Source organism: Battus philenor, unplaced genomic scaffold, assembly GCF_028537555.1.
Source record: "Battus philenor isolate CCGP_79_NKW_IND1 unplaced genomic scaffold, ilBatPhil1.0.hap1 SCAF_20, whole genome shotgun sequence".
Classification (NCBI taxonomy): Eukaryota; Metazoa; Arthropoda; class Insecta; order Lepidoptera; family Papilionidae; genus Battus; species Battus philenor.
Window position 1 is genome coordinate 6,868,989 of NW_027181683.1, and position 144,179 is coordinate 7,013,167.

Genomic DNA, 144,179 nt, shown 5'->3' on the forward strand with positions numbered 1-144,179 from the left:
AAGGCCCCAGCTACCAACCATTCAGCGCGCTATATGGCCTCATCAGTGACACACTAAAGTTGGAGTCACTTGCCATTTCGCTGGGCTATGTCAGTTACTTTCGTCCAACACATGGTATATGAATAGGAACACTAGGAAAAGTATGTGATACTTAGACTACATATCAAGAATATCTCGGTGGTTTTTTCAACAATTTATGAAGAAAACTTAAAATCACAAATTTTGCGGCTACCAGTTAATGGGGTCATACAGATAGAGCTATATAACAACTGCCATAACTTGATGTCTGACGAAAATAAGTGCTATTTGAATTAACAAAATTAAATTTATCTTAATTTTGAAAATCAAACGGCGAAACAGATTTTTACAATAAATTGCCAATTTAATATATGAATGTCATTCCCACACGAGAGAAAGTATTTAAATAACAAAAACAAGCGTTTACTATTGAAAACACAAACAGAAAAGTTCTCTTAGAAAGTCTCCCAGTTATTTTTCCATTTGTCACATCGACGCTGTTGTTAATGAAGCTCTAAACGATATAAGGTATTGTCACTTAAATTGGTAATAGCAGTAGCGCGTTTGACAATAAAAATTTCTAATTGTGAGATCTTTGTCAATTATTCTGGTATATTTTATAATGTATCACAAACACAATTATATTGAACTTCGATTAAAAACGTAGGTTCAAATTTACTTTTAAAAATGTTAAGTGAAATCGAAATTCTGTAACCACCTTGCTTTCGAATTAATTATAAGAAGGTTATATTATATAAATTAGCTGCCAGGGCCCACTTCGTACTGTTCAAAGTTATTCGCCGGTCTTCTCGGCTCAGCCGATGGATGCCCACTGCAATGACTGATCCTCCCCCAAAGATTGCAGCAACTTCTTGCCACCTTAACTATGTCGTCAGTCCTCCTGATGCGGGACCTACTCACATCGTGTCTACTGGTTCGTGGTTGCCATTCGGGAATCTAATATCCGCCCCAAGGGCTAGCGGTTGCATGAGCGATGTGCCCCACCCGCTGCCATTTCAGACGCGCGATTCTTCGTGCTACATCGGTAACCGTGGTTGTTTTTCGGATCTCTATATTTCCGATTCCATCACGCATCGAAACTCCGAGTAATCAATTCATCATATTTTACGAAAATTTTTACAGATTTACAAATAATTCCAGACAGGTGATACTACGTAATCTATACAGAATGGTTTGTTCTAGGCTTAAAATAAGTTTTCAGGTGTACTTTCAAACATCCTGTATATCATAGTACAACAGATCCATCATATCTTACAAGCGTATTTCGTGTGAATAGATAGAATTAATTATTTAATAGTCACTAATATTTATACCAATTGCGGTCACGTTATGGGATGACCAATGATCAAATCGCCCACGCAACTTTCACACACGCCCGTCTCAGCCGGCCACCGAACTGAATTGTTAACGGTTCGCGCGACTGACATACATTGATACAGGCTGCGCGAGCACAACTAAACGAACATTTAATGAAGATTATACGTCTTTTCATTATATATGTGTAAGAACCTTAAATTTCGTTAAATTTTTCATAACCAGTTACAAAATATTCAGTACAAGTTGAACATGTCTTGTTGAAGTTGTCAGTTTTATTAAGTTACCCAACAAAAACAAAATTTTGCGCCAATAGGTACAAGAAGAAACAAATGTATTGCCAATTAAAAATTAGGCTAAAAAAGACAAAATCATAATTCGATATGAAAAAAAAATAAAAATAAAAAGTTAAAGGGAAAAAATAACGCTAATGCTAATGGTTATTTATTTATAAGAAATGCAACGTATATTAGTAATATTATTAACGGTAAAAAATTTTTCATGGGTTAACCTCAAAATTTCATGCTACGGGCAGTCGCACGGCTTGCAAGATTCTAACTTTTAGAAAAGCTTTTGAAAATATCATAATGTTGGTCAAAAGACAAAATGTAAATATTTCGTTTTATGAAAGCCGTTGTGTTGTAACTTCGTTTGTTTGGAAAAAACCAAGCTCAATTGCAATGTTTAAAACTTTATTGCTTTTCAAACATAATAATGCTTAGATACAACTAGTTGACAGCAGAAATAGATCACCTGTGTGTAAGAATGACGTAAATGCGTTTAAGCATAGGTAACAAGTCCCAGTGAATTTTAATTATATATATTTTTCACATATTATATTTCTTTTACGTAAAAGATTACTACAACTCAAAGAGATGTAATGACGCATCCGGAAATTACTTCGGTATTTTTTTGAGGATATTTAATGTTATGTTTTCGATGCTTACAGATGTATATGCATATTAAAAAAAATTAAAACAATACTTTTTTTCTGATACAAACTACATAGCTGAATTGTCCCAAAACTACTCTTCTTAGATCTCAAACATTTCATGTGCGCAAGCAAACAAGACATCCTTAAATATAAATTTATATATATAAGTATTCAAATGCTCTTCTTATTGCGACGTCTACAGTGATGATGTGACAATGTGGGACACCTGCTTAATTTTTACTTCTTTGATGTGTCAGTTAAGTCTTCACGTTCTTTGGACAAATAACGCCGAATGGGGAATAACGAACAGGCGACCTACGAACACTTGTCACAGAGTTAAGATACTATGCTTCATTTGTTATAGGCATCTTGTGTGTGCACCGAAAATCTTGTTGAATTAAATCGGATGATGTTGGGCACGATGAGTCTTTCTAATATTTATAGCTTCGCTGATCTAATGGATCCGGAATCTTGTTATAAAAGGCAAAGTGGATTGCGGTTTTTTTGGCTTTTACAGTAAATATTTTTTCTTGCGTTTTAGACAGGAAGGCTTAAAAAGTTCAGTTTATATATACCATTTAAAATATTTAAAAAAGGAATTTTTTTACATTCGTATCATATATTGAAGCTTTTTGAAGTTTAAAGTTTTTTTTATTATAGAGAATCCTCAGATAGCATAAATGCATACTAACGCATAAAATAACAGTTTAGAAAGTATGAAACATCATCTAGTCCCGATTATTATCCGTTGGATTATGATTTATAACCCGTTTTACAGAGTAAGTATTGCTCTCTATGCTATAATAATTTGGAGTTCCTAAAACAATCCATATGATTGGTAGTGAAGAATTTTACCCTCGAAAGTGTAAGTGTTGCTTATGATAATTGGCCTCAAAGTTTAAAGGACTGTATGGCACCAATGGAGACCACTTAACCAAATAAGCTTTATGATTTTGTGATGGTTTTATATTACTATATTAAATTTTTACTTTGGAATAGTAATAAATGTTACGTATAATTTAAATGATTAGTGATCTTAAAGACAACTCATAATTGGCTCAACTCATGGTTGACAACTCATGTAAATAATTATTGAAACATTTAGTTCAGTGAGATTTATATAAATAGATAAAGTAATAATTTGTAGTGATAACGTACTTAGCGGAATTTTGGCACACTTTATGGCATCATTATTATTAATATACTGTACGTCTTACACATTGTATTTTTTATTTAATAATTATATAAATATGTACATAAAAGGACGGTGAAACATGGTTTAATGTGACTATTTCATTCATGTAGTTTTATAACAATGTACATATTTATCGATTTTGTGTTTATTAAAAAATTATTAAGGTACAATATATATTGATATCATAAACCAAACAACAACAATAAAAGAGGAGAATTTGAAAAAAATACAATATATGAAACTCGTATTCAAAATTTTAAATGTTGTACCAACTACAAAGAAACAGAATAGATCTATTATTTATGTGGTAAATTTCACACTAATTTTAATTTCATATGTATTACTCCTTAAAATAAAGTCTGAACTAAAAATTTAACTGCAGAAACATACAACATATTTTATAGTCCTACACCACCTCAGCAAAATTTTTGAAAAAATTCTGGTGCAGGTTCAGTGCGCATTCCAATACGCATCTCTTAAATTATTAAGGAATTAAACAAAGATTGTCTACGTTTAAAAAAATGAACCTACACATTATGTAAATAAGAATGAACAGTTATATTAAAATGTCAAATATTCGCAGGCTTTGGAAAAATATTAATGGTAACAGGTATAATATATCAGACGAGTCGCGATATTCGGCTGTTCTTATTGTGTGTAAATTAGTCAACGTTTTGGAGCATAGAACAGTTATATGCTAGCTGAGAATATTTTGAATCGACTCGCAGATTGATATATAATTTATATTTTTGTAATAAAAATTAAAGTATTTTTAAATTATAATGAAATTGACAATAATGGTATTTATATAGAAGGCAGGTAATATAGAGTTGTTGATATTACTAATTTGGTTAAGCAATATATATTGCGTTTTCACAATCAAAGAAAATCATATAGTTTTAAATCTTATATAAATACAAAATATTCAAATTACGTGAAACCAGATCCGATTTAATGTTTCATGTTTTTTTAAGAATGGAAGCAACTACTCATACCTAAAACGAAACACAGTTTAAAATTGTATTATCGCAATAACAAAATGTTACAGTTAAATATATCTACGACGAACGTAACACATATTTTCATTCGTCTTCATATGCACAGCTTTACAACATGCTTCTTTGATTAGCAAAATTCCAGGAACCCCGGCCCGGGCTTTTTCCTTAAACAGCTTTGATAGAACAAGTCTACATTTCTGAAGGTATAATAAAAAGCAAACAGTAACCAATTAATGATAGCATGACCGGAATTTATTAGTACGCTGCGCGTCTTTGTCCATATCATTCCATAAAAAAGACATCAACGCTTCATTAAAAAGATAAGAGATTTTTATCCAGTTGTTCGTTACAAAAAGTTAATAGTAAGTTATATATTATATATTGTTAATAAGGATGATAATAATGGCAATAACTAAACTCAAATTATTTTTTATTTATTTATATAATTAACTTTAAATTGCAATTTGTTCGAAAAGAACAGGATTCTCTCTCTGAATATAAAAATATAATTTGCTTCAATATATCAACTTAGTTGCCAGAACGATATTTACTTTATTACGAACTTAGATAGTTTATTAAAATAAAATTTTAAGGTTAATTTAATTTTGTCAACGAATTTAATAATAAAAAATTCTTTACATTACAAGCCTACTGGTGTAAAAGATTTTAATATTTTAATATATTTTCTTGTCATCATCAATCACTTCTAGCAATAGGCTTTAAAACATTTGCAACTATTTTCACTCACTTTAAATTGGTCACACTGTCACACATATATTACGTTAATATGTATTTTCTACTAGAATTCGTCAGGCCGACTCGCCGACTCGACTTCTGATAGTATAATATCTACAGGGACTGTAAACATTGATTAATATACAAAATAATCTGAATTATGAAAAAGCTTTATACCCATTACGTTATTTTATTTTCTGAAACTATTGATTTTTCGATAGGTTTTTACACTTATATATGTGTAAGCAAACACCTATATAAAAGTTTAGACAACGTAAGACAGTCAATGTCCAGTCCTTTTTCCATGTTTTGTTTCTTAAATCATTTTAAATATGAAATGTATAGAAATATTCGATTTTATTAATACTTCTTTTGTTATAAGGATATTGTATGTGCTTTATGTTTTGTTTACTTTTAACTTAAATAAAGAAGAGAAAGGAGTATTTGGTACTTACTCAACCTGTTGATTTGTTTGACTAAGTTTTAACACGACAAAATAAAAAAACAGTTAAGTAAATTTATAATTTGTTATCATTTACTTATTTTTATTGATCGTAAACTTTCATGGCTTTTTAATGCGATGAAGTTGGATATTATACATTGCGAACTTATGTGTAACTTACAATGTATATCTTTCAGTCATTGGTCATTCTCTTACATTTGTTTTACGAATTTTATATTTATATATATACTTTTAGTTTTACAATTTTTATTTAAACAAATCATATTATCAAATTGTTAAAGTATATCATATTGTAAAACGTCAGCTTCGTCTGAATTGACCCCAAATGGCAGGTTTTATTAGTAAAATCATATTTATGCCTAGCACTGTACATAATTATTTTTTTTATTTGATTATGTCATTCTCTTCAACTGATGGACGTCTATTGATAGACACCAACCTCTCCCATAGATTTCTAATAGGAACAGTAGAAAGCTTTCTGCATCCAGCATATTTTTTGTAGATATTATTTTAAGTATCGTATTGTATTCTACGTAATCTGTTTTTTTTTAATTCTTTAAGAACTCATATGAAGAAAACAAGTATTAATGAAATGAAACTAATTTATCTCCTCCATTATTCAATAAATTTTAAAGACTTGAATTAAAAAAAATACATAACAGTTATTATAACCGGAATGTTAAAAGTTTGTAGAAATGTAATCAAATAAAAATGTACCAAATTTTATACGAAATGTGGGACAACATAAATTACATCGCTTTCGCCAATTCACGAGAGGCTATCGCAGAAACGGCATCCAGTTTTCATTTTCGATCGTAAAATCCCGCTTAAAAGCTGTAATGGAATCTCGTAAATTAATAAATTATTTTAGTAGTAATTAATTTAGCTGTTATATTAAATTTAATAATTTCTTTGGATTGATAATGTTAGATTTCTCTGTATGTATTTATTTGCAATGTATGTCTGTCTTTGCCATAAAGAGTGCGTAGTTCAACAGACTGCAAATGTTTCTTGTTCAATTAAAATATATGTCCATTAATGTATATGCATATCAAATTAAAGTAAGAATATATTTCCACTTAAAATTTTATTATAACTTCGATTTGTCACTGAAGCTTTGCGCTCTCGTGTGTGCTTTTTATATAATAAACTTGAAGAATGATTTAGAACTCTGGACACTTTTGCACGTTTCGCGCATACATATTATTAATTTGGTAGTCGATTCTGAATGAGTTCAATAACACTTTGGGAATCTCTGATTCTCAAGGAAAATATTATGCGACGTATACATAATAACTTAATATAACATTTTACTAATTTATTATAGTATTTGTGTGAATAAACTTAAATACAGATATTATATTAGCTGCAGTTAAATTTGAAGTCATTCAGCTATACGCATATGTTTCCCATAACAATTTTTTTTACTATTTTCACAATGTTCAAGTTCTTATGAAAAATAACATTTTTTCTTTAATGCACGTAAAATCAAAAACTTTAAAGCTAAAAGCTGTCACTAATATAAAAACGTTATTAAATATACGACCGCTTCTATCGCTATATATGATTAATGCATTTAATACTTTATATCTAGGTGTTTTAAATAATATTTCTTGTATATTGTAAATAGTACGGTGCCCCGTCGAGAATAAATTATGTACTATTTAGGTAATTATAAAATTCTAGTTTCCTATAAGAGGGTGTCTTGTCTAGCTCCTTCCCTGCCTTGTAAACAGAGTCCTTTGTTTATCAACTTCATTATAATGAAGATAAAAATTCCTTCGTCGTCAACGGGACGCAGGCAGTACGATGTTAATGACCTCGCCTCGGAACCTGCTTATCTGGGCTTATCTCAAAAGTAAGTCAATTGAAATATAAATATTCTTAGATACCCTATGGTGATACCTTTAATATATCATACGATAAATACGTGTTTTAATATTTCGTCTCCTGGATAAATTTTTTAATAAAATGTTATTAATTTTTTTAATATGTTTAAGCTTACGTCAAAAATTGAATCATAAATATTTTTAAAGTTCACAGGCTTTTTGCAAGGTGTCACTAAAACTAAAAGTAATAATAATTAAGAAAGTGCCGACCGTCGCTTTGACACCGAAATCGGTTTGTCGCGGCTCGGGTCGGATTCCATACGGGACCGTGTTTCGATCATTTCACTGACCTACATTCACTCACAACATAGCAGGCCGCGCGGAAAACGTGAGCCTAACGCAACTCTTCGCACAAAAATTTTTGTATAAAACTTTTTTACCTACCAACCATATTACCAATAATAATTTACATTTATAAACAAATTCAACGATAATAAGGATTATTCATAAATAAATCTTGTTTTGTTGCCTTGCTCATCTTTAAAACAAGGATGGAAGTTGAACTTAATAACTGGATGGTTTCCTTTATACATACAACTTGGTTTTATTTGTTGGGTGAGGGCGCAGTAGGAAGAGCAACAACCTATGATTGCAGGGCCGTTATTCTCGATCGTCTCGACTGAACACTGATAAGTAAAAAAACTGCGATTCTTTCAAACATTCTGTTAACTATTTATAAGGAAAAACATTAATTTTTTTTCATCATAATGAAAATTAAGTACCGAATTTAAGTAGTAAAATAATTATAAAGAAGTTAAATTAAGGTAATAAAGACTAAGAAATAATATATTTGAGTATCAGAATAAGTTATTTCAAATTGCAGTAAATTCCCTAAATAATTAATTACCTGTTTTAATAGACTCCAAGGCGAATACTCGCACAATCACAGCGAACTCATTATCCACCGGCACAGGGGTTTAACAGTTAGTTGTACTAAAAAGTGACAATTAGCGGCAGTTTTGATAAAAATAAAAAATAAAAAAACAATAACTCAGAAATTATCCGTTGGAGTCGGATCTATGTCTTCGTCAGGCGCGCGCGCTTTTTCTGAGTGATATTTCTTATTTTTTTTTAAATGAGCACGGGCGTATGCCGCGGAGCCTTGACCGCTACGAGACTGCGGCCACACTGAACGAACTATCGTTGCAAGGCAAGCCAAGTCCTCTTGGCACTTCATGTAAATTACTTTCCAACAGTTACTTTTCGCTTCGCTGCACTCATTCCGGTCATCTTTTGTGCTTTTTTGAAGCGAAGCTTTTGCTTGCAGCGCACGAGCTTTCCGATACGTTATCTTAACGCGAAAATCGTTTTAACAAGTTTAACTCGAGTAAAAAATGCCGAAGTACTTACTACTTTAGATAAGGCGTAGATAAAATTTATGAGCTACTAAAAATATATTTTTATTATAATTTTTATAGCGAGCTTTCGAGCTTAACAACATTCATATAATTTTTTTATAATACAAGCGATGTCGTATAGAATTAAGTGATATAAAATTTAGTTACATACTATGTTTATTATAACTCTTAAGTAACATCAAATAGTGGGAACGTACAAACATCAAATCATAAATATAATAATATCACTCTCACAAAAAGAAAATTTTGAATTGCTTTAAAGTACGAAGCCGTAAAGCTAGAAAATTAGTGCTTTTCTAGTAAAAATTCTGATAAATTATTTGTTTTAAGCACGTCAGAAAGTTCTTAACCTTTTGAGAGTGTTTTAATTATTAATTACGTTATATGTTCTACTAATATGTGTATTAATAAATTAAATTTCAGTGAAAATTAGTTCATTAATGCGGATTATTTATCTCTTATTGAGGACTCCTACTTCAAGTTTCTTTGTTTAATTAAATTTCTGCAAATTTTAATATTTATTGCTTACAATAAATTTTATATTTTATACAATAGTAATATGCTTGCTTCTATTATATATAAGAAAACAATTCTTTGAATGGTGCGTTGAAGAAGTACAAGCTCAAACAAAACTTTTGTTCAATAAACTTTGGTCTCAATTATCGAACTCGTTTTCGTTATCGTGGTCGGTGACTAGAAGAATTAACCACTGGCTAGCGTCCGTATAAAATATAACTTAATTTAACCTTTATATTACCTTTTTTTATACGGCGTACATCTATAGAAAACCTTATTACAGCCATCAAATATTTTTACCGTAATTAGTTTTACCCATAAGGAAGGCATGTTTCGCCTCGTAAAAATTAATACACGGCGTAAGTTACCACGCTGTGTATTAATTTTAGACAAAACTTCTCAATAAACAGAAAACAAAGTTTGCGACCTGCGCTACCCGGCAGCCTTTTTTGTCTTAAGTAGTGTTGACCACATCATCAATTAACTATTGTCAATTTTAACTTCTTGATGCTGAGGCAAGTTAAGAGATGGCTGAAAGTATAAATGGTCTTTAATATTGCTTTTAAGAGAATACTACATTAGAAAACGGAAAACAGAGATAGTATGTATAGTAGATTCTAGCCACTACTTCAGTTTCTATTTCTGAGACTGGCTCTGTCACAGAGGTATCATGGTCTTTATTCACAAAGTTCACATCGGAAATATTGTGGAGATCTCCAGCGTTTTAGAACGCTTTCTTGTGAGGCTGCGAACAAATAAGACAAGACCAAAAATCGATTGACACAACCTAGATCTACTTTACGTTTGGTGAAGACTTCTATACCAAAGTTGGAAGCTGTCAGTAGTATATGAAGGAGAGGAACCGATGAATGAATCATTTTGTTTCAGTTAGTTTTTTAATATTGTTTCGTCAAAAAACTCACGGAGAATCATTCATCACTCTGAAAATAATTCATTTTCAAAAAGAAATCAGACGAGATAAACCTATGAAACTTCTAATAAGTTCCCAGGGGAGCTCTAAATTACTTCAGTCTTAAAAATTATTTCAGAGGTCGGTGAAAAAGAGATAGATATAGAGAGTAAATAATAAGAAAAGATAAGAATTCGAAGTGTTGAAAGCTTTAACGAGTCTTAACAAAGAGCTCTGGCAAGTATTAAGCTGTGAATGCTATATTGAATTAGATATTAGCTATTAAACGGAAGGCATCCCGGTCTTTAGGCTTGGTGAGATCAAGGTAAATTTGTGAAAACGAGATTACTACGGAAATTTTATAAGCTGTTATGACTACAGTTTTGAAGTAGCTACAGCATTGAACAGTCAATTCTGTTATTTACAGGTTGACGGTGCCATTACTATCATCAAGAAGAGGACAAACTCTTTGTAAAAACATAGACTAGGCTTTCGTGGTAACGCTGCAGAAATAAATCGAACTTTGCTGGACATACTCGTATATTTATGAATCCAGATGTGTAACGAAAAGACTTGACGGAAAATTAAAGCTGTTGACATAGCTCTTACAATTTTCAAGCCGGTGTCTAAGTGGATACACCACATCTATTATACCGACGATAGAGTAGACGGACGCATATCCCGCAGTCAATAAATTTTGAACTTTTTGGCATATAGATAACAATGTATTTGGTATTAATTATGGTCTATATTATATATTACTAGCTTGGATACTCCAGGTGACAAATTTTAGTTTTCATGTGGCTACTTAATCTCATTTTCAGTAATTTACTTAGTTTTATCACATATTTTGGTACAAAAAAATAACTTTCTTTGATTGTAGGCAATATTTATTACTATTATATATATTATACTGATATAAAACTATTAAAATATATGAGGCTTATTCAAAGTGGTCTCGATTGGTTGCAATACAGTCCTTTAAACGTCGAGGCCAGTTATCGATAGCAGACCAGACTCTTTCTATGGGAAAATTCTCCACTGCCAATCGTAAAGATTGTTTTAGGAACTCCAAATTTCATAACGTTTAGAGCAACCCTTACTCTCTAAAACTGACCATAAATTATAATCCAGTGGATTAAGATCAGAGCTAGAGAATGGCCAGGCTTCAGCTCTGATAAAGTCCGAAGCGTCCGTTTCTAACCAAGATTGAGTAGATCGAGCTTTATGACACGGCGCCGAGTCTTGTTAAAAAAACTATTCTTGGTAATTGAATATAATGTTGTTTAGAGGCTAATTACCTTCTCAAGAATGGTATCTAGATACACTTGTACTCAGGTTTTGTTACCTTTACAAAATATGGCTCAGTTACTCCTTCATAGCAAACACCTCACCAAACCATAACTGAAGTCGGATAATGCCCACGTTGTAATCTGTCGATTCTTCAGAGCTTTCAGTATAAATACAGTCATATTATTTGTTAAAATATTGTACAATTACAAAAGTTTTCTATGATCTACATACATAACACGCCACTTAAATAGCTGTTTTGATTTTACCACTATTCTTTTTAAAATTATCATCTTATACATTGCAAGTTCTAAGTCATCTTTTAAAATACGAGACATGGTTTTAGGTGCTTTCTATATCACCCGAGATAAAAACTATTGCTGCGTACAGGATTTCTCCGATTCTGTCCCTACTGCTATGATCGCCTTCTTCGTACGAACAGTACGTGGATGGCCACGCCTTTTTTTGTCGAAAACAGAAGAGGCTTCATTGTACCTATCAACAGCTCGGTACACAAACATTTTCTTATACCAAGCGTATAAAGGATTTAAAAAATTCTTTTTGGCACCATACCTAGTTTAAGTGATTTAATCACAGTGATTCGGGTATTTTTATCACCCCACTGCGCTTTATTATTACAAAATATTTACAATCTATTGCCGCGAAAATAAGAAAACACAATGAACAATCATACATAAATGACATTCAAAATTCAAAAGTAATTTTTGGTTTGTTTTTAATAATAGTGTTAATGGCCTGATTAAGTTCATAATTTTTATTTTGAATTATAATCGTTTAAAAAATATATATTCAATATACACCAGGAACAACTATGTAAAGTTACTAGTTTTTCAAGGAAAAATCATAAACGAAAAATTAAAAAAATATTGCACTTATGTTTTTCCTTTTACAAACTAATTACCGATAGGGCTTACAATACCGGGATTCCGGGATCCCGAATACCGGAATCCCGGACGATTTTTGTCCGGCAATAAAAACCGGTATTCATGTAAAAACACCGGTATTTCGGTATTACGTTAGTTGATGAACATTGAATTTATGTACAACATAGATCTAATTTAAAATAATATTCATTAATTAAAAAAAATCAGATATACAAACAATTTCATTGTATTAAAATCTATATCAGGCACATTTATTACACTAACGGAGCCGAGTATGGCACCATCTAGAAGCAGCGGTGTCGGCAATATAAAGCGATTGTTTATTTTTTACGTCTACTGCCCAATGAAAAGGTCTCGTTTTTACAAATATAAAAATATGTAACACAAAAATTATTAAATAGTTTATATTAGATTGTTTCATTTTGCAAATCAGTAGTAGTGTTTACAAGTAAAAATTGAATGATTGTTTATATTTTTTAAGAGCATACTTTAATAACAAAACGCTTATTAATATTATTTCATAAATATTCTCAATTTTATTATATTTTTTGCTTCTTTAATTATTTAATACTATACGAGCCTATTATATGTAAAATGTAACATAGAATTCAATATTGGATTTATATATTATTTGTTAACAACTCAATTGAACAACTAAGGTAAGTAATAATATCTAGTATTTTTTTATTAATAATACCGGTTTTAATGCCAGTATCCCGGTATTTCAAATTTCAAATATCAAATAACGGTATTAAGATTTTAATTCGGTATTGTAAGCCCTAATTACCGATGAAAAAACGTACTCTATCGTGAAATAGACTTAAAACAAATATAACGCAGTGTGAAGATGAACAGAGTGACCTCTGGGAATAAAAAGGAAAATTTGAAGAAATGTAATACTATAATATAAATGAAAATTCGAGACTTATTTTCTAACTTTATTTACATTTAACTATACTTTATAGGTGCAATTTTGTTTGATAACTCATTATCATTTTGTAGATAGAGATAACAATATCATTACTGTAGAAATTGTTTGATGAAAAATACATTACATGTAGATTTGGCGGTCCTCTTTTTATATTTCATTTAAAGAAAGAATTACGAATGAGTATAGACTTCATTGGGATTCTTTCTGTAAGCTCGTGTGGAATCCAATAATCGAGATTTTTTGGACACTAATTTTTTTTTAATTGTTCAAACTGTTATGTCGTCAATTTTCAATTTACAATACATCATATTTAATGATATACCGATCGTGATTCACTTCTTTAAAAATGACGTCCTCTTTATCCGTAATTGGGCGATCTGAGCGGAGATAAATATGTATTTTTGACATAATAATTCCCAGATTGATAACGCTTTAATCAACTTTGTTCTACTCTAACTGACACTGCCTTGGGTTTATAAATGTCACATTTTTTTGGTGTCATGCATTTTTTTCCCTTGAGATTCCTTAATTAACACTGAAATTAAAATAAATTAATAATAGTTAGAAATAAAATTTGATTAACTTTTTTTTTCGTTTAAGCGAAAATGCAAAGTATCTTAGCATGTTCTTGAAGCCGACTTACGTTGAAAAGACACTTACAAGACAAAAAAAATTAGATGAACCTGAGTTACATAAGCCTATATTGGGTGTTGAGCAGAACAGGCTCTTGATTTACATGACGGTGATAAAACCGATATGGGCTTTTAGAGTTGCGCCGGCTGCCGATAAAGCAAATTTTAGGCATTGGAAGCACCAATTAAATTAAAACATATTCCCAATGGGGATTCTTCTCTTTTCGTTCATTACATGCTTATAGTCTCTCGACTGATTGCATGAGACATAGGAAAAAAACTTATTTTTTTTTTATAAATATAGCTTTTTAACGTTATCAGTGCTAGCCGAATACAAATAGTACAGCTAAACAGGTTTTATTACAAGCTTACACAAGCTTTTTAAGAAAAAAAAATATTTTCTCCGCCCTAATAGTAGTGATTTTTGAAAAAAACTTTTTTGTGAATGTACCGGCTGAATTTATTTCTTTTTCTTTGTTAAAAAAGTATGTTATTCAATTTGCTAATACGGAACGTACTTATAACCTTTTTATCTTCAACATGTTGACTATATGCCAAATGTCAAAGTTACGTCAAAAAATCTTTCAATAAATTTAGTAAAATGAAATAAAAGACCATTATTTTTGTTCAGGAGTTACTAAATTGGAAGTTCGATATAAACTACATAAATTTGCATTCAAACGTCAAGACAATTTTCAACGAAGTTTTCAGTCTTTATGTACAGCGACTTCATGTCGCACGTGTGAAAGTTTATTCAAACTCAAAGTAATAAAACTAGTAATATTAACAATTTTCACACCATGGTTGTGAATGAAAGGTAAATAAAAATTACATTAGTATTTGGATTTTTTATATGGTTTTAATGTCATGTGTTTATTTAATGTCATTTACAGAATGGCTAATTCAGATAAAAAAAAAGTGATTAAAAAAAGAAAAAGGAAGAGTAACGAAGTAGTTAAGGTGGACGATATTCCTAATGATCTTGGAGATAAAGCTAACAAAGAGTCCAAGGACACAAAAGAAAATGTGAAGGAAAGCATAGAATCTGAAATAAAGAGGAAAAAGTTGACAGAAGCAAATCACCAATACCCAATTCTGAAAGATGAGCAACTGGTACGAAAACTGCAAAGTGTGCCTATGACAAATAATCAAAAAGGTTAGTACCATTGTTAAAAAGAAAACATCTTCATTTGTCTTTATTTATTATTGCTTAAACAAGATAGTTTACCCTTGAACCAAAAATTTTTTGTTGCAATGGACAACACTTAATATATTACTATTAATTTTCTATAATCAGTGTTTATCTTCTTTACCCAATAAATGAGTAAAGTAAAACCTATTACTTTATGTATGTTTTAGGTAGAATTCGTCAAGTTTTGAGAGATAGTCTGAAGGGCACATCTGAAATACTTGCACCAGAAGTTATTCATAATAGAATACAAGCTATACTTAAAGGATCAGAGAAACATACTGATTCAGACCTGCGAAAAATGAGAATATTATATAACATGTTGAAAACAGCATTAAAAACTGATGTTACAAAGTCTGAAAAAGATATAGATAAAGACAAAAGTAAGAAAGTTTTGAAAAAAAAGAAAAAAGTTAAATTAATTACTGACTTGAAGGAAGAAAAAGATATTGTTACTAATCCTATAGGGGAAGGGACAAAGAAACAAGATAATGAAAATGTTCAAAAGGTCAAAGGACCAAAAAGATATGTTGTGTTTGTTGGCAATTTACCGCTGGATATTGATAAAGAAAAGGTATCACTATTTATCTTACATATATAATATGTATAAAGGACAACTATTGTTGTGTATCTACATATAGACAGTAAAATTCAATTGTGTATATTATTTCCAATATTTTGTGTAATATCTGGCAATGAAAAATAAATAGTACATACATAATCAATTAGTAAATGCACCAAGTTACAGTTTTGTGTTGAAAGTTTTCCTGCAAAGACTCGGTATTTGTTGATTTAGACATAAAATCTGAAAGTAAAATGGTTGTAAATAATAACCAGAGTATTTTTTTATATCTTTAATTATAGTTTAATTAAATACTTTTTACACATATTAAAACATTGTATCATTAAAAAAAATTAATTTGTTTATATTTTGTTTGTGTTACAGATAAAACAACATTTTTCTGAAATCAAGGATTTCATTAAAGATATTCGTTTACCAAAGCAAAAAGAAGGAAAGAAGAGTGCAATAGCCTATGTGGAAGTTGAAAATGAAATGACATATGAGGTATTTTTATTAGAAAATGATTATCTATTAAATAGTACATCAAACATTTTTTTTTGAATAAATTTTTGAAATAAATTAGTTACTAAAATGTTTTTATTAAAATATATTTAACTCATGTTTTTAAATATATTAGACAATGTTAATTGTTGGATTTGAAAGTAGATCCATAAACATTTTTGTAAATATATAAATCAGATGCATATAATTTTAATTATTATTTTTATAAAATATTTTGAAAATTTTCTTTGATTTTTAACAGTTAGCGCTTTCAAAACATCACTCTATGCTTGGTAACAAAAGAATAAATGTCCTGTACACAGCACAAAAGAATGGAAAAGTGAGCAAAACTGAGGCAAAGGTAATTTTTGACTTTAAGCTTTTGATATAAAAATTTTTTGACTCTTTAACTTATTTTCAAGAAAGGATCCTGGTATATCTTCGATAATATTTAATGCATAAAAATTTTATACATTCGGCTGAAAATCTGTAGATATAATATTAAAGATTTTAGGCAATGGTCTTTTAAGAACATTACTAGTTATTTTTTAGTTTCATTGAATCTTATAAAAATATTATTGGATAAAACTGTCCAATTTTGATGATTTACATTAAGGTTTTTATGCCTTTGAGAATCCAAGGTCTGTATGTTAGCAAAATTACTAGATGCCATCATACATCTAATTAATGAATAAAAAATAATTGATTCATTTTTCAACAAGTTATAATTAATTACAATAATGTTACAAATACTACATATCTTTCAATAATTCCGTTTTCAGAGTAAATCAGCAAAGCTCGTGGCGTTGCAGAAGTCGGGAAAACTAATTGGTAGTTTGCCTCTGAAAAAGAAGCGCAGTCACAGGAGAATGATAATGAAACAAGCGCAAGCTAAATTGGCAGTCATATCCGCCTAAAATAAAGTAAATACTACATTAAAAACTGTGTAAAATTTATTTATATTTCCTACATACATTCTTGGAAATTTTTCTACAAGTTATAAAGTGAGATAATGAAAAAGACTTTCATAAAATATGTTAACTAAAAATTTAACTCCTCCCCTTGTCACTTTTAGCAGCCCCTTTGAAAACATTAAACGTTACACAAGCTAGACACCATCTGTAAATAATGGATAATTATACAAAAATTTTGGTCTTCTTGTAATAAAAAAATTGAAAATAATTAAAATTCTAAAATAAAAAAAATAATTGCTTCAGATGTCCAGGCGTTTCTTAAAAAATCTTAAGTAGTCAACCGCAAGATGCTTTTCCCTTTGAACTATTTTCGTTTTCGAAATTCTGTACACTAGAACTTTTCATTGGTGGCGATAGCACAGCCAAAGAACTAAAAAGGGAGCGTCGAAGTTTATAAGGCGGTCAACTTAACAGAGCCTGTCCAATAAAGTATCTAACTAGCATTCTTCATTGGAATAATTCCAGTCAGAGCTGTGTATTGTTCAAGTTTAATGTTCTAAATTTTTCTTACAATACATTTTTAGATTAATATGTAAGTAGACCAACACATTCATTATAAAAAACAAATATTCCCAAATTTATATTATATAATTCACATGTCACTAAATACAGTTTATGGTTTAGAAATCAATCATATACAATTTTCTTTTCATAGGAAATGAAGGAATAAAAACAAGAGAGAAGTGTTTCAAAAATTATTTATTTTATTCGTATATATAAATTATATATTCATTTTACAATTAAAATCAACCAATGCACACAACATAAAACTTTTTAATCACACCTCATACACGCCCGCGGACGAATCTCCGTCCCCGCAAAAATATGTTTCACAAATTTTAATATCAACCTTATGTACTGGCAGTATAGGTTTCTGTTTACAAAACATATTTTGGCAGAGGGTTTTAAGTATACAAAAATTTCAAAACCTAAATACACGATAATAATTTATTCAAAAGTTCTGTCAATGAAACATTTTCAAAGAAATAACTTTTTAATAACACAGTGAGTAAATAACTTTAAAAATTAAAAGCTTGGATTAAGTATTCGTAAAATTATTAATACTCTTGCTAAAATACTCAGTAAAACATCTAACACAATTCATGTCGTGCAAGGGGAATGACAAAGATCGTTATACAAATTAAAAACATTCGACAAAAATTCACTGCAGTAAAATAAGTACTAGTAATTTGGATTTTCCAATCACAATAATAATTACATTATAAGTTTGGCTTAAAAATTATTAATTATTTAAATAAATAAAGCCTAAAATAAATAAAGTTCCCTTAGTAAGTGACTACTATGGTGCAAATACAGAAATAAAGATGTAGAATAAAACATAATAATAATAAAGAAAGCTATTTGAAAATTAGTTTTGTTTGAAAACAAAATTGTAAAGTTATCGCCTGTCTTCTGAGTATTTATGATTATATTAGAATTATATTATTTATTTCATTTTCAATATACGACAAATTTCATAAAAAAAATTAAAGCAAAAGGAAATAGAGAGATTTCTAAAAAGTATGGAGGGTATTCAAAAGAAATATGAACTTACAACAAAAATTCATGGCTTAATTAATCTTATACATAGTTAATGTTTTTAGGTTTGAAAAATCAAACATTAAATGTAAACAGATTTTTATCATTGAACTTTAAAAAGTGAATAATTTTATTAGGTAATTAATTTATTTATTCCTTGTAAGAAATGGATGGTTATCACTCTACTTAAAAATGAAACTTTGTTATAAATATCTCATGTGAGTAATATATAGCAGTTGCAATTAAATATTATATATTTAATTAAATGTTATTTGAAAAAATTAACTTGTAGCCTCAAAGCCATCATTCATTTACTTGAAGAAACAGGGTAAAATAAATTGGTTGTAACAACAAACCAACTGTCACTTTTAATTTAGGCCCTAAGCTACACTTGCTCTCTATATTTATTACTCCCGCCTAATGCAATAATTTGAAATAACGACTATTTATGAACCAATCTCTGGTTGAAATTTAAACTCTAGTCAACAGATAGTCAAAATACATAAAGTGCATGACATATGCAGCAAAAATTCTCCTCAAAACTGTCCACGCAGATTGTTTCATACAATAAGTCAGCATATAACTATTTTATAATTTTTTACACACCCAAATACACATTTACAAATTCACTTGACTACAACTCAGACTTAACTGGCCACAAAGAGAAATCACCAATCGAAGAAAATGCAGAGAACAAGAGAGTTATTCAAAATACTGCTTCGATTGCTACTTGCAAATTATTTAAAAAAATAATATTCGAAAAATGACATCAATACTCTATATTCTCTATCCTTAAAAATAGATCTCGATCTAATACTTTTTAATCGCTACTATTATTTTTTAAACTAATATATACACAGTCAGCTACATAATTAAATACAAGTTCATCCAACAAAATAACCGTGTGCGTTGTCCGTTTCTTCCAAAGTTCTAAACGATGGGATCACACTTTTCCTAATATTCATTACACATGTGAGATTCGTATTTTACAGCACAGCTGCCTCAATGGATATTATGAAATACATTCATGTAGTCAGCTACATAGTCTCTTTTGAATTGGAATGTATCATAGTGTTTCAAATTTTTTACAATAAACTTTAATTTACAAAGAATGTAATAATGATAAAACAAACATAGTTCAAAGAACTTACATTTTTAAGAAGTTTGAAATAATTCTATATATTCTTATTTGCGGTTTAAATTATTTTGTGCGAAAAATAAATCATTACACGTTACATAAATCTTTGTCTGTTATAGAAAAATCATTGAACATTTTCAATCCTTCAAATATACACTTTTTAAGTCATGTTGTACACATTTTTATGTTGTCATTGCAATATTAAGTCCTTTTCTCCATTAGTAGCTTTGTTATCACTTAATTTATATTTAATAAGACTTAAGGAACTAAAAATTCTATTTTTAAGAAGGTCATTTATTTCTTGATTTATCATTATCAAAGCGGTAATAGCAAGTGTGACCTTGTATTTAATAACAACTTTTATTGCATAAGACATTGTATGATATACTTCAAAGTATATTTAAATTTGATTTTTGTCAACAATTACGTCAATGAATAAAAATTAATATTTCCGCTTTACAGAAGATAGAAGCGAATTTAAATGGTTTTTAGTACAGAGATATAATATTGTTAACAATAGAAACTGAATAGAACAAAGTACTTTTATTACTAATGGATTAAGAAGGCTCAAAATTATTTTCCCCGATTATTATTAGAGAGGATGCGGTACAAATAACTTTCGCAAATCGGGAGAGATGAATTTTTACAACTTTATTTCTTGAGGATAAGGAAGACGTACTTGGAGCTGCTACGCCCTTTTTAAGTTTTTAACATTAGAAGAATCATTTTACTCATTAAAGATCTCTATCTTTACCAGTTCTTTATGTCTGTACCAGAATTATCGATTAAGGTAAGACAATAGATTTTGAAGTGTTCAGCATTATTGGAATAAGCAAGTTATTTTGCATTTTGTACCTCCTTTCTATGAATTTCATGTGCTCTCTCCTGTAGGATATATTTAGTAAACCGGTCAAGCGTGCGGCCAACGGGCATCAAAGAACTGGCGCATACTGTGCCCCGCGCGTCCAACAGGGCTGTCATCCTCGTTGAACACTTCGCAGTTGCTGAAGATCAGACGTACGTCAGAAGCAAACTCCTCCTTAGATTTGTAGCTGTGAAGAAAAATATTTTTTTAAAGAACTATTGACGCGGGTAGCAAAAGTTTGGTCATCGTGCCAATCTTTGGAAGAGGCTTATGCCCAACAGTGGGCGCCTATTGGGTGACATAATGATGATGAATAAATATTGTAAGTAGCAACATTACAAACGTATAAACGGAATATACAATATTGAATAGCCAAATGTGTCGCTAAATGTACAACTAAGTCTCTACAAACTCGACCAATTTTTTTAAAATATTTTGTTAACTATGAAAATATTATACTTTATTATTACTAGGCTTGTATTGTACGAAATAGAAAATTGGAGTTTGTTTGAATAATCATTGTTTATTATTTAGAAATTAAATCGATAAACAAAGTGGGCCCTTTGTAACAAGTTTTATGTTAATAATTTTTCTAAAGGACTGACAGGAAAATAACTTTTGACAACAGTAAATCTGCTGCGGCAGTTTACTGAGTCCAAAACTACAACTAATAATTTTTATGTGCTTAAGTTACATCGTGTCTGGATAAATTGTAGTGAAATTTGTTAATACAAATATTTCATCCCAATGATACTAAAATTATTATTAGCTTACTCGGGAGCTCTGGTCTTAACATTAGATATTGCATTGAATAACGAAGCTTCTTAATCTACGTAATCGCTCAGAAGTACGATCTCTGGAGACAGGCGAATTTTGATAACTGTACAAGAAAAACTATTAAAAAGGGATATTTGTACAAGAATTTACTTACAATCCATCGTGCAGCTTGCGCTTAATTGTCGATAGATCCATGGGACACTTGATGACCTTGCGGTATTGCGGGAATTGCTTGGTGTTCACTGGCACAAGAAACGGCCATGCATGCTCATGGCATTCCATTTCGCATAGCAAATTCCTGAAATTTTCAAATTATTAACAACTTATCTTATATTTCGTTATAAGCAAACAGAAATCTATAATAGACAAGAGATTGTGCTGAAGTTTCTGTCGAAGTATTATTTCTATACATGAAACATTTTTCTGTGCTCCTTAATTAATATAACCTCATTGTTACCACATTTATTAATAAAAAAAATATTACATCTAAAACAGTACATTAATATTTAATTAAAAATTTAAAAGTAAACATATATCTATATGTGATGTAAACTTAATACAAAAATGCATTTGTAAATTGTAATTAGTGTAAAAAATATATAAATTTGTTATTAGTGGATCTAATTTATTTTACTATATTTGTCTTCTATAACTGTTTGTTTCCATTGCACTGTAAAACGTTATTGCCCTGTTAGACTCAAACAAAAATAAATATAACGTATTTGATTTATGATCACCTTATTTTTATTTTACATTTTAATTTGCAACACTCAATGAGGAGTGTTTACAATAAATTATATTTTACTTTCATTGTATTCCTTGAAGTACACAATATTTTTTGTTTGACATCCTAATACGCATTGTTTGTTAGCTAGGGACAGGTGTTTTATATTACTTTATGGTTTATATGGGAATAGCAAATTTTTGATTTCACTATTTTCCCTGACATTTTTCGATTTCTTGTTGCCATAATGATCTGTGTCTCGCGGAAAAAAAATAGCAGAAGTTGACTTTAATTTCTATTAATGTCGAATAAATCACCGTACTGAACAGTATTCCATTCCTGATTAACAAATTTGAATAATATAAAAAAAACCTTACTTGCAGAATTGCAACTCTTTCAACTGTTTTTTGGCACTTGTCTTATCCTTTTTGGCTCGCGACAGCAACGGTACATTTTCTGAATTTATGTCGTCCACTGCAAAATTAAATTTATAAATTAACACTTCTTTTAGGAACATTCAGTTTTTACGTCAAAAAGTTTTGCTGGATGGATCGAAACAAACAGTTCTAAAATTATTAACGTTTAGATAACAGAAAATTCTTGTATGTATTTTTTTAATGACAAGAGCTTTTTAAAAACTTTGTTGATTGTGAAATTCTGAAACATGTGAAAAATTTTAAAAGACTTAATTGTTGGCAGCTGATTTTTAATCTTTTATGCAAAAGTTTCTACTTTCCAATTAAAATCATTTTAACTGAAAACTTCGTTTTAAAATATATTGACTACGACGTATTTCCGAATTTATCAACTTTTAGATAATTAAACTTATCTCACCTAATAATTTGCAACATTTAGATAATTAATTATTTATTTCTACACTTTACTCACCCTCTAGATGATCGGGTTCGTCATGTTGTAACGCGCCATTGCTGCCGAAGGATAGCGCGCGACGCTTTTCCGGCGGCGGGCCGTCTTCAGATAACTCTGCAACTGTTGAAGACAAGTTTTACATTTTTTTATTTGGAACCAAACCATAATATTAAAAGTCACACATTTCATACAATATACAAGTTCGCCACATAATTGTATCAGAAAAATTCATTTAAAATATAATATATATATATATATATATAAATGAATTTTGGAAAAGAAAACTGTTTCGTCACAATATCCATCCATCCACAACCATAAAGCTTAGATACTTAAAATTTTACGAGTTACATTTGTAAGGACATGGTTGTATTCAATATGTTGTAAAAAAGGCAATATGGTTTTACTTTGTTACTTTGTACTATTGTGCAAGTACATCACATACTATTTATTCATAAAATAATGTATCAATAATATTGGATTATGATAAGAGAAACATTATCATATTTTGTCTTGTCCTTAACAAATGGTGCACCTAATACACAGGTACTATAACATGAAATCATGTTTAACACCACATCTATACTACCATGGTTTATGCAATTTAGTATATCTCATTCAATATCTTTATATTAGCCGTGGGACCACCACTGCTGGACATCTTACGGCTAAAATTATGATACACACAACACTAGCTCATTAAATTGGATCATACATATAAAATATAGGATGTCAGAGTCAGCAAAAACAGACATAGCGGGAGTGATTTTACTGGTCTTTAGCTATAGATCAATACTGCTTACTATATGTGATAGGACTCAAGACTCACCAGGATGATGGTTGAGACCATTCTCAGGCTCAACGAGTGTCTCGTCGCGCTCGTCGTGCTTCTCTGGTGTGTGTAGCGCGCTTGTCACGCACTCCTCAGCTGTAGTCGAGGTGGATGCCTGTGATGCTGCTGGACTGTAAGAAAATTTTTTTGACATGTTAACAAAGACAACATACAGGTCCCATAAATCAACCTCAAGTTGAAATAGTGAGTCAGAGCATTTAGGCGCTAACTCCAGAAAATTAATTTAAAAAAAATCCAAGACTTTTATTAAAAGCCAATATTTTGCATCCTGTGATATTTTTACATTGAGTAACATTTTTATAACAAAGTTTATTGCAAAGCCTGATTTAAAAAAGAAAATCACTTTTTCATAAAAACCATTTCCTTCATTTACATTCAAGCTTAACCAACCATGTTGAAATAAAAGTAGATTACTAGAACTATTTTCTGAAGTTGGCTACCACCTGCCCTTTCATCCGATTTCGGCTTAATGTTGACTTATGCGGCTGTGTATATAGTGTACTAACTTTTTATACGGTAAATGGACAAAATGTTTGGATACATCAAATTTTTAATAACACATCTTTAAATTATAATTTTAAGCCAAAAGATGATATCACTACAATAGGACGTATGAAACGACCAACAATTTGAGATTCAGAGTGGTTTAAAAATTCAGATAAGAAGTTGAGTAAGAAGAGACTTGGAAAATTTCTTAAGAATGTATTATAAGGAATATAAAATAGATGATAAACTGATGATGATGCAAAAAGGATTCAGGACAGCAGCAACTGACGAAATTAATAATACTAGAATATATCAAGTGAGGATGAAGAATAATACTGGTTTAAGTTTCGTTAAGAACAAATTTTAACTATATTTCCAAAACCCATTAAAATACATGTCATTTTCAATATGAGACGATTCTTATAGTCTTAAAACTAGAAGCATAGCCGATGAATTGTCTTATTTGTAAACTGCTAACATTGCTAAAATAATGTAATATTCAGATTATTATAAGTGTTTTAGATACCTTGGGACCATGCTCTGATCGAGATCTAAGCTATTGTCTTTGTTGTGTTTGTTTTCACGTTTTTTTGTATTTCGTGGTTTCTTCGGCGGCGCTCGCGAAATGCACTGCGAGCAGTACCATTTGCCTCTCGGATTCTGTAAAGGAAGTAATTGTCTTAAAACATAGTTAAAATATACTCTAGGAGGGACAGACACTTTTTGAACTGTACAACTCTTCATTCTAAATAAGGATGTTTTATTAACGCTCTTATCATCTTTGGAGCGATCAGGTTTCATTTACTTGATAAAAACAATACTGCATATATAATGTTGACGCCTTAATCATATTACATTTTAGCCATCACAATTTTTTAACGTAATAGAACTTTTAGACTCATCATGGGCCATTATTGTCTCCTTTTAACGTTTTCGTATTTCAAATATTTCGCATCGTCTTCTGTAACGTGTAAATGGACATTGGCTGTGTTCTTTTAAGAATAAACGGAACAAACGATTACTAAAATAATGAGTTGGTTCACAAAATGTAAACATACGACTTATTTTTATACATATTTTGTTGGTGTTGTCAAATGTTAGAAGATCAACAGATATTGATATGACGCCTGAACGTCATTCGATTTAACTATGTATTTATAAAAGATTTCTACTTATGTAGTGATTCATAGCGATAACTCTAATATCGTTAGAGACACATAATTAGGTAGGGATATTTTTTCACCAAGTAGAGATCAGCACAGAACGTATTTTACGTTGGAGGATGGGGTTAAACTGCGTGTTAAAAAACATAATATTTTTAAACTAAGGCTCCTGTAGTCGTAAAACTTGGCCAAAATATTTTTAAGCATGAAAGCAAAATATGTATAAGCTTCAGTTTTATTCAATGTAATTAGGTAAATAAAATATTACTGACCTTATGCAGGGGTGGGTAGTGACAATCCTGATGGTAAGCACGCACGCACAGCGCGCACGGGATGGTACGGCCTGAGGAAGCACCTCCGCATACAATGCACACTCGTTCTCCGCGTGCCTTGTTTACACATTCCCAACAATACCTAGACAATAAAGCATATTTAATTGTTTCTTTGTGTGCATTTTCTCCAGTAGTTTGTTCTTTTTAAAGATAGAAGTCTTAACTAGATTTTACTCATAAATATATAATAATGGTTTTTTCATGTCATTGTAGGTACCACTTGGAGGCTGTTTCTGTTGCAGGTTAGTAGTGATCTAAAGGGCACCATAATAAGTGAAATTATTGGTCTATGAAGATATATTACTACATCTCGTGGTAATGTAACAGAATTTTTCTTACAAAATGAAGTGTAAAATAGTACTACCATAATGATTAGTGTATCACTTACTGATTTGGTTTTACAAGTAATATAAAATATCAATAAAATTCAGTCAAGTTAATTTCAAAGACCAGCCTTTCTTTACATCACTTGGCTTTACAATTACTAATATAAGGGTTTAGGTTTTTTTTAAGGGTTTAGGTTAAGTGCAGCTATTTAAATTTTAAATATAAATATGACAAATATCAATGTACCAAAACAGGTATAATGAATAGTCTATTCGGCTTGTCAACTGATGTTTTTTTTTTGTTGTAAAGTGTATCTAGTTAAAGTAATAATTGTAAATAAAGAAATAGTTCAATTACTCACCAATCGCCTTCTGGAATTTTTTCCATGCGCGGCTTAAAACAGTATGTATGGTATCCTTTATCACAACCATCACAAAGTAGGAGTTGATCTTCGTTGTCACCCGATAAACAAAACTGACAATTCTGTGAAAAAAAAGTACACGTTATATAAATTACATTAATATTGTCTTTGAATTTAACCCTTTGCGTGCGGGCGACATTGATACAGTAAAAAATAGAAATTTTACGGGATGACGTAATACTGAAATTCAATGTGGCGGTGATAGCTGTATGTAAATATTGTATAATTCTCAATATTTATTGAAGTTACCACTAATATGGCCGCAATGCCATTGGCCAAATTGCAAGTATCCAGTCCATCGAATATAATCGTCATTTTTTTTCAAAAGGTTCAAAATATAACTCTCCATAATTTATAATATACTTACTGCCTTCATAATGCTTTTGTCCCAAGCAACAGCGGCCTCCAAAGCCTGTAGAAGCATTGCCAGCTGAGCCGACGTATTACAGCGAGCCACTGCCTCGCGCCAGGTCGCCAATCCACGCGCTATTCCTTTATTGTCTGCTTTTTTTTAAACAAATAATAAAAAATTCATTATCGAACGATTAAAAGCATGGTGTAAAAAAATGATAAAGAAAAGTTTAATCTGTCATTACCTTTGCCTTCACTTGGTTCTGAGTTTTGCGGTGAAGTGGCTGAAGCGTTACCATGCTCGCCTTGCAATACCGCTCCTAACGTAGCCTCGGTTGTGCTAGATGGAAAACACTTTATATTTACTAACTATTTAAAATTAATAATAGTCGGAGTAAAAAGTTTTGAGCGATTCTCGCTAGATGGCGATAGTGAGCTAGAAATCGCTATGTAAACGTTACATTTTGTCGTTATATAATACAAAACATGTTGATAAAAATCTTTGACAAATTTTTGTTTTTATGAAAACAATTAAGTAGTAACGCTTCACAAAATTAGAGATATATAGAGAAATTTTAGATGTTCTTCAGAGCTACAATAATTTCAGAACCAAAGCTTAAAAATTTTCTGATATTTATGGACCCAATAAAGTAACTAATGCAATAGTGTAAAGCAGTGATTCCAAAAAATTCGTGTGTTTTGGGGCCCTACGATTTGACGCAAATGAACCCTTTGTATAGAATAAATTACTGTGAAATTTGTTGCTAAAATTTCTCATCCACCCATATTCAAAGTGGGTGGTAATTGTGAAAAATAATTGTATTCTTTATGTAAATAATAGGCTAAAAGGTAGTGATTTAAATACAGTAACCATTTTTAAATGCCAAGTCAGATCATCGCCCAAGAAGGTTTTACTACACGTGTATGGAAGCGAATTACGATCACTCAATTCGGATTTTTACTTCCAACTCAATTAGATTGAATAAAGCACGAAAGCGTCAGAAAATTGGGGCGGTTTTAACAAGAGGACTTATAAAATTGTCTATGAGAGGATGGAAGTTACAAATGATAACAGCTGTTATTTGGTAAATTGCAAATATTCTACATGCGTTAATAAAGAAAAGAATGCTCAGAACTTTTTACTCTGCTCGATACATCTGAATAAATTAATATTTAATAGTTTATTTAAAATATTAAAGTAGATAAACAAACGAGACCCTTTTTAAAAATCGTAGGATAATTTGATTTAAAAAAGTAGAGAAAACTTATCAATCATAAAGTAAGTCCAACTCTGACGTACTCTAAGACGCTTTTATTAATTCACTAAACTTTAAACGTTTTTCTTCAAGTAAGAAACATTCTCTTAATTTATGTACTGTGCGGTGTAGGCTAAAAGGTACAAGAAACCTCATGACAATTTTAAGAAACTTGAAATGTGATCTAGAAAATCATGCTGTTTTAATAACCAATATATTTCTAACATTCTACAATTTTTTCTAAAGAAACACACGCTAAAAATTTTACACCTCCACCAAACCATCACTAATGAAATTAAACATTTGAAAATCAATAAAATATTTAACACAAATCCCCTTTAAATACAAATTTATTTACAGATTTCTTATATAAAGAAAATGTGTACTAACTCGTGATAATACTATATGTACTAAGAAAACCTTTGTCACCGTGAGTAAAACTTAATAAACAAAACGTGCAATTGACCACATCTACCCTCTCACAACAAAGGTCAATGCTTACCTTAAAAACATACAAACATACACACTACCACCAGTAAAGTAAAGCCTCGGCACACGACAAACTAGCAGCCTGAGAAAGTGAGTCACATTACCTAGCATACCTTTGTACCAAAGGCGGTTTGAGATATCTCCTTTCGATGTGAGCCTCAACAGAGGCCAGTTTGTGCCTCGCCCGGGCGACAATTTCAGCACCTGTGGCCTCCTCGGGAAGAGGAAGTCGTGATGGGCGCCAGCCTTTCACTTGCATTGATGCCGCTGCAACTCTTTCTTCTAGTGCTTCCACCTGAAATACATTTTAAGTGCTTAAAAGAAATAGTAACTTAAGATGTTCATATCTACTGTTTTTAACCCACCAAACCAAAAAAAATAAACAAAAAAGTTGGTGACATTCTTTTCTGAAGTATATTAAGTTTACTTTAATTCTCGTAAATTTTTTACATTTAACCATAACCAGTATGTGTAATTGTCTTAAATATATTTCTTCACTGCTAATACAAGTTAAAGAACATTGAATTTGTTAAAACTTGTATTAAAACTTTAATGGATAATTTGCTTTAGATTGATGACCAGGGATTTATTTATAGATTTTGACTTCATTCATTACAACGTAGCACTATCGAGTGTGCATTCATAATTTTAAATTATAGCTAACAGAAAATTTCATGGCTTTAAAAATTTCACTAGCTACTGCACACTATAAATTGGAGCATATAATACACATACTATATTTGTAAAATAATACTTCCTCTATCTTATTTAATAACACTTTTGGACTACTTTCAGACTCACCATAGTCAATAATTGCATATCAACGCGGCGTGCAGTTGTTGCGCAGAATGAATTCGGAGAGTCAGGTTCAGGATAATCTTGATCTAATTTTTCACCACTTGACGGAATAGTCTCGAATCGCAATAGTTCATTTTTTTCCGTGAGCAACTGCAAATAAGTACAAAACAAGTGAAAACACTCATAAAATACCACTGACACAAACAATGTAACTGGAAAATCAGTTAAAACTAATTTCATTTTCCGCGATCAGGTTTCTGCGATATACAGAATAAAAATATATTTCTCATAAAGGGAGTATGTGCCAATACGCGCCATGTTCGTAACGTAGGTTGGCGAGCGAAGTTTTTTAATTCATATTTGTTTGAGAGACGTCGTTTGCCCGTAAATATTTTTCCTGTAACCGGCTCTTACAGTAACTACGGGAGAGAGTAAAAACTATTCTATACGCCGCTACCACAACGGCCAGGGGAGGCCCATGTTCAAAAGTGGAGGTCCTGCGGCTGAAATTGTGATGAATATCACAAGTATTATGAGGTTATAGCTATCCGCTATTGCAACCGATAGTCCCAATATACGACTTTTTCAGGCACTCTCTGAGTGACAATAAATGTAAATGTCTCAATGGTTGAAGTCCAATTTTGTAGATTTGGTAAAGCATCAAGAATGTAATGACAGATAATTTTAATTTATTAAATAAATGTAACAGTTTATGCTAAAAATTACCTTGTCTGTGAGCGGCTGGGGGAGGTGTGTGAGTGCGGTGTGTAGTTCGCGTTCGCGTACGCCTCGGGGATGCAATGCCCTTATGACTGCACCGAACTCGGTTGTGTCACTGATCCTCCACCAACCGTGCCTATAAATACATTTATGTTTTAATAAATTAAATTGCTCGTCTGAAGTGGCAGGTAACCTTAGGCCTTTGGGTCTCTAGTGGCGACTACAAGTCGGTAGACGTGGTGTGGGTAAGTCTCCCATTAGGTTGACCGACGTCAAAATCCAAGTTGTAGAAAGTATCTGGATGCGGGCACCGTAAGGCCGTTCATCGTAGCGATCATTGAGAGTCTTATGCCTTGCATTGGTGGGCAACTATCGGCTGACGTTATAATGATGAAAATAAAACGTTACTTATTTGTACACATTACATAATACAAAATGCAGTAATTATTGATATTTAATAAACAGTACGATAACGTATATATATACAAGAATATTGCAAATAGGTGTAAAAGCTTTAAAAAGACGAATGAATTCATAGCTCATTTGCTGTCAACTTATATGTCGTACACCCTACCAAAAATCAATGGTTTCAGAAATAATAAATAACGTACTGTTGAAAAGTATAAATACACATTTAAATATGCATTATATCAATGACTTGACTTTTCGAAGTTGCTTAACAAAGTCTTTCCTTTAAATAATATTAGTTTCATTTTGTTATTACATAAACAGATAAGGTAGATCAGTTATCATATCAGTCAGAAAATCAAAAAGTTTTACTCTCATTTTAAATAGAATCAATAAAGTTCTAACCTCAGCTCCCTGGGTACGAATCCACCTTCTAGTTTCTTCGGCAACCCGTGCACCTTGCAGTGCTCTAGTTGTTCCAACTCTTCAGGTGACATCTGTATTGGCGGAGGACTATCGCAGGTTACGTATGTTGATAGCGCATTAAAGTTAAGAAGACCGAGGCTGGTGAGACCAGACGCCTTTGCTTTTTGTGCTGCTGCCTCTATTTTTGCAGAGTCAGCTTGTAGTTCTTTTTCTAAATCATTATCCTAAAAATATCAGAATAAATATAATAATGCAACACAACATATGTATCATGAATATCAAAATGGGAGAGGAATGTCGAAGGGAGAAGAGTGTGGAAGGGTGAGGAGTGCCGGAGGGAGCGCAATGCCAGTATTGAGATGCGCCATTCTTTGTACCCTCTTAAACTAAGTGACGGTGTGACTATGGGGGATAATTTTTACGACCGAATTATGGTGGGCGACGGAGTCAGACTCCGCAGAGGTCTCAGAAGGGTGAGTACTAGTGCCCTTGGTTTCTGAGTAATAAGCTCACCGGAGTTAATTGTCATTTTTAGGTGTAAAGGCCTAAAACAACTTGTGCTAGTATAAGGTACGCTTTTTTTTGGTGATAATGGAGAAATATCGGGAAATCTTAATCGCTTTAAACGCTACAGAACCTGTAAATGCCTGCACAAGTATTATGGAACAAAACATATTAATTATCTATTGCATTTCGTTTGGTACAAGTTATTTTTAATACTTTGATATAAAAACTGTAAATTTGCGTTACAAAAGCCAAAACAAAAACATAGGGATATTGAAATCCTTCAGCGCTTAATCTTACCTGTTCTTTATTATCTTCTTCCGCTTCCTCGCTTTCATCGTTTTCATCTCGATTTATACTGGCATCCATCATTTCCTGATCCAAACCAGACATCGTTAGACTAGAATCGGCGTAAATATTATTAATTGGGACCTGTACACTGGTCACCATACTGTTAAGGGTAAATAGGCTTGGATCGTTAAGCAAATGCAAATTATTAGACACATCCCATTTATGACCCTGGCACATGACGACTTCTGAGCATGTGTGCTCATTGTCACAAAATTCCGGAACCTTCTGCTCCTGTGATTTCTCTTCATTTATATTAATCAAATATGAACTTTCGTGCCTTAAAATTGAGAACCATTTGCCTTCCAACATCTTCATGTAGAGTTGCATGTGCGCCGTTTCGGCGTCGGTTAGTTCTTTTTTAGTCGGTCCGTCTATCATTTCAGTTTCGTCTTTCATTTTCGCTTCTGCTTTCTTAGCGGCGTCTAATTGAGAAGATACGGCTTCCGCCATCTTTCTCAACTCTTCCAGGTTGTTGACTAGTTCATCTTTACTTTCTTCTGCATCTACCTTCTCTATAGATTCAGTTTTGACGACATTTTCTACTTTTACAATCTCTTGTGGCTTATCTATAGGCTCTGCTTGCGTGGCAAACATCGGTTTGTGAGTCGGTTTCTGGACTAGGAAAGCGGTGGGAATGGAGTCTTCAATATCTAACAGATCCTCTTCTTCTTTATTTTGTTTTTGTTGGATATACTTCTCTTCCATTTTTATTGACGAACCTAATTAACATTAGATAAGAAATTTTTAAAATTTCTTACAACTATATTATTTAAATACGTGAACAAAACAAAAAACTAAATTTTAATTGTTTACTAGTAAATAGTACAGCGTAAAAGTTAGGTTATAGATGATGCCACATTTTTTTCTCATTATTATACGTGTAATATTTTTTAAAGGAAATTTATTTGTACATTTAATGTAATCTGTATATTTCTAAGAAATATTTTAGACAAATACTGTATATATATTTATAGATATATTTTAGACAAATGTTTATCAAATACATTACTCTTACGGTTTGAAACGCTATAGATAAATGGCAATAGAGATTTAGTCTAGTCACAAAAAATAAAAGATAAAAACGTTTTGTCCCAGCAGTTATAATTTGTTGCTCTACTATTCTTAAAAATATCTGAGATGTAACGTTGTTGCATCATCCACATTTTATTTATGCCTTACGACCACCATTATCATACATATAAATTTTAATTTTTATCTTAAAAATTATTATTTTTAACGACTTACCTTCAACTTTACAAGTGCCGTGTTTTACATTAGGTTCGTATTTAATAATCTGTGTGTGGTCGCTTAAATTCAGCTCTGATTTTATATTACGCAGCTCCAGTTCGCTCTTTAAGGCTTCTTCTTGGCGCTGAGCTTCGGTTTCCACTTGCTCCTTCTCTTGTGACAATTCTTTTTTATCTTTTGTCCCTGGGAAATGACATATGAACTCATGGTTATTTATAACAAAAGAGGTTATATAAATATGAATTTATACTAAAGTAAGCCCTAATAATAATTTAATATGAGTTGCAGAAGTCAATATCTTTTTTAGTTAATCAAAAATATACGTGTGCTATAATAATTCAAAAAAACTACAATAATTATAAAGCGTTTTAAACAGAAAACTAAGAGAAAAAACTATTGAAATAATGATAGAATTAACATTTTAAGTACTAATTTAACAAAGGCGATATTCAAACAACTCGTATGAATAACACAAGAAGTTACCTTTCTTCTTTTTCTTGGCGGTGTCGCTTAAAGGCTGTCCTTTTAAGGCAGCCGCCTCTAATGCTTCTTGATACGCTAAGATTTCGGGTTGAGCTGACTCCATCGCTTCAACAAATATGCCTCCACACTTGCCCAGAGACCAGTACCGTCGCCAATATCTGTGCAAAATAAATGACTAAATGTAAGTTTTTGTAAAAATGCCTGCAGCGACTGCACTGCAACGACTGCAGCGAATGCACATACATGTTGTTCGATAAATCGAAATCGAGTAATTAAGTGGCTAATCCCACATTTATATAAACATTTAACTTTATCCAGGAATTCATTATTCCTCAATCTCAATAAAGTGTTGGCACAAGTCCTTTTTATAATGTTTTCTGAAAATTTACATCATCGTTTTTAACTTCCAGATTAAATTATTGAGTACAAAAAGTTTTTTTTTTCTATCATTTCCTCGTCTCTAATAGCCAATCAACACAACAGTACAATAAGGGCAACTGCGTAATTAAAAACTAGACAATTTTTTTTTCTTTGTAGATGCTTTCGTTATCGTTAATTGAGAATTGATGCAATAGATAGTTATTATATTCCTATTTAACATATAAAGTTTTTACCTGTCTTGTCCATAACAAGTCGCGCGAAGTGCGTGCGAACCCGCCGACAACTGCTGCATCTGTTGTTCAGATTGTCGCAATAATTTTTCGAGTTTGCGTGCCAATTCTTCTGATGAAAGGTTTTTATCTTCATCCTTTACATAGAAAAGTATTTATTTAAAATATTATCGTTTATTCATTGTTATCATAGTTCGTTTTTCACGAAAAGAAAATCTATTTTCAGAGACAGATTTATGAACCAATGATTGGGAAAAGATTAAGCTATTTTTTGTACATACACTAGTAAATACATTTCTTGGATTGATACCTATTTTGAGTTATTTTGTTCGGAAAATTAAATAGCGGTCATTTTTTTAACGATTTCAACTATTCTTACCAACCCATAACATAATCGATACATTAATAAAAACTTCTATAAAAGCTTACTTTTATCTTGGTTTCCTACTTCTGCCATGGTAAAACAAGGACTATTTATACAATTAATAATTTTTAACTGACTACTATTATTGTCATGTTCCTCTCTCTCTTCTTAATATCTTCCATCCATTTCCCTTTTTTTCCTTTCACAATATCTTGCATTCCTTTTCTTACCTCGTGTTTCATTCGTTGCCTCATTTCCATCGCCTTATCCTTTTTGTATTGCTTATTTATTAGTTTCCTTATAAACTATATCATTTTATTTTTAGTCGACTTCTAAAATTAATACGGTTTGTAACACTTTTTTTTCTTTTGAGGTCTAGATCTGGTCACTCCTAGATCACAGGCACACGAGGGACCTTACTTGAGTTTACTAACTACGGAGTTACTCGGAGAATCCCTCGTGCTCCGTGAAAACCTGGACCAGGACCGCGTCTAACTCAACCTGACGAAGCACGCGGCAGGCTGGGACGGATCCGAGAAGCCGTTACTTCCGCGTTACAAAAGCAGTCGTCCCTTTCATATACCTCATATTCCATTCGAAAAGCGTATCCAGCCTAAGCTGTCGCTTGACAAATGAAATAGGCCATTCCTTATACTCAGGTTAACATTTACTATCAAGGGCCGCGTCTTTGAACAAGTAAGATCTTGTCTCGGGAGGACCATAACTCGTTCAGTACCGCATAAGACTTAGTCCCATTGGCCGAGTACCCTGTCGCTTCCACCAATGCCAGCCAGCAGCTTTGACTGGTATGTAGTGCATAAGTTACATAACTTGAGTTGTTTACTATGCAACTGTGTGTTAACAAGTTAAAAAAAACATACCTCTTCAGGCTGTGTGCCTTCGCTCTCCAAATCGCTCAAAATAGCATCACAATCACCTATAACACTATCTTTGTCGATCTTTGAGTTATCTGGCGGTGAACATTCGTCTTTATTGTTGTTTAAAATTTCTTTTGTTTTTATACTATTTGATAAATCTTTCAAAGGTGAAAGTTCCTTGTCGCTCTCCTCCATCGGAGCGTTATCTTTATAGGGGGACGGTAATTCCGGTGGTTTATTCGATTCTGAATCTGTATGAGGTGAATCATCCTTGTCAAGTTTTTTGGGTGTCTCACTTTTATCACTTATTGAAAGATCTGAAAATTTTAAAAACTTTATTAATTTACATGGCACAAATGAGGACTATCGTTTATCTTTAGATATATAGAATATCATATTGTCTTACATTTTGATTTTTAGCAATGTGTTTATCTATTGTTGAATTTACTGTATGAATATTATGTAATTAATAACTATACATATATGAAGGTTTCAGAATATCACGATTTCTTCATCATCTCTTCCAAAAATCAAAATTAAACAACGCCTCTCGGATTACCGAGCAATTATGCTCACCTTTAAATTTCGAAATACTTATGCCACTTTCATTATGCGGAAAATGACGACGCTGTAGATATTTAGGTTAAATTGTTCAAAGTCATGAAGTCATTTCACGTTACGATGAATGTGTCAATTGAAACTCTCCAATCACACTTATTCAATTTCTATGCGTTTGTAATTATTATGCGGAAGCGGACTTTTGTCTCCGTGGTTACAATTTTACTACCCAGAACACACCAAAAGAAATAGTTCGGAGGAGTTACCTTCTTCCGGTAGGTGCGACATTGTGTTGACAACAGTGCTCTCTTCGACGAGGCGCTGCATTCGCTCCAGCGCCAGAGCCTGCTGTTTTTCCGCCTGCTCGGCCCGAACTTTGCGTTGGTGTAGCACTCTCACTCTGTTACAACATATATTTATTTTTATTCATTGATCACAATTACGAAAATTTTCATTTCATCGTCATTTTTACAGCCACAGGATATCCACTACTAGGCTAAATAGATTTCCAACAGAACCGGTTCAAGCAGCTTGCATCCAGCATCTTCAGACGGTCTTACAAAGGTCATTGTTCCAATTTGTAAGTGGACGTTGTTATTAAACTTTGATAATTAAATAAATATTTTAATATTGCTAGCAGTAAAAGACCAATAAATTACATTAACATGTATAAATATTTTTGAACAATAATGAAATTCATACTTTCGTATTTTCATGTCCATGAGATAGCGCTCTTTTCTCAGTTGGTTGAGATGTTCCAGCGAGGCGTCAATCTGTCGCAACACGGCTTTGCTTTGGAGCAGCTCGTCACATAAGTACGCCAACATGCGCGCCTTAGTTGTCGGGTTAAGTGCAAGGAATGGCTTATCTCGAAGGGTTTCTGTGAATAAAATTGTTTACTTATTCTATGAATTGAATTCATTATTTATAGCGTGGCTCTCAATAGAATATTTGGAAATAATCTGCCAAATTTATCATGCAAAGTGATTATTACCTAGATGAAGTTACTTCTCCTTCAGACAAGGTGGTTTCCAAACAATATTTTATATCACTGCTTACCATGAGGATATAATTGTAAGCGATTTTGTATCTTAAACATAATACAGTCGACAGTGATAAGCATTTATGAATAGTCTTCTCTTAGTTCTTAGAAATAAATGGCCGTGTAATTATTAATGGGTTGGATTTTGTTTCTTCATGGTTTGATACTTTACCAGAAACCTGTTATATAGATCATATTAGACGGCTTTATATGGAAAATGTTCTATGGGGCAATCCCGAGATGCAAATCACATTTAAAACTCTACCTGCATGTGAAAGTGAAATAAACTACACTTGCTTGTGCACTACCTACTTGTTAATCATAGAAGCCTCCTTCATGTTTTAACATAGAAATTAAAGGCATTATTTTATTAAAAATGCATTGGAATAACAGAAATATAAGTTGATGAGTGTTTAATTATGATCCTACTTGATGTTAACAATTCAGCCTTCAAAAAGTTGAGAGAAAGATTTAATCATGCAATTCTTTTGTAAAGTTTAATTTTACCTGACAGTTTGTAAGTTGGATTATTATGCAATTGCTCATAATAGGCAGCGTTTTTGGTATGAGCGCATGTGTGTTGCATCTCTGCGTCGCTTTGGTGATGGTCTGCCACTCTGCGTTCTCTTTCTCGCTCAGCTGTTAAACCTATACATAATAAAGTTGTATTAAAGACATTGAGTTATGTATTATTAAATTATTGCCTTTTTCCTCCCGTATGTTCAATAAACTGCTATAAGGAAATATTTTTAGCTGAATATATTAAAAACAACAGTTTCCTATTCCTATACAAAGTAAAGGGGAATTAAAACAAAGGCTTGATTTACTTTGTTTTACAGTATCACAAATGCTATGCTATGCAATACTATTACGTTGTGCTTGTCGTAATACTGACCAGTGAGAGCCTTCAGTTCGCCAGTAGCGTTAGCGTACAAGTAGATGCGTAGTACTTCGCTCAGGTTGGCAGGGGTGATGTCGCCCATGCGTATGGCGTGCCCGAGCAGTGTCGTGTGTCGGCCCGGATGCGGTATACCCGGGTCCTCTTTAAAGGGAATAAATTCATATTAGAGAGAATGAAGGGTTTTACTGTTCTTGGCTTAAAATTAGTAAGAAAGATATTATAACAGTACCAACTAGGAACCTCTTACTCAGATATATACCGCAGGATTGCTTGACTCATACTATAGATCTGATTTTCAGTAGGGTTTGAAGATGAAATATATAAAATTAACATAAATTCAGGATGCTTGGATAGTACCTTATTTATTTGAGTAACTATTATAAGCCCTTATCAAATACTGCTTCTATGCATATAATGACGCCATACCATATCCAAAAATCCTTTCTGAATTTATGTAAAAAAAACTGATTCTGAAACTCATTAGTCAATTTACTACAGTATATATTTACCAAAGTTAATATAGTACTCTTTCAATCACTTTTTTTATGGGCAAGTGAAAAAAGAAGGTGATTGTAGTGGTAGAGGTAAACTATAGGTAAAAAATCAGTTCATATACAACTACTTTTTATAAAATTGTGCCAATAACAACTTAATTATTTAATTTCTTCGTCATCGCCTTGACGTCCTTATCTCGTTACTTTTATCTAAAGAGATAAGTTTTGCATATATGTTTCGTATTAACTCTGTCCATCCGGATTATAATTACAAATTGGAAAAGACTCATCGTACCAATGGCGCAAACAAGCAATTGCGTAAGCACTTGAAGCAGCTCCTCCTCGGCGTCAGCGCTGCAGTCCGGTAGCAGTGACTGCTGCAATGTCTGTAGACTCGGCAGGGACTCAGCGTCTAAATATTATTAACCACTCAATATTTAAATTATAGTTTTATGTGGCTAAAGAATAATGTATATTATATTATTCTTTAGCATAATTGTACTCGTTAAAATATTCACCAAACTAACCGCTTCCTATACCACCGTCTAATATATTTACTTGAAACTCAAAAAATAATTAACAAAGGAATATAATAAAAAGATTTATGTAATAAATATTTGATTTAGAAAAAATCTTTACACAAAATAATTTATTTCTAAGGTTAATTTATAACATGTAATGTAATATAAACATAGATTGAAATTTATAATTATAATGCTACCGAAACCGCTGTACCACACATTAACAAACGGGACGAAAAAGGGGGCCGAGGAAAAAAGCATGAACGTCATTGCCGGTAGCGTTGACGGTGTATCGACCGGACGAAGCGACCGACTCTTCCGCGTCTCGACGCAGGTACCTAACGCGCAGTACAGGCTTTTCGATATCACTATAATAGTAGAAGAGGTTTCTGATGTCTCTATTATGCTTAAATATTTTTAAAACGAATGTTTTCCCTGAAAACTGAAACGCTGATGATTTTTTATCCATAGGTTTTTCCAATGGTTATCAGCGCAATTTTTATAGATTTTAATAAATAGATTAAATAAATTTTTGCAAACAAAATTGCGTCTTTAATATTTATAATATATTATAGCGATATTACGGGACCAAAAATAAAAAAATTAGGTAAAAAAATAATTCGAAAAATCAACCAACTTACCAAAACCAAGAGTTTGTCCAAAATTGTGTATAAACTCGTATACTTGTAGTAAATCTGCCATGGCTTGACCAGGAAGCTTCAGTCCCGGAATCCTACTAAGAGTGGGCAGTGGTTTTTGGTCTGACAGTGAAGAGTCTTCTTGAGGTCTTCTGTAGTAAAATAAATGAGATCTGACCAATCTTGTTACAAATGGAATTATTCCTATTAAATATAGATTACAACTGACAACACATACGTCCTTATATAAAATTAAAAACAGTCCAACTATTTCTGCATTTATCCACATTTCCCTAAAGACACACTAAGAAGATTGTTGTGGATATAATTCAAAAAATTGAGAAAGAAATAGCAATGAATGCACTTTTCTTTTTCCTCACAAAACACAGAACAAATAAAAACACGCAACAAACATTTGAATTCAATCAAAACAAATATAGACGCCATGTGAAGTTTAACTTTGATGTCTTGAAATTGTTTACAATAACTTTTGACAATGCAAACTCTATCAAGGCAGCTACTGAAGGATAAATAGTGAAGGAAGTAAAGATACTATATGTTACGTTACTGGCATAGCCAGATGCTAGCATCGTACCACCAAAATCAATATGTTTATACTGCCAACTATACCTGAGCTCGGCAAGTAGTTCCATCTCTTTTCTACGCTGTTGCAATTTTCCTTCTTTAGCCAGCAGGCGGTCTAGAAGATTCTGGTGCTTTCTGCGTTCGCGTTCCGCCCAACGGCGCCGGCCTTCTAATTGACGAATGAACGTAGTATGCTGACGTCTTCTTTCTCGCTCCTACAGACATGACGTTTCAACTATAACGCGAGTAGATCTCGAAAAAAATTGCGAAGTAATAAATTGCATGCTTGGTTGGAAGAAAAAAAATTGCATCCAATTATTAACATTCAAAAGTTTTAGTAATACAAAAGGTACACATTTTAATTTATGACGATTATTAATAAATTATATACTCTATGGTTATTGTCTTTGCATAGTTGAAAATAAATGTATTGTAAACTTGTCATTATAATCAGCAATAAACAGTTTAATGGTACATAAAACTTAAAATAATATCACATGCTCAATAATTTAGCTTTATGTTCATTATTAAGCACTATTCCATGTAACAAACACGCGTTATACATGCAATACATCTTTATAAAAGGTACATGCAACATATAATTCCGACCACCTGAATTAGATGAGTTAAGAATCTCTGCTAATAGTCAATGTTCAAAGTTAAGAATAATGTCTATTAAAATTACCTCAGTTATATACTTTTGCTGTAGATGTGTGGTGGCCGTTCCAATCGTGCATTGGAAAAAAGGTGAAAATATATTTTAAATATAGAATAATAGTACAAATTTTAATTTCAATGTTAAGTTCAGAATGTGTGAAAGCTACTTATCACAATGGATGTTTTTTATACTTGTTTACGTGCGCATTTCTACATTACAAGTAAATGCTATTAGTAGTAAAAAATAATGAGACGCAAGATTAAGAGTATTAATAAGAATTTGTGTTTGTGAGTAATTTAATAGCTTTAAGTTATAATGGTTCTTGATGTTGACATGTCTTAAAATCTCTTTAAAGATTTTTATGTATGTTTCGTTTGTAAAAACTACGGGCGATTTTTATTTCTTTCCGTTCTAATAAAAATATAAAAGTATACAATCATATAAACTTTTGAATAAAAATCTTTTAAATTAGATGCACATTTTGAAGATAGAATTTGTTGACTCTTACTTATTGAAGACTGAAGTCGGAAGGTTCTAAAACGAGTCAGATCAGTGCAGGCGGTTTCGCAGACCATTAGACAGCTAAAGAATGTAATTAGCGCGGAGGAGTAACGTACTCCGCAAAAAGTATAAGACTAGCACTACGTTTTGCCAGCGATCTGAATTTAAACATTATTTCTTTTACGTGATATATACGAATTACGAAAACTTATTTTTAGCCCATAAACGCTGACGGCAGGGCATGCTAAAAGGGTTTCTATGTGGGATATACCATAATCGCAAAACGTTGGGCAGACGAGTTGGTGATCGCAGTGTGGTATTATGGTACGTAGAGAAAGCTGCTGCCCATTCTCTGAGAACTTTTTTGTGAACAGTCACAATCCAGTATAATTATTGCACAAAGAGTGAATTATACAAGACTTGCTGCCCGGGTATCGAATCTGCGACCATTGTTACCGATGAGCTACCACTGCTCTAAATAGTACGCAAAACTATTATTTGGTTACTAATTTTAAATATTCCGACAAGAATACTTTATAATGTCTAAAATGATAAACTATCGGTAACAATAAAATTAGTCATTTTGCTGTGTTGCCTGTCTTTTTTGCAAAAGAGCTTATTCGAGTATGAACACTAAAATGGCTTCCTAAGAAATTAGAAAAGTTATAGTAAAAATTAATATTAAATGGCAATGGCTGAAACTGTCAATAGTTTTATTTTACCTAAGATTTCAATTTAATTTAATTATTAAATTCTACATATTAACGGCACACAAATATTACATACAAAAATATATTAGTAACACACACACACACACGCACAAACACAAAGATAACTATAAGTAGTTATAATTTACCTGTTCTTTTAACAGCATTGCCTGTTGTCGTTTTAACTCCCTCTCCTGAAACAAATAAATAGACATTAATATAATTGTTTTTATAAAATTTAATAATAAGAGTATTGCGTACAGAGGAAAAGACGATTTCAATACTACGATCAACATACTTGATATTCAAAACTATATATAACAAGGATTTAGTAAAGGTAAGCAAATCCCTGACCACTGACATTTTTTCAATTACTAAACTACAATTAGTCCAGTAAAAGCTTAATTATCTCTAGTATAGTCGATACTGCAATTTTTCTTCGGCTAACCTTAATCGCAAAACTACAATAGGCACCCCATGTTTGTAATTTATCAAACAAACTCACTTTGTATGTAGTAAATAAGAGTTGTTGATGAATTTGTATAAAACACAGAGGAAGAAATTCTAAGCAACAAGACAGATATGTTTAATAATGATCAGTATGGTGCCAAATGGTCCTCAACGAAGGTATCTTGGAAGATAGATTTAACCTTATACGAGAAGTCCCAAAGACAAAAGAATAGCTGAGAGAGATAGCTGAGCTAAGCATGCAATTAAGAGTAAACTTAAAAAAAGACCGACTACCCTACGGGTAAAATGTAATTCTAGTCTGTATTCAAAAAAACAGATGGCATTAAAAAAGAATTAAATATTCGGAAGATACAATAGATTGGATATCTAATCTTAAATTCCTAAGCGACAAAAAAAAGGAGGCCGAAAATATCAATAGTCTCCGAATTCTTTCGTGAACTGTATTCAAGTGACAACAGACTCAAAAGTTGAAGACATTAATAAAACCGACTATGGTTACAGAGATAGAAAAGGAAAGAGAAGAAGAAACTATAAACAAAAGAAAGACCTCAAGCCAAATGGGATCAGCAATCTTAGAACACAAACATATTGTTTCGTCTATTCTGACACACATGTTTAATGAGATAAAAAAATAATTCTAGCCTCTATTAAATCGGGCTTCTCTGGCTTTCTCACACACAAGCGGTCACTGCAAACGCTCCTTTGTGGTTAATAAATTGAATAAAACATTAATGTTACCATAGTGTGCCATAGTGAAATGAATGACATTTTAATTATTTTAGGTGTTTACAATCTTTTTAATCAACTATTAGGTTCATATACTAAAATACTATTTTTATACACATTGCTCGTTAACAATTTATAAGAAAATAAATGTTCATTAGCATCATTAGAGACCGGATGTTCATCAGCATATTTACTCAAGGTTATTTTTAACTAAATTAACGGAAATTTTGGGAAGTCTCGACCTGCGTATTATCATTGTCATTTTAACTGTAGATTTAATCGCTACTGGAGATAGGCTTGGTCTATTAATTTCCATTACGACCGTTTGGAAGTGGTCGGCATCCAGTATTATGTTAACCTTAACAAGTTCGTTTGTCCTTCTTTTGGTTGGACGTCTTACACTGCGCTTATCGGATCGTGGTCGCTACTCTAGAACCTTGACCGCTGCATAAAGGTTTAATTGGTGGTCTCACTCTTACAATCAGGTATATATAGGACTACCCGTCTCACTCACCATTTGAATTTTAGGATTTTTTCCATACAAAAGTACTTCTATAATAAGAAAACTCTACACTTAACGCTAGCTTAACGCTCTTGACTTTAAGTACACGTGTGACCTAATATCAGACCTCCACCTATCACTTTTTACAAACCTGTTGACGTTTCGCTTGTTCTTCTATTTTCTGCTTCTCTAACTCCTCCTGCTTCCTTCTCTTAGCCTTCAAATATCCGCAGAGACAACATCAAAAGCGACAGCAAATTATAATCAAAGCAGCGTACATGTAACAAATGGAAAATAAGGAAACTGAAAAATCTTAAATAATAAATACCGCAATCATTTTAATTATTAATAGCATTAGATTATAAGAAAAAAGATACTTATATAAACAGTAAGCGTGCAACAAAAAGAGTTTAAACAAGAATCATTTTATGAGTAATAATTGGAACAAAAATTTACAAAATGAAATATTTACTTCAATTGGAAATTTCGTTAAGGTTTTTTAAACACAACGACTGAGTGTAAATGCAATAAAAACAAATAAAAGATAAACTGTAATGGGCACATGTTTTTGGTTATGTCCTCTCACTGCATACATAGCGGGATCATATAATCTATTTTTACCTTCTACAGTGGCATTAATAATTGAGCCGTATACTTTAATCGTCATGAAGCTATTTACGCGGATCAACCCACACCTGTTATTTTATGTCAATCATTTAACATTTCTTCGTTCAACACTTGTGTTTCTACAAAATTTGACAAAACTTACATCTAAGGAACTACATAGAAGCACCCATAGAAGATACCTTAAACAGTGATTAGACGTGTTAGTGAAACCCGGGAAGACGTTAGTAATTTAGTGTTGTTTAATTGCTAACACGTACCAAGTACATGTCCTTACTGCCGAATGGATGTACTGAGATAGATAGGGCACCGTCTTTGCCTACGTTAAAGGTTCCTTGACTTATCTTTTTAGTTATTATGTCATTAAGTATGTTCTCATCGTCACCGCTCAAATCAATTACTTCTTTAAGAACTGATTTCTGTGTATCTTTCGGCATCAGCATGAGATTTTGCGACATAAACTCGTTTTTAGCATCCAGATATTTTTGTTCTAAGCTCTTAGGGTCTTCATTTTTATTTTCACCTTCTAATTTAGACCAATCGCAACCATTTATAAACTCGCTGATTCTAGAATATGACTCGATTAATTTCTCCAAGTTGTTCTCTTTATCGGGTGCTTTTGTTTTCTTTTCAGCTGTTTTCATCAATGTGAAATCAAAGTATTTGTCTTTCGGTCGTTTGGGTAAGTCAAACGCTGCTTTTTCAGCAAAATCTTTCATTTTATCCAGTGCGTTATATTCCTCGATTTCTTCCTTCCAACCAGAATGGTCGAAATTAATTGTTTTTATTGGTGTGTTTTGGTCTTTCGGTGCACTGACGGGTATTAAGGATAAGCTTATCGGTGGCATAGTGCGGTCCTTGCTAGGTTTAATTGCAGGGCCCATCACTATCTCCGGTATTTTCCATTCATTGGAGTCGGTACACATTTTCGGTATCGACGGCAGCGGCTCGATGGTAAGCTGCGTTCGGTTCTTGTTGATATGCTGTTTAGATTGCCATAGTTAATTTATTGTTCACAGTTTCTATTATCAATTGGATTATGACAACATTGTCAATTTATACCTTTTTTCAATAATGCTTTATGTTAGAACTAAGTAAGGTAAATCCCATAGAAAGTGAAAAGGGTAGAAATTTACATAAATATATAGAGAAGTATATAAAGATAAACCAACGTAGCTATTCAGACACACAGCTCAACTACCATCTAAAAGCTAGGAATTCCAACGCTATCTACAAAAAGCAAAAAGTAACCATTTCATTCTACCGCATTTAATTCCATATGGGTTCTTTTTGCTTTCAATTATCTACGTAATATGAACGTGAGCACAATGTTGCCAAGCATCAAATTGATAATAAAAATAAAAAAACAAACACAAGCACATGTAAATAAAAAAACATAAAAATTAAGTGTCCAAATAACAGCAAAATACCAGAGTATTAAAAATATACAAAACCTTATAAATGTTGCTGTACCTTACAAGGCATGCAAATTACCGCCATGAGTGCAATAGTTTTATCTTACAATAACAATATAGACGCATAAAATATTCGATATTTGAAACAGTCGGTATTCAAAGCTGTTATATAGAAACTAAGTTCATATTTAAAGAGGACAGGACAGTGTACATTATATGGTTAAGACTGACGAGTGACCCCTGCATACCCTGGTGATAAAGGGTTTATTTACCTCTAACAGCTGTTGACTTCGCACCTCTTTTTCCCTTTTCACTAGCTCGGCCCTTTCGGACCTTTCTAACTCTCGTACGAGACGAGCCTGCGAATGAAATGACTTTTGTAACTTTGCCAAATCCCAACACTTTTTGACGAGGTAAAGAAAAAATACTTTTTCATTCATTTCTTTTCATTTTATTAAATAAATAATCGAATAACCTTAATTTTTCGGTAATAGCTTATTCACATAAAAAGTTAATTTTATAGATTTTTAGTGATTCTCATATTGATATTAATTATCACAGCATCTGAATTAGAAAGCTTAGTGCCTAACAACAATAGTCGGAGTATGTTACGAACGACGTGATTTTAATTGTTTTATCAAATTAAACATACATTTTATAAAAGTGCTACTAATTTCTCCATTAGGTTTGAAGATTGATATATCAATAGTTCAAAAAGCAATAAATTTGAACCAATATTTATGCATGAACTTTCCTATTTAAAAGATTTTGATTTTAGGCAAAGGCGTTTTTTATATTGCTTAATAATTTTAACAGTTAATGATATGAAAAACCAAAATGAAATTTAAGCTACGCTGCAAATTACATGACAATAATGACATAAAAACATATAGTTAACATTATCCACTAAGACATCTGTAATCTAATATTACTCATGCACATGATTGAGTTAACAACTTACTCTCGCAGTTTTGTACTCCCATTTCTATCATTCATTTTCGGCTCATTGTTTATCATAAATAGACTAATAATCAAAGATTAAATAAATGTTTACCTAAAGTTGTTTTACCAATTGCGCATTAAGTTATTATTATATTTGATAAATTGGCAATAGGAGTTTAATTGCTCGTTGATTTGTAGTTTTTTTTTTGAGACAAAAGTGCTTTCTACATTTACTACCAACGCAACTTTAGATAAATATTCATCCATATAATCAATTTCTGTTAATAATTTGAGGGTATAGACTGTATGGTAAGCAGTCAACTATCTCTCTCGCACATGTGTAATAGTTTTTAAAAATAATTTACTAATTACTTACTCTTTTTGCTAATTTCGTACAAAATTACAGAAATGAAATATACAACATATAAATGCAAAAAAATAATTAATAGTTTTTACTTAAAACTGTAATTACTTTAAAAAAAATTAAAGAAAAATGTCTATAAATCAGGCTAAAATATGAACATATCTCACCTGCTTTTCGTAAGATGTTCTGGCATTATTATCCTTTTGAATTACAATAAGAATTCATTCTTGTAGTAATTACCTGCTCCCTTCGTGGTCCGGCATCCCTGCGCGCATCTCTCGCGGCTTGTTGTCGCCGCGCTAGTTCTATGCGTCGTTCTACAGGCGGCGGAGTAGGTCGTGGGGTGCTCAGAGCTGCTAACGCACGAGCTTCTTCCAATCTATCAGAAGTATTACATGAATTACATGCAGAGATCCACGAATGAATTATGAATTATTAGAATTTGTGACTAAAATTGCTGTGTGTGAGCAACCAAAACCGCTTCACAGCGTTCTAGGAAAGCGTAGCGAGGTGGCGGCCGAAGACAAAGTAATCGACGACAATTAACAATAAACTTCTAACATACTAAACAATCTTATGTATAGCATGGAACTATGTGTGTATGGAACACAACTGTGGGGCTAAGCACTATCCATAGGCTGCAAAATGATGTCTTAAGACCCACATCAAATGCGCCATTTATTACGAACACAGAGATCCATGAAGCACAAAACATAAGAACTGTTAAGAAATTAAAAGCAGCAGGGATTTAACCTATAAAACGATTGGAAACTACCCGAACGACTTGGCTACCGCATTAGCAACCGTCAGCTGCTTTAAACGACTGAAACGTCGGGACATACAAAAACTTGTTGACTGATGGTGAAGCTAAACATTGAAAAAAATTTAAAAAACTTGAACTAAATCAAACTCATGTTTCTTGAGTACCATTTGAAGTATATAATGGAAGAACAGTGGTCAATTTAATAATCAGCTTGGCCCGACTTAACATACCTCTAGACATTAGTACCCCAGAGACTATGGGTCTAAATCGACCATGCAGGCCCAGTACAAATATGTGGAGAGATTATAATTAACAGAGTTAAAAAAGTACCTCTTAGTAATTTCTGCTTCATTGAATATAAGAGGTTCTGCAAGATCAGGCGCCGGTTGCACGTATTCTCCCAGGAGCGTGCGCGCGCTGAAGCTGAAGTTATCAGTAGACAGCGGGGGACACGGATTCGATTCTAGGAACTGTACAAAAAAATTAATAAGAAATAATTAGAACTAACCATAATGTTGCTAATTCTTATTTGAAAACAATGTTTATTATTTTTTAATTTTTTATAAGAGACATACAAAAATTTTGTATAACATTGTTTTATTCAAGTTCTGATGTATCAAAAAAAGTCTTTATTTAAAAAATTAAATAGTTATCGCATAACCTCGTGTGACTATTAGGAATGAAGTTTGTTAAATTAATCAATTTTGAATGGGTTTTAAATAGGATACAATTTAAATACATCTCCTCATTGTGATACCTTAACTTCGAATATATTCTTAATTTCGCAAATTTGTCTTAAGCTTTTAATACGAAGACGTTATCCATCCTGATTTGTTGGTAGAGTAATGGTGCCTATGAAGACAGTGTTACCTATCAAAAATGTCAGACAATTTACATTATTTTACAATTTATAAAAATATGTGAATAGAGAAATATTGGCTGATATCATACATTTTGTCCATTTTCATGCATTGTAAGAGAGGGTGGACAGTACTCCACGTATTATGGTTTATTTTTCTTACAAAACTAAGTAAATTATTTAACTGTGAACTTGATTTTTAATTTGTTTTTATCTTTAAACTTTTTTACAAATCTGTTCAAGTTTGTCTGTTTTTTTTAAAGTTATTCAATAATTTATCTTAGTTGACACAGTAAACTGTTTATTGTCAACAAATCAAGGTATAACAATATAATCATAATTAAAAAATATTCATACTTTAAAAGTTGTGTAATTCTTATGTAATTTTAAGATAAGTGACATAAAAACCTTTATGCAATAAAATGTCACGACTTATTATATTATTGTATGAACGTCGTAATAATGTTTACAATGCTTACATGTTAACATTGTAAGTCAAGGATACCAGCTTTCGTATATTGCTCGAAATATGCCTCGGCAACTTGGTTAAGGCCGGAAGTATTAGCAGGGTAGATACTAGAAAAAACATAACCAAACTCATTAGCCACTTGGTTATTATATTCAAGTACTTACTCAAGATTTAACATTTACACAAGTATAGTTATGTGGCTTTCTATATAATGTTTAGTATACGGGCACTTGATGTGTTCATTTTACTCAATCAAATTTTGTATTTATAGTAAACATGTCGTTTTTTTACATAATTTGTCGTAATAATTATGTAAAATATATTTACAAGACATTATATTACCGTGCTAAGTTCCTGCGAGGACTTTATGGTTAATCCGGAGTGGGGCTCAGGCGGGGAGTAGCTTACGTCGCCCTTTATATTGCAGTTACGTGACAAGCCTTTGATTATCGTCACGCGCTTCCAACCTGTATGCAAAAAGTGAAAGTGTAAATTTTCGAGTAGGCAGTATGCATGCTTCGCTATTTACTCAGTACCCGTTGGCATTTCCACCATCGCTTAGAGCATTTACAAAAATATTACAGACTTTACCAGAAACTGTGATGTACGCAATATAAATACCGGAATCAAAAACAAATTATTTATACCTCAACTTCATCGAGTTAGCAAATCTTTCTTTGAACAATTTGTAATATGTTTACAATAGGTTCCCAAAAGGTTTTATTACTAGATTTTAAAAAAAATTATCAAAGAATGGTTGCTTTACTGTGATGTGTTTGTCTCCAGACTATTTCAATGTTTAATAAATAATGCAATTATAATTTATTTAAAAAAACATAGTTCTGTTCAGATTTTTTCGCCTTTTCTTTACAGCTTTAAAACATTTTCTCTGAACAAGTGATAAACACAACTTGACGTCAATCCATCATTTGTTAAACTTTGAATTTGAATTTGTGATGTTGGTAAGCCAAGCATTCTCTTAAAAACTCGGCTTAGGCCGTTATTTTATTATTTCTCCGAATTTAAAGGCCACCGCGCTTTAAGGCTACTCTAGTTACTAAGCTAAAGGGCTCCTAAGACGGTTACCTCGACTTGACTATTCGCTACTCTACGTTGTAACTATTGGACATTGCCCATTATGGTCAAATCACAAATATATTGTTGTACATGTTTGTTTTTATTATCAGAGTGTTAGCTCTTTTGCCAAACAATATAAGTTTGATGGAACAGTTTAATTAATAGTGTTATCTGTAACTCACCAAGTGCAAGAGGTAAACGCAACTGAGCATCATGTCGGCGGCCCGGGTCACTGGCATCAGAGTCGGACGGTCCACTGTCTGATGGACACTCGGAGTCTGTACTTGCGCTCTCTCCGAGAAGCGTTCGCAGCTTTTCCTAAAAAAAGTTAAATTAATGTTAGAAAAATACTCTTATTAATATATAAATACTTTTTTCTAATCATTTTATGTCACAAATTGGTTTCATTATTAAACATATTTTCTTCTTGTAGTCAGAAACTAATTTGAGAAATATTACATAAAACTATTATATATTAATAATACATTTCACAGGTAAAATAAATAAGTCTAAACTACATTTATTTTTATTTCATCATTTACAAACTATATTTTTAACTTTTATGATGTTTGGCGAATATGTGTGGGTTAAAAGATATTCATGATAATATTGTTATATTTCTAATATATTTGTGGAAACTAAAAATTAATCTAGCTGTAAGTTTATCGAATAAATGAATGGATAAAGAAAACCTAATTTAATATTATATCCTTGTCACACACAACTTGTTTTTTTTTTATACTGGGTTAAAACAAATCCATGTTTATTCAAACTTGTATCAATACAGAATAGATCTGCAGGGACATTATGTCATTATGACGTGATCAATGAACAACTGAACTATGTAAACGTACCAAGTCCGTTTCAGCAAGCAGTTGATGAGCAAGAGCCGGTCTTAGGCCGAGCGCTCGACTCTGAGCGAGTAGCGACGCCACCGTGTTCTTCTTAGGCTTGCTAACACCACGACCCAAATTGCGCGGCCGGCCTTCACGCGTCGGCCAACCACTTACTGCTGCAGAAACAACTATTTATATCTATCTATCTATATATAGAACTTAAAATTAGTCAACGGATCGTAGAAATAGACCTAAGCATAAATTTTTAAAATTAGATAAGTAAAAATCACAGGACTGAGAAAATCATAAAATTCGAGAATGCTATGTCAAAAATTAAAAAGCTAAAATCAGCATGGGCTGGTCACATATTGAGAGATGTGATAGATTAATGATTACAGAACAACACTGTATGGACACTTGAAGGCAATGTAGTGAGATAAAAGAAGCAGTCCCTATAGACAGTGGTCTCATAACCTTAAAAGAGTTACTGGGTTATTGTGGACATGCTTGGGTCGAGACAGACAGAAGGAAGCAATTGGGAAGACTTACACGACTGCAAGTTGCACTCTATAAAATAAAATTAATATAAAACTGCGATGTCAAAATAATAAATAGCAATATAAGCTAAATAAATAAATAACATATAAGGGACGGCAACAATAAGACCGCATCCCCATGCCTGGTCTGTTCAGGTCCGAACCACACTCAATACCACGATACGACGGCATACGATACTACACAAGGAAGACAAGAAAAAGTTATCTTCAATATGATAAAAAAATGAAAATATTTTGTCCAGATTCTAAAAATATAGAGAACTAAGTTGACCGACTGGCCTGTATCTTGATTATAGGCAACTTCAATATCCAGATCTACACAAGATATCTACTAACTAAATAATAGATATCTACTTAGTAAGAACTAAATATACAAAAAAAACTGAGCTCATGTGAAACCCATGAATGTACATGTTCTGTTATTTTGCTTGAATATCTTTAATGTTAAATGTTTTAAAATATTACTTAATTTATCTGATTTGTTCATATTGTTTGTTTTACTACTCAAATTAATTTTTACAGTTCAAATCGCATCAACCAACAACTTTAATTGTTTCATCATTTGACCCATTGAAGGTCCAACATAGGTCTCATCCATAGATTTCCAACGGAATTGGTTAATTTACAGTAGTAGACCTTAACAATGTTTGTCGGCCTTGTGGATGGACATTCCATTATTGAGTCATCACTGAACACATATTAGTCGAAGACCTTCGTATTAAGGCATTAAACCGTAAACAAACCAAGGACCCTTACATTCGCTATCTTCACTGCCACTCGACTTAGGACGAGGAGAGTCCGCCGCGTGAGAATTCAATTCAGGAGCTACTCGGCGAGGTTTCGCGCCCGGCTTACGACGCGCTGCAAAGATAAATAGAGTGATAAAAAAGGACTTTCCAGACAATATTTTGGTAAAGTAAGCAAATGAGTATAAAATATTTCTTTTAAATATTTCATTTAAATATTATCTATGACTTACATATTCTGTCATTATTCGAAACGTTTAGAGAGCTGCTTAAAGAAGTTAGACGGGACAACGCATCTGAAGCCTGCGTGCTTGCTGTTAAAAAACAATAATTTTACATTATCATAATGCATAGAATATAGAATAAAAATCATTGGAAGTGAATAGAAAAACAAGTGCTTACGAGGGGAAGGTTTCAGGGAAAGGTTAAGAGGAGCGTCATCGTCAGCGGCACTTTTGACGCCGAGATCCAATGGTGCGTCTTCCGATGTAGAAGACTTTGTGCTCAAGTTTAAACCAGAATCTCCTGAAAAGATTTGTCAAATTAGTTTACGATTTAAAATTCCTAGCGGTATATATTACAACCATATTGAAGCATAAGCCTCTTGAATTAGATAATTTACGCTACTGTATTCGAAAAATAATAGTTCGCAATTATTATCTTGGTATGGAAGGCGTCGTAGTTTGATTACAATTTATTTGGACAGAGTAAATATAGCACTCTTTGAAAGACTCTCTTGTAAGCAAGCGAAAGGTTTGTGTGATTGTCGTAAGCCTAAAAACTGCAAATTAATTTAAAATGCGTTTACATACGGGTAGTATTTATTTTTTATCATCGTCTTCGTAAATGAAGAAAAATGCGTCAATGTCTTTGTTGCTGGGTTTTTCGATGCTTTGCTATTGTTATTCACGGTAAAACATTCCTAAGCAAGTTGGATCACAGAGTAAATAGTAATATTAAAAAGCAAGAAAATATGTCAGTACTGAATAAATTATATGTAAATGTAAACGCTTTCCAGACTCTTTGCAGTGATAAGATAAATTGTGCATTATGTTTGTCTAGCTTATACAGAATAATAGGTTATGGTTTATGGTTCAATATGCATGTAATACATAGTAAAGTACATACCAGGCTGTGCGGCCAGCTGCCGTTCGAGTGCAGCTAGACTGACGCCACTTTGACTGGCAATAGTCTGCAGTAACTCGCGCGAGATGCCAGCGTAATCGGCCAGGTTAGGTGGTGGCGTGCCTGCCAGCGGGCCACCGCCTCGGTCTGCCTTACCTGGCAACCTAATCACTTCCACTGATGATCGCCCACTGCCATAATCTTCCTATTAACAAAATGTCACACTATAAGGATAATTATGATTATCATTTTCTAGAATTGGAACGTGATGTATTACAATCAACAGAAAACTTGAAATTATATTCTTCATATTTGCTTTAATAAGTGTAACAATATATGCCAAGTTGGATGGTAGAGAATGAATATATATGGTAATAGTAAGGTAGTAGGTAGGGTAATAGTAAGGAAAGAATAAATTAAAATAATATCACAATAAATGCCGCAAGATATTACCTAATATGTCAAATCATATCAAAATAAATATTTGATTTAAAAGCAAAGTATTTCAAAGTTTCATAATTCATACTTTAATTATATATTATACTATGAAAAAAGTAGTTGTTACATACAACTTTAGGTCGTTTGCTTGGTAATGGTGTGGACCGGTCACCAGCAGATGGATGGACCGATACTTGAGGTGGATCTAGTGATATTGTCTTTTTGCGACCTCGATTTGTTGTTCCTGGAGGAACCTGTAAATGAACATGCATAGTTTTAAATTTGTAAATCACAGTAAAATTAATATAAAAATAATTGTCCAAATAAGTCGTCTAAACATTTAAAAAAAATTGATATTTACCTTAGGCCCGGCAAGTGATGATGTGTATTTGATTATTTCTGTATCAGGTGGGAGACGGACTCCTCCAAGAACTGAAGAAGGATCACTAAACATAACAATATTATATTGTAATTCATAATACTTTTGGTGTAGGAGTAATGAGGTATTGCTATATTTAGTTATTGCATTTTATATTTTATAACAAATTCTAATTTGTATTGTTAGTTTTGCTTATAAGGTTTTTTTTTAGTTACTAAGCACAAGCGGTCGCCACTATTTACTATGCATCTTTCTTCTTCCAGCTGTGAGACAAGGGAAAGCCTTTTATGGTATATAATTTTTCTTATGGGTAAAGTTTATTTCGTATTTACAAGTAAAAATAAAATTGATATACTTAAAAAGATTTAACATTGTAATACAAGTTTAAAATGATAGAGAACTAGAATAATCTAATTTAATATTTTCATGTAATATTATGTTTCAAAAATTAAATAAGGAAATAAAAACCTAATTTAGATAAATATTGAATTAGAACTAAGCTTCCACTTACCCGCCTTCCAAAGCAGCACTACCACGAAAAATGTCAAATAAGTAAAATTAACAATTACCAAATAAAATATATTCAGCAGTGAAGAATTGTAAGTGTCAAGTCTTCTTAACTCCTACAATATTATTATTGTATTCATTTTATGATGTTGAATTTTGAATGAGTATTCCAAATAATCACCTGAGTATGGTGTGCGGGAGACCAGTTAGTGTGTCAATACCAGCATGTCGATCTTTCTCTGAGCCAGACATTCCAAAGGGGTACAATGGTGACATATTCTAAGACAAAAATTCATAATTAAAAACATTTGCATGAGAATTATCTTATAAAACTGATATTTAGCTTAATGAAAATAAATAAAGTTTTAATGCAATTGGATAAAAATTTATGTAAAGTTATAAAATAACAGAATGACAATATTGTACATAGTACTGACATATTTACCTAAATTATATGTGTAGACAAGTAAAGACTCTGTCTAATAGTAGTTGTGGTAATTTTTAAAATAGGAACTTATTTAAACTCCTCTTAACTATTACAAATAGTTCAGAGCAGATATATCTTAAGGTAAATAAAAATTAATCACACAAAACACATTTATGTTGTTAGTGCAAAATTTATGTACCATTTAACCACTTAGGGAAATATTTTTTTCATATCATCAGTAAGGTTGGTCGCCCAGCAGAAAAACCTTGTAAAATTTGGAATAAAAATGATTTTGTCACAATGTATGTATCCCTATAAAGGTACAAAGTGTAATATAATATGTTTTTAGCGGTCAATCATTTAACATCCTTCATAACCCAAAAATGAGTAATTGACCAGGAAATATTTTATGCCATGAAGTATTAATGGAATATAATCACATAAATACTAAATCCTTGCATAAGAAATAGAAAACTTATTTTGGCATGTAACTATTAATAATAAAATAATGAAATAACATGATCACTCTGAAATGCCTTTTATTTTTTTCTACTAGACTATAAAATATCAAGAAATTACGTGAGTAAAGGTGTCAGGAAAGCTAGTATATAAGTATTATTTTTGTAGTAATACCTTTCCCTTAGTGGCAGCAGCAACAGCTGCATGATAAGCACCATGAGCTGCCGCTTGAGCTAACATGAGATCACCTCTCAATAGTGCTAGATCACGCTCTTTGCTTTTGCCTGAGGAACTGGATGATCCCTTCCCTGTAAAAAGTTTAATTGTTAAGAACTGGCATTTTGTGTAATATCATGAAATACATGGTTTGGGTCCTATTACTAATACTGGAAAAAAAATTTATTATTAGTTCTCTTTCTATAATTTGATAGAGCGCATGTTTTGATAATAAATATTTTATTTGTATAAACAAGTGTTTGATTGAAAATGTTAAAAATGTCTAATCATGACTAAAATTACTTGTAATAATGATTTTAAAAATCATTTTGAAATTGCTGAAGGTAGTTGTGTAGCCACTTAGCACAAACAAGTTATTGTTTGACATACAATTTCTGAGTTAATTAAAGAAATTCAATATTATTCATTAAAGAAATTCATACTTGAGTAAGTTAATTACGTTAGAATTAATAACTTAATTGTATAAGGTTGCTTTTTTCTATAGACATAACTCTAATAACAGTATTGTAAACTCTGTATTGTGTAACCTATTATTTATTATTATTGTGTTACCTTTTATTTAATTAAAATAAAACAAAACATTATGAACATTAACATTTATACTAACTGGATGGAGTGGGTACTGGCGGGGGCTTGTTGGAGGATTTGGATTGGTGTGGTGCTGACACTAAGCTGTTAAGAGACGCCAAGCTGGAGAGAGACGCCTGGGAGTGCATTGTTGACGGAGATGACGTCTTCGGAAATCCATATGATGTTCCTAAACAAGTAAATAATTACGTTGTTATAGTACTGATTAATGTAATTGATTATAATTTCAATGACATAGAAACGACTAATTATTATCAACCTAGTTTCAGCTATAAGACCATTGCTTGTCATTGGCTTCCTCAATAGGTTCAGCGTCTTCCAAAAACTTTAATTGTTGGTAGATATTCTAAAAAGCATTTACCGGTCTGTGGTTTCCACTATAGAGCCTTAAGGCACTAGCATCCATCCATTCTGCTCACTATGGGTTTATTGTGACGATTTAATTTACCAATCTAATTGACTTTCTGAGATGCTTTCACAAATCACCTCATTCCTGCTATCTTGTATAGAAAAGCTATGCCACAATGTAGACGTGGCTTGTTGAGTGACTTTGAGCAGAATACAATTGCATACAAATTTTATTTGTTTTCTTAAGAATTCTGAGTAAAGTTTAGTATGAAAATATATAAAGTTACAACTTCATTTACATGATATTGATGATAATGTGTATGATATTGTTCACACATACAAATCCAAACTAAACTAATGGGATACGTGCCCCACTCACTCATGCTCGGTTGGGAGTTACTGCCGCTGCCAGAAGGACTCTTTTCTTTCATTGATGAGCTCGATGTCATGCCACTGCTACTACGACCAGACCTGCTGTAACATAAATAATATTCCATTTTTATCAATCCAGAAATCAAATATGATGTAGGCATTTAAAGTCCCAATGATTGATGTTCTAATTGTATTTACTATTACCTCAGTCAGGAGTAAAATTAAATCAAACATATATATATATTTAAAATTAAATCAAACATATATTTATATTCAAAGTAAATTAAATGTTTATCAACTGATTTAATTTCTGATTTTTTGCCTATTTATTTTTTTGGTATAATTATTAACACTTCAATTGATTTAATTTATATTTTATGACGAAAATTTTGTATAGATGTTTCCACCGATGATGGTGGATTGACATTGGTTTTATGTTAAACTGTGTTTGATTTAACTGTTGCTGTTGGTTGCTAATTAAATAAATATTATTACAAAAGATCCTTACTAATATGAATGTAGGTTGTTAGCGCGTTATGGTATCGTTTTTACTCCAATGGCTTATGTTGCTCTATCTAAGGCATGCTTGATGTATTAATACCATAAAATAAGGACATCTATTTAATTAATTTTCTTTGTTTATATCTTTAAACCAAGAAAATTAAGTACCTTTGGTTAGTTTTTATTTGCATAAATTTATTTCAAATCATTTAATAATTTTATTTACCTCTCATTTCGCATGGATTGCTTTGGATGTTTAGGCGGTTGTTTTAATCCAGAACCACCTCCAGACAGAGCCGATAAAGCCGAGTAAGGATCTCCAAGAGGTGGAAAGTTTAGACCAGAGGCTTGCAATCGAGCTAAATAGTCTTGAGCTGCAAGATGCGATGCCATGGACCACCATGCTGCGCCTACAAAATGTTTATTAATTATGAACAAATTAAAAATAATCTTAAGAATTTTCTTATAGAAGTTATACAGAAATAAAAATAAGTCCTAACAAAGATTATCTTACATTATAAAAATAAAATACAGGTGTCATTGTGTTTTGTGGAAATCTTAAACAGAAAAAATATTACATATTTAATTTTTTTTATGAGATTAATATTCATCTTTTATTTAGCCAGTATGAAAAATTCAATTCAGTTCAGTTATATGGAAGAAGTCTTAAGTAATACAATTACGGCTGTATTATAATGAATGAAAAAGCATTATGAATTGATTGTTTTTAAATGTTGATTTGTTTATCATTCCTTCATGGAATATCTTTAAGCCAGGTTAAGGGTCGGTGATTATCTTATATAAAAATATACTTCTCCCTTTTGTAAGCGCAAATTAAAATATTGAATTTAAAATATTAATAACTTTAAAGAATTGCTATAATTTGTACATATGGACATTTTTATAGTTTTCTTCAAGATTCGTATGATTATTATTAATAGATTTATTAATAGATAGGAAACCGCTACCAGACATCAAGTCCGGTAATTTTAAAATTTTGATATCAAATCCAAATTAACAACATTAAATTTATCAATAAATGTTTTTTTTTTAAAAAAAATATTGACTCATTTACTTTCAGCAAAATTTATAGTTTTTATTTATATCGTGTATACTTACTTCTCTTACATTTGTTATTTACGCATTTGTACATAAGTTAAAGTCGGAAATTTTTTCTACTGTTAGGGGTTCGTGAACCTGGACTGGTGTATCATTAACCGAAATAAAAACTTAGTACATTTTTTATTAACACGTTATTATTTAAATATTAAGATTAAAGTAAACTGTAAATAATTTTACAAGAGATATAAATAAACACGTGTACGTGACTGTAGCAGTTTCTATTAAAGATAAAGGCAAAAGAAAAAGGGCCGTAAGTTAGTTATTTCACCGGGAGGCCACCAAAATATTAGGTCGCTAAGACCGATGCTCCAGAGCGTGTTCAAGATCAAAACCAGGACTCAAACGATTATTGTCGTCGAAATCATATTATAACCAGCACACACCTTCTGTGTATAAGTAATTACCAATGAAATTTTCTTAGTTTTAAGACACAATTCCTTACCTGGTTTAATAAAAGGTGTATTATGAAATATTTTCTTACGATATATACTTATAGCATATATATATAAATATAGCAAGGTAAGATGAACGATATCCTTACTGGCAGCAGGGTGCAGACCGAGCGAAGCGGCCTGATTAGCAGCAACGCCGAGGGTAGTGGGTGGCGGGTAGCGGGAGCCGAAGCCGAACAGTGCAGCCTGCGCTTGCGCCTGAGCTTGAGCCTGCGCCTGCGCAGCCGCCGCGCCACTGCCTGCACCATCGCGGCCCCAATAAGCTGTAAATAAAATATTTATAATTTTACCACTTACCACGATACTTTGACTGGTTAAAAATAAACATTCATCATTATCATATGATGTAGTGATTTATCACTCATTTTAAAACTTTTGCGATCGATACGATTCTGTTTATTTTACAAGAGAATAAAGGTATTAAAGGTTTTCAAATTTGATTACATGAGCCTGCGACATGAATAGTGTATTTTCTAAAGTTGAAGTACTTGAAAGCGCACGCAAAAAAGTTTATTTTTTACTAAATGAGATGTATATCTAAAAACACGATGTTCATTATGTTTACGTTACCTCGGAAAGTTAATGAAGCACTTAAGACGAATCACTTTTCTAAATTATTAACGTACAAAAAGAATGTGTAGGTTTGGCGAATCGATATAAAGTGCAATATTTTTAATTAATGTATGTAATATAACTGTTATATACTTTCCTAGTTTGGATAGTTTAACAAAAATAATATAAATTCAGACTTAGGTTATATTACGACGCGTCTATTAATAGAAAATTTCATCATAATTTTTGTAACATGTAAAAATAGGGGTAATTAAAATTAATCGATTTTGTTACTTATTTCAACGTGTTACAAGAGATTTACATCGCAGATTTATGTTTGTGGGGAACACGCTCGTAAGCAAGGTCAGTGACCTCGGCAGAGTTGACTTACATGGTGACATGGTACGCTACCAGATGACGGTTATGTGACAAATAAATATAAAACTTATTTTATTTTATATCAGTAACATATTTTATAGGTAAGTTTCGCTTGGAATTTGGTACCTAAATCTAATGCCATTTATAACTACGCGCGTTTTTTATTTGTAATTGCGAGAGTATCGGATTAAATTAATATGTCACCATAGCCCCTTGGTCCAACAGTGCTCCATAGAAACTATTGTCAATACGTTTATAATTTTGATTACGAGTTCTAGCTAAGTTCGTAATCTTATGACAAAGTCAATAAAGCGGTTATTCTAAATCATGGTTGCACAGACTTATTAAGACTAGGGGCCACTCGGGCAAATCATGAACTGAAAAATATAGGCAATTAATTTTTTTTTTGGTTTTATTTTGGAATAGAATTCAATATTTTTCGAATGTACGAGAGTATTATTTTTGCTGTCGGCGGGCCACCAGAATTGGACCGGCGGGCCGCGGTCTGTGCATCCTTGTTCTAAATGTTATCGTATATAATAAGAATATAAATGAACAGTGTAATAATATAATTCCTTGCCTCCAAATAAGCCAGCGGCGTCCAGCAAGCCGTCGGGAGGTGGCTTGCCGGCCGCATCGCCACCCTCGCCGTTCTCCTTGTCCATCCCACGCCTGGAACAATAAAACAACCTATCAATACATAAATATTACCATATACACTATTAACAAATTAAAAACAAAATGAGTAATACGTATTTTTTACCATGATAATACGGTATAAAATATATTAGATAGAATTTTATTATAATATCTCACAGATTCAAATTCTAATAGCGTATTTAAACTTTATTAATAGTTATATTACATTTATCCTAATAGATTGGAAATAGTTCCGTTTAAAATTTTACATGAAATTTAGACAAGCTTAAAAAGAGGCATATATTTACATTTAAGTTAAGTATACAGGGGCCATTTTGTTCGATGACTTTTCGTAATCGTGTAGGTTTCAATAAAGAATCACAAATGAATACAACGCGGTTCACAAGGTTTTTTTTTAGCGACCTTGTTTGCTACTCTTATTATCGAGCATTTTTATATACTCAGCTCTTTTTCAAATGGTTTAAAACTGTTTTGTGGTCAATTTTCAATTCTTTAGTTACGTTTTAACTACTGTTCAACTTTTCAAAAATGTAGTCCATTTTAATCGTAACTGGGCAACCAAACGAGATTTTTCTAAGACAACAAAATTACCGGAATGAAAATCCTTAAACCAATTCTATGTTACTTTGTACTGCTATTGACATTGCATTAGATCAATAAAAGCCATAAAATTTTTTTGAAGTAACACTGAAACGTATCTTCATTAGATGGACTGGTTGTATTTTTTATTTTTCTTTGGTAAAAGAAATTCTACAAATCATTTGGCTTATACAAAACATACATATAACATTTTTATTTTCAACGTGTTGACATTATGCCTAGCGTTAAAGTAATAAATAAAATAGCAATAATAAATGAAAAAAGAGCACAGCCAAAGGCTTTATTATAAGTTTATACATACTATTTACAAAAAATACACATTGCTCCGAAAAATATTTTGTAGTTAAGCAGCCTTCGTAGGGGAGCGGACGATATTTACAAACAATTCATTCGCCAATTTTAACAAAAGGAGTACTTAAATTTGACCATGATGACGGTTTATATGTTATTATTCAAAGATAGTATAACAGTTAATAGATAGAAAAGAGCCGAGATATAATGTCATTAAGACTACGACAACTTGTGTATAAGAAATTAATGGAAAATAATGCAAATTATTTGCATACATTTGTATTTACACATTTTTTCAGTAAAAGCTAAAACAACTCGCATAAATTATTAGCGCCGCGCCTCGGTTACTCGACTTGGGGTAAACTGCGATGTGAATGAAGTCCCCCTAACGGCGTCCTCCCTAAATACTACATGAATGGAGAAAATATTAATAGGTAATTGGTATATACATGTGTTTGTCGTATATAAACTATCCCACTCAATATTTTGTTTATTTTACTATGGAATGCAGAATGAATTATTTTTATCTTATACCTTTTGCTTGACATATATATATATATATATATATATATAAATATATATCAAGCCGTTTCCGACCGGTATTGGTGTAAATATACGGGGTGAGGCCCATGTCCAGTATCGGATGTCCTTCGTATGGAATGATGATAATAGTAAATTAAAACACAATTTCGTGAGTTAATACTTATCGTGTTATAAGGACGATAGACAATCGAACCAACAGCTAATATGACCACAACCACGGCCGAAAAACATCCGTAATAATACAGGGTAATCAGGTGAGCAAGGTAAACAGGTAAATCAAAGTAGTTACCTGAATTTGATAGTACTTATATACTCTTTACTTGAAGACCAAGCCGTATCAGGAAACATTAAAAAATATTAGTTAAATTTTTAGATGTTAATTTGATAGCAACAAAAATGAGAACAAATGTTAAAAATTTCAGCTAATAATTAGCTACAAATGTTTAATAAATTTTTGGTTTAGCTTTAAGTGAAAACTGTTAAAGCTTAGACATGGTTTCAGTGTCAGGAAAACTTCAATTAAGCTACGAAGGGTTTTAAAGCCATTAGCCTAATAATACAAGTTTTTAATTGCGAACTACGATTATCGTCCTGAATCCTGCAAGATTATGTTTATCTGGCAAAATTAAAATAATTATAAGAATATTAAATAGCAATATGTATGACCTTTAAGGCTTTTACATTTATATTACAAAAACACATTAAAACGCGTTTACCATATGTACGTACTACTAGTAGATACGTAAAAAAAAATCAAAGATATTTTGTTTATAAGGTCACATTGTTTTGAGACGAGATGACGTGTCAGTTGTTAAACAAGATTTATACTATTTTTCATTAAATTTCATCCTACTCTACACCAATCTAATCGTATATCACAAGCTATTCAAATAGTTTATCGACAAAGTAAATAACACTAATCTTTTATCAGGTTTTTAAAATACCAACAACGTAAATCAACTTTCGATTTATATATAAATAGCAATAATGGTAGACTGTGTACATCTAGAGATGTATGTGTATAGACTGGCTGCAGCACATGAAAAAATTAAACACACGAAGTCGATCTTTAGATCAATAAAAAAGAACAATTTTTTTTTATTACCTATGTTTTTGCCATGGCGGTCGGTACTGGCGCATTATATGGCTTTTAGACCAGTTAAGTAAATGATGAATGATGATGACGAAATTTACTTTAATCATTGTTTGTTTTTCCGCAGTAAATAGCGAATATAGCGGAGTGATAACAGTGTAATTCTAGACGAGAAAATATACCACATACCCTCTAGACCAATAATTCTACTAACTATAAAGCTTTAATTCGGAATAAATATTTCGCACCAATACTTCTCCGAAGAAATTATTTCCGCCTAATCTGACTTAAAAGTAACGTAATATTTTTAAAATTGTGAAGAAATAATAAATCCATATACTATTAACAGGTTTTAAAATAAAAGATATTACTTTTTTTATTGTATTAATTGGAGATTAGATCTTGTGTTAAACCATTAAGAAATAACTGAGGTTGAGAAACCTATCATTTTATGCCACAGGGCAACGCGCGTCATTGAGGTTTTAGTAAAAGAAAAAAATAGAATTTATATTGCTAAAAAAATATCTTTATTCCTAAAACTAATGGTATTACACAAATACTAGCCAGTACAATAAATAAGACTCTACATCGCCTGGTAACTTAATTATGCGAAATAGACGAATAATAGTGTTAAACATATATCATACATTAAACACAAAATGCGACATTTAACAGTGCTACTGTGAAATACTGAAACACATTTAAAATATTAATAAATTAAGTTAGTAAATACTGTAAATCTGAATAACTGCTGAAATGATGTTACTGTTAAAATGTTAAAATTGTATTAGTTTTTAGTATATACAATTTTATAGTTTCATATTGTTTGTTGAATGTTATTTAGGTAAGATCGGTCAAGCGTGAAGAGACTCACGAAAACCTTCAAGCTGTCGAGCCTGTTTATAAAATAACTAGGTACTGAATTTTTAAAGCTTAGGTAAGGAATGAAAATTGAAAATTGAGTGTTATTCTTACAAATGACTGAATACAAACTTTCTTCAACCATCGTTTCGCTTATAACGTTTAAACAGGTTAAACTCATCCAACAAAAAACGAATTTATAAAACATGTTTATTATTAGTATAATCACCTTACATAGTATCTTGTAGTTTTCACCTCTTTATACCATTTTAAACAAAGTAATAGTGCAAGTATTTGAAATCAACAAAAACAGTTTTAATTTTTATTTTGCATTGACATTGTTGCTTTCAAAATTGTTTAGAGACATTAAAAAAGTAAAGGTGAATACTTTTTATAAAAATTATAGAGGAGTATTTAAATTGAATGTCGAGTTCAGGCAAAATATTAGTAGATTTCAATTAGACAAATTTATTTGTTTTATATAACATACAAGTAGACACTTCAACTGCGAAAAATAGCACTAATTAGTAGTATTGTATTAGACAATACTTTCTACCTATTTCCGTGTAAACGGCAAGCAGTGTTCGCGCGGTCGCCAGTTCAATGACCCCGCATTGTCTCAACTCTTGCCCGAGCGGCGATCGGTCGTGTTTAACGAACTGTTAGACTTAGAAACTAGAGTTAATACGCCGTGAGAACGAAGGAAGCAGTTTGTGTGACGATTGGTTAGCGCCCGTCTAATCCGTACTGTCCGTGTTTTTTATACGTCGCAACGGTTTCAATTGCCCGGCAGTTGAATGTCACAAAATTTTGCTTTGGTAATATTTCAAAATTAATTTGTCTCTTGATATTAGGCTAAAACAAATACAATTTGCTCCGTTGTGACTAAATTAACAATGTTTATTTGGTATAGATAACTATCGTAAATTTTTGACAACCAGATCTTTAGGTTGGAACACAACACTGTTACGATGTAACACGCCCAGTGTTGCTGAATCGAAAACAATAGGAATATTACACAAATGCTCGTGGCCGGAATTCGGCTAAGCCTTCGTGCCAAAGATAACAAGAGCTGTGCACAACTATGTGTAATGAGCTCTGCTTTAACGACCACCGGTATAAGTGGATTGTTCTAGCATCAGGCGTAATCTCTGGATAATCCCTGAACTGGCAGAGAGTAGCGCTACATTGGAAAGCACGGTCGGCGCTTTTATAAATTGAAACGTCGCTCGTACGTGCCGGTCGATTATTTGAAATTGAATTCACAAGTTATTGCACGTAACTTATAATAATTTGAATAACGTGTTAAGTTCTAAAAAGAAATGTAAAAAATAAATAAACAAGAATTTTAATCAGAAATAATCAAATTACCTTAAAGTAACAACATTATTTACATTATAACGTATTTCTGGCAATATTCTGATTTATTTTTATTATATCATCATCATCATTATATCAGCTGATAGACGATCACTGCAAGACATAAGCTGCCCCAAAGATCGCCACGATGATCGCATCCAGCTACTTCTCGCGATCTTGACTATGTCGTCGGTCCACCTCGTGGGGACCTGCCCATAGCGCGTCTACCGGTTCGTGATCGCTACTCGGGACCTTTCGGCCCCAACGACAAAATATAACAAGAAATTGTTCATTTTTTTTTCATTAAAAATAGCAATAGAAAAACTGGTTTAATAGTATTAATGAAATATGACTGCGATTTATACAACGGAATTTACTTTTTAGGCAAATAATACTAACATAGAAAATTTGTCTTTCCGCATTTCTAAATATTTTTGCGTTCAAAAAAATAGCTCATCACGTATCTCGATCTACATGACGCCGAGATCAACAGGAAACTAAAATAATGGATGCAGAATAATATTCTTTGCCTGCCGCTGTGCCGTTGGTGTAAAAATAATCTATACATACTAATTTAGTACATACACTTTCGCCTTCGTGATCAGTTACATGTATTAAAAGACAAACACAAGCTGATTATCATGAGAAGTAAAATCTTATTACATGAAAAATCGTGTTAGTGTTGAATTTATGGCGTCACGATCGGTGAGTTTGCGTGTCGGTTACTTCATCAATAACATCGGTTCATTGTAACTACATCTAAATAATATTAAAGGTACGTTTGTTTTGAGGCAATGACGGCATCACATTGGACAATTAGTAGTAAGGGATTTATTACCTGCTCCTTTTTAAATTGATAAATACTATTTGCCTGTTTACTTGCATATACAGCTTCTCAGAGTATCTCAAAAATGATCGCGCAGATCCCTTTACAAATACTATGCCAAAGAGACAGCTGAGCTCTGCTAAACTAATAATACATAACGTAATAAGTAACGTAATAACTTTACACTGGCGTCTATAACGATTTCAAGTCATTTTAGTGGAAATACTTTTTAATTTAAGATTGTTTAGATATTTAATACTATTTTTAAGTGTTGTTATTATATTATTAAGTATTATTTTAAACGTGGCCTTTCATCCTGGGTCGCATTGGCAAGCTTATAGACTAACTAAAGCAACTGACATGGCGAAGCGATAATCATTGGCAAGATGCAGTGACAGTGGGCGGGCCACAGGCAGAACGGACGGCCGCTTGGGGTTTTGAGTTCTGGTGTGAAGATTTCCTATATGATAGACGACCTTGTGGAATTCGTCAGATCATCGGTACAGGCCCCTTTCACCCGGTTGTATTGGAAATCTTTGGAGACTTATATCCAGCAGGAGACGTCCCACAGACCGCAAAAACTATGAAAATCATTTTTTTTTACTTTTTGTCCTTTTTTGGAAAAAGTTGTAATTCTTTTGTAACGATTTATCTAGGATAATATCAGCACGGTTTATATAGCTGAAGAAATGCAGTAAAGCATTAGTCATGGTATTCCGGGTTAGCATTGGGTAGTCGGTAGTATAATTAAACTAATACAAGACTAATTGGATTATCATCTCAAGTGAATATATTTGACTTGGTTATATGTAAGATATTGTTTTGTATATGTTGTGTAACCTATGTTTGTAATGAATTGGGCTAATATAATTAGAAATGCAAGATTGTGTCACCAAATATGCTAAGATTAGTGATTAGTGATAGTTATTAAATGAAATTTCTGCAAATAAAGGATTATTGCTTGGAATTATAATTCGAACATTAAGTACAATATATCGAGTTCAAACTTATAAAGATGAACGACAAAGAAAAAAAAAACTGTATTTGGTATTATCATTTTTTCCTTAAAACCCGAAGTATAATAACATTCTTTCTAAGTTTTTATTACAGATTAAGTTGATTAATATGGTCAAAATAATGTTATCACAATCTGTCAAGTTATTGTGACGTGTTTGTAATGTCGGCAACGACTATCAACTAATAAAAATGATAAAATTAGTAATGAGTTCTCGATAATCAGTTTCATTCATTACAATAAAATTTACAAGCGAACAAGTTCAAAATTACTGAAGTGATGTGGGTATTTACAAAACTCAACTACAAAAATGTTTATCAGCTGGTGAATATAAGACTGATATGTAAAAGCGTAGCCCTATGCGGCAGCTAAGCCGTTTTATATCTATATACTATCGACGTTAAATATATTGGTGTTTATAAGAAACAATAGCCACCACTCAAATGATAAAGTGTATATCAAAACAATAGTAAAGAATTTCCTTAAGTGTTAGTTATTATTTTAAATTTTTCTAGTTGTTAACGATGTAGCTTTATTCATAGAAAGCCGTGCGATTCAATGACTACAATATTTGAACACACCATTAACTTTCCGTAACTTATGTAACGGTACATTTTAAGTCGTGCTGTAAAATCCATCGCGATATTTCTATCTGTCGTTGAACTAAGATGTTATTGATATGATATTCTCAATTCACCCGAAAATCATATTTTTTATAACTTAAACGTCTCTTTAAACTTACGAGGGTATATGTAATGATTATTTTAATTACCTCACATAAAAACGTTATGTTTAAAATGTGATTGAGGTTATCTTAAAAATATATTAATTGTATTTGAACCTATTAAATACTAAGCTGATTTGTATAACTCCAAACTCATGATTAGAACATCAATCATACTTAAATAACCTGTTTCTTAATGTCATGATCTTTAAATTAGACTGTAGTAATTTATATAAATTTAAAAAGTTACCTTTAGGTATTTATTTTAATTTTATAGAAGGTTAGCGTTTGAAAACAAAGGTTGCGTCTAGTTCATTTCTATATATAATATTAGTTATATAATATTAAATCTTACCTTTATTATACGTAGATCCGATAAATAAATTTAACCCTTTTATTATAAAAAGAACTAGGTAAGCTGAGTTTGTTTCTGTGCCTTTTCTCTCTTTTTATAACGTCGATAGTTCGATTCCAATAATTTTAACTTATTTCACCACATAATCGCAAAGTAAAATGTAAATACCCACAATACTATTTGTATTTAATATATTTTTCATAGGTTAGTACACATGAAAAGATGTAACAAAAATAAACGTGAAACAAGTACCGTTCCGTTTACCATATTGATTTATTTATTTCTTCGAATCTTTTTTTCTTTTCAGGCGGTAGAAGTCCACTGCAAGGTATTCGCTGAAAGATCATAAGTTATCAACAGCAACACACACGGGTCAAAGACCTTCGTCTTTAGGCATTGCTTCATCATTTTGATACAGACGCATTGAACGTTCACGTTTAATAATGTTAAAGAACAGAGAATAATGTTCAATGTATATACAAATACTGTAGGACAATACCTTGTAATGGCCAATATCAAATTATAACTAAATTCTAATTTATAATCCACTATGTTTTGGCTTAATTAGGTCAGTTTTGAAGATATTTCAAAACAGACATCGGGTTTCATCAACGAGATCACAGCATCTGACGGAAGGCTATTGATCGATAGAACAGTTTGTTTATTCAGTTTATCTAAACGACGGAAGTGCTTTATTTGCTTTAGATGAAAGCGACTGAACTAGTTCATTTTTATGTTTACACATTTGGATTAGCTTTTTAAGGCCACAGAAATCTCCGTCAGAAGAGTAATACAATCAAATCTGTTAATGTGCACTAGGATAGAAATCGCATAAAAATCACAAGAAAAAACTTATAATTATCCATGTTTTAAAAAAAAGGATGTTTAAACGGTGAAAACAAACCGCATAAAAACTCTCATGTAGAAAAAATCCTAAACCTTTGAAGTAACAAGAGATTGCTAAAGCGATTGACCATATACTATATAGTCTGTGATCAATTTTGCGAGAACTATTATTTTACTGGGATACTTGTATGTCTCGGTAGCCAGATATAAAAATTATACTTACATTTTTTGTTAATAACTTCGTACATTAAGTTTCAATATTTTAGAATCATTATACAAATACAAATTCTGATTCTGATTCAAATCATTATACAAAAACTGGCTTGATTGTACTAATAAATTACGCATAGCTTAAACTTGGTGTTTCATCATTTTCGCAGCATTTTATACATAAAATATTTCTTTTCACGTCTATAAAATCTTTCAACTACATTTTTTACGATCTTTGTCATTTTATGTCTGTTGAGATTTCACTTAAATAATCTTTAAATTTACGTAATCTATACTCGCATGTTTTATCCGCCTAATCTTCGTCTCATAGCTCTCGAGTCCGTGTAATTACACAATTATAAATGATCATATGCCACAGGTTAATTTGCCCGTTCTTATTCTTACGTAACCATCTCATTACAAGAAGGCGTTTGTTTTCCACTCGAAGCCATATCAAGACCCCACTTAAACAAAGCTGCGTAAAATAGAAATACGTGATTATGTTACAACCGACAATTCTATGAATTATAAATAAGAAACGGAAAACATTTAATAATGTCATGTTTTCAATTTGCTTTAATAGGCACACAAACATAATATAAGTTCACGTCAATTTACAAAAGATACAATAAACAAACAGAATAACAGTATTAACGGGCTTCTTAAATAATAATAACAGAAGACACGAAATATTTGTGTTGAATTAACTATAGCCAATATTTTGTACATGCGTAACAATGATATAATCCCAAAAAATAAATAGGTTTTATGTAATAACAACATTAAGCGCAGTTTTTTTAAAAAAAAGTGCATGACTATAGTTTAAAAATTAAGGTAAAAAATGAAGCCGTGCTTACCTTGAGTGGTAGCTATCATTCAGAACCCGAGGCACAAAGGGCGAGAGACATTGCCACGACGCACATTGTTTCACTCCATGTCACTTCACACACTTCACTTACACTGCACTTATGTCACTTAACACATTCTTGCAAATCCAGTCGTTGTTTCTGTAACAAAAGATAAAAACTATTATCTTTTATAGAATAGTAAATATGGACGCTTTTAAAGCCAATGAAACGAAAAACTAGGATATATATACAAATTCAAACTAAAATGTTTTTGTTTTTTATTATACTTCCTAGTTTTTTCGACAAATTTTATTCACATTTAATACTACATTATACTTGTTAAAAGAAGTAACCTTCAAATAACGATCTTTTAGTGAGTATGTATTACGTACATTGCAGGTGCATAGCTTGGAATACACTGTAAAATATTTAAATGTAACTGGACAAAGAAATGGGACGATGTGAATGTAAAACTTTTGAATATGTGCCAATATTTACTAGATGCTAAAAATAACTAAGTTTTAATGGCTTCGCTTTCGCACGCCTTGCCATGACTGATAAACAAACATATGGAATGACGCTGATCAATGTATACCTCATTCATGAAAAACCAATGATGACGATCTATTTAAAGATAACTTTAAATGTGCAGGATTATTAGTTCGTAGATATTTATAGATCATTTGACAGCAAAAAAACCTTTAAGGCCTTTACAACAATTTCCAATCAACCTGTATAAAGTAATCACTATGAAATGTGTTATACTAATTATATTCTCTATTAGAATGCGATAGTTCAATAACTTCTACCTTCTAACACAAAATCTGCAGGGGCAGATAGTAAACCAAATAATAATAATAAGTTGTAATCCGAATTTTGAAGTCGGGTTTTTCATACCATATTATTATTACGTTATTTATTATTTTTGAAACTATTGACTTTTGGATATGGTGCACCATTAAGAGCTAATGAGCATTATACTCACCCCTATAAAGCTTATACATCTATAACTAATCACCTGTATAATATAGATAATACAAATACCATAATTTGATGAAATAAATGAGCGTTTACTTGGTTAGAAGTGAAATGACTGGTCCAAAACAATGATATTCGTCTCCTTAAGAGGAATTGAAAGGTACATAATTAACTTATCATTTACGAAGTAATTGGACTAAATCAACACAATAGGTCAAATAAATGCAAGTAGCACTAATAAATTGCCTTTTTAAAAATGTAATCATAAAGTAACATTACTCATATTTGCTTAATTAAATCGCAAATCAATAGTAACACTTATATATGCATATATTGATTTAATGCAAATAAATAAAAAATACGAAAACTTTTTTCAAAATGTTGTAATAACAAATATTTTTTTTATTTAACGTAATTACGTAAAAACTAAATTTACGTATTTGTTCCTTTAAAATATGAAACGCCAACGAATAAAAATACTCAATAATACTATAATTACGTTGTGATTATCGATTTTAATTTAAGAATTCACTTATTTTATAGTCACAATGTAATGTACATATGCAATAAATAATATACACGAGAACAAGCGTCATCAAAACAGTAGCAGAGGTAATATTGACCGTCGCTAACCAACTTTAGTTGACACAGGGGTTCGCGACGCGCCCTACAGTTGAACAACCCCACATTAGTTAAATTATGTTGAACGCTCGTGATTCTCGGTAAGATTTACCGTTACATGGAAAAATTGTAAATAAATGACGGCTTGTGTTATAGTTCGGATTTGTAATGAGTCATATGGGTTTGGCGCAGAATTTTATTTTGCTGTTCGAAGTCATTGTTTTTGGTTCACTATATCAGATACGTATGAACGCTATTTGTTAACATAACAATGATTTGTTTCATATGGAATAAGTTCGGCGGTAGTTGGTAGGCTTCGTCGATACAATTAACAAAATAATACATATTTTCACGCCTAATAAAGGCGTAGAATGCGCACAATCTAATTCCAAGGTCTTCGGTATTATTAGAAGTATTAATATCTAAATGAATGTTTCTTGGTAGAACCATTCATTAAATATTTTCCGTAAATCTACAAAGAATGGATAATAATTACACTTTTAATCGATTTTTTTTTCACTATTTTGAAGTCATGTTTTTAATCATAATTTAAATCATTCTTCACTGATTATGGTAAGTATTCTGACACTTATTATATGAATAAAATTGTTAACTAATCATATATATTTATTTATTTAGTGTTATGACAATTAATAAATTCTGATGCACCTCCTCATTTAAAGTTTGTATACATACACAATATCTAACAAAACGTAAAAAATTAAATCATTATTCAATTTCATCGACCCAGTGTGTCAATGCTAATTATAGAAACTAGTATAACGATGTACTAAACATGTCAAGACAAGGTGACTTAGCGTTAAGATCATTGTACATTCTATGGAAGAATTTAGACCTGTTTTAGTACGAGCAGATGGCATATGAAAGGCTGTTTGATTAACATGAAACTGTGTTAACGCTGCGTCGGCGAAATAACACTTCGAATGGAGTGGAAAAGTTATAAGTTTTGGTTTGTCGCAAAGCAATCGATAATAATAGTGGAACAATTTTTCAGAACGTAAAATCGAGTTCATCTACACCTACAGACGTGTGATGTACACATCTCTCCGCACACATAAACAAAATGATGTCTCCAACAAAATAAAACACCGGCCGCTGTCATGTGGTATTGATTCCGGCCCTTCGCCTCCTATCCCTCTCGCGCTTGTATCATTTTCGAACGTGAGAATGGGACAGGTGTACTTTCTTCATGCCAAGTTGCGCCAAGATGTAGTATTTATTTCTGTGTGCAGATTAATACGGTAACGCCCTGTGGATTACTCTCTACATACATATCGTTAATATTTATTGCATTAAAAGTTTTATTATTCTTTGGTTCGACCACTTTTAATTATCTGCCCTCATGACATCGCGATTTCCAACAAGTTTAACTGAAAAATCTTATTCACACACATATGCATCATTGGATTTTAATAAAAAATGGATTGTTAGCTGTAATAAATAACAACCCATGTATCATTCGATAGTATGTACCATTCACACGAAATAACATTCAAATAAAACATATTGTTATTTTATATATAACCAATTATTGTTAATAAACAGCAGATGTATGAAACTGTAAATAATATACTGTTTTAATCGATAAAGCAGACCACAGATGGACGGTCGCATCGAGGGGTTGGTAGAGTTCTCGCCCTAATTTCATACGGAACACGTACAAGGCATTAATGCGATCGTGAAATAAAGGGTAAGCTAAATCTGAGTCATGTCATGGATTCTATGCATGGTCAGTTTTAGATCGCAAAAGGTTTTGGAATAAAATTTACAACAATTACTCCTTATTTGATAGATAATATAAGAGCATACAAGAAATGTATATTTTATTTAATAACTGTTGCTCGATCTGTTTATATTAATATTACAATTAGAATAATATAAATAGAATATTTTCAACAAGTGCGTTTTGTTTTAGGCATAATGTTATTTTGGCAAGGATTTTAATTTGTTCATGCTTTAAATTGCCTGAATTTGTTTTAAAATACCTTAACAAAGACTAAATTTTTAAGCGAAGAATAATTATGAAACTACTTCATATTAGTCTGATAAAAATAGGTAAATAAACGTTTGAACTTCTTTAGTAGGAAATTAAATAAAAAAAAAGTTAAATTTATACACTATATTTACTTTTGAGCAGTTGTGGGCCAGCGGTAGAGGACTGAGACTTGCGATTGTAACTGCATCATCGTGCTCTGCGTACTATTAAACTACACAGCAATTATTGAACCGCGTGTCAAGCGTACCAATTATGGTATATCGACGACTACATTTACGATAGTTTTCATTTAAGATGTAGTTAATACGCCAAATCATTGCAGGATGAGATGACCGCCCATCGGATAAGTAATATTAGTTGCCCCTATACATCGACAGGGAGACAATGTGCAGATGCGCTGTTCAAACTCAATGAATCACTTCATAAGTATTCTGCACGTACATTCATAGTATAAAAAAAGTTTGTGATACATTTAAATATCAAACATTTAACGGAATGCTGTACCGCTGAAAAGAGCCAGCCAGAAACTAAACAGTTTACTCTTTTTAAAAAAAAAAATTGATACATTATAATGTCAATCGTGTAAATGAGACAATAAAAGAACTACCACACGTTTCGTTGAGATAAAAATTCCTGAACGCTATAATATTGATATATATATATATATATATATATATATATAAAATTTATTAAATACTTTTAATTTCAGATATAAAACTAAGAAAAGGAACGTCTGAAATATCTTGTGGAACTTTATTATGTATGCCTACAGACAGATCCATTAACGATTTGTTAACTTTTTTAAGGCATAATTTAGACGTTTATATAAACCTTATATTAAACAATAACATTAATTCTACTACCCCCAACAATCGTCTTAACCGGTTCAAAATGTTGTCTTAAACGGAAACCCATCCGCAGCGTTAATCGATGCGTCACCGCACAAAAACATACTGAGACTTATTATGGAGAGCATTTTTTGCAAGAGCTTCTTATGTTTTGATTCATCTCGAAGCCATATACGAAAGTGCTGACTAGAAAATCATGACATCTTTGTATAACATTATACATTTTACTTTCTATACAAAAGGTAATGCTTGCATAGCTACAAGTTTAATTTATATACAGGTTGATTGATTTCAGGTGTAGGAAATAGGTGTAAAAGATTTTAAAACCTTTACATCTATATCCGGCCACCCCATATAAAAGTGATCACTCTGAAGCTGTTACATTTTTTTCTATTGGAACGCGACTGGTCAATGTCTTTTGACAGAACCTACCTATTCCCTCCCAACTCTGATATTGATTCAGCTAAAATGTCTTTTGATAAAAGGGTATACACCTCGCTCCGAAATCTAAGTAGATATCAATTAGTCAATACAATACGTCAGGAGGCGCGTCTGACGTAGAATTTATTTATTCCTTAGCTTGCGGATTTTGAATCCGTGATTCTACCTAACAGCGTCTAGCACCAATTGAATATAGCCAGTATGATGTTTGCAGGGACAGAGAGTGAATAATAATTTATTTTAATAGGTAGTAAGAAATCCGAATTTTGGAAAACCTATTTTAATGCTATATTATCATTACGTTATTAATTCTTTCTGAAACCATTGATTTTTGTATAAAGTACTATACATTGACAGCTATTAAGATATACATTTACCATTTCAAAGCTCTTACACTTATAACCAATCAACTTGTATATATACAACTAGCAAGCCATAAAGCCAATCTATGTTATTGTGGTTTTTCAGTTTTTAAGGATGACCATCAACGCACCTTGCAAAATTTAATACTTACGTACGAGTTTGGGGGAAGAAGCAGACGTGCATGTGATAAATTTAAAAAGCTTTTGACAATTTATCTATCATCATTGAATTAATATTGATTAATGTCAGAAATACGAATACATCTTAATAAGGTCATAGATAGACGCTCGATGCAGGCCGCTTCCTACCGGTCCTCTTATAAATTTATGGGGGATCTCTACGTCCAGCACTAAATGTTCTAAGGTTGAAATGGTGATGAATATTGAAAATATAACATATTAATTGTTACATAATCAACATTCTTTGTGCATATTTTGCATGTATTACGGATGCAGATACTGGCCAATTTGCATTTAAATTTTTAATAAACACAAGCTCTATAGCTTTAATTTAAAAAAAAATCCGGGCACGGCAAGACCCAACATTGCGGCAATCTTTAGCCTGCAGTGAGCGTCTTTCGACTGACATGATGATGATAATATTATTTTGTCATTGATAGTGCTGTTTTCCCGTTAGAATTTACAGCTTACCAGTTAGATGTGATGGCGATGAAGGCGCTTAGCTTAAATCTCTTTACCATAACTACCAAAAGTCGAGAACTCCCTCGGTAGCTCCGGCTTAGACCTTGACAACAGATGTTATTCGATTGCTAGGTACATTTGCGTAGGTGGACTGTTTAGGGGACCAGTAATACTGAGCGAAGTCCTCGACGAGAGCTCTCAAACTAGAAGCCGACTTTTAATTTTTACCTTCAAATATATAATATCTCTCAATAAAAAAGTTAATAAAATATATTTTTTTTGTCTTTGTACGAACAATCATTCGTTGATGTACAAGCAATAGTAAAATGGTTAATTAAATCAAACGACTCACTCTCACTGTGTTAGTTTTCATTATCTATATTGATTTTATACAACACAATAATAATAATAAAATTGGAACATGTTTCATAACTCCGTAAAATATATTTAAAATGTTCCCACCCTTGTATTTTAACATTTAGATCGCCATCAGCATACATTCAGGCGTACCAGAGTCGTAATATAAAAAGTTTTAGATAAAATTATGCATTTTGATTGATTGAAGCAAAGTTTTGCATTATTGCAGTATATCCCCCTGTGGAAACAATGCAAGGGGGCCATGGGAAGCACCCGGCGTGTACCCACACTCCACTGTTTGTTAAATTAAGCTGTGTTTAGTTTACTACCCACACGTTCATAGATGCGGGCATAAAACAAAGAAATTCATTTTATTTTGAAGCATCTGTGATGGCTTTTTCGAAGTCAGTTTATTTTTAAGTTTCATATTGTAATATTTAATATTTTTGTCTTATTAGAGGTAAAATAATTTTATTAACTATTTTTTAATAATAAAATTTTATTTTAAGCAATAACCATATAAATATTAGATAATTTTACATATGTTTTCTCCACTGTTTAAGTGTTAAAAACAGTATATTTATAGCGCGTATTTTTAAATAAGACAATGATTATTATTATAAATAAATGTGTAAAATCTATTAAAAATGTTGAATGCCGATATGTCTTAAAATATCAATACAAAACCAGATTACTTCCTATGTACAAGAATCAAATAACGAAATTGAAATACAAATATCCTAAACTACAGCATTCATATATATACACAATTGTAATTAATAATGGTTATTGGTATGTTAATAGCATTTTAGGATTTTTTAAAGAACGAAAAGAATCTATATCAAATCACAAACGTAACTAACTGTATATTCGACATAATGTTACAATGAAGTAGATAAGTGTATTATAAACCAATATGAAGAATTTATTAGCTTATAAATATATATTTGCGGCAACTACATAATTTTATCATGGAACAAACCACCAAAAGCAAACCATATAGAATATTTGTTTTACAAATAGCGAGTAATATGAAACCAGACGAACGTGCTATACGACAATAACGGTTTGCCCATGTGCCCTTAGCCAGGTGTGCACAAATTTTTGGCATTCAATTTCAACTTAAGCACAACATAATCACCAAAGTGTTGTCTTATTTTCAACCTTAACACATCCTGTTATGATTGATAAAGAAAGAGATGCATATAATCTGCACTTTTAAAGGCAAAGCGCGTTTAACAGTCGTCGTCTTTAAAGCAGTGCATTAATACTGTCTCTTTCTCACACAAGCAATATACCATTTAAACATTTTGGCTAAGCAATATTCAGGCAGACGGAGAATTTGACGGGTTTTCAAAATAAAGTGCTTATATTGAGGTAGTAACAAAAAATACTCAATATTCAAATCCTTCTAACGCTAACGCTTTTCGAAGTAGTAATAGTTTTATTTAACCAGTCACTAGTAAACGACTAAGTCGCGGTTCGGCAATGTCGGGCGTTATTGTGTCGGAATTAAGGAAATAAGTAGGTATTATCTACCAGCGACAGTCCAAGTCGAAGGTCTCTCTTGGGGGCGATCAAACTTTATCACTCCATGTTGTTTGAGTTGAGACTACTCTGGGAGCTTCTGCGCCTAGCCTGCTCAAATTAGTGGAATGTACAAATGCCTTTTGGGCGGCAGGGACAATTTTGATTCGGTCCAAAAAATATATATATTCTGAACAAGTAATAAAAGCTTATAATATCCAAGTTATCAAAAGTTACATAACAAAAGAAATTGTCTCAGATAAATAAAATAAGCAAAAACACATCCGCGCAAAGATTTATGTATGTAAATCGAAAATGATAATGATGAATATGTATGTTTTTGTACGAATTCGAGTTGTTTATCGAAGTTTTATTTTCATTGATAATTCTTAAATATAGAACTTTGAAGAATTACCAAGTTTACGTTGATAAATATGTTAAGATTTAATGAAAGAAAAATTAAAGTTCTCATTCAATACAACAAACTGAGAAGCAAACAGTTCTTGCCCTTGATACCATAACAGCACGAATATTGTTTTTAATTATCGCATATTTTACAGCACAGATATTTAAAAATAATAACATCTATATTAAAATCCTTCATGTGTGTCTTTGTTATATCATGTCGGCACAATACCGACCTCGGATTACACCATCCGATTCCCAGAATGTGCAACACTTACATTCAATTTTACGCAGAAACATCTATGTGGGACATTTTGGGAGACGTTGGAAATGCTTACAAGGTTAAAATGTTTTTCTGTAGTATAACTGCAATGAAAGAAAATAAAAATGAAGAAAATAAATCTTGGTTATAATTTATTTAATATAGATTGTTGGTGTTTTATTTTACCATTGTTTTGAGATCAGTTTGATGATATTTTTTGTTATTAACGTTAAAGCATTATATATATATATATATATATATATATATATATATATATTTGTGTGTGTATATAAATATCTATATGTATACATATATAATCATTCATATCTAATAAGTCAGCATAATTAAGGAGAGGGCTTTGTATGTTTACCACCATTCAGCCCTGTACTATATGTTTTGCTGTTGGCGTGGCTAATTTAAATAAGAGAGAAATGTATACATAACAAAAAGGATCGATTATTCGATGTCGATATGGCGATATAAGGATGGAAGGCGTACTGTATTAACTCTGACCCACCTTATGCCCATCATGAAAACAATAGCATAAACATTCCCTAACAATCTTGTTTCAGCCGAGTATTCTCAGAACAGTGCGTATTGAAAAATAAAGCAAATTGTTGAATTTAAATTCGATTCCCACTGACAATAATTTCCACACAAAGGTAAAGCAATGTGGTCGAGATCTCAATATCCTAGAGAATATTCTCGAAGACCATGTTAGGAAATATTTCAATAACGTTTCAATTTAAAGCGATAACATTATTGAAACAACTATATTTTTATAAGTGGTATGTAATCCGTAATAAATTATCTTATGATAAAGAAGCACATTATTAACAAAAGATCTAATTAAAGTAAATGTTTTTAGTAGTATTTAGAATTATTTCGATTGTGACTGGTGGTGACTTTATAAAATATAATAATAACAAGTCATTTGCAAGGTAATGATGTTGAATTTATTTACACCAGTATAAGGCTATTTAACTCGGAGATGAAAACAATAATTGATTTCCTTTGTCCTGAACAAATGAACTGTGAGCTTCTATGTACTATTCGCCCGATTAGATGATTCGCTCTTCGGATTATATTAATGAAGTTAGGACAACGATCATTATATTACGTAACCTAAAAATTTCATTTTGAAACGACCTATAATAACAAACACGGTGACATAGATCTTAATAGAACAAAACTTACCAGTATGACAGACATAACAAAATATAATAAGTAAGCAGAACGTTTGTCGATATTTTGTATTAGCAAAATAATTGAACAGCTTTTCGTATTTTATTTTGTTAATCGTTCATACATAGCGTTTTTATTATTACAAGTATAACAACTTTCCTCTCTTTACATCGTGGGGCAAGTTTTTTTATTAAAATTCTCGTTAAATAAAAAAAAAAGAATTCGTTAACATTTTAATGACCTATCAGTAACTGAAAGAAGCCATGTAAGCAACGAAATAGAAATATTTAAACAAAACTTTTGCTCACACATGAATTAATCGTATGAAAACAACTATACACAGTTACTTTAAAAAGAATATCAAATAGCGAAGAGAATAATGTTCAAATAACGTGGTAACCGGTTAGTGCGAAACACGCTAGTACAATTAAACACTGATTGTCACTTAGTTACGCACACTTAGCTAATATTGATGATACAAAGATAGCTCTGCGCTAAGATAAAAAAGTGCATTCGGAAACTTAACTATTATATAACATTTAGTTAGGAAATAAGTTTTCGAACTACTGTCTTGTCATGACTCTCAAAGTTACAGAATTGCTATGTAAATGCTGACTAATCGATACTTAAGAAAGTATTAAATTTAGGTGTGAATATTATACGGTATGAATTTAATAAGTTGGAAAGTTATATAAACAAATTAATGAGATTCGGTTCTTGTTTAAACACTCAACATGTCATACATGTCACGTTATTGTTGTCTTCATAACTATGTCTTATACGAAATACATATGAATATAAAAATATTGAATAATTCTGTGGTATAACTCAATCTAGACAAGATAGCCGCTGTTGTCGAGAAGGCTCATTAAACTCAGCATTGTTACGCCATGTTTTCGAATTCGTACCATCTTGCGTATTGTAAAGAACGGAATGATGCAAATCGCAAACTGTACTCGACGCACAAAAGAAAAGATAAAAACATTATTGTAATATTTAGTTCATTTTCCTTATTGACTTATAAACGCTAACTTATTTATTAGTTTTATATTAGCTCTGTCTGTTGTACATTAATATAATATTGGAACAGTAAAAAAGACGTTTTCGTAATCTATTCGTGAAAATGCGCACACCTTATTTAATCATCCAAAATTTCTATTAAAATAAACATTTTAGCTTTTTACCGTCATGTTATAGAAAATAAAAACTTATTCCGTAAATAAGAAAACGCGATTTCGTTATGCAATAGTATCTCGATGTATGCACACAATAGAAAATAAAGTACATATGGTGTTATAACTCAACTCATTAAATATTAAAGTAAAAAAAAACAAAACTTCATATAATTTTATTAGTAAAGAGATGATATACAGATAATTACTTATAAAAGAATTGAGAATTATAAAATATAGAGATGTGTACGAAAAGGAGATCATAGCTTGCTGGCGCCGGTCAAAACCTTATCCTGCACATTCAAGAAGCGAATTCCATTTGATCCTCGACAAAAAACCGCTCTCGAGGCGCTTTTGTCTCGATCGCGCTGACGCGGCGTGCGATACAAGCCATCGATCCAGCGGACCGTCACTGTCATCGGATATGTCCCGATATACGTTTACAGACAATAATGACGACATCCAACGTGTTTAGTCAGCAAACCTTTATTATTTTTGTAAATATAGCCACGAAGACGCGTTGAGTTCAATTATTACTTATTTTTCTTTACACTTTTGAGTAATTAGACTAATAAGGTAATCACTGGAAGGTGATGCTAATTCTACCTTTAATATGGGAATTGTAATTCAAAATCTCCCGTATCGACGCGCTTGCTACCACGATAGATTCGCAAGATTTGAAGTTCATTAAATGCGTTTCGAAGAACAGCCCCAGCCGAGGTACCCTTGCTCTTTTTTCCTCGTTCTGCACCTTGCTGCACTTTCCTAAGGCGTAATACAGCGACTTCGGTAGCATTACACAAACAATGTTTTTCCAACCAGGACACAATAACTGTTGTGCGATTGACATAAATGACGCGGTTGCACCCACCTTAAAGGCTTCTTACAAAGAGCTAAACTACTAGTAATATTTCAGGAAGCAGTGATCAACTTTAAGGCTCTCTGGTAAATACTTAACAAGAATGTATTTTTAAATTATACAAAATTACGGTGATTCTAATGATTAATACGATCGTGGTATCTAAACATGTTTTAATAACCGTACAACTTAAACAGTCACGACTGAGTGCGTGAATTACACAAGGAAGTACATGACAATGCGATTTCTCTATTTAATGATTTCATCGTAATTGTTCGACTTATTATACCGGCAAACTTGTGAACTTTGTTTGACACCTATTAATAACAGTTAACGGAAAACTATTTTTTCTTTATATATAAAACTAAGCCGATAACCGCGCTTACTTCTTACCTTATAACATCGCAGAATAAAACTGATAATATTTTAAAAACATTTGTTAGCAACGCTTTTTTGTACCCAGTTAATGTATGATGAAATACTTGGTTATTGTATATTTTTATTACAACATCCTTGAAATATGATTGCATACGCATTCTACTCTGTTTTACTTCCAAGAGGAATTTTAATAATTTAAGCATATAAACGTTAATATAAATAAGCGACCATTTATCACATGAGAAACGATAGTTTTGAGATGTAACGTCCTGTGTTAACAAATATGTTTTTTTTACAGTTAATATTTGTACGTGCTAATCCATCACTCCTATCGGAAATCTATGGAGAAAGTTTATGTCCAGCAGTTGACGTTGTACGGCTAAAAAGTAATGATGATGATGTATTAATTGTCGGCATTAAAATTATTTTAAGTATATTTCTAATCATATCCAGTTATTAAATAGATAACCTGAATTCAATATAGGTCATTCGGAAAACCTTTGTCCAGTTCCAGTCGTGACTATATTTATAGCTATAATCTGCTAGGCTAGCTTATACTCTTTTTGCACTGTTAGAGCTTTTATAATTATTTTAGGTCATCAACATTTAATAATATCTATACAAATCAATCATAGTTATACATTTATAAGTACTATATCATTTTTACTTATAACGCGAACCTTCGTCTCTATAACAGGGAGTTGGCGCTATCCTAATGCCACTGGAAAGACGCCAAACGCATACTTGACAAATTGATAAAATAATATCTCACCAGTTTCCTTCAAGACAATCGGTTTGTTATGAATTGGGTTTAGGCTACATTACGGCGATTAAATTCCAGCAAAGTGATATTTGTCAGCAGTAATAATATACAATCTTACATTAACGGCTTACGCAACCGTTATGGAAATAAATTTATTTGCTAAAAGTTCTCATTTTACAATATGTCTATAGTAAATAAAATTTAATTTAAAAAAAGTTAAAACACGTCTCATACTACATCATTTTAAGTTATCTTTACGTCCGAAATAAATTAAAAATATTTAAATCATTTCTTGTGAAGATTTTCTTTCAGTCGACACGTGTTTAAATTGAATAAAATAATGTTTTTGTAGTGACATTCATTAGAATATTTATGTTAATCAAGCGTTTCATACCGTATGAATATAATAATATATAAATGAGAACTTTAGTAAATGTTAATGTAACATTTTTTTCAAAAGCTTTTATACCCGCATAGTTTTTACATTACATTTCTTCTAATGCCTGTTTATAACAATTACTATTATTATTCTAGTATTAGTATATATATTATTTAGTACTAATATTTTTATTCTAGTCATCTAAGGTTAATAGGAAAAACATTCTCCCATTCAGTTGGTATTTTGTATATTCAAAACTGTACGTATGATATCTATAATGAACCTTTTTCGGATAAACCGTAGTAATTAAGCTTTTTAAAATAATCACAATCCATACTTTCGAAGTGACGCGGCAAAGTATCTCGTTACGATTTTATTTCTCCAATACTGTACCAAAAATTCTGTAGAACAGCACGTTTTATTACTTTAAAATGTCTCGAATTTATTACAACGCATAGTTACTTTGACCTGTAAAATGAATGATCATTAATTTGAATCGATTGCATATTGAGTTAATTTTTTTTTACCCTCAAAATATCTCAGAATGTCATCAAGTTATGAAATAAAAGATGCAAAAAAAGTATAAAGTGATTATGATGTTTATCTAAGTACTGCAGAATTATATGTTATGATATACGATGTCGTCCAGGTGCACGAATATTATGTTAGTTATATTTAACAGGCGAAATGAACGCATTTTTTGTGATAGACTGCGCAGTTAATTAATGCCATATGACGATTCACCCTATTACTATTTTAATAATGATTATTTAATTTACCTTTATGGGCTGTTAAATACCTGGCGCAGTGACCTTGAACACCAGCTTGCGTCCGTTCAGAGCACTTGTAAGCTCGTTCCCGCGATTGTTTTATTCTTTTTCTACATTCGTGACAAGTTTTACTATAACATATGATATAGGGCTATGTAAAAACTAAATTCTTTATGGAATGGCATTTGGAGAGCATAATTTTAAAATTATAAACGTTGCCGAAGAGACTTAATAACGACAGCCTTGTTTTGATGTTACATAAAACATAATATTATAAAAATAATTATAATATTTTGGATACCCTGAAATATTTTAAAAAGAATAGCTTAATAGCTCGAAATTTAGAACCATAGTAGTTTGTGTAATATATATTGAATATTTATTCTATTCAAGAGTCTATAGTTCGTCAGCAGTGGCTTGGGCAGTTATGCATGAAGCTTTGCTACGAAACCTAATCACAATTAAAAAAAAAATCTGCAGAAGAACGAAAGTCATCAACATAGTTGAAATCGAGGTCATTATGGCGATCTTTGATGGAGGCCATAGACCTCTCAGTGAGCGTCTATCGGCTGACATGAATAAAGGTATATATAAGAGATTTCCACTTATCTACAGACCTATCATAGTATCTCTGGAACCACTTAAAATTAATACGAGTATTACTTTTATCGTTCAGAAGTCGGCAGAGGTAATTCCACCTTTCAAAGATGGTTTCTGACGTGGTACAACTAGTACCATTTATAGTTCTAACGTTTAAAAGTACATAGAATAATTTTTTATCATAGACAAATGCTGTTTGTCTGTTGGCATTTACAGCTTCGGGTTTGAGTTAGGAGAGAGCGTTTAAGACTCCTAGCCTTCTATTGGATAGTCCAGGCACGCACTTTTATATTATTAATTTCACCGGTTTAGGATGTCGCAAAGCTCTATCGGCGGATTCCTGAGCCACAAAGTCCTGTGAGAAATCGACCTGGGATGTTTGAAACGTGTTTAGAGCATATAGTATACTGGTGCGTTATCTGTAATTCAATCTCCGGTCTTAACAATTCAATGCAAAAAAGTGTAGTTAACAATAGGCAACTCAATAAACACGTGTGTTATGTATTTCTTGGTCGGTCGATACATTTATTATACATCTAGATTTAAACGTGGCGGATATAATATTTAAGTTTTTATCTTTTTAATTAGATATTTTAATCATACGCATAAAAGACATTGCCCGATTATGTGCAGATTTCAGCGACTGTTTTAATAATTTTAGTCTTGTCCTTTCATGTTATACTGCATCTACGTATAGAAAAAATGTAACAAAGCAAAGCAGTGAAACATACAGTTGATGTTTGGTCTTATTTCGCGTCCCATATGTATTCTTTGAAACGTGAGATGGTATTGCTCTGTACACGTATTGTTCTTTTTTATACACGAGGTTATTATAAGCCTTCCGCTTATAATTTCGTTGCTACTTAAGTCTAAGAACCACTATTAAATATTTTCAAATTCAAAATATCTTTATGCAAATATACTTTTACACACTTTTGAATCGACAATTATTTTAACATTTTAGGTAGTAAGTTATCTACTTCATGTCGGCCAGAAACACAACATTTGCTCTTTTTTAATTAGATTTAACAATGTTTGATGTATATATGTTTGTTATAAAATCGACCCTGTACATAAATCAACCAACCAAGGTCCACACATTTCAACTAATAGGTCTTGAATGTTATAATACGATTTATTTAATGATATACTTTTAATTTTAAAAGTGGAATTTTATTATATATACGTACACTCGGACCATGGAAAAATTTGTTCTCTTTTTGAAGTCGAAATTTAGTAGTATAATGTTTTTAAATGTGTATTTAAAAGCAATTACCGTTATAGTTACTTTAAAAACACCTATCAAAAAATATCTAGCTTTTAAGTTTTATATATATACCGAACAACCCTTCTTTTAAAATAGTTTTAGATCTTAAGTTTATTGATAATCAAATATTTAATATGATAATTTGATGATACATGCAAAGACAACGGAATTCGGCACTAAGACGTGGTATATTTTATTGCTAACTAACGCATATTAATATTGATGAAGTTAAAAAATGTATGATGTAACTGTTGGACGTAAAATAGCGAATCATAAATATAAATGGGCGTATTGTAATAAACAAACAATAATATCACAAATAAGGTGCGATAACACGCGAACGCGTTTTAATATAAGAAAATTAGCTATTGTTAGAACTTTCTAATTTTCTCGATCAGTGACTTTATCCACAATCTTACCACAATATAATAACTATTGAATGCATCAAGCTGAGCATATTTTAAAACGTCTATTGCATTTGGTGGCGCGTTCGCTTCAAAAGATAATGAGGCCATGACTCACGTCTGAGTCATGTCCTCAGATTGTTTAGCTGTTTGATTATATGTACTTCTGCGGTTCATTTCGTAACTAAATATAGAGCATTCCACTTTATTTGTGTTTATAATAGAAAGCTGAACTATTATAACATTAAACTTTTTCTTTTCAGCCGATGAACGCCCACTGCAAGGCCAAGCCTCCCTCGAGGATCAAGACGACGACCAGGCTTGCGCTGCCCGCATCGAGCGACCTTAACCAATTTAACTCTATCGTTGGTCCACCTAGTGAAGATTCTACCCAAGCCGCGTGTTCGCCATTCGAGTACCTTTTTGCCCCCACAGCCATCGCTTGCACGAGCGATGTGCCCCGCCTATTGCGACCAGACCAGCAACTCTTAGACCTACGTCCGGTAACCGTAAGCGACCTCGTCTTGGATACGTAAGTTATCACCGGCAACACACGCTGGTCAAACATATTCGTCTTCAGACATTGCGGTAATTTGGATAGCAAAATGTTTCATTAAACTAGTTACATTAGACTATTTATTACCAAATCCAAGAGCACCTAAAACTGTTTAAGGATGTTATATTGTATTTTACCAATAGTAAATAAGTCGAAAGACCGTGAAAACCACGCACATTGGAAATGTTTAACGAGGATAACAATAATTTTATGAAAAAAAGTTTCAATTCACTTTTTCAAATAACATTGCTTTAAATTAGTAATATCATATATTCCCTGCTTGGTTCGCGTAGTGAATAATGTAGAGAGAAATATTTAATTTAGTGCGCTCGCTAATTACAAGAAAGAATTTAACGATTTTAGTTCATAAGAAAATCATCTAGGGTTCTATAAAATTAAACAAAAAACTTTAAAATGGAATTTTTGTAATGAACGACCCCTACTACTCCACTAAAGAAATATATATACTAAACGTCAAGTTTCTAAGTCTTATTCTTTATAGATCTCGTGATGAGTTAGTACATAAACAGAAAATTCATAAATATATATATTTTCGTAATATATATAATAACGCATGTGTGGTTGGTAAATATCTGTATGACAACACAATATATTCAATTGCTCTATGGCCATTAAATTACTATCTATATAAATGTGAAGAACAAATTGAATTCCAGCATGGGGTGGCTTATTATATATTAGTCCTAGAAATCCTAGCTTCAAAAGTATTAGGTCTAGGAAAAGATTAACATTTGTATCGATTGTAGAGGAGCAATAACGTACGCGGGAGGGTGGGGCATGTGACTTGATGTGATCCCCGGCTGGCCTGTGACCTACATTTACATGGCGAGCCGTTGGCTGCAATGCCGTGTGAATGCAGCCGCATTACAATTCTTAGGTAGCCGTGGTATACAAAGCAAGTTTCCGTTCTTATTTGGCAAGAAACTTTCTTAGCTCTGTTATGTTTTTGAAAACAGCTATTGAAATAAATTGTAAATTAAAAATAATCACAGTATTAACACATATTTCGAATACAAGGGTATCACAATAGTAGTTCCCACGTATTAATGTAACATAGTATAATGTTACATTAATACGCAGGAATTACTATAACATGGATGATTAGCTATAAGTATAAAACCAGTCAATTAGTTACATCCTATACCAAAATCTATGGTTTGGGCAATAGTAAATATCGTTACGATTATATAGTAATAAAAACATATTCAAAATTTCAATATAATACATACTAAAATTAATTATTTTACTATTGTTCCATCAAGACTTTGTGGTCGACGAAGCTATTGGCCAGTCATATTATAATATTTAATGTTTGATTCTTTTTGCCTTGTTTCTCTTCTTTTTTACTCAAGGATTAATTGAAAATCGGAGCATTGTGAACTTGTTCGCTTTGACTGAATTATGAATTATTCCGTAAATAAAAATTTAAAATTTCATTTAAATTAATCTTCATTAATGACTAGTAAAGAACATTCTATATCTATTTTTAAATCTCATTATTATGCTTATTAAAAAAATCTTATAACATAATTCACAACATTCGTTCAACGTTTACATTTATAAAGACATACAGAAGGCACATTGCAACGTCGGGAAAGGTACCACTGCATGAAAACATCAAAGAATGTCAAATAAAAAGTAATTTTGCAAGTTCTAAGTCCCTGGACCAAGCAACAAGTCCGCTGGGAAAGAAGGCGGAATGATGCACACCATTTAAAGACAAAAGCTGTACCAAATAAGGGTAAGAATCCTTTGCATTTTTTTCGTTGGATCGTAAAACCATTTGAGTGGACTTACATTCTTTCGTTTACGACGATCATCATGGTTCGTTTGAAAAAACATTTTAAGAGTAATGTGTATTCCTGGGCCATACGGGCTCGTTTGTGCCTAAAAAGTAATACAGTCATTAAAAAGGGAAGTTAAAAATCTCTCTCTGGTCGTTTCAGTTTGTTTAATAAACTACAAAAAAAAACACTTGTTTTTTCTCCTATCTCCTATATGAGGTGTGATTAAAAATAAGGAAATACTGTATCTACGTTTATTTAAATGAATACGATCAATAGTCTGATTCATTAAGATAGTCTGTAGCAAATTTAAACAAGTTGCAGGCTTATCTATCAGTTTCCACAACTAGAAGAGTTAGGTCATATTCGCTGTATTTGTGGCGCATCATGGATTTAAATATTTGAACAATGCGTTAAAATAGATTTTTTTTACAAAAAAGTGCCACAGAAGCTCATGAAATGTTAAAATTCCGTATGGTGCATGTAAAGGATTTTTACCGATCATTTGAAAATACGATGAGTCAGTGCGAAAATCGTTCCTCGACTTTTGAGTAACGAGCAGAAGGAACTTCGTGTCAGTTTGCTTGGAATTAAAGGGTCATCTTGATGCCGATTCGGACTTTATGTGCAAAATTGTAACATGAGAAGTAAGTTGTGTAAATGGCTATGACCCTGAAACAAAAATACAGTTTCCAGTGGAAGGCGAGTGCTTCTCCTTGCTCTAGGAAGGCACGTCAGTCAAAGCCAAAGGGTTTAGGTCATGCTCAATGTTTTCTTTAATAGTGAGGGTATCGTGCGATCAGAGTTCGTTTCAAGAGGAACGACTGTGAATTCTAAATAATTCAAGGGCTTACTACAACGTTAGCCAGATGATGTACAGAGAAAGAGAACCAGAAAAGTCCGTCTACATCCGTTTTACATTCCGAATTTGTGTATGATTTCTGTCTCTCCCTAAAAAGCTGAGAGAAAACAGTTTTGACATATTTCGCGACATTGAAAGAGCCACGACAGAGCAGCTTAAGGGTCTCCCGAAAAAAGCATTTGAGAAGTGATTCCAATCGTGGAATCAACGTTGGGATGAGTACATCGCTAGCCGAGTACTTTGAATTTGATGTAAACTAAACACTGTTCGCAATAAAATTAGTCGCCGTATCTTTTGTTCATACTTCGTTTATATAATTTAATTTATAGAACTTTGAAAAAGGAAACCCGACAAGTGTTATGACGGAACTTTTTCTTGAATAGAAATACAGTTAATTCATTTAACAACTTCGTCCAGGATGAAGAAAGAGTTAGGAGGGCTGAGCCTAAGACAAAAGACTTAATTGCACCGAGAAGGTTTTTTTAAAATATCCCACTCCTCATTACTTGGTAAACTTTACAGGATTTCATGGTGAATATTTTTCTCGACGTCTTATATATACACTTATACCCCTTAAAGGGATGGTGGAGCGTTACTACCTGAAGACGTATTCGTTCCTTGTTCATGGTGAGGAAGATGATAGGCAAGAGTGATCGACATGGTACATTTACGAGTTTACAGAGACTTACAATTTCTACCCAAAAGCAACACTGACGCACATTCGCACTGACGACGTCTGAATTTAAATCGGCGTTGAATTTTAAATACGAATGCGCAAGAATGATTTAACGCAAAAGTGTTGTGGTCGTTGTGGCATGCAATGAAGAGGCGATCGCTACAGGCTTAATCTTCCTTGTTTCGAACGTGAAATAGTGGGAGCACCATGTAACTAAAACGCCATGGAAAAATGATGTGCTGAATGTGCAGGCGCAATTGACCCAGCAAATAGTGGACCAGGGTTTATCGCTCCCGAGATAAGCCTGTGTGGGCGGACGGCAACGGCAGAGCTGTGTGCGAAATCGTACAAGTGGCTTTTACTTACAGCATCAAAGGAAGAACATGACGAGGATTTTCGACGATCAAGTTTAATAAAACCCGTTCTTGTCCCAAAATGCAGATATTTCACAAATGTACGTTTTTATTGACATTGCATTTGCTATAGAACGCCGCCTGATTAATTAGTTTAGGCTTGAGAGGACAAACAAAAAATATATATTATTCGAAATTAATAAATGCTTGTATTTGACCACATATATTAAATGTCTGGCACATTATAACGAAGTAGTGCTTACGGAATATTACTTTTTACGACAGTAAGTACACTTAAAGTACGTAAAAAATCTCGACAAAGAATTGAAGAATTACGATGCAACGAGACACGATTAACATAGTTTCAGCTTTTATAAAGGTAATGTTTGTTTATAAATGCTATATACCAAATTGTGATAATCTAATTAAAAAAATTGAAGGTGGGATGTAGATAAACTCATATTAATTATTGATTTTAGGTACAAAGACTGCCTGTCGCTTCTCTACGTGTCAAAGTATAAAAGATACAGATGAAATCTGGGACAAGGTCGCACGCCACTGTATTAAACGAATTAAGTACATTTTGACTCGCGTCTTGCACATGCATTATTTACGTATACGCTCTAGTCACGAAATATTTATAACTGACGTGGAATTTTACGAGCAGACAATTTTAGGATGGACAATAGGCTGAAACGATGCCAGGATCAGTTGCAAGAGCAACAGAATTAAAACCTAGTGATCTAATTTAATCAACCTGGGTCAAGTTTCGTATAAGTTGTCTGATCTTGAGTTGGCGCATTATGAAAAGCGTCTTTATATCGATAATAATCCAGAATTTACGTAAATGTAAATCTCATGTTCTAATTATAGATTGGAATGCATATTTAATTGAATTTAGACTATTATGGAATACATCTTGAAATAGAAAAAAAAATAGTTTTTCATGTGTTTTCCCACCCACGCATGAGATGAAGAAATGACCTTGAGTTCGTTAGAAGACGCTGGATGCATATCGCTTCTATTGGAAATCTATGTGGAAGGCCTATGTCCAGCAAGGACTTCTCTTACGGTTGAAATAACGATGATGAAAACATTATTAGATATTTAATAGGATTCATTAATGTTAATTTTAAGTTCATATCCTAAGGCAAATAATTGAAATATCTATTTTGTATTTACATCAACTATCTTTGTAGTGGTTAGCAAAGATAATGTCGATCATAATTATTATCGAACAATAAATACGTAATACGACATACACTTAAAGTAATTAAAGAAGTTGCCAGTAATAACAATTAATAATCTTTTTGTAATATCCATCAATAAATGTTTATGAGAAAAATAACGTATTAACCCTTTTAATGGACAAATGTGTTATAACGTATTTACTTTTTCGCTTTAGCTGGATATTAATTGCTTACTAGAAAAAGTTATGTCATAAAAGAACCTATTCAGTAAGAAAGATAAAAATGTTTGATGTTTTTTCGACTAAAATTAACTATGTGGTCAAGGTCCAAATGATTATGATCTCGGCAGAATTTAACGGTGTTATAAATAAACATTTGTATGTGCAGTTTTATATTTCTATAACTATTAAAACTACTGCAGATAATAAAAATAATGACGAGTAAATGGCTTCTGTCGATAGGTATATGTTTGTTGCTAACAACTTTCGTTTTACTATTTTTAATTGTTAATGTAAATTGTTATTGTAAATTGACACTGAAGAAGTTGCTTATTTAATAGTAACCTATTCAGATTGCTTTATGCCATTATTTTTTTTTCTTTACGTGTTGATATTATAGTGACAAAAAAAATCTCTAGCTTAGTTAAGAATGATGCTTTAAATAAATCAGAACGCATTTCTAACATGCCTGTCTTCACCATATCAACAGAAATTATTAATACTATTTATATTTATTATTTTGCGGAAATCCATCCTAAGTAAGAATTATTAATAATGTTTATTAATAACATTTCGCAACAGATTTATACAATTATTATTAAGTATTTATATTTCAGAGCATTCCTTCAGACTTTTTTGAACATTGTTTACCCTATATTTGGGGGCATACTTATAATCATATGTATTAAATAAAAGTTTAAACACAATTAATAACTGTCATCAATGAAAACATGCTACGTACAAAACGTCCGACATTCCACAATAGTCGGATAATGCGGTCGGAGCAGCTCAACCGATGTCGGAAAGTAAACTTGTTAAAAAAAATGATGAACCCGACTCGCCCGCGACGCAACGCGACAAAATCGAGATGATCGCAGAAAGATGCCAGAGACTGAGCGGCATCTATACTTTTAACACGTTCGGGTAATAACTATAAGCAGTAACTCTCGTTAAACTATATGGGTACCTATATCTAGTAAGCTAGAGGCCGTTCACAAGGCGCGGTTGTGAATGCAATTATTTCGTGCTCGATGTGTTTGCGTATCCGCCATGATTATTAACACATACGAAATCTGACTTAGACGCCATAGTCAAATTCGTTCGTTCATGACATTGTATATTCAGATTGTTTATGTTATTATTCAAATTAAGATATTCGTTATCACTTATGATGTAATCTGAAATTATCTAGCATATACAATGGCATGTCTTAATAATAATAATAAGTAATCTGTATATATAACGAGATACTATTTGTAAACTTTATCACTTACAAATGCTTTTATCAAAAAAAATCATAACATACATAGTTTAATTTAAGTTTTGTACAAGTGCTAAAGACACGTACTTTTGTTGTTATTGACTAGCAATGAAATTACCAAGTTAAATGGACTTGTTAGGAAATAACTTTCACAATATGTTTTTTGAACTTTTCACGATGTTGTTCAAAAATATTTTTATTAAAACAATATGAAATTTTATTATTACATTATTCATAGATACTAAAATTTAGTAAAAGGAATTGACATTATGCCATATAAAATGTATTGAGTACACTGGTGCAAACTTAGCACATTGAAAATCTATTTATAGACAAGGAGAAAGTGTTTTGATATTGTTATCGGATGTTGCACATTTTGAATGATAAAGTAATATATTTAAACATGAAATTATAATTTACCTTTAACAATGTACGGCAAGCACTCACATTTAATTTATTCACTGACCCGGTTTAAGTGTCCAAATTCACAAATAAACGAATAGAATTTTCTTACAGTTAGTATATGTTATTTTAATATATATAGCATTACAAAGACAACGTGTTATGTTCTTGCGGAGTAACAGTTACAATCTCTCACCGTTAAAACACCGACAGCATTCGTAGCGCCAAAGGATTTGAATTAAGAACGCGATGCCCGCAGCTAGCCGCCACTAAAATTATTGATTTAGCAGCGTTACAAAACAACAAAAGATATAAAACGGGCCGACTGCACACCCCCGCGCGGGCCGAATCGATCAGAATGATAATTGTCGCGCACAAAGACTGGTGACTACTCACCTAGACAGACGGAATGCACACACCTAAAACAACAACACACACAATTTATGTCAACAATGTTTGAGATCACAACGTTCGGGACACTATCACAGTGTACTACAGCACTTATTTATTATGTTTTTATTGTATTAAACGGTTAATTAGTGCGAATTAAAAGCGATTTGTGTCGCGGAGACGCGAGCAATTCGACGACCGCTAGCAAGATGGCTCCGCGTATGCCGCGCGGCGACCGCCCCCCCGCGCACCGCGCGTACGTGCAATGAAAGATAGGTGGTGGCTACACAAGGTATTGCAGGAACACCGATAAGTACGAAGATAGAAGATACAAAAAAGACGGGTTAATATTATTTTTTTATGAAAGCTACGTCTCTTATTTTTGGTTCATTAAATGAAGTAGCTCTTAAAAGAAATAATATGTATTAGATGTATTACGAATTAAATTTAATAAGTACTTAATATTAAATTGTTATAATTTCATAAAACCATACCAATATAATTTAATTTTTTTTACACATCACTGTAGGTTTTATTTAATATTATTTATAATAACTCATAACGGAATAACATATGCTAAAAAAATTATTAACGAATCATCTTTGAAACATCAAATAGTATATAAGTTATATAATTGTTAAATACTAACAATTATTTACGTAATAGATGTCACGAGAACAATCTCTTTATGCGAGACCGTCTGCGATTCTACCGCAGTTCTTTCCCTTCACACCGCTTTGCCCGTGCGGAGATCGCCCCTCGTCCCGCTCCGTCCTGTCCTCTGCCTACCGACCTCTTATATACTGCTCTCTTTACAACAAAAAAAACACCAATTTCCCAAATTCCCGAAGCGGACCGCGCGCTCTCTCGCTCGCGGCAGACCTAAGATGGCCGCCCGCTTCCATTTTGATCGCAGATTACATTCGTCGCGTCCCTCGACCGATTGTTCAAAGCCTAAACGATGCGGCGTCCTGCCGTTATCGCTCGCTTTGTAAACGTATCGCACACGTATTTAGGCTATTTTTTCCCGTCCGATACGACGGTGACGTTAGATTTCGCATAACACAATCCGTTTTCGCGTGAGTCGTGTATAAAATGGACGACATTGTCGGTTTAGATAACCGAGAACATCGAGATCCGGTTATTGTATTGATTGAATGTACAACGGCCCCTCCGTGCGGGGTTGAAAGAAAGTCCATAGCCGGTCTAAATGGCCGCGTTAAAATGTAGCCGGGCTACGGCCGTTGCGATGGTTTTGTCTCTTTCGTTATTCCGGAGTCCTCTCTACCTGCCGCACACGACATAAGCGGCAATAAAACAGCTACCTAGCTAGTTGAGAGGGATTTGTGCACAGCAAGCCATCCGAAGTGGAGCATATCTACACGTAGACTAACCAATGTTTCATAATATTTTGACGCAGTATGTGCTTAACAGCAATACCTTAATAATAAATTGTTACATTGTAATTAATTTACAAATCGTACACGTTTGATCCACAGTCTAGTACACAGTGTACATTGACAATTTATTATAAATGAACTAAATGTTTTACCTGGTTAATAAATAAACTATATTAATTAATCAGGTAAAGGGGACAATAAAACAGACCAAAAATGGCACTTAACGGTTTACGTTGTTTTTTTTTTGCTGTTTTAAATGGTAAAGGATTAGAATTAATCTCAAGCAAATTTATTGCAGGTTATTATCTAAAATTTACGCATTAATAACAAAGCTGTTGATTTTAATTATTTAACTGTCTATGTAGTAAAAGAATTTAAATTTTTTTTAAAAACTCTCTCCAAAATTGACATGATCAATGATCAAAATTGACTGAGAATTATTTTCATTTATATCATCCGTTGTATGGATATAAAAAATATTAAATAGTGAACAAATTTGTTGGTTGTTATAAATATAGCGTTTAGTAATATTAATAGCTAGTATTATGTACGTATAAGCCTATAATTTTTTAAACATGCCATCAAGCTCCTTGTCCTTTTTATGTTCTGTAAATTATTTGCATTTAAGTTCTATTGTAATATATATAATTGAACTTTTTTCAGTCATATAAACAATTATTATAAAATACAAATAAATTTGTTAAATAATTTGTATGTAATTAGAAATTGCATTTAATCATGATTACCGTAAAAATTTTAGCTAACAAAATTGTCATGTTTTAAGGCTTCTTTAAAAAAGGGGCACTAAGCAAATTACATTTTTATGTTATATTTATAGCCAACTTCAGAGAGAATGATAAGAATATTACAATAAGGGTATGTCACACTTGTCGCAGTTGTAGTTAACATTATAAATCTTAATGTAGCACCTAACGCCATCTAGTTTTCATTTATATCATGTGAACTATACGTGAATCCTATTATTTATACGTAACAACTTAGGACTGGAAGATACCCATAAAAGTTCACATCTGTATCAACGTACAGATATACACTGTTTAATATTTTAAATATAACACGTACCCAAAGTACGGCAAAGATATCTAGCCTAAACTTCTTTAGTACTGTCATCTTTAGCCCGGTAACATTGTAAATGCCCACAGGCAATCAGTGTTAATTAAGACCAAAGAAAATATAGTGTAGTAAATATAAGAAGTCCTAATAAAAAATATAATGTGTGTTTGTCGTAAGCTCCTCGCAGATCAGAGAACGTTCCAACCGTTTTAGCTATAAGTTGAAGGATATAATAGCATCCTTAGAGAAGTTCAATTTCATTCTAATGTCTATGAAATTGGACTCTTCTGGCATTCTTCCCATAACGCACAAAAGTGATCACTGTAAATCATCCTATGTGGCTAATAATGTAAATAAATGTATGAATGAACATTTCTCAAAGAGCCTCTATTATTTGCTTAAATACCTTAGACGGTTAATATCCGTTAGATATAACCGCGATGTTATGAATGTAAAGTAACTGAATTGGTATGAGATAAAAGTACTAATGAACTTTTGTACATCAAAATTTTGTGACAATTATCGATCGATTATCAACGATTTGGAATTAATATGTTGTTATTTGCGCTGAGTTCAAAGGACTAAAAATTAGTTCCAAACATTCATGTTCACATTTCGAATATGAATTATTAATATTATGCTCAACGTTTTCCTTAAGTTAACTTATGTAACGTACGAACTCGAAGATAGTGCTATGTACGTTTAACTAAACTTGCCATACAAAAAAAATGTCCACATAAATGAAATATTAAAAAAATATGATATCAGTGGTTAACCCCAAAAAATTGTTAAGAAAACGATAATATTTTTTATATCACGATTGGAGTTGGGTATATTATCATAATAATTTCAAGTACATGCTTTGGCAATATTTTTATAAAAATTTGACATATTGACAAACAATTAAAGGGCATTGCAACATCTACTTTTCTTCTGTCATTCACAGAAGAGTTACTAAGGGTAACATGACAAAGAAAACCTGAATGTTTTTTTTTAAAAAAGCTCGAATTTACAAAATATTGAGTAAAATAATTTTTAATTAATTTTTTGTAATTAATTACCTTCTCTAATATAAAATTTCGGCTGACGTTGTTTTTTACAGGCAACTCCGTATCTACATCGTTTAAATATTGAATAAATACTACTCTAATACATCAAGAATATAATCCGTTATTCTAATTATATAATTCAGTGAACAACAGTGACGTCCATTACAAAAAAAACCTTGGTTATTTCTTTCTTATATGTTTAAGGAGATTTTACTCGATTGAATTTTGATATTGAGTTAACATAATTGCTTTTAGTATATGATTAGTTAAATTAGATTAAAAAAATTAAACAATACGTAAAAAATATGAAAACGTACATGATGCAATTTTAATTAAAACACTTATGTAACAAATTTAAAACAATAAATATAGCTGAGGTTATAATAATTAATAAGATAATTTTTTTAACTCAATCTTGACAATAATGGAAACGGTATTATGACAAGTCATGATATGCCTATGAGAACGCATGGTGCGTGGCTGATTTAGGAGAACGGCTTTTCCTTCCGCTTTGTTAGAAGAAACCCATCAATTGTTGTTGAGAAAAAATGTAACAAGCAAGTTTTTTAAAACTCTATTTTATTAAAAAATCTTTTATAGAAGACTATTAAAAACAGCCCTACATATTCAAAATTAACCGTAAAATCTGTATTTTTTTTTAAATAAAACCGGTTGAAAAAAGCAAAAAATTACATGGTTAAATAATTCATTGACCATTTGTATAATACTATTGATAAATTAATTATAACATGTAACATTAAAATCAAAAGCAAATAAATTACCAACTGCGCCATAATTTTGAAATCAAAACTTTTACGTGTTTTTTTTTAAACTTTCTTTTTTAACTAAACCGGACGGTAAGATCGTTAATGCGTGCGGTCAGTCACATCGCGTGTAGGTATACCTATGGCTGACTCACTCAATTGCACGATAAAATATTAAGACGTCCACGTCCGCCGTGGCAATAAATGGCGGATAAAACGCATTCTTCTTTATTATTTTCATTGAATTACGCACTCCCCGCACATATAATCTCAAGTCAAGTTTAGCGAACTGATAATGTAGTTCATACTTAATTTTTAAATCTCTGGTGCCACGAATAATGTAAATCGCAACTAAAATGTTTATTTAGTGTGTTCAACATAAAACTTTATTACAAATTATAACTTCTGTTGTATTTAATGTAATGTTTGATTTTTTGTTTTGACTTTTATAATAGGGATATATGTTACTACTAATTTTTACACGAGTTAGATGCAGCGATTATGATATCACCTTGGCACTGAAGCCAATCAAGGTCTCTTGTGGGTTCAGTTCCCGTACTTTTATGCCGTATTCAATTATACATTCTTTTTTTCTTTTGTTTCTATGTATTTTCTTGATATTTGTAACAATAATTTTTGAAATAAATGACCTCTCATGGTTAGAAAATTATAACATTAAATAGCATTGTTTTAGATGTGCTTACAAAGTGATGGATTTATTATTTAAAACTTACAGTGTTCGATAAAATAGTATTAATTAGTTTCCTTTTAATGCATTTTTAAGACTAACCGAAAACACAATATTTTATTATATTTATATTTATGTAGTAATTTGACATGATCTCAAAATTTCTTTTACCAAGTAAAGGTCACATAAGAATGAATTTTACAAATTTCCAGTAAACGAAAATATTACGAAATTCATCTGGCAAGGCTGTTGAGGGGGAATGCATTGATAAAAAGGCATATTTTCAAACTCTAACAAGTATAATAAATGGCCATAATATTTTTTTGGGATTTTATAAATAACCAAGTATGGATTTTATGTAATTATACGTCAATAGGCAGTGTGGGCCACGTGAAGCGGGCTGAGGACAGCAAGATATGTATATACACTTGCAATACTGATGTTGACTTCTTATGGCTTAATGATATATATTCGATTCCCTGATTTATAGCAAATGAGGTTTCTGGAACAAGAAAAAACAAATTACCGTCATGAAAATCGACCGCCCGTTTGACATTATTTGATATTTGTGTTATTTGACCTGTTAAATGCGTATTTTATTCCTGTTTCCCATGGTGGCACAGCACAGTAGGCGCTCATCAAAACCTTCGTACAAAAATTAATCTTAAGAACTCCCTCAGGATAATTGTCGTGGGCAATTCCATTATTTATTTCATCGGATTCGGAAGCAGATCTATTAGGCGAATGTTCCAATGTGACTGCGTGCAAAGGCCACTCGAGTAAGGACTTCGGCTAGGGTTTAGTGATATGAGGGTGCTTGAGAGTCTGGGATGACCGAACTTCAGTTCTATCGTTTTGTATTATCGGATCATAGGCAGAACTATCGATAACATTACTATTATTTCATAAAGCGTTAGCACTGGGAGAAGAGACAGAAGTAACTCTAGTAAAGCTTCAATAGCGTGTAAGAGAAATCCTGCTTTGTATGTGTTTTTTTTTATCTGGCTAACATTGCTGCCCAAGTGGCATTTTATTAATTTGCAGACGCGTAGGGCACAGAGTTTGCTTCGCTTAAATTCTTTGTTAAGGTAGTGAAGGTCAAGGGCTCCTGGCATCCTTGGCTACATATTACATTTTTACCTGATTGGGTACATATTATATCCCTTGAATATAGGTTGTGGTAGGGTGAGATCGGACTGCGAAGCTGTTTAATTTCGTTCTGTTCGTTCAGTTGACGTGATACTGTCAGAACTAAGTTACAAAATTGAAAACATTGTGAAACAAAAATAGACGTGATAACAAATAAACAAATTGAATAGTAATTAGGTATACATAATGATAGAACTATGGACACAGACAAAATGTTGAGTTCTGACTTACAGCTAAACGCTACTTAATATTAATGTCTTTGTACTTATTGTTCAACACTTTCCGCTTTGGGTTGCGAGGCGATATAAAGGTTGTAGCGTGAATTAAAAGTTGCTCCGAGAATGAAAAGGACCAGGACGTGAATTTATAACGTAAATACAAATTGGCCCCGGCGCGTGAGACGTAACGTAGCTGGTGAACGCCACCGGCACAAAGAGAGTACGTCGGTGCGTGAGACGTCACCTAGCTAGTGAACGCGACCGAGGCAAGGGTCCTTCTCCCGGGCAATGGAAGTAAACTCTGCTGTGGCTGGTGCGCGGGCGCATAGGAATGATTGTATAAAACAAAGATCCGCTGAACCAATAGCACGCTTCCACGCCACTTGAGATGTACCGTTCCCCGCCAAGGGCTTAACAATTTTTTGCTGCATTGCGATTTATAAGACGTTTCTCGTGCTTATATTTTTTTGGTTCAAACTTTAACTAAGATTATGGGACGTTAATGTGCAAAGGTACAATATAATGTTTTATTGATTTATAAATGTGATTTACAGGACACAGTGTTGCGCAGAATACCGCATTATATAACTGTGATGTATGCAGACTGATGACTTATCAGGCCAATGACAAGTTGGACTTTTGACTCACAAGATAAAAAAATATTGCCGTATGGAAAAAAATCACTGTCACAAAATTCTATATATGTTATTAAAATTGATCAATCGATTGATTATAAAGATAACATGTATCATATTTGTGTTCTGCGATGTAAACGCTCGTGGGAAAGTCTTTTTTTTATCTTCTTTTAAGTATGTTTATGACAGGAATCGATTTGGAGAATGCGCTGCAGAATTTCCGTATATTATCTCACCATCCCCTTTTCTCTAGATGACGAGTACGAAGTTGGCCCACTCTTACTAGTTTCCTTGGATGCGTAACAGTGTTTTGATTCAACGTTTCTGATACGCCCAGCCCGAGTATGGGATAATCAGTCAGATTTCTTATTTCTCGAGAGTTATAACCCAGGTCTCTTCAGGGTTAGAAGGAAAAAGTATCTACTAAGCCTGGGTGCTTTATCTCGGACCACATGGTGGCTTTTTATCAGGCCGCGTGGTCTCCCAATCTGGGCTTCATTGACGCTTATGGTCGATCAACGATCCATGTAGCCAGTAACTGACTGTGAACACCGACAGCGAATTAGTAAGTTTAAATGGTAATGGGTTGGCCATATCGCGCGCAGAACAGATGATTGACAACCGCAGCGTAAGACATTCACGCACAAGGTGAATAGACGACCTGCTTAACGTCATCGCAAGACTATGGATGCTGGCCGCTTCCATCGGGTCTTGATTGAAATCTATTAGGGAGGTCTTTGTGTAGAAATCTACTTTTGAAATTATAATGAAAATCATGAACAAATTTTTTATAACCATTGCGTTTTTGCGACATTCTTGCGCGTGCTAGTACTTTTATAATGATTTTAAATGCTATAAAGTAAGCTGCTTAAAGGAAAGCTACTTAAATGCTATTTTTTGCTGTTTCGTTAAATTTTTATTAACTTTTTCTCACAAAACGTAATTATTTTCATTGCTATTTATTAAACATATAATATTTTTGATTTTACCTAATCTATACATTTCACAATATTTCCAAGCCGATAGTAGTATAATTAGATGAATAAACATATTTAAAAAAAATTGTAAGAATTACACCTACTCCTCCTTGTGAATTGCCAGTAACAAAGCTATTATTTAACCTGTATTGTAATGGTCCAGATTATAAATACGAGAACAGTTAAACAGCAGTATAAAAGTTAAATAAATGAAACAATAATAGTTAAAAAAGATGTAGTTAGTACGTATCAATGCCATTGTTATGAGTTAGTTTAAATAAATTGATTATAGGCGTAAAAGTAAAAACCATCAACATGTAAATACAAAGTGATCAGTCTCTAATATGTTACATGAATGATATTGTTTTATAAAAATGTGACATGCCAATAACGTATGGCAGTATAGTCTGCAGGAAGTAATAGTAATCAATAATAATAATAATAAAATAATATATATATGTATATACACATATTTTTTATCGGACTTGCTCTGCTGCTCAAATGACATTTGTAGATTCCGAGGGGGCAGTCTTTTAAAATAGCAAAGCTCGAGGGCTTCCTGTGAAGCAAGGCTACGGGTACGGGCCGCTACATACTACAATTTCACCGGACTGGAAGGCTGCTGAGCTCTTAGAACACTTTGGCGGATGCTCCATGGAGTGATTAGACTCAAGAGTACCCGCGAAGGGACCTTGATTTGGGCTGTCACTCATCTTTAATACCCGTTTAAAAGGGCCATCTGTAGGGCGCCTGAGAAGACCGAACCTCGACTTCGTTGGTTGCTATTACTTTGCTTACATTACTACTACTTCGGAAAGCGTTAATGCCGGGAGAAGAACTGACGAAAGAAACTCCAGTAATGCTTCTATCTCGTATGGCTGTACTGTACTGTTTCTGTAGAAGTAATTGCTGTTAACCTTGCGGCTTTTACAGCTTCATCTGTATGAGTTCACGGAACGGAGGGGTCCGTGAACTTTAAAACTTAACAAGTTTGAGTGTCGGAACTCGTATCAGGGACGGTGGTGAGACTTATGGAGAGCGACGAAGATGATGCTCAGGAATATGGCGTTGGCATTCCCTCTTATATACGAGTCAATAACGACTGTGACATTTTTTCGTGTAAGGCTCCTACACTCATAACTAATTGCTCTGTTTTTAAAACCTGTTTTAGCTGAACGAAATAGAATAAAACTACTATTTATTGTGGTCGGAAAATAAGATTTTTGCGTCATGTTTCACGAGAAGAGACTAAACTTTAGTACAACTGGTAGTTATGACACACCATTATGATATTCTACTGATCACGTTATTTTATCGTATAAAGTAGCCAACTAATTAATGATAACAAAGGTTATAATAAGGCAACAACATGTCCGTTTTCTTTTAGATGATCGGTGTGGATTCTTTCTAGTGGCTTTGAATGTCATCTAAATCGAGTGCGTAAAGTATTTTACACCAAGAAAATAAAACAGAGTTGCTTTTAATGAATATCTTTTTTTTTTTAATATTAAATATAAATTCAAAAAGGTGTTTCTTTTATTTTTCTAAAAATAAAAGAAACTGATACAGAAACTAGGTTTGTATTATAGCAAAGTGATATCAAATAAAGAATTTGTTTTATTATAGACGCAATTGGTCCAATTTTTAAAATCCCCCCTTTACCACCACTTTTAGGGGACAACGATTATACCAGACTTAAAATAATTACAGATTGATCGCAATAATATATCAGCAAAAGAAATTACATTACTTGTCGTATTAATTCAATATGGCTTTGCTCTAATGCTTGAAACTACACGCAATCGCGACGACATAGCCATGAGATTTAAAATAAACCACTTATGCCATTACTTGACGAATGATTTTTTACAACACGTTCGTATACCTGTCAACTGCTTTCCGTCGATTGTAACATAACATGCTCCATTAACTCAAGACCTCGCAGCTATCAAGACGTCACCCCTTTATTATCTAACATCGGTACTGTAGCGACGGACGAAGGAGTTCAGTAAAACTGGACGGTCCAGTCAAGAGATCAACGACCCTGAGTGCGTCTGTAGCGGCTATTCCAGCAAGACGACACAGAGTCGGCTGTTTTAATAACTCACTAAGGCATTGTGTTACATGGTACGATGCGATCTTCCGTGTTCTGCGGATGGAAAAGGATGTAGCGATATAAAGACTTGCACACCGGCGCTAACGTGCATACATGTCGTTGCGAAATTGCTCGGTAGAAGCCGCTGGTGCTATTTTCTGACCGGTGCGAATAAAAGAGTCAGCTATAAAGGCATACTTGTGCTCTTATTCCTCATGTCAGACGGTTAAATTGCGACGCTGATCAAAATCAAGATTAATCGATGTTTACGAAAACAAAAGAACCAATATTAACCGTTGAGCACCTTTAAATTAAATTCTTTAATATAAATGTATACTGCATTCTATCACGTTAATTAAAACTTTGACCAATACAGTAGAAATAATTTTTTCTAATTAAAATAGTTCCCGGAATAAATTTTTGTTGACCATTCGAGCAATAAGTATTATTACGTAAGTAATATTACGAACGCTGGACTAATATACTTTTGCTATAGTTTAACTTAATCCTCCGCTTAAGTATCAACTTTATAAGTACAAATATAAACCTGTGTTTTTTTATTTTAAAAAGTTGGAACTCTTCTTGTGAAAAATAAATTTAAAAAATCTTTGTAGAATTCGGAAATAGGAAATATATTCTAAAATATCATGCAAGCTTGATATTTTACTAGGTATTAACATACTTTCGTTGTATTACTTTAGACTAAGAAAAAAAAATAGTTATATAGGCTGCAAAAGATGTATTTTTACCAGTTACACCTACCTAGCGAGTATCTTCGCGTTCTGTCTTGCCTTTTTTTTAAATTGATCGAAGAACTAATAATAGATAAACAGTGATAGAGAAAATATTTTTAATGTAATAATCAACGTCATGTGTTTAAGTGCTTGCTTCGAGTTTATTGTTTTAATATAGCGTGCTTATAGTCTTTACATATAAATAAACACATAAAGAGATTTGCAAGCTGTATTTTATATATGCATTGTAATTGGCAATAGGTTTAAAAAAATAATGATTGCAGAAATAATAAATAATCAATTAACATGTTAGTGAGCGTGTGGACTGTATAATGAATTAAATAAATGAAAATGGTGGTGATCATTTTGGTATGATATTTTAATTATAATTTTACAACACTAGTAGAGAATAAGTAACCGTAGACTGACACAAAACAAACGAAATGCTTAATTGCTAAACAACACACACTGTCAATATAAATAGTATATATAAAAAAAAACAAATAAAAATATGACAAGGTAAAGAGGCTCTGAAACCCCCCCGTTAGTCGCCTGCACAACCTGTATATTAAGAGGTTTCATCTATCTACTGCTCATCACGATATTTCCGGAACTATAAGGTTTCCAGATTTGAAATTTGTGTGTGTGTGTGTGACATATATCTTTTGCTAAATATAGATCAGCTTAGAACGAATCTTACGAAAATCCTTATGTAACTCTTTTAATTACTGTATTCAAGATATATCTCTTATAGGTGCAACACTTGGCAAGAAAATTTTTAGAAGGTATTCATTATTGACAAGATTTTTTAAATAACACACAAAAAAGCAGGCCACACGAAGCAGGCGAGGGACAGTTGTTATTCTTTATGGGTTGACTTTCTGATCTCATCTAATCATCTCATCTCATGTAATAATATGAAATCCTTCTTTTTATACGTCAGAATAACTAACAGATAGTTATATTTAACTACAGCGTTGACTTTGTAGCGATGCTAAATCGTTTTATTGATTTCACGTCCTCGTCTCCGGACTATGAGCGATTGCTTCGTTTAACGCATGGCTCGCGCTATATTCTACGATTCCTTTATGGTATGAATAAATACAGACTTTCGAAGCGAACTAATAACTGTATTACAGTGTTTGTGTATACAACAGAAATATTGTTTATTTTATATTATATATACATTTTTAGCGCTGTCAACAGTTTGTTAAAAAGAAGATGACAATTTCTCCTCATTAAAATTCAAAATATCTTTATTAAAGGCTAAAAGCTTTATTTTCAAGCACTTTTGAATTTTCAATGATTATAAAATTATATGTAATAAGTTATTACCGGCACGGAGTGCTGATCTGCCGGGAAGACCATAAACTCATCAGTATTAAATAAAATTTAACAATGTTTGACTTATACATTATAATATCAACCGTGTAAATAAGTCAACAAATCAAGTTCCACTCATTCCGATTGACTAAAAATTCTTTAATGCTGTCTATATATTTATATAATAATATACTTTTAATTTACGATCTAGAACTAAGAATAAGGAGGTAAACCAGACCCATGAAATATTTGTTAACTTTTTAATTATTAATACATTATAAAAAGATTGCTTAATGTAATAATTAAATATTAATAATTCAATCAAAGAAGGAGAAGTAATTTTTGCCCTTTTTTCCAAACCTCCAAAAATACAAATTTCAGGAAATTAAACATTACCAATGTCTTAAAAAAACTTTTATTAAGGTGTTGATAATGATTATTATATTTGTTACTATTGCTTGTTATGAAAATATATTTTAACAAGTCATTAAATAGATTTACTATAGATGTTATTAAGGGTATGAAAGTAAAAATATTTAAATTTGGCTAACATTATTAAAAAAAGTGCGGTAATGGCAGGATTATACACGGTTAATAGAGTATTGCGTTATCCTCGTTAAAAGTTAGCAATGACGTCAGTATCCACAGTGTTACCTAAGAAAGCAACATTAATTTAAAATCACCGCGAACAGAGAAACATTAAAAACTTTCTTCAACATTACTTTCAGTCGTGATATTTATAAACATTTCAAAACACGTAAGACATTTCGTACAATTACGCCAACCATCTGAAAATAATCCATTGCGTTTTGTATTTCATCCGAGAGAAATCCTTACATAAAGTATTTTTAAATTATTTTTATCATCTATCACTTTTGTACGTTACTGGAATATTAAAAGAGTCCAATTTACTACTGGAATCAGATTGAGCTCCTCTAGGATTTTGAATCCTTTAACTTAAAGCTACAATAAAATACATAATTTGACAGAAACTAGAATAAGTTGAGCTCTTCTATAAGGATATCCTGGCACACGTAGATCACAATCGCGACCTGATCTGAGAAAGCAACATAAAACTCAATTTTCGATTAAGTCAGTTTTTTGCCACAAATATCCTTAATACAAATTGAAGCAATTTATTTACACTTGAAAATATCTTATTTATAGACTTTGAATAAATTTTCTTTGATAATTACAAAACAACTCTCATGAAATAGCCATTTATTTTTTTTTAAATTTCGATTTACAACAAAAGTTTCTGACAGAAATGTGATAACGTTAGCTACTGTATTTTAACTTGTTTGTAATCTATTTATTTAATAAAAATGTAGCAATACAATATTAGATAATTTTCCAATTTAACATTATTATTAACACTATGGTAAGACACAACATAATCGCTACAACGATCCTACTAATAAAGATACTATAAATTTGCTCGTTACGAGTGCTTGAGGTGTTTCTTTTTATTTCAATGTTGTTTGTTATTAAAATCATCTACTACTTTAATTAGAAAAACGTTGTAAAAGTTGGTCGTGTTGTAAGATATGCCCTTAAAGATGGATTATCGATGTTATTTATTGGTCACTTTGATGGATACTCTTACGTTTAAATGATCAACATCATCATCATCATATCATACAATAATATAATATACATAGTACACATAATACATACAATAATACACACACACACATACACATGTAGATATATATATATACACATACATGCATAATATTGATGCATATGATAAAGATGCCCATTGATCTCTATCTCTCTCCCAAGGATCGACGATGACCGGTCTTGCGCTCCCTGCATCCAACTAATTCTCGCGACTTTAACTTACTTTTAGTTTAACTATGTCGTCGGTCCACCTATTGGGGGGCCTGCTCACGCGGCGTATATATTTAAACATAAGACGTAAAATCTAACCAGTGATGACGGTTACAAGATTCCTTTATTGAAGGTCAATATACTATAAATGTTTTTGGACATGTATGGGTAAATTTGGAGTAGGATCGTACTCCTCCTTGGGTCGTTTCCTCAATGCAGGAGGTCGTGACCTCAATGATGTTCCACCAACAGTTCCGGTTCTCCGCGACGATGCATGACCTCAGAAACATTCACGTAAAGAGTGATGAGGATTTTAACAGACCATGGCATATTTGCCCTTGGTATTTTATCAACTTTATCGGTGACAATGAGGTTTTGGAAGTCGTCAAATTTTTGGACCATGTACCCGAAGAACTCGAAGATACTTCATAGATAAATTAAAAAGCCTCTGTTTCTTATTCATTTTCAATTCTTTGAGTCATTCGTTTGTATTTTACACCAGCCTTGAGCGTCCATGACTCCGCACCGTTTATAATTATGGAGAACACTAGACTGTTAATCAGTTCGTCGTTTTACTGGTGATATTGTGCAATATTTTCAAAGTTACATAAGACTTTTATACTGACAGAGTACTACCAACAGTCGTATAAAAATTCAACAAAAGAACATCTTACCTGTTCATTTAATTGCAAATAACAAGCGTTACTTCATTAATTAAACATACACGAACGGAAATGTAATTACATGAAAATAAACGGCAGTGTTTTTTTCTAAATACGCTAGGCAAATACCATAAATGGTAGAAGTGATTTGGAGACACATGGCGGATAATATACCTATTTACTTATTGTTACATTTTTAGCAGGAGATTGAGTAGACTTAAATCAATAGATTTTTTTTTAAATTTAATGGCAACCATGTTCAATCAAGTCGGGTTCCATTTTTGTCGTAATTTATACCAGATTCTGGAAAGTGATGGAAAAACCCGACGCCATTAATCCATGGGACGTTTTCTCGAAACACTTCTTTGATTACGGACTATAATTATTCGCGTCACGGTCTCTTCGTTTAACTTGGCGACGGTTTTAAAACATTATACTGTTATGGAAGGTGCTTCTTGAGTACGCCATTTCGCGGTTGCTGTGGTACATTTTGGTTTATTCGTTCAACATGTTGGTTAAGGTTATATAGATAGCTAAATTGCCGGCAAAATGAATATTACATCAATAATTTGTGATTCTCGTAACTGAATCATGACGTATTTCACATTATTGAGGCACACGTCGATTAAAGTTTTCAGTTAATTTTTTTGTAATTGTTTTTTATTTGTCATTGTGGTATGAAATAAATGTTTGTTATCTATTTATTGCTTATTGCGTTAGTACTCTAATGTATATTACTTACAATACGAACTATTATAAGTGGACAGACGGTTTATTTATTCATTTATTCATATTATTAATCATGTAGAACGATTTCCAGGGACCATATCGTTAGAAGAATGTCAGAAGAGTGCAATTTGATAGAAACTAAAATAAGATTGAGCTCCCCTATAATGATATATTTCAACTTAGAGCAATGAGTGTTTCATACGCGCTCTAATGAGAAGAGCTCATAACAAATACTGATCTTTTTAATCGTGAAATAAATTAAGTTTGGTATAGTTTTAGATTTACATTTACGCAGTGTATGTTTTAATTTAATCATGGTTATTTTAATCTTGATTAGACATTACAGGCTCCACGAGTTACTAAAGCAACTTACACGTCATGTAGGTTGTGTACTCGTTTTATTTAATGACATGGCACTAAAAACATTCCTTAGTTAAATTGAGAACAACATTGTTAATGTAAAAAGTGTAATAGCATATAGCTCTAACATTGTAGGATGATTAAACCTACAGGTTGTTATTTAATAATGTTATAAATGATGTGGAGTATTTAAACTGTAATTACTGGTATAAAACATTCGATGTATAAATAAATTTGTACATTCATTTGTTGTTGTGTTATTGTTAACCTATAAAGGTAAGTTCCGTCTTAAACGCACAAAGAAACGCTGTACCACGTTTATGAATAAAGTATTTGTGAAAACACTTACATTATTTATTTAATCAAACATGGTATAAGGGCCTCGGGCGCACGATATTCAAAACTGAGCTCTATTAACATGTCCGAAACGAAATTTACGCGGCAAAGAGTAACGGAATCAGTTCTTAGACGGCTATCTCACCCGGCCTGAGGCATGGAGAGGCCGAATCGATAACAGCTATTATAGAATCGAAAGAGACACAGTCTAGTGCGGGCACAGCCAGAGGTGAAATACATCGGCGTCCATAAATATTGATTTTATGTGCGCGCGACGACCGCCGGCAGGGCTGACTCGGACCCAACTACTCAATTTATGTGTAGGTATTTTTAACGAAAGGATAAGGGTAATGCTTATTCTATATTTGAATTATTAAGGGCTGGAGCTAATGTATTTCTTTTTATTCGAACTGGACTTCACATCTACAGATATTCTCCTAGCTTTATTACTGATGACTTGATTTCACAATCAAATGGATTTATAAATATAATAGACAACGTAGTTCATTAATTATTCATAATTACGTTCTTAGTAATGTGGAAAATTTTAATGTTTTTATCGACACTACATCCAATATTCTTAGAGATCTAATTACCAAAACGAAATAATCATTATATGAAACTATTTAACATTTGATCTTTCAAACGAGTAGGGGTGAGTATAACAACTTTTTATTTGTGTTTCGAAAATAGAAATCTAGAAAAAGGGTGTGCACCTCAGTTGTGGCCGATATAGACGACATTATTCTCGCTGTCGAGCAATGTGTGTATGTTACTACAAATGGTAGAAGTCTGAAGTATAATTACGGTGTAGTACACGGAATATGATTTGGCATATCACAGTCAAATGTGAGTAAGATGTAAATTATATAAACCTATTCAACTGCCGGTTACTACATATTGTTTTGAAAACATCTCTATATTACAGGATAGAAGATGTAGGTTGCCATCGTCAGGTGAAAGATTTACCAACTTCTAGCTAGCAGCGGCTTGTGCCCATAGCCTTCCGACGACCTTAAGTTGGTCGCCTGTCCATCTTGTGGAGTGGACGTCATACGCTGCGTTTGCCGGTCTGTGGTCTCCACACCAAAACCTTGGGGAACCCAGAGGCCAATTTGGTCAGAACCAAACTTTGTTCAATCTAGATCTGATCCAATATATGATCTAATATATGTTCTTAAGTTATTTGGATGTTTTAATGTAGAAGTCGGATTTTATTAATATTAAAACAAATTGTAATCTACTTATTTGTGATAAAAAATCTCTAAAAACATTTCAATTTATAAAATTCGTTTAACAGTCTATATAATACCTATATTTTACACTAACTTTATGTTTTGTAACAAAATTGAATAAATTATAAGCGAATCGATCGAACTTTAGGGTCAATTTTTAATGCATTTATATACAAATAATGCTTAAAGGGAGTTTTATTTCAAAGGAAAGTAAGGGTTATTGAGTATTTTAGCTTAAGCTAATAGTTATATATAACATTAAAAACTAAGAATGTTTCTACGTTTCAAAATGAGTTATACGTAAGTTATTATATATACACATGCCGTGTATATATACATATATATATATACATACACACATTTTGTCGGTAATTAATGTCATTTCATCAGCCGGCCTTCCTCTAAATTCCAAAAAGAGCTGGTTGGAAGCAGCTTGTATTTAGTCTTCTCTGGTCTTTACAAAGACCAGTCTCCATTCAAGAACATAATGGTCCCATAGCCATCTGTTGCACGCTATGTTGCCTGTCATTTCATTATTGCACTGGGCTACGTTATTTGGTATTTACAGTTTAGCTTCGACTTGTTTACAGTAATTACGCTTGATATTTCATTTGGTAGCTTTAGCTAGGTTGTTACAAAATTTATTTGATCAGTTGAGAATACTACCTATATTTTAGGTTTTAGAGCGACTAGACGCAAGGACTTTAGTTGTTAATCAAACGCGTTAAGCCTTCTGATTCAATGTTGCTCCAGCGAAGCAAATCTTTGTTGAGAAAATCTCTTGTTCATCCATTGCTATTATAGAATTATTTATAGCCAGAGGCCATCTCTAATAACCATATAGGTGAATGCATACAATGATTTTATTAGAAGTCTTCACATAACAAGTCTGTAAGTTTGAGAATAAAATGGTCTACTTTACCTAGAGATAACTTTAATCTCTCATACGCTGACTAGTTAGTCTAGAAAATAATTCTAGGGTAAATTTATTGCCGGAGGAAGATCTGGGTTGATTTAATCATCCGTTGTTCAAGGGTTCGTTACAATACTTTCTAGTGTTTATCTGTCTAATTCATACATTTATTAACTGTAAAGTTATAGAAGGAGCTTCTTGCAAAGATTTTTGAAACGTGCTGCCTTAATGGCCAAGAAAATTTATTTTCAGCCGAGATGATGAAACCTTTGGTTTATAAACCATAAAAAATTGAGAATAGGTAATGATAATAGAGCTGTAAGTCTTTATTATTATAAATAAGTGAACACAAAGATGTACAAAATTTAAAATTCATACTTTTACTTTTAAATCCAGTTTTATTATTTTTGTAAACTAATTCAATGGGATTAATTTAGTTATTTATTTATTGGTTATAATTTTTTTCAATAATAGGTGTTTTAGAAGTAAACACAGTGAATCTCATTTAGATTTTAATATGTTATTTAAATGCTATTACGTCACTTCACGTGATATTGAGCGTATGGTTTATTAATTATTTAAGGATAGACAAACGAGCGCTTGATGCACAGCCCTACGCAACAAGAGTTAAGCCCGCGGGGATGTCACACGTCTGAGGGGCAGTGAGATGTGAGAAAGAGAGAGCATAGAAGGGTTTGTAAGTCAAAAAGGGACAGTTGTTTAACCTGGTGTTTGTGCCATTGCTGGGTACTTAGGCAAGCCTTTTATTCTGCGCGTTCGTTACATTTTATTCGTTTTGTATCGGTTTCGGCCCTTTTTAATTATAAATATAATGTTTCAATAGGTAACAAATTTTTTGAGCTACATTAACGAGGAAGAACAACATACTCGCAATAAATAAACTATAGTATGAACATAAAACAAAAGTTTTATACTTTATTGCTACATTTGCAATTGAGTGTACAAAGAGATAAATTGATTTAAAAGGCATTTTGAGTTTTTTTTGTTATAATCTCATGGATATCATTGTAGATTTGTTTAGAGTACACTGGTTAAAATTAATAATGTTTAATTTCATATTTAGCCGCAACAATTGCTTGGTTTTCGATCCCCCAAAACTGAAGCTGTGTCAGATATATGAAAGTTACGCATTTTAAAAACGCAGTTAAAAAATTCTCATCTATTAAAAAAAAAACAATCGCCTAAAAAAAAAAGAAAAAGAGATATATTGTTGTCTCTGTAAACATACTATTAATAAAGCACTGCTTAAAGTTAAGTTTAATTAATATTGTGATTGTCTAACAAACATTTATAAAATGCCTTTGTTTTATTATACTGCTTAAACATTATTAAAATGTGCCAATAAATATTTTGCGGTGTTACATAAAACGAATTATTTAAAAACTATTACAATTGCGCGAAAGTAAAGGGAATAGAGTCCGTCCGTGTATTTATAATAGATTAGCGTAAATTTTACGTATTAATACGAAATTTACTTAATTTCACAAGTGCTTTTAGTGCCATCTGTTGTTTCTAAATGTAATTACTATGGTAGTATAAAGTTTGACAGTTAAGAAAGGAAAATGAATTCTTATATTTATAGCAGATGTCACTATTACAATTTTCGGCCGATTTCTGTTTTCTTTTGACTTTTATGTGATATATTATTTAATTTCATACTTTACTTTATTTCAGTGTGTTTATTAATTTCATTTATTTATAAATAACATGTTTTAATTATTTTATATTGACGTGTTTTTACAAACAGCCATCTATTGTCAAATAGCATAACTAAAGTGACGTCACAGCTTGTTTCCACTAGACTGGTTCGGAAAAAGATTCACGATACCGTTGGGTTCAGTGAACTTTTGCGCATTTTGTTTACGCGGGAATCTGAGATGCGGAAGATATCCAACATTCTGTGAAATTTTTCAGATATTACATTGTTTCAATTTAATATGAATGTAATAAAGTAGACGGATGGTAAACTGTATTTTTAGTTAAACTTGTAAAAAATTACAAAAATATAATAGTTTTTTTTTTTAATACATGTCGATGTTAGTAATTTTTTTATCTGAACTATCAAAGACTTACATAAACTTTATCAATTCTTTTAAATTCATTCTTTATAATCATATCTGATCTTAATTTCATTGTTTCTTCGAACAAATTTATGGAAACATTTCAGTGATTATCAAGTTGTGAAACTATCTGTACAACGCAATTTTAGATTTTTAAAGATATATTTACTTTAATAAATACTGATAAATATTTAATAAGTATATTTTATAAGTAACAACAGTGCAGAATTCCCCATAAATTCAAAACTACTCGGAATACTTAAGAACAAAAAATAATATGGCATTACGTAGCTGTAATATACAACGAACATATATTTTTCTGCCGAAAAAATTAAAGTTCAACGTACGAATATACCATTGCAAAATATCTCGTGATTCTGGTTTGTGTGTGAAAGTAGAATATAAAATACCTCGTTACCTATAATCACACATATAGACGTGAATTTCAGTGATCAGGAATAAACGTCAATTTTCAATAGAACTAATTACAACCATTAAGCGTTGACTGTTTAGTCAACTCTGTATAAATGCGATTTAATAATAGAACTTGAACATTTACATGCCTTATGTTACGGTGCCGTTAATGTTGTGTTTAACATTTTGACATCCGTATATGATATTTCCGTAGAGGAACGAAAGTAACCGATTTAGCCTAGCGGATCAGCAAGTTAGAGTGGCAATGAGAAGACAGCTTAGCGGTCAAAACAGTTGACCACTGGAGCCTTAAGTATCTTTGGTCGATACCACGAAGCTGTAAGCGCAGCGTAGGATGTCCTTGATGATCTTGTTATCGGTAAATGTTGGAATCGGATTCCGCTTCCAGCAATTACCTTCCGTCCTATGGCTGAAATTATGGCGATGATATGTGTTGTCTTCACAGAGGATCGTCACTCCCTTATTTTTAAAACGTTGTCTTCTTTCATTTCTATTGCTTAAAACCCTCTCTATATTATTAAGATATTATCTAAATATACGTGAGCAAATACATTTGTGTATTCTAGAGTATTTTGCGCCATGAGGCGACGCTGACGCTTAAAAGCATTTGCCAGCCCGCCATGGTACTAACTTTGGTGAATATATCTTTAGAGAGTGGATTACATGTTAGCATAACAGGTCGACAAAAAGTTCCTTCACATTTTATATGAAAATTCGAGACTTATTATTGTAATTGGTGTAACTATATGTATACTCTTTCAAGAATTTATATTTTTTTAATTATAGTATATATATATTTAAGCGGAATTACACTGCACCCCATGTAGCATTTGCAGATTGTGCGGGTTCGGGGCTGCAAGGCGCAGAGGCTTCGTTTAGACCTCTTTCGAGGTAGCAAAGCTCCAGGGCTCTCTAGGGAGCCGGCTTGGGCTGCTTCATACTGCTATTTCACCAGATACGGAGAACTCCGAGCTCTGGGATTGCTTCGGCGAACGCTCCAATATATATAGGAGCTATTTTGTTCAATGATAAGTTTGCTATATTGTAGGTGGTGACATGGTGCAGTTGCAGAAATTTTTAATCTTCTGATAAAAAACCAGGCAAGTAATTATAACAACTCTTGATTGACCAGACATTGTGTAATGAAATCTGAAGAAAGCAAATCAAGTGGAAAACTTATACTGCCATAGGTTCATAAACTTCAGTTTCACAGCATGCGTTGCTTTTTTGAAGTAAAATTTCAGAATGTATTCAATATCTCCACTAGGTTCATCATATTGATATAAAGTAAAATATGTGGGAGATAGCTCGAAACACCATGTTTCTTTTTTTAATTAAAACTTTTTATGTCATCAAAACTATTCAGACACAAATTGTTCAGCCAAAGTTATTATAAAGAATATAAATGTTATTTCCTAAAAAAACTCTCACCAATTTTATATTTGCTAATGATACAGATAATATTAATAAAAATATATATAATCCAGCGATATAACCATATATAACAAAAAATCCTTTTTTAATTACGTAAAACACGTATTACTGTAATATCTATTAGCGAATACGTTAATATAACAACTATAACATTAAAAACAGATGAAGCTCATTAAAAATAATTTCCATTGGGTTTAATACAGTCCTTTATACGCTGCGACCAGTTATTAATAGAGTCAAGCACTCTGTTTAGGGGAAATAAACTGCTATGTTATGGATTATTTCACGGACTTTAACTCATCATGGTGTGTAGAATATGCCATACTCTCTAAAATTGGTCATAAATTATAACCAACTGGATAAGATTCGAGAATAGACGATGGCCAGCCTTCAGCTCTGATAATGTCCGGATCGTTCGTTTGTAACCAAGATTGGGTGGATCGAACTTTATGACTCGGTGCGGAGTCTTGCTGAAAAGACTATTCTTGGTTACTGAACATCCTGTTGTTAATAGGCTTTATTACCTTCTCAAGCATGGTATCTTGGTACACTTTGACGATTTTGAAACCTTTTTCACAAATATATGTCTCAGTCCTCCTTCATGGCTAACATCCCACCAAAGCGTTCAATTCCAACCACATCTGACTGGATAGAGGTTTATGACTCGGTGCTGAGTTTTACTAAAATGACCATTCTTAGTTAACGATACGGAACACGATGTTGTTAATAGGCTTTATTACCTTTATTGAGTCATATCTTACACTAGTGCCGATGTTTTGACACCTTTTTCACAAAAATATAGATCAGTAATTCCTTGATTGCCAACATCCCATTAAACGTCACTGAAATCGGATAGATCCATATTGTACTAAGCTGACTAATTGGGAAACTATAGCGTTGTGCATAAACTTAGCCATTTTGCCTATGAAAATATTCACAAATAGTAAAAATCATTTCTTTAGGAAATTAATTTTTTCTACTTCACTTTGAGTTCCGTTTAAAAAAGTGTGTTGATTTGATTTTCATTTCTAATTTATAAATCATATAATGATCAGTTCATCTCTTAAAGGCAGCAGGTTTTAAGTCTTGTATTACTCTTTTCTTTATCATTCTACTTCATTAAAATATAATAAAAATATTTAGACCGATTTGCGCGAAATGAGGGAACACAGGGAATATTCATAAAACAATGAATTCAATATTTAAATGTAATACAACGTTATTTTTATTGCAGCTGTATTTATAGCCAGATTAAGCATACATGTTTTTAAGTTATACTAATTACACTCAATCAATTGTACCTACCACACTTTTGAGTATTTTTTTTACTTAATCAAGGATCTGTATATATGTATGCCTTTTGGTGTACATCAACTGTAAGTTTTCGTATTTAGTATTATGAATAAGTAAAGAAAATAAAGGTGAAAGGTTTTTGAATGGCAAATACAAAGCAACATAAAAATCTTTGAAATTCTGGAAGTAAGAATATTTGAACTAAGTCCTGTAATTTTTTTGGGTAAACTCTTTTTAAAATTATAAACAGGTGACATTAGTAGTCATAAATTAAAATATTATTTAGTGTTACTGAACGTATGAGATATATTTTTACATATATATTTGAATTTTTGAGATAAATGTACACGGTGAAACGTTTTTTGAAGAAACGGGATATCTGCTCTGTTATGCTGTTTTCGTGTACGACCACCATTTCGTCGTAGACATCTATCATCTAAAGTACTGTACCGTCAACGGCCGCTTTGTTTTAAAATTATAGATATAACTATGTCTCGTCATATAAACGGTGCATCAAAAACGTTTGTTTTATGCTACGAATTTATGCATGATATATTTGTTTCTAAAATGCTTTGTTATCGTATATCAGTAACTTTTTTCAGATTGAGATAAGATTGTTTTTTTAAGATTGATACTGGGTCGTATTGATTTGTATTTATTTATTTCTCAAATTTTTTACACTGTTACACTGTACAAAGTGAACAGAGATTCAAGACACAAGTGAAAAGAAGATTCTGAGGGTTCAGGGGAGCAGGGCGCAGAGAGCACTTAGCCTAAAACCTCTTTGAAGGTAGCAAAGCTCGGCAGCTCCCAGGGGAACCTCAGCGACTTGTATTTTACAATACGTTGTTGTCAAAGTTTGTTGTCAAAGTTTCGTATTACAAAATTGCGTTCGCGCTTGCTAGCTTTACGGTTAGTTTTAAACCATAGTAATGACACTCGGTCACTTCTCTAGACGGTCTTTTGTAAATAAGTCCAGCCATCAATTGTAAATTTGAAATTTGAAACTTATGACTACAAACTGAAAGTGTAGTTTGTTTTCACAATTTTGTTTATTGCTTCTCTTAATAATTGGCAAGATATTAATGATTTTATTTAATTGGATATTTTTCGTAGTTCGCAGGTGAGCATCCTTGTTTGTTAAATCTGATAATCTAAATAAAAAAGTTATAACCACATACAAAAAGAGATGTGTTTTTACATCATATTTGTTTCATTAATCTTTAAAAATTATTGCGAAAATGTTACATCATATTGCGTGAATATTTCGATCAAATTCTTTTATATTTAATCGTTAATAAATATTATTTCGAATTGTATATTTAATAGTGGTATTTCAGGCTTACGTTAAGGCAAGATTCGTGTTACTTAACAAATAGATAATTTACAAAAAGATTAGAAATATAGTAAAATTGGTGTTAATAGAGTAAATGGAGTTTTTTTGCCAAGTTCCTCTCGTCAGAATCAACGTTTCGAACTTGGCAATAGTCTATGTATAAATACTTAGTCTTCCCGTACATATTATTATAAAGAAAAACATTTTTTATTGCTCGTAATATTTATTACTATTGTATTGTAGTAGTTTTTAAAATTCATTTTAAAACCATTAAAAATATATAAAGCCCATCCGAAGCGGTCTCCATTGGTTGCAAAACAGTCCTTTAAACGTTGAAGCCAGTTATCAATAGCAGCACGCACTTTTTTATAGAAAAATTCTTCACTACCAATCGTATGGTTTGTTATAGGTACTCCAAATTATCAAGGTGCTTAGAACAAGCTTTACTCTCTAAAACTGACCGTAAAGGGCCAGTAGGCAGCTCTGATGATGTCCTAATCGTTCGTGTGCAACCCTCTCCCAAATGTCTGCGTTTAGTTTAAGCGAAAAATAAATATTGTAAAAAAAAACCCTAGCGATACAAATTAGAATTAATAAAAAAAAAACAAAGGTTGGGTGGATCTGGAACTCTGGAACTTTATGATCCGGCGCCGAGTCTTGATGAAAGGTCTATTCTTGGTTACTACACATGTTGTTATTAAGGAGCTTAATTACCTTCTTAAGCATAGTATCTTGGTACACTCGTGCCGAAGTTTTGTTACCTTTTTCACAAAAATATGGCTTAGTCACTACTTCATTGCTAACACCCCTCAAAACATCACTAAAGCCGGAAAATGCCCAAATTATATTCTTCTGACTAATTGGGATGCTTCTTTAGAGCTTCCTATATGCGGTCATTTTGTTTGTTAAAATTTTGTTCAATTGTAAAAAAATTCACATCCGTAATTTTTTTTTTCTGTGAACTGCCTTTGCGTACCGATTAAAGAATAGTTTTCGTTTTACTACCCTATTCTTTTTTAAATGAACGGTTAAGAAATAACCAGTGCGTCCTTTGTAGGCTGCAAGTCTTAAGTCATCTACTAATAAGCGACATGGTTTATGGTGCGTCTTCAATTCCTGAGATAAAATGTTTTGGTTTGGTCGAAAGCTATGAAATATAAAGAATATATAAAGGATTTCTTCGAACTCTTTCCCTTACTGCTTTGATACCAATAGCCAGGTATACAAAAATTTACCTAATACCTGAAGTTGGTGGAGGATTTTGAAAAATGTATTTAGAACCATACTTACTTCACGTAATGCAATCTATCTATTCGGTTTGTTTTTATCATTCCTGTCCATTTTAATATCACAAAATATTTTATAACATAGATGCTCGAATACATACAACAAAAAAACATATGAAAATGGCTGATTCCAAATTCAAAAGTAATATTTGTTTATTTTTAAATATAACAGTGTTTATGGCCCAACTAAGTGTATATTTAAATTTATGTTGTATTTATATCTCGATTTTCGAAGATGCCTAACAAAGCCTAATATATCAATCGAGACCGATTGTCGAAATAATAAATATTTGTTTCATTGCTTCAGGCATAGAATGTAAATGTTCCATCAAACCTATTAGGTTTGCGTTCGTCGAACCTATCAAGTACCAATCGATTGAACATCATCTGAAGATCCACCGGTTGGAAGAACCGGCACCAACACCGTTACCACTCTGTTCGCATCACGAAAAAAAAATACAGTTAACCGGAGTCCGCGGTGCGCCGTCGACGGAACGAAAAAAGCACAATTCACCGCCACACCTCGTCACTAGGACGTACGCGCGGCTTTCGAACGATTGCGCGGGAACTTTGACAATTCCATTTGACAGCTAGGATAGAACTAGGCAAAGAACCATTTTGAATTAGTGCTTGTGCTGTGCTGTCTTATCTGTGGTCGTGTATTTAAATAAGGAATACTTAAAGACATGAAGGAGTTTGGATAACGTTTACTTGTGTAAATTGACTAGTGACATTGGATTTTTTTGTTTCATAATATCTTCAAAGGATTTTCATTTTTTGTCAAAATGCCGAGTACAATAAGAGGTAAGTGTTGAGCATATTATAATAATAAATTTTATCTGTACAGATTACAATGTAATTTTAAAATACCATTTTGCATAAGATTTCGACCAGTCGTATAAATGAAAAAGGTGAATGCACTACTTCGTTTTGTTGACGGAAGGATCGTGTGACTGACAAGAGGCGAAATTTGAATTTCATACCGCAGCTGTATTCTTTCAATTTCAATTCAGACATGTGTCACTTTCAATCATGTTTAAATGGTTATTGAGATAACTTCGTATTTGCACACATCATTCATTTATTATAAAGTAGTTTTTATAAAGTAACTTCATTTATTTAAAGTCATGGTAATTAATACATACTATAACGACTATTTTATGTTACTTATTTATTGTTATAATTTGTTTTAGATTTTATTCACCGTATATATTTAATACAGTTACAAACAGTAAATTACTTAAAAATTCTTTATTCACATTTAAAAATATATGATGAATATAACTCGTAACTTTTCTTAATTTAAAATTACTTAAGAATATTAAGTTCTTAATAACTGTCAAAAAATTTAAAAATATTGTTTTTCTAATAAATATTGAGTATAATATGTTGTGTAATAATTTGTAAAATTATATTTAAAAACCTTTGTAAAATCCATGAATAGAACTCACCGCTAAAACAGTTTGCCAAATTTGGCAACTTTTAGGTCATTGACATCTGTTTTAACGCTATAAAGTAAGAGGTTCATGAATAAAATCCTACGGATGTAGAAGCGTACAAAGTCATAAAATAATTAACTGTTTTATTAATTCGTTATTTGGAATAAATGCTTTTTAATATTGTTGTTTACTTTTATGCAGTGTTCGGTATCACTTTTTTAACATAACTATCAATTTAATTTAATTTCTTTACGTAAAATAGTTTCATAATCGATTTTATTTAAAATTCACTCTTTCGTTCATAATTTATGTACGCTCTTTATATTTTGTCTATTTGTTGTTCCCATAAATCTATCAAATATTTAGATATAGTAATATATGTTTTAAAGCTATAGATAAGTTTTATTTACTGTTAAAATATGGAATTCATTTACACGGCGTCCATAATTAACAATCAAAGTAATTTTGCAAGAAGAAACACGTGGAAAACATATGAATCATGAAGATAGAATTTTCGCGCCAAATATGAATCACTATGCGATTCCTAAAGAAGTGGAAAATGGTTATTAGTGGGAAATGATTGACAAAAGAGAAAAGCTTATTTGAATGTTCAAAATGTAGGAGCGTACCGACTAATTTAGATCTTTTACGCAAATGATGGATTTCGTAGATTGAGTTATCTATCGTAATTAATTGCTAACTGAAGAGCTACACGTATAAATAAAATTTTATATTTTAATATAAATTCTTTAGGCGAGTAATCTCAGAACACTTTTTAAATTTTAAATTTATTCGTAAAAGGTTTATTGTAATAAAAATGTGCATTTACATTAACTGTTTAAAGTATGCTTATATAATACAATAAATTATATACATTATTTGTAATAATGAAGAAGTTATAGTTGAGTAAATTTGTGTTTACAGTGTTTTAACACGTGTAAATAAATTCAAATTAAGAATCAATGACATTTAAATTAAATAAAAAATCGTTGGTTTGGTATAAATTTAAGTTTAAATTATAAACACTATTATTTACATATCTATCAAATAAGCGTTGAAATATTTTTTGTGTCAATGCATACGTCCGAACAATAAATATGAGTCGCTAACGATGTTCGATGTACTCAATGTTTCCGACTTCGTTATTTCCTTGGAACGGGACGGACGATGGAAAAGCGACAGTTTTGCGATCGCGCCGCTACCGCAAGGCCCTCTGTTTACCGTTGCTACAATCCCTTTCTTCGTGACGTAGCGCGTACGGTACTCTGATAGTGCAGTGACATCGTTGTTTTTATCGACGGAACTATACGAAAATTAAACTGAAGTTCGATACAATGCTACTTTGAAAAGAAAATATTACTTATTTAACAAAATAATACCCTATGTCTTTAACGTTTACATTACATTTGTAAACATTTATTAAAAAATGTGTGCAAAATATGTTCCCCAGTCTTTAATTCCGACATTAAAATTTGTTTAGTAAGTAAATAATTAAATTTACAAATGTCACCCGTGAAATAAAATATGTAAGATTTTAAAACTGCAAACGTTAAATATGATAATAAGCTTTTTAATTACACGTAAGTAAGTCGTAGTGTACCCGAGTTTTCATGAATTTTAGCGCAAAAAATGGTTTAACATTCAGATCCTTAGCAAATTGCTTTACAGATGCGTTACTTATATAACCAACTAGTTGGTTTTGGCTATGCGATTTCGATGATGATATTTTTTTATACTTAATGAATTTTCACAGGTGATATTTCATCAATAGGTTTGGTATCTTGTGTGTAGTTAGTAGCGATGTGCAAAACGGTTTTCTCTCCTGTTCTGAACTTTTTTGATTTCGTTTCACAAAACTAAGGTCTATAAAACAATAATTAGCAAAAATATCTTAAACGGTTTTCACAATTATTATTACATACTTCAAGAATTTTAGTCTAGTATTGATATTATTTTCACAGCATTTAAGATAAATTCGAATAATTTAATTATAAACCACTAGCCTCTATAATTCTATTTGGTTTAATTATTTCTCATTAGCATACCGAAATATAAAAAAAGTAAATCTTTTCGTATTGAGTTTGCTAACTAAAAGATATTACAAGACCAAACGTTCATAGATTTATCTATTATATTGTATTACTTTTTAATCTTGCGGCAATTAACATTTATCCTTTCAAATTGGTTTTGCTAAGCACTTTTGAAAAGTCAAGACATACGACGTACTCATTAATATGTATACATACATAGATAACCGCCAAAATCAGAATGTTGATTTTATAGAGAAGATGCTAGCAAGAAAATCCTTAGTTATTCCTTTAACGCCAAATTTCCATTTTTTTCTCTTATAAATCGTCTACATGTCACGTGAAAATCAGTATATATAACTTGTGTATGATATATTTTTCAAAAATCAAAGAATTGTCTCTTAATGGAAATCAGTGGTGTAGTATAGGTTAAGCTGTACTGCAGCATATAGCTGAGCCGGGGCTGCTATCATCTTCAATGTCTAAATTTCTTGTCTGTAATAATTTAAAATTATTTCATTAATAAAATCTTCCTTCTTTCTTTCTACATGAATGAGAAGGTGCGTAAGCTCATATCGATAGGTGTCGCGACGTCCGTGCCCGCACTGGGCGTGTGACGTGACGTCGCTAACGGTGCCCGCAGTTAGCCTCACCCACATACTGTGTAACTGTGAGCGCCTCCGTTATGTGGACGCGATCCGAGACGCCATGCCATGCCGTGGGACCGCCAGACTCCGCGCGACGGACAAAAAGATGTATTTACACGTGCCGATGTTAAACGCGACATCGATTCCATGACATAAATATCGATAATAATTCCGTCATGAAATTTTTATTGACTCAATAAATCGATTTATTTTTATAGATATACTTTGTCTTACACAGTTAAAGCCTATTAATACATGGTTACATACAAATGTTTCGTGTTATATTATTAAAAGGATAATAACGTACTTATTTAATAAAAAACTGAAATTTAAACTAGATTTGATTGAGGGCTTGGTTAATAAGGATATTTTTGTTTCAATGAGCAGTTTGATCGTAGGTAGCGGGTTGGATTCCATGGACAAAATCTTATATAATACACACTTTGTGCATTAGTTGTATAAGATTGCAACTGATCACAGAAAAGATTCCAAAGGATAAACAGCGGATGAATAGACATCCTTTTTGTACCATAACACAACACTGAGATCGCCAACCCGCCTGCCATTTTGGGATATCCCTCATAGATATCTATGGTGGAGGCCTTTGCCTAGCAGTGAACGTCTATAGGCTGTAAAGCACAAGTATTTTGCCTGTGTGTGGTTACTTATCATTAATTGAACGCCGTGATCATCTAGTCAATTTGTGGTATATAATCTCAGGGCTATATTTAGGACTTTGTCAACTTATTTCAAGTTTATTTTAAATTTAAAATGATTAAAATAAAACAATCTTTTATAGGATTAAATCGCATTTATACTTGTTAATGAAAGTGCATACATAACTGTGATAAATAGAAGTATATGGAAGATAATGGTACACACAAAACTTTGACATAAGGACGTCCAACGTCTCAATTCTATCCGTAAGCATAGGTACTGCAAAACCGGCAAAACGTACTATTATTCGTTATTTCATTATTTCATAATCTACCATTTATTGATTTTCAGCGAATAAAACATTTCTATAAACGAAAGCAGTTTATAACACTTTGACCTAATTTCACCCACGCTACTACTACATACTGAAAGTTTTATATCTAAATATGTTTCTATTAATAATACAATCGTAAAACTTTTTATTTACACAATAATAATTTTTCATTATTATCGTAAAAGAACACGAAAACGTCTAGACGTAAGTTATACCTGTTTTTTTTTGTTAATTACATTTTTTGGTTACGAAGGCCAATGAACTTTAATTAACCTCTACGATTAAAAAGATTTTCTCGGTATTAAGTTCATTACTTACTGTTAATAATGAAATGTTTGTAATTTAACGCAATATTGTCGATGTAACGTAGATTTTGATAAATATTGTTATGTTTGCTTGTGTTTACGTAATACAAAATTTAGGTATACTCCAAATTTACTCGTTTTTATGTAATTTCTAGGTTTAATTTGACGGAACTTCTAAATAACCGAAACCAACAATGAGAAAAAAAGCGGAAAACAATTAAAAAGCTAAATATAATATAATCAAAGGTATCAAAAGTTTACAGAGTTGTAACTGAAACATTCAGTCTGCAGTTATAGTTTCAGTATGTTATTAAACATAAATTGTTTATAGACAAGAAGAGTTTAAAATGAAATGGTAAAATATCTTTTATTAATGTATCCCTAAAGCTAGAGAGAGCTATAACATAAAATAGAATAGAAAAGGCCTAAATTAAGGCTAAATAGTAACTTTCAGTTGTTTTTAGATGCAGAAATTCGTATATATTTTCGTTAGATAATTCAATCTCTGTAGACTTAAGATGATAAAATATTATGGCCATATATTTTTTTTAAATTTACGTTATTTTTTATGATAATAAAAATCATTTGTAATTGTACACAGGTAAAAATATCATTTTTACGGTTAATTATTTTAGCGGTATTTTTATTATAACATTCGTATCCATTTCCATATCTCAATCAATCTATGTTATTTTATTAATGGCTGATCGGTTATAGCATTACGTGTCGAAAGAGTTCATTCACCCCGACCGGTTTGCGACTAGAGACTAAAGGTTTTTTAATGAAATGAAAAAAAAAACCACTACGCTCTATGCCGTTATGTTTGTAGTATAATATTGGACAAGTTTTATTAAGTGTGGGAACTTGATTAATTCGTATGTTTACAAAACTTCCTGTACACTCATAGGACTCATATTTCAATAACCATTATTTAAATCTTTATTCAAAAGCAATAAAATTTTATTTAAAACTATTCCGCATAAAGATAAACATGTAATTACATATTAAATAATACCGCAGTGTTATAAATATTAAGCCGTTGGCATAAGAGAAACAAACCAAAGTAACCATTAACAATATTTGCATATGTCAACATTATAACCTTGCGTAAGACCTACCTATAGAGTCTAGCTTTTATTTGTGACCTAGCTGTCTCGCATAAACCGTAAGCTTTTACAACGTAAGACAACCACTACCCACATATAAGCACTGACCTATTTAAAAGTAAAAAAAAACCAGTTCCATTTTTAAAATTCGCGCCACGAGCAAATCTACGTGACTGGTTGGATACTTGAAAGAACCGTTTTGGATAGGGTTGTCGATGTAAGTTTTATGTTACATTAATTCAAATTGTGTATTTTAGATTTTGCTTTTCTTTCTATTGTCAGACAAATTTAAATAAGATAATTAAAAAGACTCATTCAAAATCTTTAGCTAGGTCATTCATAGGGACGTGTTGTACCTCAGACGAAAGACTTTGTAAGAGACGCGTTCATTAACACGATATAATAATAAAAAGTAATTATACATTTACGATTATTTCCATAAAACTTATGTCAATAAACTATAGCAATTTATCTTTTTGTATTACAGTTTAAAAATAGTACAACCCACAGATTACGTATTACCGCTTAGGCAACCCTAGTAACGATGACAGAATATTCGGAATATCATTGCGCAACGGACACGCATTCTGTTGGAGGGTCGATGAACGCAGTTCGGCTGCCTCCCGTTAGTCGGCGCACGTGAGTGCAGGTGGTTTTACTTTTAAATTTGCAATTTAGTACCGCTATTGGATAATAGGGGACGCTGACTTATGTCACGTACGATCGTGTTGAGTGTGGCCCTCGCAACGCACAGGTGTGTGACACGTGTCGCATTGAACTTGTGCTCCATTTCAGCTTTTTTATATAAAAAATACCGTTGATGTTTTTTATTTGACACATTTTGTATTAAGGAATGTAGATATTATATGTCGATGCCACAAATAAAATTTCAAGCTAGTATTAATTTTATTAGTTTTTTTTTTATTTTAATAGTTTATTGTTAAATACATTGTAAACTAACGTAAAATATTTTGATAGCTGGAAATTTTATAATTTTTCGGAAAAATGTCAACTAATGTAAAAGTGTAATAAATGTATTGATTTAACTCTTTGCTTATTCCCTTTAACTCTCGTCATTTATAAACGTAAAAAAAATTACATAAAATTAGAATTGAAATTTGGATTTAGAGGCATTATTCATAAATAATTAAGACTTTCCATTGTTGGTTGTGCTTTACATTCCTGACAGCACGCACCATGGTGTTCGATATTTTAATTATTTCTTATCTGTTCGATGATTTAATTATTATATTAACAATATTTTAATGAAATTGGTATTCTGGTGGTTGTTTCGCAACATATATTTAATACCATATTATTTATGCGCCAAAGTTCAGATAAATACAAGAAATAAAAATAAACTCGTAAAGCCTAAATTTCATCTTCAAAAAGTTAACAAATCCTTCTTGGCTCTGGGTGTACATATATATAATAAAGTTTCACAGGATATATTACACCTTTCCTTTCTTAATTTTAAACCTCAAATTTAAAGTATATTATTAAATAAATCTTACTATAGCATTCAAGAGTTTTAAGTTTATCGAAATGCGAGGAACTTGGTTTGTTGACTTATTTACATGGTTGATATGGTAATGTACTCATCAAAAATTAAAGTTCATAAGAGCAACTGTGGACTTTCTGGCCGGCTATTCTCAGCAGATCAGCATCGCAAGACGGAGGTAGCTTAGTACTTATAATTTTAAGATAGTCGACTATTCAAAACTGCATGTAAATGCCTATTTGAATAAAGCCATTCAGAATTTGACGTTGGCTTCATTTTTATTCTAAAAATCATTAAAAGCAATTAATAAAATGAGAACAATTACTAGACACAGAATACATGGTAACTTACATAAACTTCTATAATTTTACGATGATATTAAACAAATGTTATTAAGACAAATGAAACTTCTGCGAATAAGTCATTAAGTAGTCAACAAAAAGTTTTCTGCTTTTCGACTTTTTTAATTGTGTCGTTACCGGGTTGATAAAGTTTAGGTCCGTTACATTTTGTAAAGATTTTCTCAGAAAAATTTCTTTCACTTTAGACATCTATAACAGGCACTTACACAAGCGTAATAATCTTGTACACTTATGGATTTCCACATCTGCCTGCATATTTGCAAGTTTTATTAAACACCAATTGAATTAACAAAGAGTAATATAAAAACGCCCTCATTCGAACCCTAACTTATCATAATTAAAATATTATTTTAATTAAATTGTATTTAAAAACAAATATGATGTATTTCATCATATATCAGATGATCTCTGAACGTTTATGTGAAAACGTATTATAATACAATTATATATTTTTTAAACATAATATTAATTAAATAACTCATGTATTGATGTACGAAAGTTGAAAATTAACATTGCTCCATAAACATATAGATAAATAAGCTTTACCATAGATATATAGTTCTCACAAAGCCGAGTCAGGTAGATAGTGTTCATTAAGTCTAGTTCGAGCCGTCCTTGGGAAACGCCGCATAGCGTAGTGTCCCGCCCATTGCGCCCAACAGCTGTGTGCCAGACGTATCATCGAGCCGTTTTTAGCTTCCTTACATTTTAAATTGGAAAGCTTAAAACGAGTTAATATTATATATATTAGTTCTTATGTTCAAACAAAACTGAGTAATCATATTTACGTATATATAATTTCTAACCTATAGTTCGCGTATCAATTTCATTGCAAGTACGTTGAAATTACATAGGTAATACCAGAATTTGTTAAAATTCATTAATTAAATTACTAAATTTTATTTAGTTATTTAATTGCACTCCCCTGGTAACTACGCATCCACAGAATCATCAGAGGACACTGATAAATTAAAATTTTTACTACGTCTCCGAGAACGGAAAAAATTGGAAAAGCATTGTTATATTTATCTATTTATTCATTTTGATATCCACTAAAGATTATTTAAAGTCATCACTCGTGTACATCATGAAATGAATGCCAGAAAACTTAAGCTGATAGAAATTAAAATCAGTATAGGCTCCCTTATAATAGAATCCTGCAACCTAAAGATATGAAGGTTCCTAATGTGCAACACTGAAACGGGCTTTTATTGTGCCATTTTTACAATATTGCTACAAAAGTATAATAAAAAATAAAACTTTTGTCTTAAAAATTCGTGACATTCTAAAAGAGTTTTATCAAGTTTTTTTTAATAGACTTTTTAATATTATACATATAGGAAAGTATTGTAAAACCGTACACCGTTGCCCACAAGAGACGGAAAGAATTCCTAATTCAATGAAATTTAAGTGTTAGATTTACGTAAACGTTTGCAGGAAAATCATGTTGCTTACTTGAAATATAACTTAAAGCTTAGAATTTTTAAAATCTTTCGCTGTAATACATATAAATAGGCCATCGTCAGATAATACGTGCTGTTGGTTTGGAAATTGAAATAAATAACGCTTTATTAGTACCATTACAAAATTTAAACTGACACTTTCATAGTATTCACCTATATAATTTAGTCGTAATAGAAACTAAATGTTTAGTATTTATAAATAATTTTATTGGTTCTGTAATACTTTAATTATAATTTTATAGAACTGAAATGGCAAAAATGCGATATGTAAGTTCGCCAGAATATGACAGATAAAAAGTGTCATTAACATTACAAAAATGAGACTAATAAGAATTCTAATATTCTTAATTTTGTTATACGTATCTGAATCCTAGACAATGCGCACGATAGACCGAAGAAAAATGCACTACAGCACCACATTTCTGCCAGGATAACCAACAGATCTATTCTAGATCAACACTGTATATAGACCAGACTCTCCACCATCTGCTAAAAGCAGATGCTGTGTTTTTTTTCACAGAGCTCGTAAGCAACTAAAGATTCTCGATAAGTTAGCTGTCGTAGAAAAAATAGAGGTAAAGACTCCAGGAGGCCGATCCCCAACCAACTCTGGGCCGACTCTGTGTGGATGGTGAAGGGATTCACTGTAACATAAGCACTCGAAAAAGCATATTATATACAGTTCATAGAGATCCGTGGAGGCAGCACGTTGAATATTCGATCAAGGCTTTTCAGGATAGGTGCCACCTGCAACAATAAAGATGAATGACCGATTTGAAGAAAGATGTTATATCTATCGAACTTCATGTTTTTAGTGTTTTATTTTAGTAAACCAAGTTGGGATTCATCTCTATATTATGAATGATATGAATGATATTATGAATCGTAAAGAAACAAAGAAAAATAAAAATCTCATAATACAAATTTTATTAAGAGATGTAGAATGTTTTGTTATTTTCTGAGCGTTCTACAAAATTAAAAGCGTATTACATCTTAGTGTTCGGTAAAAAAATATTTTTTTAAGTTTCTCAATTATATCCTTGTCTACGGGCAACAACGGTTAAAATTGCGGTAAGCCATGTAAAGCATATTGATTTACGTCCATAGTTTCCTAGGAAGCTATGAATATTAAAAAAAAACTGAGTTTAAAAAATATGACAGTTCAACTGATTGAAATTGTTATTAATTCAAATCAACTTTTAAAATATTGATAATATCGCCTTAATTAAATATGTTATATTAATTAAATTTTAGTCCAATTTGACTGACTTTTATAGTGTAGTACAGATCGCGTTTTTAATTTACGTAGAGGAGAAAGTTATTGACTTAGGTGTTGTTTACTAGAGGTTTCCTTATTTGGGGACGTTAGATCATACTGTGTTACATAATGAAAATTTGGGTACGGTCAACAAAATACGTAAAAAGATGTTTAGATCAATTATATTCACGATTTTTTAAGATAAAATGTTTTAAATCATTAAAATATTTAGAAGGAGTAGGACATGTTTTATTGTCCACTTAAACATTATTCGAATGTCTCTCATTTGATAAATTGTACAAAAAAATTGAAATTTTACTACATAATTTACATATGTGCTCTAAATAAATATGCATAAACTATTTATAGAGAAATAAAATATTTTAAAATGATATTTAAATTATTCCTTTAATCCCGTATATTGTCAAGTTATATAACAATAGTCTTAATTTCAAGTTCTAGTGTAAACTATTTAAATTCAACTTTGTTATTAAACTTTTAAATAGAAATAATTATCTACAGTGTTATTAATATCATTTACTAGAGTAAAGCACACGAGACATGAGCATAGAATAGCGAATTTAGCTCAAAAACCCATGAACAGAGTCGGTTGACATATATCCTGAATGTAGCTCAGCGTGAAGAGGCTTGCCTTTTTGAAATTAGTCCAAGGCCGTCCATGAAAAAGGCGTGCTGTTCTGCCAACGCTACGAACACACAGGGCCCGGGGACCAACATAAATTCGATTATATGCTTTTTCGTCATTGTGAAACGATCGAAGCGTGTAGAGAGAGACGAATGTACAGGGTTAGAGGGAGAGGGTGGTTAACAGTATCGTGCGCATGCGTAGGCACGTGTCGCCGAATGTAAGCCGGACTACACGGTAGGGGTTTTTCTAGATAAATCTCGAGATATGAGTAATTTTCATTTATACTTAATATTTAATTTTGACTTATAATTTAATTTTGTCAAATAGTTTAAACGTACTTACTTATATATATAATTTGGCCGATGTTTCATGTATCTGCTGTTTAGTTTCTCTTGCTTTAAAAGTACTCTGTTTCGGAAAATAATTGTAAATTTTCGTATAAAATTAAACGAAATGGTGATTACTGCTATAATGTATCAATTATTGGTTCCACTCAACCAGTATTATATAAAATGAGATTGGTTTACACTCCTAAAGTTGATATAAATAACTTTGCAAATTTTTGTGTTTAAAATGCGTGAAGAAGCTACAAACAAAAAATGAGAATAAAATATTAGTAAATTATATTATGTTAAGAAAAATCTTAAGTCCAATTCACGGAAGTGTGCTACATCGGGCCTACGTTGTGCGGCGGCGTAGCGCTACGCTTTCGTAGGCTTTGCAGTGGCTACGACGGCTACCCGCCGCCTCACCGGTCCGCGTTCTCAAAATATAGGACACCGTGTCAATGTGTCTCTAGCGCGCACAGACTCCCCAAACACAACAACAAATGAAACAGCAGACTGTGACGTTGCTTGCCTGATGGAAAACGTAGCGACGATGTGAGAACAAGCTGTGCCTCAAAACGAACGATCACTGCCAAACGAATTTCCGGCTAACCGAAACGCACAAAGAATCGACGTACGTTATCAAAAAAAACATTTTTGGTAGGATGTTGACCCCTGACCTAGTTTCGATGCATCTGCGCGTTGCAATCCTGCAGTGGCCTGCCTAAACAAATGATATACGGAACCAAAGGACGGTAACCAGCGGTGTGTGTTCAATGGATTATACCCTAAATCCTAAGGAGTGTGATACCCGTGTTCATTAGTTTGTAAAAGATACCCCGCGACTATTTATCTTTATATTAGCGCTTCTTTTGTGCGATATTATAATTTAAAATTAACTGAAACTGATAAGTCTGATCGCTTCGAGTTTCTTCGTTTCGGAAAGTAACTTATAGTGGTGTGCATCGGCATCGATAGTGTACGCGATATCATAAGTCTGATACGAAAAGGGAACAATATGGCAGGCAATCGAGATAACACGCTCGAGGGTCAGCTGACTCACGTCATCCAGCATCACATGTCACAGCCAGGCACGGAGGCGCAGGTCAGCGTGCACCAAGTGCAGAGTCCATCAGGAAGCGGTACGAAGCGCCACCAAATAATTATCGACATCAAACAAGACATCGACATCGATGAAATGTCAACGCGCTCACTAGCCGAAAGCGTGATGGAAACACTGGGGGCGCGGTCCGCCGCTGTTTATATCGATAACACACAAGTAGCGGGCGAAAACTCCGACATGGAATCACTGACGACAGTAAACGTTATCGTAGCCAACGATTTAAGCCAGACAGCACCGAGTCCTGCAGTTGAAGAGACAGAAGTAGCAGATGCTAGCCAAGAGTCTGCAGAAAGTTCTGGAATCCTACCAGGAAATAGGATCGCTGTGGATAGGATTGTGGAGATGTCGAATGCAGCCAACACTAATAACGATACGTCAACATCGAGTACAGCGTCGATATCCACAGTGGCTACCACCACAGCATCAGGTAAAAATATTCTTCGAGTAACTTAATGTGAAATATTTAAATCCTTAAATTAAAATTACTTATTGTAGATCATTTTACATCATCATTATCATCGTTTCAGTAGAAGGACTTCTGATGCTAGACATAGATTTACAATAAGACCGGCGAAAAGCGTCAATAATAAAATAAGCTGCATACAGTTTAATAACGTTGTTTGGTTATTTTGTGGGCGGACGTTCTAAGTTGTACTTGCTGGTTCGTGGTCTCCACTTTAGAACCTTAAAGCTCCTGCAGCGATTTTTACATTCTACGTGGCCTGTCCACTGCTACTTCAATTTGCTAATCCTCTGGAATTTATCGGGTGCATTTCTATATAACAATATTACGACTGGGAAATGAAACTTTAAAACGAATGATTATGTTATTTGAATTAATAAATTATAGAAATACAAACTCAATAAAGATATTTTAAATCTTTTAGGTAGTTTGTTAAAAGTTTGCTGCTATAGAATTCAAGATCCTCTTTCGCTAGTAAGTTATAAAATAGGACAACAGGATTACGTAGTTTAAAGCTAATGGCGCTATAAATAACTAGACTACGACGCGGGAGGTTATTTTGGCATTAGGTTACAGTTAAATCGCTACCTAATGGTTACATTTTAACGGGAAAAGGAAACAATATAAGTTGTTTACTACATATATTTATGCAAATCAGACAAGAATAATTTTTGAATGTTATGATGACAATTATTAAATATTCATCATAATGTCACTCGTAGGATATTCAATATTGGATATAAATCTCCATTGATTTTAAGTAGGTCTGGCTGGAAGCGGTCTGCATCCAGCGTTGTTATAACTATACGCTGCGCTTGTCTGTCAGCCCTGCCACTCCTGAAATTTGTATATATATGTATAACTGGTGATCGGCGAGAAATTTTGAAAACATATTATAATATTTTTAACACTACATGGTACTGTCAATATGAATTTACTGAAGGATTTTATAAATATATTTGTGGAAACATGCCAAGTTTAAATTCATTTGTCAAGTAAAGTTTTAAAATAGCGTTATTCCTCTACATAGAGCAGCAAGCCAATACCATACAATATGCAAAGTTGCAACTTTATAAATAGTTTTGAGCTAAGATGTAGATTGTTTTTATTGGCTGTGTAAAGCCTTTTTAACGATTGCAAATAAATGTTTTATTGCAATCCCGTCTAATGTTTTGTTACTTTTGACCCTACTTCGAATATAACTTAAGCAGTGCTTTTGTTTTAAATCCAAGTTATTGTTAGACTGAAATATTTAACTTTGATCACTGTAATTTTTACATAGAAACTCTTAAAAGAGAATGATTTATAAAGTAATCTTTTATTGTATATAACTTGTTACATGCTAAACAATAATCCTATTTCTATCCTAATCCGATGCAGTATCGAGTTTGGAGTATACATGAATGAAGCGAGTTAATAGAATAATAGTATTATGGTGGGCAACCAATGCTATTTCTCAATATCAAGTGTAAACGTTAAATCGAATTGTTTACATTGTTTATTATTAATAGTATATATATTATTAGCTATTATTAGATTTGAATTTCAAGCTTTCATCTTTGGTGCTTGCGAGAAACTACGTAGGTGCAATGCGTAATATTTATTTCTAGAATGCTGAAAAGAATACTGTCCTATCTAAGAACCAGAGCAGCCTGGACGGGCGGCTTAGCTAAAGAAATTGTTGGATTATCAGGAACATCAGTGCTGTTACACTATTATTAGGAACGTCTTGGAAAGTGATTAAGAAAATCGCGATTTATTTTGTTCTTCACAAATCAGGAAGTGCTCGTAATTTTTAAAACTTAACCTGGGATCTTAATTTAATTCCAGATTCTGTCATATTAGGCTCTTCTGGCATTTTACTCTTGACATATAAAAATTTTAAGCTAAATTCTATATACTGTAAATAACCTTGTTATATAAGAAGCAGATGATCAATAACGATCGATTCAGATGTACAGAAATACTTAATTTAGTTTATGATACATCTCTGGTTAAAAAAACTTAGTATTTCATTAATTTAATTGTTACATGATATAATTCAAAGTTGTAGATGATGCAAATAAATCAATAAATGAATACAGTAAAACTAAAATGGTACTTGCGGGACTTGATAGCTTTTATTAATACATATTACATTTAGGACGTCATGGAGCACCGTACTTTTTAGTACATAGCTTGTAGGGTATGTAATTTGTCAGAAGACTAGTAGTTCGTGGAGATGCCCGTATACCTTTCTGCAAAGTAGTTCTTTTGAATCTGTACAAAGAATAGAATCAAACATGAAGATATGGAAACCTCCAACCCATTAGAGGCAACAGCGAAGAGTTTGACTGTGATCTATTGCATGCGTGTTAATGCCCCGAGGTGCATCTTTTATCACATATTATGGTGCGTGGGATGGTTATCTATGGGAGAGGTTTGTGTCGAGTAGTGAACGTCCGTAGGCTGAAATTATATTAATGGGTGCTGACCCATAGTTTCAGCTTCCAACTAAGCTGTTTTAAAAGCATAAAGTCAGCATACCAACGACTGGCGGCATTAGTACATTAAGGTAGTACGAGGAAGTGTAGCTGTAGTCACTGCAATAGATGTCCAGAGAAAACTGTGGTTTTACAGACAAAAGACGTGTAATAATTTGTTCATTTTCCCTGCAGCGAAAAAAAGTCATATGTATAATTTCTCTTTGAAATAGGTAGAGCATATTTATGTTTGAGTTTGCGTGATTTTTCATCTACTTTTTGATGTACAAAATTTTATGTTTTGGTAATGAATAACCGGTACTGTTTTTCGTCTTTGACCAATTGATGTCTAGAAGAAATTATTTTCAAAATTAAAAATTAAAATATTCTTCATTCGAATTGAGTATTATAAGCACTTTCGAATCGTTAATCAACATAAAACGTCGGCATTTTTGTCCCTTCAGAAACCTACCTCGCGATTTTGCGATGAGACCGCTTTTTGTGCTTAATTCAATTCCTCAAATATATCTATAGTAAAATGAAATGTATGTATGTACATATAAGCACGTAGTTGTATACTTTATTACTAAAATACATAAATATTAGATACAATATAATATACGAAATATGGAAAGTTGATATTTCGGAATTCGCAGAAACGAACTGGGCGAACAAGACAAAAAACGGATCCATGGAAAACGCTGGATAAGACCTACACCAAAAAAGGGATCCTAGTCATAGAAAAAGAAATTATTTAAAATACCACCTATTAATATTAAGGAAACAATAATAATTACTAACATTACTGTAGATACAAAATTTTAAAGATTTGAAAGTAAATGTCTTTTTTATTATTAATGTTATTACATACATTTCAATCTATATAGTTTTCGTGCATATTATAGATATAATGAAAATATACAAATTTTGATTACGATATTATTTCTTACGCAATTAATATTACATTAACACGTATAAAGCAGATTTTAATAAAAAAGATAAGAATCTACTTAAGCGATAAATTTTTCATCAACGTGTTGGTTACGCAATGTGTTTCTTTATTTTGTTCGCGACCTGGAGTCAGCGACCTGTAAACTGTGTCGAATAATTGACTTATTAGATCGATCGTTTAAGTTTAGAAACATTGGCGCGACGCGGACGACGCTAACCCAGTTCGGATATACCCTCACTAATCCGACTCATCTAGTGCTGAAGTACTAAAAACTACGAGGCTACTATGACTATGTAAAGGCACTTTAATGAAGGTACCTTTCAACCCGCCTTCTGGCAACTTTAACATATATGTAGCATTATACTGGCATAATTTTTTACTCCTTATGCTACAAAGAACACTGACCAAAAAGCGGTTCGTTTTTAGTTTAAGCCCGATACAAGATGTACACGACATACAACGAAAATAAATCTTAGTTACACACACACACACACACACACACACACACACATATATATATATATATATATATATATGAAATCTGTGTATACATTTATGTTACTTGAAGTGAAGAACAGAACCCAATTAGTAACAGCAATATCTAGTTTCAACAAAGTTTACCATTTTAAAAAATTTATTATCATCGGAGATATCTGTCAGCATTTAAAATCACGTGTCTTTAGTCTAATAAATTTTTAAAAGAAACTTAAGTTTGAAGTTGTAATTGTTTCATTACTTGAGATCATTACAATCATTTATAATCGTCAGTTTAAATACGTCGTCTTCATGTCTTCGTATCTGTTAACTGTGGGAACGAAACAAAAATTTCATGACATATATGAGTACATAATTCATATTTAAATCGATCTATTCACAATTAATCTTAAGGTCAAACAAAGACACGTCTAACAGAAACAAACAGAGCGAGATTTATCATTGAATATGACTTTCAACAATCCTTTTTACAAAACAATTAAAAATGTACAATAGTTGTGAATAACTATAATAAAATGTATGTAATTTCCATTGCAAACATGAGCCAAACGTACCTTCCAACGGGATCTAACAAAACAAGAGAAGGGAGTTCCTATCGATAGTTGTATTTAGTGCGACAGTCGACATTTGAATGTACACCTGAATGCTATCTCAATACAAGCGGACCCGTATCGCGACACAATGCTATCTGGCGAATGCTAGCTTACACTCGTACATATTCAATTTAGTCTAATAAAGGCGCTCTCACATTGTGCATACATAAATTTAAATTTTATTCTTCCTTAAAACATCCTAGATTTTTTCGATAAAAATAATATTTGACTAATCTAGTTAAGAACTGTGGCATTAGATTCAATACTCTAATAAGACCAATGTCTTAAATTCGATCTTTCCCGTTATATGACATACATATACTGTATGAAAATAGAAAACGAAAACACGATTGTTTAAGAAAATAGTGATTCATAAAAAACACTTGAAATTTTTTCACAAAAAAGTCCAAAGGAACAGATGATCCTTTTAAGATCGTCAGAAGACGCTGAAAGCAGGTAGCTTCCAATCGTTCCAATCGTAAATCGTGAGAATCTACAGGGGTGCCTATATATAATGTCCAATAGTGGATAAGTGAATTTTTTAATTGTGTATTTGACTATGTGAAATCATTCTTATACGAAAAACTTTTTATACTTCGTCATTACAATACTAAATGTAAAAAAAACGCGTACGTATATTATGTAAACAAATGAATCAATATCATATCGTCAGGTTATGCACAGATTTATGTTAGTTTAAATCATCTGCAAACAATAATATTAGTAGAGACTGTTATTTGAATTACTTAATATAAGTGTGTAGTCACCGTGATAACATGCTTTTATCGAATTGCATTAGACATGGCCACCGTTTAAGAAATACGACAACATTCTATGTTGTAAATTTGTATCTGTTATTGAAATTTCAATACTGCTCTGGGAATTATTTGACTGTTATTGCTGGATGATTTGTTACGTCTGTTTGTAGTTCTGACTATTAGTTTATCTAAGCTTTGAATTCTCGTTTCGCACTCTAATCTCTGTCATAATGAATGCTTATTAAATTACTTAGCAATGATAGGACGTACAAGACGCTTTATTGATTGTATAGGATAAACCAAGGCTATAACATAGCGGTGCCATTCAGGATTTAATTATTTGTTTTTTACAATTGAAATTATCATTTTGAATATAAATATTAAAACTCTAATATCAATAGTTGAACAAATATCTTTAAAATTAAATTTTATATCATGGATAAGTCAATAACTTTTACTTGAGCAGGATCTACTGTTTCAAAGTATTTGACTGACAGTATTGAGTTGGCCATTATTGGAACGCTGGCAGAGCACTAGTCTAACGAAAAAACCGGGGTGTTAATGTTAGTTTTATAAGGACACTGCGTCCTTATCAAAATCGTCCTTGTTAAACTATACGGTCATCAAATAAGGTTTAAGGTTCTAAATGTTTAAGGCTTTTGTCTTTACAAATCGTATACGAAAAAGGCTTTTTATTTTTTGCGATGGATATTATATCACAATAGTTAAACGGTTTGAACACTAAGGACGTAAGGAAAAGCTTTACTCCGTCATTTTGTCGAAATATAACAGCAATTTTAAGAACTTGTGCCATTTTATAGTTAGTTCATGCCAAAGTTCATGTCAAGTGCCTTTATTTAAAATAATACAATCGAGACTTATAAAAGCGACTACTACATTTCCTCTCTTTTATCCTTATACGAACTTATCCAAATTCAAATAGACAGGAAAAGAAGTTTTGAATGTAGTAAATTAATTGTTTCTGCAGTACGTTCTTAATGTGAACCTGTTGCCCGTAGTACATCAAAGATATTGTATTAAGCGATACATATGTCTCAGTAATAAAGTGAAATAGTTCCAAGCCAAACAAAATTAACTACAAAATAATTATTGATCATTAAGTTTTAAGAGCAAATGATATAAGCGTCTGAAAAAAGTAATAAAAGGTTATTGTAATGTAAACAACAATTGTGCCACGTGTGAAACTGTACACAATATCCTATTACTTATTTTAAAATTACGTAAATATCAGATTCTACGAAAGCGAACGATATTCTTTATATAGAAGTGTATCGATCGTTGGTTAGCCGGTGTAGCCGTTATAAGTACAGGAACTGCAGTACTATTTAAATCAAATGATGTTCGATATTATTAGAAACAAGGACTTACATTCGTATTTGCTATGATAAGAGAAGGATTTTTAAATTTTTAAATTAAATGAAGATAAATAATCGGGCAAGATTTACGAAAAATTTCAATCTACAAGTTCGTTGTACTAGGAAGTGCTTGTTTAGAAAAATGTGTTTATTTTTGGGTTTAGCACAGTTTATTTTTTTTGAGATATCTCCATAAAATGCCAAATTTCAATTAAAATGACATAAAATCATCACAAGTAAAATAATCCTGATTGTATGAATAATTATTTAATCGTCTTTAAACAGTCAATTTATCAAACAAAATACGTGGTTTAAAGAATCAGCATCGTTAGTACGTACATATGAGAACTAACTGTTAAAGTGATAAGTAGAAACATTCAGTTACCGTTAAACTAATGCCATCTATCAATTTAACCTCGCAACTCTTTGGCACATATTAAAACCTGTCTAAACGGTACTTCAGTATAAACCATTGAAGTAAACGATGTTAGAAATTATAATGAGACAAGTTCTTGTGTTGATAAATTATTTGTTTAAGAGAATTCTTTTCTTTATTGTTTAAATAATGTGTTCACGTCATGCAAGTAGTGACATCTGCTGTCGAATAGTATAACCATATAAGTGAAGCTCATAATTTCTTTAAAAATTAGGCAGAAAAAAATAATCCCAGAATTTTCTTTAAAATTATAGTAGCAAAAATTGTAAACAAAGTTATAGTAATGTTATTAGAAATGCAGTTTTCAAATTGTTGAGAAATTAAATAATTGTTTTCTTTTATGGCTATTATTCTGACTGTAATTTAATTGTAACATTTATATGTGATAGTGAATTTACGTATTTTATGCCTAATATGTATCTCATCAATCACAGATATACTGTCAATGAAGTGTGCTTATCTCTGTCCTATATTGTTTGTCTTTTAAGTACAAGAGCTTAGTCAAACTACTATATTACTGTCGTAGACATTATATGTATATGAAAGATAGGTATAAAACGAGGTCAACATACTTTAAAATAATTATTTATATCTACAAATGTACAGCGCCACCTGTTGACAAGTAGTGACAGCGTGTTTTTTCTTAAGTACCGTTTAACGGTACCGCTACTGACACAGTTTTGCGCTCAGCTGATGTCGCGTCCGCGTACAAGAGTATGCCGTGACGTATGCGGGGGATGTGTATGTGGTTGTAGATCCGGGATGCACCGGGCGATCCGTTAGGGCTTAGGTTCTTTAAAGTAACTTGTTCTTCGCAAGTGCTTTTGCGTGTTTGCTGTGTAATGAGCCATTGTTAGTTCTTTGACTTATGTGTTATTGTTCTTTGGAATTCTGCTCGCTAATAAGCAGGCAATGAATACTTAAATATTTTTTTAAATCCTGACCTAAATTTGGAGCGTTGACATTTTGTAAATTTAAATTTATCTCTCGTTTGTTAAGCGCCAACAAATTGCAAAAAAATGTTTAAGGAGAAGCGCACTTAATTCGTTTGTAAATTAATTCTGTTTGTTTTTAGTTTTCTGGGACGGAGTAAGTGATATAAAGAAATTTCGGTTATTTATAGAGCGAGCGAGTAGATAGTGCGACGACGGGTCGAGCTGCGCAATTGTCTTTTAAGTTTCTTTACACGAATTGCAATCTTAATTACAGTTTCTTTTCTTGAGGTTTCGAATAATTTTAATATACTAGGAACTTTCTAGCCTAGTATGGTTCCCATGGTGTAAGATAGGCTATGTTTGCGACAGAAAATAGGTTAAATTCATTATATAATTATCATATTTTTATACAATTTTTTTTTAATTCCATGCATTGTTTCTTTATCAATTAAATATAAAAGTATTCCATCATTAAATCGATATTGATTTTCCTTTTGCCATCCTGACTTTTCTGGTCGTTTTAATCAACGCTGATGATTCTGGCTTTTTATCTGTCAGTTGCTATCCGTTGCTTGAGGTATCGCATCACTAAATGGTAACTCTAGCTTCTAGGGTATCTGCTGTTGGCTACACCGGAGTTGCGTTTGGTACTTCGGTCTCCTGCTCTCTTTTCTACTACTTTCCCACTCACTATATTCGAAGATATTGTCATTCTTCGATGTGGTTAAATTACCGCATTATTTGTAGCAAACATGTAGCAGAGTCGTTAAACGCTCTCTACTTTTAGTTCTATCTATAAGTTTTACCTTTCTTTTCTTTCTGTTTTTCAGGAAACCTTTGAAATAGTCACGTTAAGAAAGCTTTTTTGCTTAGTTGTGTTTTCTATATCGAGCAGTCATACTGTCGTTCCTAGCGGTTGCATTCAGCGTCTTTCGCGACCTTAACATGGTCGTCTGTCCGTCTTGCGGGTGGATGCCCTTCATTTGCGGGTACGTGGTCTCCATTTCAGAACCTTAAAGCCCCAGAGGCCATCTTTACTGTGCGACATTAAATTAACAATTTTCGTAGCACAAAATATTGTTTTCATTGTGAATCGAGTTCCCATGAAAACTCCGACTTCTTTCTCTGCTATGGATATATGAATGTGTGAAAATGATTTGAACCTACGACTGTTAATTTGTTCCTCCGTATCGAGAGTGACGATCCCACAGCAAGGACAGCCACCTTTTGCTATTGGTCGTAAAATTAACGCAATGAAGGCCGGTTACAACATCAAAATTTAAAAGTTAATTAATTAAAATAATCGGACATTTTAAAACATATTTACTAATATATTTATATGTTATTTAGTAAATAATACATGGTTATTAGTTCATTTTTGTAATATATAGAAACATTTTAATTATTTTTCAGATATGGGTAATAATTTTTGGAATTATTAACATTAAATTTTAAAATAGTGATAAATAGGCCTTTTTCTTTTTGTTTATAAACTACGCAATTAAATTTACACAATACGAACGAGTATGTACTCTTGTGTAGGCGACTAATGTTCAATGTGCAATTCCTGTATTTATTGAAAGCTATTTTTCAATCTCATTTCGAATAAATTGTTCATACATATGTAGTCAATTTTCTTCCACAATTTTTTTCTTCGTAATACCACACTGCAATTGCCAAACCGCCTAACAATTGTGGTAGTTATTGTATGTTCCACTGTAGATGTCTTTGGGG

The 144,179-nt window shown here is 32.1% G+C and overlaps 2 protein-coding genes across 2 annotated transcripts; one reads left to right on the forward strand and one right to left on the reverse strand.

Annotated features, from left to right (window-relative positions):
• Nucleotides 1-14,668: 14,668 nt before the first annotated feature.
• LOC137922818 (uncharacterized protein PF3D7_1120000-like) lies at nucleotides 14,669-17,303 on the forward strand. Its single transcript, XM_068765898.1, has 6 exons — nucleotides 14,669-14,926; nucleotides 15,003-15,265; nucleotides 15,469-15,872; nucleotides 16,245-16,364; nucleotides 16,624-16,722; nucleotides 17,144-17,303. Exons 1-6 carry the CDS (start codon nucleotides 14,910-14,912, stop codon nucleotides 17,276-17,278), a joined length of 1,038 nt encoding a protein of 345 aa, XP_068621999.1. The 5' UTR covers nucleotides 14,669-14,909; the 3' UTR covers nucleotides 17,279-17,303.
• A 713-nt stretch (nucleotides 17,304-18,016) lies between these two features.
• Nucleotides 18,017-94,927, reverse strand: LOC137923076 (uncharacterized). Its single transcript, XM_068766208.1, has 51 exons — nucleotides 94,368-94,927; nucleotides 70,799-70,948; nucleotides 61,139-61,230; nucleotides 59,718-59,891; nucleotides 58,281-58,464; nucleotides 57,552-57,655; nucleotides 56,853-57,002; nucleotides 56,183-56,316; nucleotides 55,304-55,401; nucleotides 54,598-54,682; nucleotides 54,368-54,490; nucleotides 53,802-54,003; nucleotides 53,076-53,198; nucleotides 52,907-52,987; nucleotides 52,684-52,788; nucleotides 51,389-51,546; nucleotides 50,717-50,852; nucleotides 49,800-49,924; nucleotides 48,460-48,599; nucleotides 47,607-47,745; nucleotides 46,333-46,419; nucleotides 44,906-45,628; nucleotides 44,173-44,238; nucleotides 42,472-42,516; nucleotides 41,142-41,159; nucleotides 40,502-40,671; nucleotides 39,875-40,023; nucleotides 39,008-39,124; nucleotides 38,213-38,359; nucleotides 37,825-37,965; nucleotides 36,978-37,155; nucleotides 36,542-36,675; nucleotides 35,721-36,034; nucleotides 34,479-34,612; nucleotides 33,865-34,022; nucleotides 33,379-33,564; nucleotides 32,083-32,852; nucleotides 31,258-31,502; nucleotides 30,451-30,580; nucleotides 29,728-29,874; nucleotides 29,031-29,221; nucleotides 27,427-27,521; nucleotides 27,198-27,334; nucleotides 26,771-26,892; nucleotides 26,023-26,164; nucleotides 25,114-25,247; nucleotides 24,078-24,211; nucleotides 23,267-23,368; nucleotides 22,756-22,852; nucleotides 21,809-21,952; nucleotides 18,017-21,064 (listed from the first exon to the last, which is right to left on the reverse strand). The coding sequence occupies exons 3-51, from the start codon at nucleotides 61,221-61,223 to the stop codon at nucleotides 20,923-20,925; spliced, it is 7,845 nt and encodes a 2,614-aa protein (XP_068622309.1). The 5' UTR covers nucleotides 61,224-61,230; nucleotides 70,799-70,948; nucleotides 94,368-94,927; the 3' UTR covers nucleotides 18,017-20,922.
• Between the last annotated feature and the right edge of the window lie 49,252 nt (nucleotides 94,928-144,179).

Excerpts from the sequence above, each read along its gene's own strand:
- LOC137922818 (XM_068765898.1), top strand. Across the intron at positions 15,266-15,468 it reads TATGACAAATAATCAAAAAG|GTAGAATTCGTCAAGTTTTG; the intron begins GTTAGTACCATT and ends TGTATGTTTTAG. Across the intron at positions 15,873-16,244 it reads TGGATATTGATAAAGAAAAG|ATAAAACAACATTTTTCTGA; the intron begins GTATCACTATTT and ends TTTGTGTTACAG.
- LOC137923076 (XM_068766208.1), bottom strand. The coding sequence starts at position 61,223 with ATGGACAAGGAGAACGGCGAGGGTGGCGATGCGGCCGGCAAGCCACCT. Across the intron at positions 58,465-59,717 it reads CGGTCTGCACCCTGCTGCCA|GCGCAGCATGGTGGTCCATG; the intron begins GTAAGGATATCG and ends AACATTTTGTAG. Across the intron at positions 34,023-34,478 it reads ACTTGTTATGGACAAGACAG|ATATTGGCGACGGTACTGGT; the intron begins GTAAAAACTTTA and ends TATTTTGCACAG.